The sequence below is a fragment of the Spea bombifrons genome, chromosome 7 (assembly GCF_027358695.1).
Source record: "Spea bombifrons isolate aSpeBom1 chromosome 7, aSpeBom1.2.pri, whole genome shotgun sequence".
NCBI classification, from domain to species: domain Eukaryota; kingdom Metazoa; phylum Chordata; class Amphibia; order Anura; family Pelobatidae; genus Spea; species Spea bombifrons.
The window spans coordinates 45,440,331-45,578,492 of NC_071093.1; the positions used below are offsets into that span (position 1 = coordinate 45,440,331).

At 47.5% G+C, this 138,162-nt stretch overlaps 12 protein-coding genes across 18 annotated transcripts in view; 6 read left to right on the forward strand and 6 right to left on the reverse strand.

The window, feature by feature from the left end:
• Positions 1-509: 509 nt before the first annotated feature.
• On the reverse strand, positions 510-4,203 carry JMJD8 (jumonji domain containing 8). The gene is made up of 10 exons (XM_053471893.1): positions 4,036-4,203; positions 3,554-3,712; positions 3,358-3,450; positions 3,119-3,167; positions 2,453-2,549; positions 2,163-2,231; positions 1,879-1,998; positions 1,539-1,606; positions 1,096-1,230; positions 510-619 (listed from the first exon to the last, which is right to left on the reverse strand). Exons 2-10 carry the CDS (start codon positions 3,646-3,648, stop codon positions 539-541), a joined length of 807 nt encoding a protein of 268 aa, XP_053327868.1. The 5' UTR covers positions 3,649-3,712; positions 4,036-4,203; the 3' UTR covers positions 510-538.
• Positions 4,204-5,161: 958 nt separating this feature from the next.
• On the forward strand, positions 5,162-13,995 carry LOC128502273 (uncharacterized). The gene is made up of 8 exons (XM_053472032.1): positions 5,162-5,243; positions 6,144-6,476; positions 6,554-6,850; positions 11,270-11,554; positions 12,034-12,120; positions 12,644-13,012; positions 13,391-13,723; positions 13,853-13,995. Exons 1-8 carry the CDS (start codon positions 5,192-5,194, stop codon positions 13,933-13,935), a joined length of 1,839 nt encoding a protein of 612 aa, XP_053328007.1. The 5' UTR covers positions 5,162-5,191; the 3' UTR covers positions 13,936-13,995.
• Positions 13,996-35,895: 21,900 nt separating this feature from the next.
• On the forward strand, positions 35,896-52,462 carry ATP2A1 (ATPase sarcoplasmic/endoplasmic reticulum Ca2+ transporting 1). Of its 2 annotated transcripts, XM_053471890.1 has the most exons (21): positions 35,896-36,080; positions 39,089-39,106; positions 39,473-39,555; positions 41,526-41,630; positions 41,994-42,132; positions 42,275-42,355; positions 42,445-42,530; positions 42,660-42,957; positions 43,301-43,467; positions 43,661-43,749; positions 44,275-44,377; positions 45,551-45,682; positions 46,351-46,476; positions 46,996-47,214; positions 47,629-47,964; positions 48,065-48,285; positions 48,410-48,698; positions 48,873-49,006; positions 49,316-49,433; positions 49,637-49,754; positions 51,942-52,462. In XM_053471890.1, the coding sequence occupies exons 1-21, from the start codon at positions 35,963-35,965 to the stop codon at positions 51,959-51,961; spliced, it is 3,000 nt and encodes a 999-aa protein (XP_053327865.1). In that variant the 5' UTR covers positions 35,896-35,962; the 3' UTR covers positions 51,962-52,462. The 2 variants fall into 2 exon arrangements, with proteins under 2 accessions (XP_053327865.1, XP_053327863.1); XM_053471888.1 differs by lacking the exons at positions 35,896-36,080; positions 39,089-39,106; positions 39,473-39,555; positions 51,942-52,462 and adding an exon at positions 50,280-50,322 and having other exon boundaries at positions 41,532-41,630.
• Positions 52,463-58,844: 6,382 nt separating this feature from the next.
• LOC128502274 (uncharacterized) lies at positions 58,845-69,134 on the forward strand. The gene is made up of 10 exons (XM_053472033.1): positions 58,845-58,958; positions 59,585-59,914; positions 60,440-60,739; positions 61,155-61,445; positions 61,991-62,107; positions 62,313-62,723; positions 63,244-63,546; positions 63,869-64,219; positions 65,517-65,830; positions 66,391-69,134. Exons 1-10 carry the CDS (start codon positions 58,886-58,888, stop codon positions 66,475-66,477), a joined length of 2,577 nt encoding a protein of 858 aa, XP_053328008.1. The 5' UTR covers positions 58,845-58,885; the 3' UTR covers positions 66,478-69,134.
• LOC128501583 (uncharacterized) lies at positions 68,993-73,787 on the reverse strand. The gene is made up of 5 exons (XM_053471124.1): positions 73,685-73,787; positions 71,274-71,640; positions 70,841-70,961; positions 70,278-70,351; positions 68,993-70,129 (listed from the first exon to the last, which is right to left on the reverse strand). Exons 2-5 carry the CDS (start codon positions 71,602-71,604, stop codon positions 69,759-69,761), a joined length of 897 nt encoding a protein of 298 aa, XP_053327099.1. The 5' UTR covers positions 71,605-71,640; positions 73,685-73,787; the 3' UTR covers positions 68,993-69,758.
• A 6,724-nt stretch (positions 73,788-80,511) lies between these two features.
• Positions 80,512-84,643, reverse strand: RABEP2 (rabaptin, RAB GTPase binding effector protein 2). The gene is made up of 7 exons (XM_053471014.1): positions 84,327-84,643; positions 83,623-83,881; positions 82,023-82,139; positions 81,713-81,811; positions 81,102-81,239; positions 80,863-81,001; positions 80,512-80,657 (listed from the first exon to the last, which is right to left on the reverse strand). The coding sequence occupies exons 2-7, from the start codon at positions 83,872-83,874 to the stop codon at positions 80,629-80,631; spliced, it is 774 nt and encodes a 257-aa protein (XP_053326989.1). The 5' UTR covers positions 83,875-83,881; positions 84,327-84,643; the 3' UTR covers positions 80,512-80,628.
• A 1,896-nt stretch (positions 84,644-86,539) lies between these two features.
• On the forward strand, positions 86,540-98,364 carry CD19 (CD19 molecule). The gene is made up of 14 exons (XM_053471346.1): positions 86,540-86,748; positions 87,336-87,572; positions 88,115-88,384; positions 88,839-88,946; positions 89,981-90,008; positions 90,096-90,157; positions 90,243-90,356; positions 93,078-93,116; positions 93,295-93,348; positions 93,873-93,911; positions 93,996-94,046; positions 94,551-94,628; positions 96,839-97,006; positions 98,000-98,364. The coding sequence occupies exons 1-14, from the start codon at positions 86,655-86,657 to the stop codon at positions 98,053-98,055; spliced, it is 1,398 nt and encodes a 465-aa protein (XP_053327321.1). The 5' UTR covers positions 86,540-86,654; the 3' UTR covers positions 98,056-98,364.
• A 672-nt stretch (positions 98,365-99,036) lies between these two features.
• On the forward strand, positions 99,037-103,822 carry TCTN3 (tectonic family member 3). Its single transcript, XM_053472034.1, has 15 exons — positions 99,037-99,163; positions 99,521-99,644; positions 99,723-99,847; positions 99,961-100,091; positions 100,165-100,270; positions 100,514-100,632; positions 100,753-100,788; positions 101,016-101,087; positions 101,166-101,367; positions 101,430-101,464; positions 101,620-101,706; positions 102,253-102,341; positions 102,424-102,568; positions 102,645-102,785; positions 103,149-103,822. The coding sequence occupies exons 1-15, from the start codon at positions 99,076-99,078 to the stop codon at positions 103,353-103,355; spliced, it is 1,707 nt and encodes a 568-aa protein (XP_053328009.1). The 5' UTR covers positions 99,037-99,075; the 3' UTR covers positions 103,356-103,822.
• Positions 103,823-104,521: 699 nt separating this feature from the next.
• On the reverse strand, positions 104,522-110,572 carry LOC128501459 (serine/threonine-protein phosphatase alpha-2 isoform-like). Its single transcript, XM_053470919.1, has 7 exons — positions 110,358-110,572; positions 107,824-107,955; positions 107,158-107,388; positions 106,937-107,041; positions 106,561-106,784; positions 106,356-106,490; positions 104,522-106,025 (listed from the first exon to the last, which is right to left on the reverse strand). Exons 1-7 carry the CDS (start codon positions 110,410-110,412, stop codon positions 105,921-105,923), a joined length of 987 nt encoding a protein of 328 aa, XP_053326894.1. The 5' UTR covers positions 110,413-110,572; the 3' UTR covers positions 104,522-105,920.
• A 656-nt stretch (positions 110,573-111,228) lies between these two features.
• MTO1 (mitochondrial tRNA translation optimization 1) lies at positions 111,229-117,514 on the reverse strand. The gene is made up of 13 exons (XM_053470917.1): positions 117,458-117,514; positions 115,895-116,099; positions 115,529-115,728; positions 115,111-115,228; positions 114,532-114,821; positions 114,290-114,402; positions 114,010-114,200; positions 113,799-113,929; positions 113,276-113,480; positions 112,961-113,132; positions 112,697-112,815; positions 112,125-112,282; positions 111,229-111,894 (listed from the first exon to the last, which is right to left on the reverse strand). The coding sequence occupies exons 1-13, from the start codon at positions 117,512-117,514 to the stop codon at positions 111,766-111,768; spliced, it is 2,088 nt and encodes a 695-aa protein (XP_053326892.1). The 3' UTR covers positions 111,229-111,765.
• A 4,084-nt stretch (positions 117,515-121,598) lies between these two features.
• On the reverse strand, positions 121,599-128,133 carry SH2B1 (SH2B adaptor protein 1). 4 transcript variants are annotated; one of them, XM_053471196.1, is made up of 10 exons: positions 127,906-128,133; positions 125,456-126,312; positions 125,098-125,199; positions 124,653-124,744; positions 124,280-124,386; positions 123,720-123,908; positions 123,361-123,572; positions 123,101-123,272; positions 122,344-122,443; positions 121,936-122,090 (listed from the first exon to the last, which is right to left on the reverse strand). In XM_053471196.1, exons 2-10 carry the CDS (start codon positions 126,287-126,289, stop codon positions 122,072-122,074), a joined length of 1,827 nt encoding a protein of 608 aa, XP_053327171.1. In that variant the 5' UTR covers positions 126,290-126,312; positions 127,906-128,133; the 3' UTR covers positions 121,936-122,071. The 4 variants fall into 4 exon arrangements, with proteins under 4 accessions (XP_053327169.1, XP_053327167.1, XP_053327170.1 ...); XM_053471194.1 differs by lacking the exon at positions 122,344-122,443 and having other exon boundaries at positions 121,599-122,090; positions 125,456-126,309; XM_053471192.1 differs by lacking the exon at positions 122,344-122,443 and having other exon boundaries at positions 121,599-122,090.
• A 4,029-nt stretch (positions 128,134-132,162) lies between these two features.
• Positions 132,163-138,162, forward strand: part of ATXN2L (ataxin 2 like) — a 10,175-nt gene continuing 4,175 nt past the window's right edge. For all 3 annotated transcript variants that reach the window (XM_053471549.1, XM_053471550.1, XM_053471551.1), the window contains exons 1-11: positions 132,163-132,455; positions 134,075-134,108; positions 134,386-134,442; positions 134,863-134,934; positions 135,130-135,280; positions 135,481-135,602; positions 135,706-135,797; positions 135,939-136,139; positions 136,363-136,541; positions 136,688-136,789; positions 136,941-137,120. In XM_053471549.1, coding sequence (XP_053327524.1) covers positions 132,316-132,455; positions 134,075-134,108; positions 134,386-134,442; positions 134,863-134,934; positions 135,130-135,280; positions 135,481-135,602; positions 135,706-135,797; positions 135,939-136,139; positions 136,363-136,541; positions 136,688-136,789; positions 136,941-137,120 — 1,330 coding nt within the window. In that variant the 5' untranslated portion in view covers positions 132,163-132,315. The remainder of the gene's footprint in view (positions 132,456-134,074; positions 134,109-134,385; positions 134,443-134,862; positions 134,935-135,129; positions 135,281-135,480; positions 135,603-135,705; positions 135,798-135,938; positions 136,140-136,362; positions 136,542-136,687; positions 136,790-136,940; positions 137,121-138,162) is intronic.

The window sequence follows — 138,162 nt, forward strand, 5'->3', positions numbered from 1 at the left end:
TCAGTACAGTAAAACTTCCTTATATTCTGTTTTAGCCCCTGACCTCCTAGTTTTAGATTGTGGTAGCAATTGTGTTACTCTATTCTACCGTTATCCCTTAAATGCGAAGGAACATTTAGCGGGTTCGATCTCAGAAATCCGCGCAGCTCAAAGAAAACTTTTTTAAAACGGCATTTATTAAAAGCAGATCCACCAATGAGAAGGGAGCGTTTCCAGACAGATACCGGATCGGCCTATCAAAACGAGTTAGGAAAACACGCGGAATGTAACAGTAAAATAGTTTAAAAAGATAGTTATAAAAATTAACCGCTTGGGGGGTATAAAAATCTGTGGGCACCGGCTGGAGGACGGGGTCACCCGTCACAGAGCCGATTGGGTCCGCGGCACTCAATACGTTTTGGAACGAACCGGCTGCTCAAAAATAAAACCGGTTTTCCTGAACTCCCTGAGGTTTTTTCGGAGATGGTGAAGGCCGCGTCGGACCGGCAGCGGGGGGCGTCGGACCGTCAGCGGGGGAAGCCGGACCCGCGGCCTTCGCTCATCCGAGGAACGTGGAGATGAAGACGCTGGTGTCCAGGTTGAGCGTGGCGTGCCACCAGCGGTCGGGGAAATACAGCACCTGGAGAAAGGTAAAGAAGTAACAAGGACAAAGATAAGAGCGAGAGGCGGGTTAGAGCGCCAGGAGGCGAGGGACTGGAGAACTTAATACCCGGCCCCACGTCGTGGGTAAAATATCAGCGTATGAGTCCGATTCTCCCCACACAGTCCTAGCGCTAAACGGGGGGGCAGATCTCCAACACAGGAGGGAACCCCAGAGGTACGCTTCAGCCTTCACGGACCGCCATTGGTGGGGTGCGGTGGGTGTCCCTCTAGAAACAAGCGAAGAGGTCCACGTCTCGACTCGCATGTACACTTGGGGGATATCTGGGGGTTCACCCCAAGGAAGAAATTGAATAAAAAGTGGTATAAGGAGGCACTGGGGTACGGGGGAGGTTAGAGAGGGGCAGACAGGAGCGGTTCCTTAAAGCATGCGGGGTAAATCATCTCCGGTGCCGGCTATAACGAGCCCCCCGACGTCCCGCTAGCTGAACCAACCTCGCCCGGCCGTATGGTGCACTCGACGGGGCGCTCCGTCTCGGGGAGGAAGGGGTAAATGTCCAGCAGCCAGGAGAGGGTTGTTTTATTCGGATTGAATTCCGGCGTCCTATCGGGAGGATAGAGAAACCAGCGCTGGAAGGAAGCAGGGCGAGCGAAGGGTTAAATCAGGTAATTATATATCTTATTCTATATATTAATGCGTTTAAAAGGTGCCTCCTGTCTGGATCCTTTGTGGCTCCGGCTAGAAGCCAGCTGGGATTCCAATCACGGCCACCGACCAGCGCTTGCCCCCAGAGAGGGTAAATAACAACGATAACATGTACACACACACACCCAATAAACATGACCGGCGACCGGCACACGGCAACCACCCCCCCCCCCAAGCAGAAATCATAGTCCGACGAAAAAAAAAAGAAACATCGCAGCGGAGGAGGCCTCACCTTCCTGCCGTATATGACTTCAGAGTATCCGGGGCCGTGCCAGTGAAACGGAACCCCTGTGCCAGAGCCTAGGAGAGAAAAAAAACACATTCCCCGTGATTAGTATCGCGGGCGGATAATGGGACCAGGAACAGGAGGAGAGCGGGGGAAGCAATAACCTGCTGCACTCCTTGCTTCCTGTCTCAGCTGCTACTTCCTCCCTGCAGTCTGTTTACTGTGGGGGGGGGGACCTCGTGCCGTGGACGTGCGCGGATTTACCGAACATGAAAACACTAATGATACTTTCCTCTGTTTTTAGTAACCGCGGCAACCGGTATTCTAAGAACACTTCGCTTCTTACCGGCAATCCCAAAGCTGTACGCGCCGCTTGTGCCCGGGATCCGGAACGGTGGCGGGGTGTATCTCTGGAACAGGGCGCCCCACTCCGTGAAGTTATTGTCCCCGAAAAAATAGAGGGTGTCTGAAAGACAAGATAAACGGACAATCCTACATCAGGGTCCGGGGAGCCGGGGGGACGGTGCGGTTTGGATCGGAAACGCGTTGGGGAGCGCTGCGTCGGGTGCGGGGCGGACTTTTAGGAAGCATCTAATTATCGAGAGCGGGGGAGGGGGGTTTGAAACGTACCACAGCCCAGTGAGTTTAGATCCTGGGGTTTCAATAAATGGTCCACGAATTCCCGGAACGGCACGTCGACTGCAGAACGGGGAGAAAAAAAACTGATTTCGAGCAAAAATATTCAATAATAATAAAAATAAACCCCATCACCGCGCAGGACGCGCCTCAAACCTCTCATTCGCTCCGATCTTTCGATAAAATCTGGTTTGGGGTCTTTAATTCCCCTCGGCCGCCAGCCGACACTTTCTTATTCCCTCCAGCGGACCCCCGACGCATTTCACCGTCCGCCCTCCACTCACCCTTTTCATAGGAATAGGTGTTGGCCGTACTCAGCCGGACCCTCCGCTCCCCGTACTCCCGGAGAAGATTCCGCTTGGTGCAAAGAGAGCGGAACGCCTGAAAACCGGAGAAAACACAGAGAGCGAGAGCTTAGTGAATACAGAGGGCGGGGAACCCCCGTGCGCCAGGGGGCTGTATGATAAATAACGAGGAATTCCATGATACGCGGGGGTCCCACCACCAAACGGTCAATGTGTCCGGCCGCGCGTGCACGAGGCATGTTATTATTTACCGATTTTTTTATAGCGCCATCATATTCTGGAGCGCTGTACAACGGGGCTCACGAGGGGGTGAGTCAGTAGCGTTTATGGTACTCACAGGGTTAAACTGTCTGCGTGTACAAAGCAAAGAAAAAAGTCACTTTCCACATGTACACGGATCCGTGCTCAATACACGCCCAGCACACGCGGATCCGTGCTCAATACACGCGGCCTTATTCTTTCATCGTATTATATACTGGGGGGGGTTACTTTTTGGTTTATTTTGGTGGAATTTGGTGCACGGTTATTTGTTGTTATTACGTTGGCGTCTGTCGTGAGTTCTTTAACCCACCGGTTGCTGGCGTGGAGTTTATCCCAGTGGCCAGAGGCTCGTAGCCGCGTGACTCGAAGTCCGGGAGCACTCACCGCGTTATCTGTGATCCCCCGGAGGATGACGGGTCTGCCGTACGCGTACCTGTCGGGGGAGGGGGAGAGGAGAGTCAGACTGCAGACTGCAACTCCCACAATCCTCAACCAAACCGCCCAAAGCCAAACGCTGGCAGAGGGAAGATCAGGTCAGGACATCAGACAGACCAACGAGGATCCCAGCGTGACGGGCGTCCGAAAAAAGGGGCCCCCGGGGGCCGCGTGGACCCCGTACTCACCGGTGCATGAACTCCGCGTAGGAAATGGAGGCGTCCACCTTCTCCACCGTACATCGCTCCTCTTCCTGCACCGACGCGTAACGATTCATCTCCCTGCAGCCAAAAGCCATCGTTACAGTCGCTGTTTATTTAAATAGCGCCAACATACGCCACGGCGCTGCACACCAGGGCAGACACACTACAAAGCGCTACGTACCAGCCGCCATCCTCCTCGGGGTATTCCGGCACCGCCAGGGGTAACAGGACTTGGAGCAGCAGGAGCAGCAGGAGCAGCCGGGCCCCCAACGCCATCCCCAAGACTCCAGCACACGGGGGCCGGACCCAGCCACGGCACCGGGGGGGCCGCGCGCAGAACCTGCCGGAACCAGAGCGACCGCGTGAAAACACAGCTTTACGACCCGACGCGCAGGTCAGTGGCATTCCTCATCTTCACAGCTTTAACACACGTGCATGCGCAGACGATGCTGCCTTACAATACATACACTAATATATCATATATATAATGTATACATTATATTAACCCCGCGGCTTTAGATCTTTCCCACGAGACTAACATATAGACAGACAGCTATAGATACAAATATACATATAGACAGATAGATGATGACTGAACTTATAAACAGACAGCATGGTCCGGGTGATCTGTCCCTTTAAATCCCCCCCAACAATCTGCTGTACCCGGGGCTGCGGTGGTGCTCTTGCGGGGTGAGGATGCTGGATCCCGGGCAGCCCCTACACTCACCCCCCCGCTTCTGTTCGGATGATGTGGAGCCGCCTGATGATCCCCAGCGGGTCGCGGAAACTTCCCAGCCCCGGCACCATTCAGCGCCTTCTCCCGGACACTGATAACGCGCCGTGCCGCGGCATGCCGGGAGATGTAGTTCGCTGGCGGCCTGCAGAGGGCGAACGAGAGCGAGTGGAAAACTACATTACCCGGCATGCCCCGGGACACGCCGTAGGCAAACAGCTGTCCGGGCGGTGAGAAGAACAGCGCATTAACCTGTTCGGTGCTGGCCTGCAGCATTCCGATACATTTATTCCGCAGACAGTGAGCAGCGCCCGGAGTGAGCGGATAATGCAGGGCGCAGGCTAATTTACATAATAAATGCTAATTATCAGTACATATTTCATTAAATTACATTAAATGGAATTATTTACATGGGTCGCATTATCCGGAACGAATATCGTTACACAGAAATGACTTCGCGTTTCACTAAAAACACAAAATGCACTTTTTTTAATAAATATGACGGGTTTCACGCAGGCGACGCATTGGGTATTTTCCAAAAGCCGCGGCAATAACGGAACTTTATATAAATATTTTAAAATACCCCGGATTTCATTTTGAAAACCTGGTCATCTAACACATTGTGTCCCCTGATGCCCCTATTGCCTCGCCTGATGCCCCTCTCTCCTAGGAGGTCAGAATGTTTGCTGGGTATGAGGGGATCGCAGGGTTCTACGGCCCTAAAAGCCCCGATAATGTGTATAGAAACAGCAGGGAACGGCTCTATACATTAAACGATGTAAATAAACCCCATTTTTTCTTCTACTAAATGCCCCCCCCCAGTTACACAGAAGGCACAAAGGCACAGAAGTCTCTTTCTGAAGCTATTATCAGACAGTATCATGAAGGGGTCTTTTTAACCATCTCTAGCGGACGTCTCCTGGCCCCGAAGGGGTTAATGCCGGACGTGTTTCATGCGGCGCGTTGGCTGCGGATGAGGACGTGCAGTTGCGTTTCCCCCCAGCGGGTGGCGCCGTCGCTGCGTTTATCGGCGAGGCCCATTCATCCTCTGCAGCCGCTGCATTCATCCTTTTTTTTTTGCTGAGGATGTCGGCTCCGCTGCTGCCGCTGCCGCTGCTGATGTTGGTGACATTTGTCAGTGAGTAATGGATGTGACGGGGACACCCCAGGCCGGAGATGCCCCAGTGTGGGGGTTGGGGGTATTGGGGCAGATGTGTGTTTAACATGTAACGTTGTGCAGGGATTGAGTGGAAGGTGCGTGGATCCCGATAACCATCGATACGCCGGGTGCCGCCGCGCCTGGATCTGCCTCCTGCCTCCCCATAACATTCAACGTCGCTGCCTGGGGCATCGCGGGGTGTCGTTCCGAGGGGTCCGTCAGTCTGTGCTCATCCGCTCACACGCTCCACACACGCGTCGTGTCTCCCATCCCCGGCTGTCTCTGCGTCTGTTCATTCCACTCGAGCCCTCCGAAGCCCGCCATTCCTGCCCGTAAGGCTAGATTGTCAGCTCACTGGCCGGGTCCTCAGCTCCTGTTGTATCCGTATGCGTAAAGGTATCTTTATTTAATTTGTACAGCGCTATGGAATATGTTGGCGCTGATGCGTTCGGAGCACCGGGATCTGGGGATGGATTGTAGGCTCTCGGTCAAGACAGAACGAGCCGTCTTCTGTAGCTTTCCTCGGTGCTATCACCCAGTACCCTCAGGCAGCCATTGCATGCAGCCCACATGAGTTGATACTCTCTCCACGTGTCCACAGAGCAGCGCTCCCAACCGCTTGGCCTTTGATTCCTTCTAATGGGTAAATGGGCCGGTTGGGGAGATCCAAATATCTGCCCCGTGATTGGCCCGTTGAGCAGCGGGACGCCCAGGGGACCCTAGTTGGGACCCATTACTGTGTCCTCTCACATTGGCCACCAAGAGGACACAAACCAGGATGCGTTACGATGGTGGCCAGGGCCAAGTTTGGACAGCTTCATGAGTGACTGTTTTCGGTGGACGAACCCATCCGGTAAACGTTTTCTGCTTCTCTCTCAGGTGCTCAGCTGCAGGTCACCACCTCGCCGGTGCCCATCGTTACTCAGGTGGGCACCACCGCCGTCCTCCGTTGTAACTTCACGCTGGGAGTGCCGCCGGTAGACCCGGCGCAGGTGCACGTGGTGTGGAAGAATGAGGGCAAGAAAGTGCTATCCTACACGGGGCAAATGACGGCGTTCAGACCCGGGGCGTATCTCTCCGAGGAGCACCTGGCAGGCGGAGACGCGTCGTTGACCCTGCCGAACGTCAGCAATATGGATGGAGGGAGATACTCCTGCAGCGTCCGGCTGGCGTCAGAACAGGAGACGCAGATCGTCACCTTGGTCGTTAAAGGTCAGTAAAGGGTTAAACACGCATGTCGTTAATCCGTCATAATAGCCTCGTGACCAAAGCGTGTTCCCCCTCCACAGACCACCGGCACATCTGGGTTGAAGGCACCACGGTGACTCTGAACCGGTCCAGCGAGCTCCATTGCTGGGCGAGTAACTTGTCGTCTCCCGACGTGATGTTTGAGTGGATGAGGAACGGGCAGGTGCTGAGCACGACCACGCCGGACGTTCAGCAAGACGACGACGGCCAAGGGGTCACAGTCAAGAGCTCCTTCTGCTTCACCCCGGCCACCAGCGATAAGGACGTCCAGTACTCCTGTCAAGTTCTACAAAAGACCTCGTACCCCCTGAAGAAATCCTTCCATCTTACCTTCGGAGGTGAGTCCATGACGTCCGGCCGCAAGTTTTTATAACCGGGAGTCACCTGGCAACATGTTTTTGGGGATAAGATCAGGTTTTTCGGATGGTGACCAAACTCTGACATACCAACCCAACACACCCTTTACATTAACTATCTTACCGTGTTACCAAAACACATCTTTAACACCTTATTCCTCATATTATATATTATATACTCTCCGGCCGTATAACTAATCCCGTCCTTATAACCCTTTATATCCCTGTATATTCCTCATATTATATATTATATACTCTCCCCCGTATAACTAATCCCATCCTTATAACCCGTTATATCCTGTATATTCCTCATATTATATATTATATACTCTCCCCCGTATAACTAATCCCGTCCTTATAACCCGTTATATCCTGTATATTCCTCATATTATATATTATATACTCTCCCCCTGTATAACTAACCCCGTCCTTATAACCCGTTATATCCCTGTATATTCCTCATATTATATATTATATACTCTCCCCCTGTATAACTAACCCCGTCCTTATAACCCGTTATATCCCTGTATATTCCTCATATTATATATTATATACTCTCCGGCCGTATAACTAATCCCGTCCTTATAACCCGTTATATCCCTGTATATTCCTCATATTATATATTATATACTCTCTCCCCCGTATAACTAATCCCGTACTTATAACCCGTTATATCCTGTATATTCCTCATATTATATATTATACACTCTCCCCCCGTATAACTAATCCCGCCCTTATAACCCGTTATATCCTGTATATTCCTCATATTATATATTATATACTCTCCCCCCGTATAACTAATCCCATCCTTATAACCCGTTATATCCCTGTATATTCCTCATATTATATATTATATACTCTCCCCCCCGTACAACTAATCCCGTCCTTATAACCGGTTATATCCTGTATATTCCTCATATTATATATTATATACTCTCCCCCGTATAACTAATCCCGTCCTTATAACCCGTTATATCCTGTATATTCCTCATATTATATATTATATACTCTCCCCCGTATAACTAATCCCGTCCTTATAACCCGTTATATCCTGTATATTCCTCATATTATATATTATATACTCTCCGGCCCGTATAACTAATCCCGTCCTTATAACCCGTTATATCCTGTATATTCCTCATATTATATATTATATAATCTCCGGCCCAGATAACTTATCCCGTCCTTATAACCCGTTATATCCCTGTATATTCCTCATATTATATATTATATACTCTCCCCCGTATAACTAATCCCGTCCTTATAACCCGTTATATCCCTGTATATTCCTCATATTATATATTATATACTCTCCCCCCGTATAACTAATCCCCTCCTTATAACCCGTTATATCCCTGTATATTCCTCATATTATATATTATATACTCTCCGGCCGTATAACTAATCCCGTCCTTATAACCCGTTATATCCTGTATATTCCTCATATTATATATTATATACTCTCTCCCGTATAACTAATCCCGTCCTTATAACCCGTTATATCCTGTATATTCCTCATATTATATATTATATACTCTCCGGCCGTATAACTAATCCCGTCCTTATAACGCGTTATATCCCTGTATATTCCTCATATTATATATTATATACTCTCCGGCTGTATAACTAAATCCCGTCCTTATAACCTGTTATATCCTGTATATTCCTCATATTATATATTATATACTCTCCCACCGTCTAACTAATCCCGTCCTTATAACCCGTTATATCCCTGTATATTCCTCATATTATATATTATATACTCTCCGGCCGTATAACTAATCCCGTCCTTATAACGCGTTATATCCCTGTATATTCCTCATATTATATATTATATATTCTCCCCTGTATAACTAATCCCGTCCTTATAACCCGTTATATCCCTGTATATTCCTCATATTATATATTATATACTCTCCCCCGTATAACTAATCCCGTCCTTATAACGCGTTATATCCCTGTATATTCCTCATATTATATATTATATACTCTCCCCTGTATAACTAATCCCGTCCTTATAATCCGTTATATCCTGTATATTCCTCATATTATATATTATATACTCTCCGGCCGTATAACTAATCCCGCCCTTATAACCCGTTATATCCTGTATATTCCTCATATTATATATTATATACTCTCCGGCTGTATAACTAATCCCGTCCTTATAACCCGTTATATCCTGTATATTCCTCATATTATATATTATATACTCTCCGGCCGTATAACTAATCCCGTCCTTATAACCCGTTATATCCTGTATATTCCTCATATTATATATTATATACTCTCCGGCCGTATAACTAATCCCGTCCTTATAACCCATTATATCCTGTATATTCCTCGTATTATATATTATATACTCTACGGCCGTATAACTAATCCCGTCCTTATAACCCTTTATATCCCTGTATATTCCTCATATTATATATTATATACTCTCCCCCGTATAACTAATCCCATCCTTATAACCCGTTATATCCCTGTATATTCCTCATATTATATATTATATACTCTTCCCCCGTATAACTAATCCTGTCCTTATAACCCGTTATATCCCTGTATATTCCTCATATTATATATTATATACTCTCCGGCCGTATAACTAATCCCGTCCTTATAACCCGTTATATCCCTGTATATTCCTCATATTATATATTATATACTCTCCCCCGTATAACTAATCCCGTCCTTATAACCCGTTATATCCCTGTATATTCCTCATATTATATATTATACACTCTCCCCCCATATAACTAATCCCGTCCTTATAACCGGTTATATCCTGTATATTCCTCATATTATATATTATATACTCTCCCCCGTATAACTAATCCCGTCCTTATAACCCGTTATATCCTGTATATTCCTCATATTATATATTATATACTCTCCCCCGTATAACTAATCCCGTATAACTAATCCCGTATAACTAACCCGTTATATCCTGTATATTCCTCATATTATATATTATATACTCTCCCCCGTATAACTAATCCCGTCCTTATAACCCGTTATATCCTGTATATTCCTCATATTATATATTATATACTCTCCGGCCCGTATAACTAATCCCGTCCTTATAACCCGTTATATCCTGTATATTCCTCATATTATATATTATATAATCTCCGGGCCGGATAATTTATCCCGTCCTTATAACCCGTTATATCCCTGTATATTCCTCATATTATATATTATATACTCTCCGGCCGTATAACTAATCCCGTCCTTATAACCCGTTATATCCCTGTATATTCCTCATATTATATATTATATACTCTCCGGCCGTATAACTAATCCCGTCCTTATAACCCGTTATATCCTGTATATTCCTCATATTATATATTATATACTCTCTCCCGTATAACTAATCCCGTCCTTATAACCCGTTATATCCTGTATATTCCTCATATTATATATTATATACTCTCCGGCCGTATAACTAATCCCGTCCTTATAACCCGTTATATCCTGTATATTCCTCATATTATATATTATATACTCTCTCCCGTATAACTAATCCCGTCCTTATAACCCGTTATATCCTGTATATTCCTCGTATTATATATTATATACTCTCCGGCCGTATAACTAATCCCGTCCTTATAACCCGTTATATCCCTGTATATTCCTCATATTATATATTATATACTCTCCGGCCGTATAACTAATCCCGTCCTTATAACCCGTTATATCCTGTATATTCCTCATATTATATATTATATACTCTCCGGCCGTATAACTAATCCCGTCCTTATAACCCGTTATATCCCTGTATATTCCTCATATTATATATTATATACTCTCCGGCCGTATAACTAATCCCGTCCTTATAACGCGTTATATCCCTGTATATTCCTCATATTATATATTATATACTCTCCGGCTGTATAACTAATTCCCGTCCTTATAACCTGTTATATCCTGTATATTCCTCATATTATATATTATATACTCTCCCACCGTATAACTAATCCCGTCCTTATAACCCGTTATATCCCTGTATATTCCTCATATTATATATTATATACTCTCCGGCCGTATATCTAATCCCGTCCTTATAACGCGTTATATCCCTGTATATTCCTCATATTATATATTATATACTCTCCCCCGTATAACTAATCCCGTCCTTATAACCCGTTATATCCTGTATATTCCTCATATTATATATTATATACTCTCCATCCCGTATAACTAATCCCGTCCTTATAACCCGTTATATCCCTGTATATTCCTCATATTATATATTATATACTCTCCCCCCGTATAACTAATCCCGTCCTTATAACCCGTTATATCCTGTATATTCCTCATATTATATATTATATATTTCTCATGCATAAAACCTGTCTTTTTTTATATCCCGTTTTAATGTCCCCCGTTGGGTTTTTCCAGTTCGCCCGGACATCAGCATTTTCCTGACCGGTAAGGGCCGTAAGAATTCCTCCCTGGTCTGCTTAGTGTCCGGTTTTTACCCAGAAGATCTGAACTTGTCCTTGGAGAGAGACGGACACCCCCTGGCAGAGACGTCCAAGAAATGGATCAACCCCAATGGCACCTTCTCATTGATCGCGGTCTTCCTGATGGACGTGACCCCCGATGACGATAATATTGATTATACCTGCACCGTTCACCACCCCACAGTCCCAGGAGGGGTGACGGAGAGACTGCGGTTTGTGGGTAATTAACCTTTAAAACTTATTAACGTTAAGAATAAAGGCGGTATATTGTAACTCGGGATTCAGAATCAGCTGGTAGCCCCAGGATGCTATTGGCCGGGTGACCTGTCACTCATCTCGGAACCGGCAGAGATCAAAGGTGGCGAATGCAGCATTTTGTTAAATGATTATTAAAAAATTGAAACATAAAAATGTAACCAATTAGTGTAACAACAATATAAGGTCAGTACATACAAAAATATACGGTATATTATATGATATATATTTATTATTACATGTGCTACAAACAAGCAGTGACGCAATAGGGTCACATGATGTTTGGCTGAGCACAATGGGATTTGTATTACACACAGGGAACTTATTACAATTACTGAGCGTTTCTTCGCTGGGTTCTGTGATGTACGTGGAAGCGTTTCTAACGTCTGTCTGTCTCTCTCTCTCCCTCTCTCTCTCTCTCTCTCTCTCGCTCTCTCTCTTTAGTGGATCCGTACATTCCCAAAGTGTTCTGGGTGATCGTATCCGTCGCGTTTTTCTTTGCCATTGGAATTCCATCTTTGTGCAAACACGGTAAGAGAAAAGAAAAAAAGAGATCGAAAGCCCAGATATACGATGTAACAATCATATTCCGGATGACATCACTGCGGATTATTAATGGCTGCAGCAAGGGCTGGACCGGCCCTGAATAATGTATATCTAATGCGGGAAGATTACCTTATAGTCATCTCACCGATTCAGCGATACGTTCCTTTCTTAAAGGAGAACTGCCTCTTTTTCTTATTTTTCCCTTTTATGTAAATGATTTTGTCAGTAGGATCCCAACTAAGAGACTTTTTGCAACAAATACGTTAAATTCCTTACAAACATAAGAGAATAGCTGGATATCGATGTACGGCGGGAGATCCCCTTTAAGGAGAAGCTCCGGGGGGGGGGGTCCTCCTGGTCTCAGATCGTGGCCCCAAAGGCTGACAGTGACGTAAAAAGTAGCCCATAAAGTATTTCACGCCTCCTGTTCCATGAATTTATTATCGCAAATTATACTCATGGTTGGGAACTGGAGGAGTTTTATCGCTGTGTTTTTTTTTCTCCCCAGTGACCGATATAACCACGTGCAAGGACTGGACAAACGGATGTACAGCTGTCCTGAAGTGCACCATCTCTGGCCGGTACCCCAAGGCCATCACCGCCGTGTGGATAATCAGACGTGGGGAGAAGGAGCTTGAGATAAAAGAGAGGGGGTCCATCCAGCCTCTGGGGGATTACAGGGAGCTACAGGAACAGGATCTATACACCTGCTGGAACAACATCAAGAGCATGTCCGTCTGCGGCCTGCGCCATTCCCTGTCTTCCATCCTCTGCTTCCAGGTGCGCAAGGAGCAGCACGACCAGGCCGAGTTCATATGCCGGTTCATGAAAGGAGACAAGATCCTGGAGGAGAAACACATCTTTGGAAGCGTCCTGGGTAAGAGAGCGGCAAATGCCTCGGCGTGAGTGAAGGTCCACGCTGTTCTAGACGCAAACTCATCGGCTGTCACATGCAAACGTATAGGTCATGTTAAGAAAATTTGGGGGACAAGTGCAATTCCTAAACCTAGCTCCAGGCCTGAGCCACACCTTTCAGCCTAACCTCAGCATTCAGCTTTGTTTCATGTTTTGACCTCTGTTTTCAAGACAACTCCATATCTCAACCCAAGCCATCTTCAGCCAAACTCCAAATCCGAGCCACAGCCTCCAACCAAGCTCCAAATCCCAACCCCAGTCTTCTTCTTAATGGAAAATGTGTATCTCTGTGTTTCCGTAAAGAGAGGTTCATTTCTTGTCTCTTTTTTTTCTCCTCCAGATAATTATGGGTTTTTCTCGGTTTCTGACGTGTGCGTCCCGGAGATATGCAACGTGGGCGACAAAGTGACCCTGAGCTGCATCATGCATGGAAACGTCCCGCGCGAGATCAGGGTATTATGGGAGAGATGCGCAGATGAGGAAAGGACAATTATTTGCAAGGACCAAGATGCCAACTACCAAGTGACTGAGAATAAATCGGGAGGGCAGATCTGCTCGTTTCTCACTTTCTGCCCCTCGGAGGATGATTCCGACGCCGTCTTCACGTGTTCCTTCACCGAGAACGAAGGGAGGATCCTTGCTGAACGCAGTTCAAAGCCTCTGAAAATGGCCGGTAAGTATAATGTATCCAAGAGTCGACGGCAGTGTCAAGGTATGGGAAGAATGGGTAGGTGGAAACTAGGTCTTCCATTCCATGTGATGGACCTTCTCGTCTGACCCTTCCACTTTTTTTCTTTTACAGAGCCAAGGAAGAATCCTTGGTCACGGACATATCAGGACTGGGGTTTCCGTGCATTCGACGAACCAGGCACCACGGAACTATAACTTTTGTTCTTCTTGGCTTGACCAACCTTCATGATCAACCTTCTCACATCATATTCTCATCGTCCGACTGTCGAGGCTTCGGGGAGTGGCTGGGAGCGGCACAGATGCATGGTAGGACCTGAGGAACATCTCATCTTCTGCCAGTCTCCTCGTTCCCTCGATGACGCGAACGCGAGCACAACGTTCCGACAGCATCCCTGCGTGGATTAACGCTCAACGTTCCTCATTGTCACGTCCCAAATACAAGCAGGCCGCCATTTTGCAGTAAGCCAAAGTGTTTCTCCCCTCCTGGATCTACCACCTTGATAGAATGTTACAGGTTAACCTACAGATGCTTCAAATATTTATATTATACACATCAAATGACCTACTTTTACTTTCTGGAGTCCCGCACCAGTCAAACAAAACAACATGCAAAAGCCTCGGCCAATCAGAAGCAGGATATCAGGTATGCGCTGGGAAGTATTATGGAAGGAGACGGCTCTAAGCACAAAGACAGACATCAAGCGGCGGGAAAATGCAATTAAACCTTTCCTCATAAGAAATATTATGTAGAAAAAAAGCGATTCCGCTGTAAATCCCGGAAAATAAAGAGCTTATCGCCATGGCAACTATTGGAATGTTCCTGTTGAATAAGGCATTCCATTAGTTGCTACGGCGATAAGAACACATTCTAAAACCCAGACCACAATCGCCTGATCCACAATGTGATGTGAGAAATCTATTTATTATTTAAAACTGTGAACTCACATTTTTATATAAATTCAAAAATATAACAGAAAGCATGAAAAAAAAAGCTATTATTTGTTTCCATGTTTTATCTCCGAAGCAAATTATGGGAAAACGTAAGAAAATTCAACTTTATTCTTGTAAGATTCCAAAGAAAATGAAGAAAAATGTCAGGATTTTCAATGTCTTTTGGCGTATTATTATTTTTAATTATTATTTTACAGTATTTTGTGCAAATTGTAAAAAAATATTTGAAAAAATATATATTTGTGTTAATGGAAAGTTTTGGGGTTTTTTGTTTTAATTGGAAGCGAAAATTGAAAACAATTTAAAACAATTCACCAAATCTTTAGTTCTCTAAACAAATGTAAAAAAATCTAATTTCCTGAAGATTTCTTTTCTTCATAAAGAATTCCAAAAACTCTTATTACCCCCCAAAATGTTAGTCAAATCCGTATTGTTTGTATAAATTAAAGTTTGTTTTTTTCTCGTGATATTTCCTTTTCCTTTTTGTGAAATGTAAAAATTAAATATTTTAAAAAAATACCGAAAGATTTGCTCATTGATGACCTTTATGGTCAGCGTTAAATTCTGGGGTTAATTCCGGGAATTTCTGTGGGGGTGGATTGGAGATTTTTAAGTGACTGTGAGTTGTAGTTCCCGGGGCCGGACAGCTCTCGGTGTCTTTCTGTGTTTGCGGTGTCACAATAAACGAGTTGTATCATTACACACATCCCTGATCTCAGTTGTGTGGCTGCCTGTGAGTGCTGTGAGTTGTGCGACTGCTTGTGAGTGCTGTGAGTTGTGTTATTGTGTGTGAGTTCTGTGTGTATGTGACTGCCTAGGAGTGCTGTGACTGCCTGGGAGTGCTGTGAATTGTGTGACTACCTGGAAGTGCTGTGAATTGTGACTGCCTGTGAGTGCTGTGAGTTGTGTGATTGTGTGAGTGCTGTGGGTATGGGACTGCCTGTGAGTGCTGTGAGTTGTGTGATTGTGTGAGTGCTGTGGGTATGGGACTGCCTGTGAGTGCTGTGAGTTGTGTGATTGCCTATATTTGCTGTGAGTTGTGTGAGTGTCTGTCTGTAGGCACGGTGAGTTCTTGTGTTGAGTGCTGAGTGTTTGTGAGAGTCTATGAATTATGTGAGTGGCAGTGTGAGTGTTCATCCAGTTAATGAACGGCCGCCCTGATCACATTACTCCATATGACCACTAGGTGTCACTGTTGCAGAAGCTGCAGCTACAGAGCGATCCCATTGAAATCAATTGGGGGCACTTACTGCGCAACCTGAAAGCTTTCCTGATATACTGAACATGAGTGACCCCCTGAGTGCACCCCCTGAGCACCCCACTCCAGTAAAAGAATAAGTGACTGTTCAATCCTATTCCGGCTCAGACATGTAGAAGCACTCCATGGCCTCACGGGGGCGCCGCTCAGAACCATTCCCTGCCGGCCTGTTATAACCCCCCCCCGCCTGCACTATATGAGAGCGGTTTCACTGCGGCCTCCACTGCATGTCCTCCCTGCCATGTATCCACCAGAAGCAGAACCCGCCGGCAGATCGGCCCCATCCGGCCCCCGTGTAGTCGCCCGTCTCTCCTGCTGTAACGACTCAAACCTTAATCAGTTGCTGGTCTCGTCTTAGATTCAGGAGCCGTATGTCTATCCCATGCATGTTGAATACCCTCACTGTATTACCCTCTACCACCTCTGCTGGGAGGCTGTTCCACTCATCTACACCTCGTTCTCAGGGCTTTCTCCGGTTACATGTGCTCAGTGTGATTAAACGCTGATGCGTGGGATTCTGTGCCGTTTAATCCCGCGCTCGGAGCAGGAAATCCCAGCCGCAGGGGTCTCTTTAACCTTGAGCCGCTCGCTCGGTGCCTCTGGGCAGACGTCACTTGCCGTATATAACTGCAACACTATATACCCGGGGCAAAGCTTCTAGGCTCGTGTCGGTGGGGGCAGAGAGGGGCATTTGCGGCTCCTGTTTGCGGTGTGGGGTATTTGTGCTGAGATTGGAGGCAGAAGAGTTACTTTTCTATCGACCCTCACAATGTAACGTTAATTAATTACCCCGTGGATACAAAGTATGACTACGTGAGGGGCACCAATACATGACACAGTGATACCCCGAGGACAGGGACCGGCGGGGTGTTTACACCAGGGGGCCAGGGGGGGGATTTTGCTTTGAGGCTTCGCAAAAAATTTAGACTGAAGGCTAACAATTGCAGGGCATGAACCAATCATACTTCCCAAGTGTCCCTCTGTGCTGCCCCTCTGTGGGCTTCATGTGGATCTTCCCTGACCAGCCCACTGGGGCATAATGTAGATTGAAGTGTGACATCACAGCATCCAGGTGGCTTCCATGTGCACCAGGATATGATATCATATTCCAGCATCTGGCTTCACTGACTCGGAAGGGGTGAGGTAATTATAATTGCCCCTAGTCCTGCCCCCCATATTAAATAATGTCCACACAAAAATTATATTTCAAAAAGCGTAACATATAGAATGATAGGAGGGGTTATATGGAATTATAGGCGGGGTTATCTCAAATACTAGGAGGAGTTATATGCAATGATAGGAGACCCGGAGTATTTGGGTTTTTACCGGATGGCTGGAGAAGCAGCAGGGTTTATAGGGTAATAGGAAGGGTTATAGGGAGGTTTAGGGGGGGTAATAGGGGTTATACTATACCTTCCAACATCGGAGATGTCCAAATCAGGACACCGGCGTTGGGGGTGTGGAAAAAGGTGGGGCTGCCAGAAGTGGGTGGGGCCAGGGAGTGTTCCGCCTCCCCGGAAGAGTCCCCGTGTGGCGCTCATCTTTTGAGCGAGGCGAGGAGGCCACGTCGGAACTAAAGCCCAGCTCCCTGCGCCATGATCCCCCTGCCCCGGGGCAACTACGTGGGGCAGCGCCCGAAAACCAGGGCCGTCCTGCAAAAAAACTAAACGTAACGGGTGTAATCCTGCAGGGAGGGCTGTATCGACGACTGCTGCTACAGACTAAGCAGATAATGGCCAGATTTAGGGTGCGTTTGGCTGCAGAGTAACGGGTAACAGCGGTAAAACAATTACTTGACACCTATCTCCTAATGTCCCAGTTTTAGCGCGGCCGGCATCGCCCGGGTAACCGGCTCATTCATACTCAGCTGTCGTCTGCCTGATAAACGCCCGTCAATCACACGAACACTTTCCCTGCAACCGAGAAGATGAACGTTATGCAATTTCGACTTATAATCCCCCCCCTCCCCCGAAAGCTTCATCCGATGGCGTTTAGAGTGTCCGTGAACCCGTTACCTTCCGGAACTCCTTCATCCATCAGAGAGAAATGCAGATTTTATTATATCAATTATTTTTATATTAATTAAAAATGTATCCTTGCTGGTTAAAAATAGCAATTTATTTTGTAAGAATAGAGGAATTTGTCTCGAGGCGCCGCCTCTGAGGAGCTGTCCTTGGTGCCGAGCCCCACCTTTTACCCGGAGCGCTTCCTTTTCACATCAGTGGGCGGTCCCACCGAAAGCTGCCCATTTTTGGACGGGAAGTGGGCGGGGAATGGGGCACCGCTTGACCCCAAATCTCCGGGCAAATACCCGGAGAGCCCTCAGGTGTGTGCACCAGGCGGAAGGAAGGTATGGAGGACTGGCCTGCCCCTCCCCAACCTCCAAATAGATTGTAAGCTCCTGGTGCAGATCAAATATGTCAATGAATGAAAAAAAAAAAGAGGGAGGATTATTAATAAAACATGAGCGCTGAAACTTTGGGACATTAGTTAAAGTTACAGGGTGCATAGTGCGGAAACAAAATCCACTTCACTGAGTGGGTAGTAGACACATGGGATAGACTTCCAGCGGAAGCAGTGCAGGCAGACACAGTAAAGGGATGTAGGTAAAGCTCTCCTAAAGAATGAATAAATAAAAAAGGGAATTTAAAAATGGCAGCCGAGATGGGCCGATGGTTTCTTTTTGCTTTGGCGTTGTTCAGTGGGAAGCGGCTATACTGGGTCGCCATGGCCGGCGCAGTGCTGCGATGGCTGCGATGTTGCGAGGGGTTAACCCGCAGACCGTGGCAGTGTATGGAAGGTCTCCGTCAGGGAGCTCTAATCCTTCATCAGGATGAGAAGCAACTGCTGTGTGCCCCCCGCCGCGTCCCTCCCTCCGACCGCCGTCCGCAGCCTCGGCTTCTCTCCTCTCCCTGGCTGCAGAACATTTATTTTGAGCCCAAGGAGCTGGGGACGCGTCGCCAAATTTGGTCAAAGATAGAGGGCTGTGATTGACAGCGGCTCCTTGAGACAGACGGCCGCTGCTGAGACAGCTCCATCTGTCCCCGAATCCTTCACAGGGTCAGGGGCACCCGGGGCGCTGGGGGGGGGGGCGCGTTACCGCACGCCGCGGGTGTAGGACACGGATGTATGGATCTGACACCCGGACGCATCCCGGCTCGTTAGCCGGAGCGGGGTGCAACACGGGATACACGCGGGATACAAGGCAGGATACAGCGCGGGATACAGGTGTTATAGGGAGGGGTATATGGGGTAATAGGAGGCGTTATAAGGATCAGTTATATGGAGTAATAGGAGGCGTTATAAAGAGGGGTTATAGCGAGGGGAGTAATAAGACGGGTTATAAGGCGGTATACGGAGTAATAGGAGGGGTTGTGGGGGTAATATGGAGTAATAGGCGGGTTATGTTGAGTGGCAGGAGGAGTTATAGGAGGAGTTATAGTAAGATATATCAGAATAATGCACACAATTATATCCTCATGGCACATGTCCCAACATATTGTATGTATTATTACATATTATTGGACGAGACCCCCTGTCGCCTCGTTACATCTGAAACTAATTTACTGACCCCGCAGCTCATCACAGGATAGGTGGGGGAAGCAGTAATTAAACGCCATTTATTGGTCGTTACAGCACGGAACTTCCCATAATTCCATCTGTTCATATAGCGCCAGCAGGTTCAGTAGCGCTGTGAAAACACACGACACGATGGAGCGGGGTGGTTTTAGCAGAGGGGGTTCCACCGACCACGCGCGGCAGGTGGACACTGCGGGACGCCCTCGAAATGTTTTTCCTCCCCGTGTGAATCGCGCCTGCGGGAAATATAAGCGCGTAGAGTAGGGTTTTTCTTGGTGGCTCTAATAAGACTGATCCACGCGGTTATATTTGGGATAAGTGCGGCATCGGGTTACTACTAATCGCTCCCATGGCCCCGGGTTTAGAAGCATTACAGAGAATCAGGTCAAGGGCCCCGGAGCGCCTGAACAAGTCCCAAATAAACTCGCTGACCTCTGGCCGCTGTCCGTGAGCTAAAAATAAGCGCAAGGGACGGCGCGAGAATGGATCCAAATAAATGATTCCATATAATGTGTGAGGGGCGGCCATGATATACATGACATCATAACCTCTTGAGAGGCCTCCATCTTGAGAGGCGGGGCGGACCGGGGATAATGAGGCAGCGATGGCGCTTTAAGGCCAGAGGGCGCCTAATGAAGTCCATCCGGCGACCACGCGCTGCGGATCGGTGGCCATGGGGCGGTCGGGCAGTGGGCCGCTGGGAGTCTGCGTGGTGTGTCGGGGGGGTTTATTTGCATTGATAAAGGGTAAGAACCGTGGGGGGGCGGAGGGTGGTCCTAGGAGTTGGTGGGACGCGTGGCCCACTGCCCCTCTTACCTAAACAGCGTCTCCTGGAGGCCACCGTGGACCTCCATTGATTTTTCACCTCTCTGTCCCAGTTGAGAGATCGAAGGATCTTCCAAACTGGCCCCCCCTCCCCCAAGCATGACAACGGGGCTGCTACCTGGTACAGTGCCAAAAATTCAGGACTGTCCTGCTAAAACGCGGACAGTTGGGAGATATACCTGGAGTTTTCTACTCTAGGACTTCACTAACTTTTTTTTGGCACTTTGGAAGGGAAAAAAATCGATGAAAGAGATTTTCTACCATAAATTTATACTACGTCTCAGGCCACGGGGCAACAAAATAACGAGCTGGGCTCATACGGGGTTCCCGTGGGACTCGGGGGAACGGCACCAGTTTGCGTGCCGGTTTTATTTGGGGGTCCAGAAGCCCCCCATTAGTTTGCCCACCGTGTGGTATTGGACTCCTTTGAGTCGTGTAACACTTATTTTTGGCACCAAAAAAAAGTCCGCATTCTTCGCGCTTCCAAAGCTATAAGTGGCCTTTGTGGACAGGCGGCATCCTCAGAATGTGTCCACCTGTCTGTGCAGAATCCCCCCACTGCTAGCCTCGGCAGCCGCCTGTCCTGTGACGAAACGCGTCCTCTGCCCCCCTTACAACCTTCACGCTTTGCCACATTTGGACCGTGGTGGGCCCTTCTCTAATAGCATTTAACCCTCAATCTGCCAGTGAAGTGCCACTTGGCCCCCCTCAAGGCATCGCAAACCCATCACTTGTCATTGTGTACATTTTTACTGTTTAAAATCCAAAATCGCCCTAAATTTATCCACTAGCCTCTTATAACGCGGCCACGGCGGGGACATTTCAGGTGACCGCCGGTTAGACGCCGGCTCAGTTCCGTGGCACCCAAAAACTTCCATCTAACTTTAGCATAAAGACGTAGTCTTTTCCGATACTGGTTCTAGTCCCAGAAAATGTTAAAAAAAAAAAATATATGTATATTTTTAAAAAAGATAATTTTTTAAGATTTCTGTGCATTAGAAAATAAGTAAAACGCAAGAGGTTAAACCGGTGAGTATGTTCTGGTCTAGCAAACTAATTTTATATATATAGAAAAAAAAAAATATATATATATATATATATATACATCTATACATATCTATAAATATATACACATCTATATATATATATATATATATATATATATATATATATATATATATATATGTACATATATATAATATATATATATAATTTATAATATATATATATATAATATATATAATATATATATATAATATATATATTATATATATTATGTATATAATATATATAATATATATATTTTATATTTATATAATATATAATATATATATATTGTATATATATAATGTATATATTATATAGATGTATATCTATGTATCTATATATATATCTATACATATATATATATATATATATATATATATATATATATATATATATATATATATACATATATATAAGGCCATTCCAGGTGTGTTCGGTATTCATGTAATAAAATGTTGGCCCCCTTCCCTGCCCCCTTTCTTCTCCACTTTGGGACAGGGCACTGAAGGGGTTACTAGGCACTTACAGAGGGCGATATCTCTCGGCTGCAGGAATCGGACCTGGAACACAGAGTAATTCAATCAGTCGAAAAAACCCATCAATTAACATCGCTAGGGGTACGTACTCACGACTAAACCCTTTCACCGCCGCGGCCCAGAAGGTCAACATTCCTCCCCGCGATATCATAATATTTTCCAGCGGCCGGGTTCTGGGTATCCCGGGAGGCGGAAATTCCAAGAAATGGGTTTTGGAGGAAGGAAAAAAAAAATGGGTGTGGGGGGGGAGGGGGTTGTGTGGGGGGCATTAGACACCGGAGAATGTGATGGGAGATGTAAAGATAGATTATTAACTAAAGAGACCACAGCAAAAAATGTGACAACATTCAGAGGGATCCGTAATGTGACAGCAGAGAAGCCCCAAGGACGTGACAGCGACGGAGCCTAAAACTCACAGAATAAGAGAACGGGGGAAATGCATTTCATTACATCGTTTATAATAAAGCTACAAGTGACATTTATACCGATAAAGCAACATGAGACGGGAAGAGCGATGTAACAGCATGTAACGAGGAGCATAGCTGCCAAGTGTCTTCTTTCAGCTTGGTCAGTCCTTCTCTGTCCCTTCTTCCATCACTCTTTTCTCGGAGGTCAGAATGTTTGCTGGGTATGAGGGGATCGCAGGGTTCTACAGCCCTAAAAGCCCCGATAATGTGTATAGAAACAGCAGGAAACGGCTTTATAAATTAAACGGGGTAAATAAACCCCATTATTCTTCTTCTAATGACCCTGACCGCGCGCCACTTCTGGCCGTCGGGAGGTATGGAGACCATCAGGCAGATCATCGCACAAGAGGCATGATGTAACAGTTTCCAGAATTATGTCATCACGTGGAGTGATAAGGCTGTCTGTCGTCACTCTGTAAACGAAGCAATAATATAATAAAGAACGTTAAATGCTGATAATTCGGGGGGCTTCTGGTCCGTATGTCTGAGATCCGTGTCCTCTGTCCGTGCATTGAAGGATTCTATAGGTATCCTATATATTTTTTTTTCTATTTTTTCAGTTTCTCTAACCCATCCTCTCATTATCTACCCAGCACTCTATTTACTGTCATTAGGGTTCTAATGGAATTTATTAAATGACATCATCACACAGATCATCGAGTCCAACCCACCCCGTTCCATTTTTTGCTAGATCCAGACAAAACATGATGCCGACGGCCAATTTCCCTTCCTGGGAACGAATCCTCCGTGACCCCAAAAAAGATAATGAGTGGAATTCTCTCCCGCGTCATTCTCCGCTTGGTATGGCCCTCTTTCACCAACAACGCATTGATCTCTTAGATATCTCCCAGCGAAGGGTGGATTCCCCATCTTTCCTGCCCTTCATTTTCCAGATTCCCTGTCATTTGGCTCTCATAGGATGGTTTATGATGAAATATTTTCTACAAGCTCTCCGGAGGACCCTCAAACTACCTTTAAACGTATTTGGATAAAGTAATCAGACTCTCCGAGTGAATATTTCTTCCATATCTACCCCAAAAACTATTTTTATGAAGCCGAAGCCCAAAAGTGGCGTATAAAGTAAAATGAATGGTAAATAATGGCATCATATGACTAATACACGTGATGAATAAGCGTCTTATCTCCTCCATCGCAAGCTGCTGTGGTTCTTGTGGTTAATCGCTGCACCAACTGCGTAACCTTGCATTTCATCATGTTTAACCGACTTCAATACATATAAATAACTAAAGTATAAAACACTTCATATCACTTTTTTAAAGACATCTCAAAGGATTGGGTCCACCTTTTGACCACCTTAGTCCACTAGAACCTCTTTTACCCCCCTTTAGTGTCTCTACTACCACTCCAACTTCAGTGTTAACCTCTTATAGTTCTCTTATCTCCCGCGCTCCCTCTCTCTATCTCCTTCTCTCGTGGACTCCTTGCCTCGCTCTCTCCTTCGCTCGGCGCCCCTCCCCCCACCTCTGCTGCTGACTCTGCCAAATTGGAAAGGGCGAGAAGGTAATCGGAGTCCCCGGTGCCCGCAGCTGTTCCTCCCATTATTGGGAACAGAGCACTGGCCCCCTGTGACACTGACATAAAATTCGCAGGTTCCCCACGGCGTACAAACATCCCGCAGAGCTCCTTTCAATCAAGACTTACATTTATCACAACAATGAAGCCTATATCATGACTCGACGGAGCAGTCCAGAAAAATGTCCAAATTGCCCCAAATTTGACCAAATTTGAAATTTTACAAAACAAATTATTTATACATTTTTTGGATTCAAAGTAAAAATCCCAACAAATTTTACCACCGGCCCTGTTTTTTTTTTTAGCGTCCCATGTGTAAGTGGGGGGACTGCGATGATCGGGGGGGGGGCGGTAAAGAAGGATGCTGAGTTATGGACCATAATTAACGATCCATAATTAAGTGTTAGAACGCTGAAACCCCCTCTCCATCTCCTCGTTACATCATGAAATAGATGGCCGGGGCGAGGATGAGGTCACCCGGGCTTAACGGGCACATTTGCCACGACGCGGGGGAAAATCGCTACCAAAATATTAAGATAAATATTAAAATAATAAATATTATTATTTATTAATTTCTGTAGACACATTTTCCATCCCTTCGCCATTTTTTTAAAATAATCAAGAAAAAATGTGCACATTTAAAATTATTATTATTTAGGTGGGAGGGTGAAGCATTTTTTATAATTTTTTTTAATTAATTTATCTTGAAGTTGCATATTACCCGAACGGTGCAAAATTAAAATAGTCCCCGCGGTCGGTTCATTTATGCTTCCTTTTTATTAATACAAAAATCTAATTATTTAACTCTTTTTAATATATATATATATTTTTATTACAAATAAAGCCTCCAATTTAATCCTAGGCTTAAAAACACGGACATTTAAAAATTATTTTCCAAAACCATTGATTAAAACTTAAATATTTAAAATGTATATTAATATATAAAAATTCTAATATATTAGATATAATATAAGAAGCTTGGATTTTAGAAATGAAATACGCCGTGTCAGGGTGACGTCTCTTCTCTTTTTGGCTACTCCTGGACCGGTGTCTGGCTGAGAGTCATGGGAATTACTAAAGCAAACACATAAACCAATTGGTGTGCAACTTTTTTTTTATTTTTTTAAATTATTTTATTTTGTCGAGACTCCCAAACAAAAAGAGGTTACATTACATTACATCGTCGATAAGAAATGCCCGGAATAAACCAGCTTTTTTTTTTTTTTGCTTTTAACCCTTTGTTTTAACACACTGCTCCGTAGACCAGGGGGATTGGTCGATTTCAATCCTAAGCCCTACCGACCACAACTATGAAAACATCCGTGCGATAACGCCGCATGGGTCTTTCCATAAAAATGTTCGCGATAAATAAAAATATTTCTTCTAATAACCCTTCGTTGCTCGGCCGCCCCCCCCCCTCGGGCACGCATCCAAAAACCATCAAGCACACGAGCGCCCGATGCGAAGAGGCCATTGTGAGAGATTTATCTGACAGTTCATTGACTGCAAATAAGTATCTGAGCCATAATTGGACATTTCCTCGGCGAAGATGCCGGCGGCGGGCGGCGCGGTGTTGCTGTAGCATAGCTTTTGTTAGGCAATGTATATCGAGTGGCCTTTTGCACTTCACGGAACACTTAAGGAGGTCACTCGATCCGTGTCCCACCAACTGCTGCCACCCGATAGGGTTCTAATTACTTAAGATGTATAAATAAATATATAAATATATATAGCGGCATCACACGAGAGGTTAAAGTGCGAGCGAGTATTCTGAGTATTGGACATGCCGGCCTCCTTCATCTCCGGGGAGCTTCGAGTGTCCGCGGCCGGCCTCGTTGAGTTCTAGAGTCAGCGGGGCGGCCGTGGCCGGCGTACGGGGGATTAGTGTTCCGGAATTGGGTTTCTTTGAGTATATGTTTTCATGTCACACCGCATGACGAGGCACATAATAGTGGGCTGCAGAATAGATTGTCAGCTCACGAGAGCAGGGCCCTCTTCTCCTTCTGGGACAGTATGTCCTCCTAACCATGCTAATTCTGTATATTGTGAATGTTGTTACTTTTCACTGTCCTTTTATTGTAGTAGAACTACGGACCCCGCTAGAGCTCTATAAATGTAATATGGAGGGTAGGGTCACCTGTTGGCTACCTGGATCCCGGAGGTGGTGGTCCACTCCCCACCAAAGACAAGGGAAGACTTACTGTCTTTCGTACTCTTTGAGTACGGCTCCTCTTCGGCCAGGGCAGGCAACTGAGGTTCAGGAACAATTATTCAAGTTTAAGGGTCAGTAACAGAATGCTGAGGGGCTCTGACAGAGAACACCTGAGCATTTCAGAGGAGGGCTCCGGTGTGTTCTATACACCTCTACGAGACGCGGGCTACGCTCCCAATTGGTTACAGCCAGCTATATAGATTGGCGCATGTTTACCAAATTGTACAAGTTATTGGATGCATTTAGTTTTGGAGTCTATAAAGGAGTGTGTGAGTGTGAGTATGTGTGAGTGTGTGCGAGTATGTGTGCGTGTATGTGAGTATGTGTGAGTATGTGCGAGTATGTGCGAGTATGTGCGAGTATATGTGTGAGTATGTGTGAGTGTGTGCGAGTATGAGTGAGTATGTGTGAGTATGTGTGAGTATGTGAGTATGTGTGAGTGTGTGCGTGTATGTGTGAGTATGTGTGAGGATGAGTGAGTATGTGTGAGTATGAGTGAGTATGTGTGAGTATGTGTGAGTATGTGTGAGTATGTGCGAGTATGTGTGAGTGTGTGTGAGTATGTGTGAGTATGAGTGAGTATGTGTGAGTATGAGTGAGTATGTGTGAGTATGAGTGAGTATGTAGATGTGAATTTGAACGTCCCTTTTACATTAAACGGCAGATTAGGAAGCATTATTACAATGAGATGAAAATACAAAGTTAACAACAACATAAGCAGGCATAGTGGTAGGGAAGGTGAAGCGAGCCCTGATCCTGAGAGCTTACAATCTATTAGCCATCAAACTGGGACGAGTTGGCACTAATTATTATTATTATTATTATTAACCGAAGTTCATACGTTTGTGTTATTATCTTCATGGAGCGATTTTATTAATTTCCTTTAATGGGGGGGGCTCTGCATTGTGCACTCAGAGGGTTCGTCGATGAGAAGAGAACGGGGGTTCATTTATTATTTTATTAATAAGATTGTATTTATAATCTGGGGGGGACGCCGGGTTGTAGCTCATCATGAGACAGCTTTTTGGATAAGGTGACCCCTGACTGCAATGAAACCAGAAGCGGTGGATTTAGTCTTTGGCACCGTGAAGGATACAAGTACCAGACACTCGCAACTCCAGGAAAGGTGGCACTTTTTAGGTTAGGAGAGGTGAGTTTAGGATAGAAACTGGTTTACTCATACTCGCTTGTGCCAGGGAGACTTAATCCCAATGATACTGCTGCCAGATAGAAGAGATATCAAACCGTCCTCGGAGTCATCGTAAGATCAGCTTCCCGCCAGCACCTAATAAATCACGATGGCTGCTCGGGGTTGTCCTCTGCCAAAGCTCAGCACGGTATCTCTGAGGGGAGCAAAACACTTTCTGGGATAGTCCTCTTCCCGTTAAACACATTCTAGGATAGTCTCCTTCCCCGGTAAACACTTCCAGGGGTAGTCCTCTTCCCCGGCAAACACTTCCAGGGATAGTCCTCTTATCCGGCAAACACTTCCAGGGATAGTCCTCTTATCCGGCAAACACTTCCAGGGGTAGTCCTCTTCCCCGGCAAACACTTCCAGGGATAGTCCTCTTATCCGGCAAACACTTCCAGGGATAGTCCTCTTTCCCGGCAAACACTTCCAGGGATAGTCCTCTTATCCCGCAAACATGTGTTTGGTGTTGGAGAGCGTCTATGTATGCATGTATGTGTTTGTGTTAGAGTGTGTGTTACTGTATGGTGTTAGCGTTTGCGTGCATGTGAGCGTGTGCTAAGGCATGGTGTTAGTATATGCAAGTGTACATTGTTAGCTTGAGTGTGGGTCAGCATGTGTGTGTGCTAGTAGATGGTGTTAGCATGAGTGTGTGAGTTAGTATTTTCTGTTTAACATGAGTATAAGAGTGTTAGGGTCAGCATAGTGGTAGAAGGGAGGGAGATGTGGATGGATGTGTAAGTGTATGGTTGGTTGGGTGTTAGAGTGAAGTTGTATGTTACTATGTGCTTGTGTTTTAGTTGTGGAGAAAGGGGCCAACGAAATACTGCACCCAGGGGCCACTAACCCTATGCTCACCCCTGGCGTCTCATTTCTGAAAAGATTCACAAAGGTCCTTAAAAACCTGCTAAACACATATAATGTTTTTGTTTAGTGCTGATTTCTCTCCAAATAACAGGAAAATCAAGCAAACCAGAGGACATTAATCATTTGGCGAATCCTCTTTCAAATATTCACGTGAATCTGTCCTCTGTTTCAGATTGAGAAACAACGAGGATCTGCGTAACGTCTCCTGAGACTTAGATGTAACGTGAGGAAGCTTTACGTTACTGAGAGCGTGGTAGATAAGTGGAACAGCCTCCCAGCAGAGGTGGTAGAGGGTAATACAGGGAGGGGATGTAAACATGCATGGGATAGACATACGGCTCCTGAATCTAAGACGAGACCAACGACTGATTAAGGTTCGAGTCTTTACAGCAGGAGAAACGGGGACTAGACGGGGGCCGGATGGGGGCCGATCTGCCGGCAGGTTCGCGCTTATTCCTTTTTCGGCCCTGGCTCCCCCGATGTATGGAGACGCGCCTCGCCATTTGCACTTGAATGTAATAAGCCTCCCAAGTCATTAGCGTTTACCACCTACTGGCAAAGTCATCAGGACCCCAGGAGTCGTATAACTGACAGGTAATAACTCGGGGGGGTCGGGTGTCCAAGTATTTTGGCCGTAAACTAGCGGGTCAGGATCCAGAAGGAAATAATCGGAGATCTATCGGAGCCGATCTCGCGGGACTCACGGGGAGACGCTGTGGTCTTTTTAATGCGTTTGTCGCTCACGTCCCTTTTTTTATGGTTTTTTAACCCATTTTCTACCCGGGCCCCGCGTTCCAAAAACCTCTGAATTAGATTAGAATAACATCTGATCGTCATGGCGATCCTTCTGTCCATGTATATAAATTCCAGCACGCATCATCGTGTTTGTTACAGAATATTATTGGCTCGCTCGGGAATATCATGTGCTCTGCGGGGGCCGACATGTCCTGGTGACTGGGGGGATGTTTATGGGGTCAGCCCCGGGCAAAGTTTATTTGGCAACAAGGAGAGCTCTCCCTCTGTCCCACTTTAGACCAAAAAGGGGTCCCGACACTTATGTAATGGGTAACGATAGTAAAAAAAATTAAATAAAATAAATGGAATTTTAGGGACTTTAAGTATCGGATCGCATGAAATGTCTTCTTCCTTGCGAAGCCCCGGATTTTATTTCGGTTTATGGTTGGGATTCGGTAAAGCTTTTACACGAATGTCTGTGAATTTAGACATGTCTCTGTAGGCATTGGAGACGTCAGACTTTAAGGGGTTAACAACAATAACCTAATGGAAAAAATGCCAAATTTTAAATTTTAGTAAGAAAAAAGAAAAAGCAGTATATCGACCGTTTCCCTTTGAGTATAAGGGCTATGAAGTATGATATGTTTATATACCTTGTTATATACCTTGTTAACCCCTTACAGCCCAGAGGGGTGCTCCAGCTGTCACATGCACTTTAATTCTGCGTGGGCCCTTTACATTTCCATGTTGTCTCTTTTGTAAATGCATGGGGGGATTCTGCAGACCCCCCTGCCCCCCCATATATATTTGCCCCTTTTCTTACCCCGAAGTTTCTTTCTGCGCAGATTTCCCGGCACTTGATATACTGGGGGGGGGATCAACCGAGACCCCCACATCCCCATTACCGGAAAGCGCCCCCCATTGATTTCGAGGGGAGCGATTCCCTGCCGCTGACTGCCTGCTTCGAGCAGCCATTCAGCAGCACAAGTTATCAGAACACACAGGAGGCTGGAAGCTGCAGCTCTGGAGCTGCAGCTTCTACCTAAGGCAAGTGCTTTAGTCTTTGAACTTTTTTAAGAATGCCCTTTAATGTCACCAGAAAGTGCCTTAATATGCGTTATTATTGCGTAATAAGTTCCCCGGGACATTAAACTGTCCCTGTGAGTTATATTGGTTCTGAATGTCCCCATTCCACGTCCGAGTCCCCTGTGCTATGACATCTGATAAAATTACCCAGCGAGGGTGTCAGGGCCGGGGTCAGATCTTCCCATTCCGAGATCTTTGGTTACAAGAACGTGTGGCCAACAGTTTCTACAACACAAAGAACGGCCCGACCCGCGGACACCGACTGCTATCCAATTACTGCGGGGCAGACATTATTTACTGCACTGCTGCAAAGCGGCACCGAGGCGGCATTTTCCGTGAAACTTCCCCGCGGAACACAAATCCAGGAAACCTTCGAGGGCACCGCAGCCCCACGGGGGTTAGTTCGGCTCAAGCGCTTGCAATTTTATTAAAAGTCTTACAGTGTGTACCACACCTGCTCAATGTCCCTGTTTTGTTGGGCCAGTCCCAAACTCCCGTGCCATTCTTCCCCCCTTCCCTCCGTTGATGCCCCTCTTTCCTCCCCAGGTGCCCTGCTTTTCTGGGAGCTCACTGGTCATATTATCTGTCCTGAGCCAGCATTACATACATGCAAATATACACACACTCATGCTAACGCCATAAAATAACTAATAATTATTAGTATGAGCCCAGGGGTAATGGTGCCTGGTGTCTCCCCCCGTAACTAAAACCCACGCACATACAACACGCAAACTCACTCTAACACTCTCTATCTATCTATCTATCTATCCATCTATCATTTACCTTTCTATCTATTATTTGTCCCTCTCTCTCTCTCTCTCTCTCTGATGTATCTCTGGATTTATGTCATTCGGTTGTTCTATCTATATGCCTGTCACCGTCCGTCTGTCTGTCTGTCCGTCTGTCTGCTATATATATCTGCCTTCCTGTCATCGGCTCCCAATCTGCTTTAGATCTTACTCTCTGCCCGTCGCTGCCCCTCTCTGCCCCTCTCTGCCCCCCTCTGCCCCTCTCTGCCCCCCTCTGCCCCTCTGCCCCCCTCTGCCCCTCTCTGCCCCTCGCTGCCCCTCGCTGCTTCCCTCAAATCCCGCAGGGCTGAACATTCAATCCGTCCTGATTCCGGCTCCCGGTCAGAACACTAAATCCCACCGCGGAGGATACGGCCGGCGAGGAGTCGGGGGGGGGGTATAATGGAGGAAGGGGGAGGACGGGGGTCTCGGGAGGAAAAGAATGGGGGTCCTGGGGAATTAGCAGCCGGAGAATTGTGGGTATAGAGAGGAAAATGATGGAGCGGTTTTATCCCAGAACAGGTCCAACAGCAAAAACAGCAAAAAAACTAAATATCTAAATCTGTCGACAAAAAAACAACAATTCTCTGTAATATTCCAACCCACGGAAGGAATCCGGCATTCGGGGCTCACGTCCAGGGGCTGGGTGTTCAGTATTTAATCCTAAAAAGTAGGTATTCACTAATAGCCCCGCCGCCACTATATGAAACACATTATATACACATTCTCCAAGCTCTTTTACTTCACTCAGAGGGTGGTGGATAAGTGGAACGGCCTCCCAGCAGAAGTGGTAGAGGGTAATAAAGTGAGGGTATTAAACATGCATGGGGTAGACATACGGCTCCTGAATCTAAGACGAGACCAACGACTGATTAAGGTTTGAGTCGTTACAGCAGGAGAAACGGGCGACTAGACGGGGGCCGGATGGGGCCGATCTGCCGGCGGGTTCTGGGTTTCTGTATATTGAGAAGGCCAGAATATATGTAATGTGAGAAGACGTTTTTGGTAAAAATAATTGTTCCAGATTGGTGGTGAGAGGATGAGGAGAGTTGGGAAGCGATGCGTTTCTATTCATCGGATTCTATGCGTTCCTCTAAATAAATTTAGGGCGTTTTGGATACATTTAGTAATTTGTAGCCGTTTTCTCTCCATTCTCGATACATTATGTGAGATTATTCGCGCCGATGGCCCCGGGGCAGCTGACGCTCTATCGGATAATTACCCCCCCCCCCAAAGGACACGGGAAGGAGAAGAGGCCTTAAGGAGGGGGCTTCATCCATTTCGCCCTCCTTAAAAGGCAGAGGGTCTCAGAGACAGAACCCGGCCCTCCTCCTCCTTACAGGGCCAGGAAAAAACTTTGTGCTGCCTTCTGCTGATTTCAGCGCTTCTGCCATAACCCAAAACGACCACCTTTCCCCACAGCGTGACCTCTGTGACCTCTGTGACCTCTGTGACCTGTCCAGCAGCCCCTCTCACTCTGCTGCTGCAGCTTGCTCAGATTTCTGCTCGTCTGGTTATTTAACACATCGCTGTCTGGGGGCTCAAATTGTTTGTCGGATGATGATCAGCAAGTACTTAATCTTATTTCATAACCTGCTCCCTCTTTAATGGAGGTGGCCGTATACCCGGGATATATATATATATATATATATTACTAACATCAACATGGAAGCCATGTTTCCTGTCCCAATGAGCTTACAGTCCATTAATAAAAAAAGGAAGGAATGAAGGAAGGGAGGGAGGAAAAAAGAAGGATGGAAGGAAAGAAGGAAGGATAGAAAGAAGGAAGAAAGGAAGGAAGGATTGAAGGGAGGAAAAAAGAAGGATGGAAGGAAGGAAGAAAGGAAGGAAGGATTGAAGGGAGGAAAAAAGACGAATGGAAGAAAGGAGGGAGACAGGGAGGGAAAGAAGGAAGAAAGGAGGGAAGGGAGGAAGGAAGGAAGGAAGGAAAAAGAAGGAAGGAAGGAATCAAGGAAGGAAGGAAGCAAAAAAGAAAAATGGGAGGAAAAGAAGGAAGGAAGGAAGGGAGGCAAAAAGTAGGGAGGAAGAAAGAAAGATGGGTGTAAGGAAGGAAGGAAGGAATGAAGGAAGGAAAGAAAGAAAGGAAGGAGGCAGGGAGGAAATAAAGGATAGAAGGAAAGAAGGATTCGTTAGTTTTGCTTTATTTTTGTAAATAGCAGCGGTTTTCATGCATTATTCGGTTGATCTCCCGTCCCAGGGCAAAGCAAAGTGCTTGTGATCCTAACCCTTTAGAAGACCGCTACTCTTATCACTCTCAGCAACAGCTGAACAGGATCAGGTTGCCCAGCAGGGCCAGAAGTTTAAGACGTGAATGATTGACTCGCCTGTTCCTTATTTGCAGAATCCCTTTTCGCCGAAAGCAATTACTGTCTTAATTTAGGGGCAGAGTTACAGGATGATTAAGTAATTGCCCCAAGGTCACAAGCTGCCAGAAGAAGGTCACAAGAAGCTGACAGCCAGATCTGAACCTGTCTTATTCCTCCCCACACACAGGTGCAAAGTTCTTAGTTACCACTATGAGCCGAAAAATCCCTGCCGGGTCTCCTAGCCGGAGGAGGCCGGTTCCTGGTCACAGCAGCGACATGGAGGGGTTAAAAGGGCACAGCAATGGGGGCTTTCATTTATAACTCATTTAACTATCTTATACTTATAGATCTAAAGGTCCATGATGGAATTCTGCGGCCTTCTCGTCCACGTGGACTAAGAGCTGACATCACTTCCTGCTGCTCTTCTGCCATCCAATATTAGGTTTCTATTCAATAAGTGGAACAGCCTCCCAGCAGAAGTGGTAGAGGGTAATACAGTGAGGGGATTAAACATGCATGGGGTAGACATACGGCTCCTGAATCTAAGACGAGACCAACGACTGATTAAGGTTTGAGTCTTTGCAGCACTAGAAGCGGGCGACTAGACGGGGGCCGGATGGGGGCCGGCGAGTTCTAAGCTTTGGATGACGTAAAATGGGCTTCATGGTTATGTTGCCCAAACTGTGGCAAATGCCCCCCCTCCCCCGAGGAGTAAGAGCTGATATGATGTTGCCCCGGCGACAGTCCGTTTGCCCCCTTGTGTGGGAGACCTCGTAACGTTATCTCCCAAACGCTGTTTCTCTTTGTTCACAAGTGAATGCTTGTTCCGTAATCACCGCGTCAACACTTTGGGCAGGCGGGCAGGCGGGCAGGCGAGGCGGCCAGCGCCGTCCCACCTCCAGATCCATCTCGATACTTTGTTTATTTTTAGTCTGTGGCAATAAAAGGGGGGGGTAAATTTATCTCACATAATGTCTGCGTTCAGGTGCCCCCTCCCCTCGAGAGATAAAGCTTTATCGATACACGAGAGCCCCAGGAAGGGGCTTTATTCTAAATGGGGATCAATCACGGGAACATTCCACTGTTTCCATGGTTACTGCCCCTGGATTGACCTTAACATACATGACCCATCGATCAATGGCCACTGTTTTAACAGGAGGCTATTCCTGTCTGAGGAGACGTTTTTCGCTGTGACATCTTGCTGTGAAACCACCTGTGTTCATGCAGGGATGGCCCTAATATCTGAGCTGCAGCTAATTTTAACCTTAACAGGTTACTCGCAGGGCACAATCAAAGGGGACACCAACGATCAAGGAGACCCTTTAATCAGAGTGTTTTAACCCTTTTAGGCACATTGGTGTAGGCCACCAAGTTGAAATACGCTATCCCTGGGCTCGTTACTTTGTTTCAGAAATGAAGTCATTAAGAATCTTTTAGATCTCTTGTCTGACCGTCACCTTCATCATGACATCATCACCAGCGCGTTTCATCATAAAGGTGCTGGTGGATTCCAGAACGTTCTTTATGGTTTCCTCATTTCTTTGTATTATATTCACTTGTTGGTGATATTTATCCAAGACTCAAACCTTAATCAGTCGTTGGTCTCGTCTTAGATTCAGGAGCCGTATGTCTATCCCATGCATGTTTAATCCCCTCACTGTATTACCCTCTACCACCTCTCCTGGGAGGCTGTTCCACGTATCCACCACCCTCTCAGTAAAGGAAATCTCCCTTCCGTTCCATCTCAGCCGCTGACCCTCTAGTTTTTGATTACAGTCTCCTGTCTTTTATTAAATAAGTATTTAACCATTTAGATCACATCTTCTACATGTGTTCCAGTCCGTCCCTAGGGGTCCCGGCGAGGGCTTCTCCCGCTCGCTGTGCCTATTGTCCGGTCTCTACACCCGCCGCGGGCCGACGCAGTTCAGCGGCTGACCCGCATTACATTTTATGACCTATAACCTTCTTAACATTCATAAAAGAGACTTTGGATCTTTTACGTTACAAAGTTCCGTTTTTTTCCAGCTTTATGGATTTTATGGTGATTTCTACATTCACGTCAGCGAATCAGCACAAGGGACGGGGCCGGGGGGGTCATTGGCGCTATATAAAAAGATACTAAAAATTGGGAACTTTCGGTAAAAAAAAGGCAAGAATCAAAGGCGTTTACAAAGCAGTTATGTAACAAGCCGCGGGTTGCCGAGCGCCGACGTATATATAAATATACACGGAACCGTTACGGACGGCGACAGAAATAACTGGAATAAGTGTATACTGGGGGGGTATCGGGGGGTCTCCATATGGTCTTTTCACAATCCTGTCCTGGGCTTTGATTGACAGCCCGGTGTGTGTGTAAGCGTGTCTGTGTGTGCGTGTGTGTGCGTGTGCGTTGGATACGCCTACCGGGCTCATCTCAAGTCAGCAAAAACAAAAAAAAACCCTAAGAGGGTCTCCTTTCGGCGAAGGGCCGGACGGGGCGGGAATGCCCCAGGTGACATCAAAGCTGCCACCGGCCAATGGCGGCGCTGGGTTGGGCTTGAGCTTCTCACCACCTTATAAGCGCCTCTCCAGCGGGGCTTCTCTCTGACAGCTTCTGTGTGGGGTTCGGGGGTCTAAGTTGTTCCAATCTCCTGCAGAGGACACAGCGCAGGAGATGAGCTGCTGAGCCAACGGGGAGGCTCTTTAGGGTGAATCGGCCGCAGAAAAAGAAAACGTTTAAAAAAAAAAAAGGGGGACTACAAGAGGCGGGGGGGAAAAAGGAGACCTTTCTTCATTTTTACGGACGAGGCGAGCCCACCGCGGCGAGGGGCTAAGAAGCAAAGATGGAGAACGCTCACATGAAAAGCACCGAGGAATGTCTGGCCTATTTTGGCGTCAACGAGAACACGGGTCTGTCTCCCGACCAGGTCAAGAAGAACTTCGACAAGTTTGGACCCAACGGTATGTTAAAAAAAAACAAAAAAACCCAATTTCATGCATTTTAGATCCTCGGAGATCGGTAGTAGACGTCGCCGTCTCACCTCGAGGGGGTTTATTGGGCTGAATGGTTTGGGTTCACGCTCCGTAGGGTTTTTTCCCCTGGATTTACCAGGTTTGGGTTTTTTTGTGTGTCGCGTTTCGTCGCTAGGGGGGTTTCCCGGTTATGTCACCATTTAGGGGATTTCGGCCCCCCGAGATCGCAGGCAATAGATACAAAGTTTAAGGCATTGTCGGGAGATGGAAAGGAACTCAATGAGTTGACCGGTAAGAGGTGACAACCACAGGAACTTCGCGTCTTCTTTCCTATGAAAAAGGGGGATATTTCTCCGGTTTGTGCCCATGGGAGAGGTCGGGGTGGGGGGTAAAGGGGGGTAAATATCACGGCGGGGGAGGTAAAAGCATCGGGGAAGGGGGCAGAATGCTCTACAGGGCTCAGCGAGGGAAGAATCCATAGAAAGTTTGTTACAAAGTTATTCTTTCTTAACTGTTTCAGGACCAGGTCGCTCGTATCTAATGAGATAGGGGGGAGTGAAGGAGGGAATGCGTGATACGGGGGTCTGGGGGGTCTGGATATTTGAGGTGTCGTTAGCCAGAGCTGTATTGGGGGGCAATCATTTCTGGAGCATTTACACAAGACGTGCAATAATATCCGGGTTATCCGGGAGACCGCAGAGACCTCACTCCAGGCAGACTCGGTTTAGAAGGCAGGGGGTCGCGGCGGGGCGAGGAATGAAGCCCTTCCACTGAACATGACACATGTAGAGGACACGGCATCTGCTCTTTGCTTCATGTCACCTTCCAGGGAGATAAGAAGAGCTGAGGATCCTCGGCAGACAGGCCCCGCTCTCGTTACTCAATACTTACTGTCCGTGCGGAATGCGTGTGCCGGTGGCCCCGCGTGACGCACGCTTTCTGCATTTAACACGGTTCTCGCACGCGTGTCTGGGAATAGAACAGAGAGCGGTGCGGGGGGCTCTCCCCGAGAACGCATTACACAGGGGTTCCCGGCTCGTGTTACTATCATTATCTTTTACTGTCCCCCGGGGGCCGTGCGGGGATGTCTCTAAATGTCACATTCCCGCCTGCGAGACATATTTATAGGGCTGTAACTTTATGAGAATCCCCCCCCGGGGGGGGCTGTCTAATTCTAAAGAACCGCAAGCGCTAAAATAGATTGCAAGCTCTGTAGGGCAGACTATAGAACCTCCAACGTCCAGGGCGGCGGGGTGGCTGCAGGCCCCTGACACGGAATTTACCCCGGGACAGCATTTAATGTTCATCGGATTCGTGGTGTCCCAGAATTGTATCCAACACAGTGACACAATGTTATTATTCCGCACGTAGCGCCATCATAGTCCACAGCGCTGTACACTGGAGGGCGCATCGCATTCCCGCTCTGTATGTTCCTAGCGATATATGGTGTTCCTGTTCTGTATTGTGTTACCCTTTTCTACACAACTCGCACATTCCTGGCGATATCTATAGAGCGGGATTACGCCACAAATATCCTACACATCCCGGGCGGCGCGCAGAGGGCAGATAGGGAGCTCTCGCTGCAGACCTGCCCCGCACGCTCCGCGCATGGACGGCAAACGACAGACGTGTCATCTGATGCCACCACCTTATACAGACACCTCGGCTGTGTCCTTTCACGGAAAATGATACATTTTTGATATTAATCGGTTCTTAAGGTTCTAGAACGGAAACACTCGCTAGAACATTGTTGCGTTTGGTTTATAAGGCAGGCGACTAGTTCTGTTAACCCCTCAAGGGCTGACCGCCCGCTGCAGCAGTGACAGGGTTAAAGGGCGCGTGAGGACTATTCGGGGCTAGAATGTGCGCCGGAGGCTGCCAGCATTGCTGTGTTATACAGAGATTTACCGCTGGGTGCATTCTGTTCTCTGGGTGTTTGGATCGTACATAGTAACTGCGTGACCAAAGCGAATACACAGGAGGGGGGGATTTACGAAGCTTTTACGGCTCGGAGCACGCAGACCCACACGCTTCACTCCGTTACATACGTGTAACACCTGTAACCATTACATACTGTGTTATTAATCCGTTTCTGCTTCTTAAATAAGAATTGTGATCATCACAACACACGCACACACGCTAACACTCACGCTAACACTCACACACATATATACCGTATATATATATATATATATATATACAAGATTTAAGAGATGGAGGAAATCTCTCTATGGCTTCTTGTTTGAGAAGGATACCCACATTTGATAAAAATAATACTAATATTAATAATAGAAATAATCATTTTTGGTATATTTAATTTAACTTACATTTTTATATATATATGAAAAGCGTATTGTGGTCTTCAGGACCTTTTCGGAGACCGTATTTAATGCCAAACCCCGCAATTACCCGATTTCTCAGATATGGAAGCATTTACACACACATATATATATTTTATATTACATTACATATTATATGTTTTATATATATTTATATATTTTGTAAATGCAGTCAATTATTTTACGTAACGTTAAACATTTTATTTTTTTTATACATTTCATTAAACTCAAATACTTGACACTTAATTAACATATTTAACCCCTTAATGACAAAGCCCGTACATGTACGGGCTCAAAATGCATTGTTTTTAATGGGTTTAGGCACCGCCCATTGTCCTTAAGGGGTTACATAAGAAAAATGTATGTATTAAAAAATATATATATAATTTGTGTATACTATGGCATCAGCCATCTAAGCTTCCTGTTCTGCATGATTATTCCTCCCCAGTAGGTTGCTCCTCCCCTTCCTGGGCACACTTGCTATTGTTACTCAAAATTTATCTGCTATAAATCTTGAAAAATTATGATGATGATGATGATTAGAACTCATAAGAACTATCTCTGCTTGGTTATAATTAATTTTAATAATTTTCTTCAATTAAAAAAGTAATAATATTTTTTCTCTCTTTTTTCCCCATTTTTCTCCCCGCGGATCAGAGCTCCCTGCTGAGGAAGGTACGTTTCATACTGCGGCGGTAATAGGGGGCCCATACTTGTGTGAATTTTAAGGGGGTCCATACCTTTACGTTTAAAAGGAAAACAGACAACAAAAGTGGGGTTTATAAAAATTTTATATTTATAGCAATTTTTATTTCATTTTTTTTGTTATTAAGAATAATTAAAAAATTCTACATTTCTAATATTTAAATTACAAACTTCCAGAACTATTAAATATTTATCGATTTGTATCGATTTATCACGAGGAACCCACGTTTACTTTTGACATCCAAAATAATGGATCGGGAAAAGAATTATTAGCGCTTGGAGTTGGAAGATACAATGTGTCGGGTGCCACGTCTTACCGGTTATTTTGTATTTTAGGAAAGTCCATTTGGGAGCTGGTTGCAGAACAGTTTGAGGATCTGTTAGTCCGAATTCTGCTGCTGGCTGCATGTATATCATTCGTGAGTATACATAGTATGACATCATAACAGAGAATGACGCAGGGCAGCTATTGGTTAAAGTGAAGAATAGGGAAGATGGAGTGTTTAGCCGAAGAGGTCTCTTCTTCAGAAGAGGACCTCCGAGATCTCGAAAGTTTATGTAGCATCCCATATTTTTTCTATGTTGGCCCAAAAAAAAGTACCAACTTAGACTCGAAACACCAGCGAAGTCTTACCGAAGGACGCATGTTATTGGAACCCGGTGGTACAGAAAATAAGACCACCGGCAGTGAAAGGGTCTTAATATTTAGAACATACAGGGGTATAAACGATAGACTTAACATTAATGTTTTAGAACTTCTTGATCCCAGGAGGAATCTGATCGCCTTGTTGAGTCCTGATAGATTTTTTTTCCCCCCAAAGTGGCAAAATTAGAAAAAATAACTGAATTGGGTTTTTTCTTCCTTCTTTTGGATCGTTAGAAGGGGGGCTGGTGAACTTTTTCCAACCTAAATTACTAAGTTACTAAGTTAATTACTATGTTACTTGGGTAGAATACCTATAATTGTCTATAAACCGTCTATAAACTCTGCGCCTGGTCGGTGAGCGTCAGCATTTGAGATGTTTTATCTCTGGAGATACGGCAGATATTATTTATTATTATTATTATATACATTGTATGTACACGGCGTGGGCTTCCTCTGGAAGGTTACGTGTATTGGAGATACATTGTTTCACTGTGTCCTGCAAACAGCGACAGGTGGTTGCCGGGGCCCTATGTCCAGTGATGACGTGATCTCTCGTGTGGCTTCTCCTGGCCTATAAATCCATCGCAAACCCATCCAACATACACACACACACACTAACACCCGTTACTGGAGCACACGCACCAAGCGCATTATATGATCCTGACGACACCATATAATACATAGATTAGATTACGTAGGGTACATACATACGTGTAATACAGTCCGTAGACACACATGCTGGTTGGAGGACACGCGCTCAGATTTCACCCTGTCACCCGTAACCCTCCTCCCCAGCACCCCCCGCTCCGTGCCCAGGCCTGTGACTCCCTCCCCATGAAAGGGTTAAGTCAGTTTTCACCCTGACCTTTTCTTTTCCCAATGAGCGGCACATTCTGTAAGTTAAATTTGTCTTGAAGATAACTTGATCCGGCCAGTGGCCATCTCAAGTGTCAGACAGCTGCAGGGGGGCCAGAGGACGAGGCCAGGCAGAGACACGGGAGGCCGAGGGTGTCCCTCGCCCCCCGTGAGTGACAGGCCCGCGTGGCATGTGTTTTCAGAGGGTGACAGCTGCACGAAGCATGAGAGGGCCCCATATAATAGCTGTAAATCTACCCCGGTGTAACCCAAGAGGGGGGGCAGTGACACGGGTGTCACCTTTATGGGGTCCAGGAGAAACACGGGGCGACACGGAAAGTCACTGATCACGGACAGACTTATTTAACACATAGGATTTAAAAAAAACTGAGCTTTTAACCCTTTTCTGTGCTTTGTTGCTAACCGTTGGCTATGAAGGGGTTAATTTAAATTAGTGCAAATTAACTTAGTAGCGATTTGCCAAAACGGCGGCAAATTTCATGTTACTTTGGGGTGGCTGGGATTCTGTAAAACAATTTAGGTGGACGGACCGAAGGTAGCCAATGGGAGATGGAATCTCAGCCCCGTTTTGCTCCCATTGGCTGCACGGTGTTCTAATTTAGAACGCTGACATTCACATACAGACTCTAAATATACATTTGTATGGCATGTATCCTTCATGCGTGTGCTGCTCGGTATGCATGGAGGGTGCGTGTAACCCGAGCACCCTGAAAGCAGAATCGTTCCCGTAAATCATCGATCTGTTTTATCATGACTGGTAGAAGTCCATGGGATGCCATAATATTCAGAACACGGAGGTTCAGGGGTCCCTGTACCCCTCGACAGGGATGTGCGGACCCCCTTTTTGACATCCTTTCCATCTTGCAGGTCCTGGCCTGGTTCGAGGAAGGCGAAGAGACCATCACCGCTTTTGTGGAGCCCTTTGTCATCCTCCTTATCCTCATCGCTAATGCCGTTGTCGGTGTGTGGCAGGTAAGAATGCAACGCTTGGGGGGTCTTTGGGGACGGGATAGGTAAATGTGTAAGATTACGTAACAGGTAAATGTCTAAGAAGAAACTGTTCTAGAAATATACATTGTAACAGAAAAGTGCATAATTTAGCGGAGTGTGGCCCCACTGGAGGTCCAGGGGCCTCCCCGGCAATCGGGAAAAAACCCACTACCACCGACACTATCCTATGCTATACGCGGCCCTCCTTATTAAACAATTTAACAAAAAACGTATCAGAAAATAGCACATTCTGCAGCAGCAGCGGGGTAAGGGCGATGCAGCGATATTTATGTATATTTACGGTATTTAGCGTTTACCGAAAACCCGTTTCCTTGTCGCTCGCAGGAAAGGAACGCAGAAGACGCCATTGAGGCTCTGAAGGAATACGAGCCCGAAATGGGTAAAGTTTACCGCAGCGACAGAAAATCTGTGCAAAGAATCAAGGCCAGAGAAATCGTCCCCGGAGACATTGTGGAGGTGGCAGGTGAGCTGGGGTGGTGTGTATTGGAGCTGGGGGTATTGCATTCTAGAGCTGGGGGCATTGCATTCTAGAGCGGGGGGCTTTTTATTTCAGACCTATCAACGTGTCATTGTATTTACTGACCATTTCTGTCTCTCCCTTCTAGTCGGTGACAAAGTCCCAGCTGACATCAGACTTATCAGCATCAAATCCACCACCCTGCGTATCGACCAGTCCATCCTCACAGGTAAGGAGGAGATCTGGGGTGCGAGAGACCTCTTTCTGCTCTGCCCGCGCGTCCTTCTGAGCCTCACGCGAACCTTCTGTCCTCCACAGGAGAGTCCGTGTCTGTCATTAAACACACAGAAGTGGTACCCGACCCCAGAGCTGTCAACCAGGACAAGAAAAACATGCTGTTCTCCGTAAGTAAATCTCCCTCGCGCCTCTCTACACCATGAGGGCGGAAAATAAATGCTGCGGACTAAAAAAATGTAGAAGATGGTGGAGACCTCCTTGCTTATGTTTTAACCTCTGTTCCTCACATTCCCCAGGGTACCAATGTAGGAGCTGGTAAGGCCATTGGCATTGTCATCGCCACTGGAGCCAACACTGAGATTGGTAAAATCCGTGATGAGATGGCAGCCACCGAGCAGGAGAAGACCCCTCTGCAGCAGAAGCTGGATGAGTTTGGAGAGCAGTTGTCCAAAGTCATCACCCTCATCTGCATCGCTGTCTGGATGATTAACATTGGACACTTTAACGACCCCATCCATGGCGGCTCCTGGCTCAAAGGCGCTATTTACTACTTCAAAATCGCCGTTGCCCTGGCCGTAGCTGCTATTCCAGAAGGTATGTCCTATCGGTTAATCCTGGCCAGGGTTGGACATAAGGGTGGCTGGGAGTATGGGAACTAGTAGACTCAACAAGAACATGGAGTGACCAATGAAACCATCTGCCCCACAAATCTGAACTAATCGTTAATAGTGACCTTATCTCACCTTCGATGACCTCCTGTTGTGCGGGGGTAGTGTCTGTGTGTCCAGCATGGGTTGGGATGACTTTACTGGGTAAATTACCATGGATACCTATCTCAGAATTACATTATTCTGGTTATTCTGGTCCTCGCACGGGGTCCTCACAGGATGAATATGTAGTTACTCCAACAATGGTTGAGTCTCATGTCTACTTACAGGTCTGCCCGCTGTAATTACCACTTGCCTGGCCTTGGGTACAAGACGTATGGCCAAGAAGAACGCCATTGTGAGGAGCCTGCCCTCTGTGGAGACTCTGGGCTGCACATCCGTCATCTGCTCTGACAAGACCGGAACCCTGACCACCAACCAGATGTCCGTCTGCAGGGTGAGAGCGCACCTCCTGGGGGCACCAAAGTGCAATTAATACATTAATTGTGTCTATAAGACTGTTGGAACATTTATTTTAACGGAATCAGTGTGGTTTGTGCGTGGAATTGTTGCGTGGCCCACGGGTAATCACACCATATTTTTTGTTGATTGGTTTATAACCATCTGCCATCTCCTTGCACCCCCGGCAGATGTTCGTGATGGACAAAGTTGAAGGAGATTCCTGCACCCTGAACGATTTCGCTATCACAGGATCCACCTACGCCCCCGAAGGAGAAGTGTGAGTCTACACATGGCTTCCTATCACCGACACACACTCACACTCACACGCCTCACTGCCGGCCCCTCGTAGACAACGTCCTTAGTCTTTTTTTGTTATTTTATATTAAAATAGTGAAAGCTGCGGCACATACACGGAGATGAATAGGTTACAAATAACGCGATCTCCTCGAGACCTTCCATTACTACATTTCCTTATTCCATTTAATTTTGTGTCCTCCTAAATCCATCTGTTTTCTCAATGAACCCTCATTCTCTCTATTTTCTCTCCGACCCCTGCCCTGTTACTCGCTCCCCTCATTCCCTTTCTGTTTCCATCCATCTTTGTCCGCTCCATCTCTTTATTCTTCACTCTGCAAACCCATCGTCCTGTTTCTCATTCTACCCGCTCTTCTCCCAAATGTCTTCCCGTGTCTTCTGCTCTCTCTACTACGATGTCCTCCTTTTTCCTTCTATTGCCTCCCTTCGACCCTTTTCTGTTCTTCCCCTGGTGTCCTTGACCCCATTTCTGTGGCACCCCTCTCAGTCTGAAGAACGATAAGCCTACCAAGGCCGGCCAGTACGATGGCCTGGTGGAACTGGCCACAATCTGTGCTCTTTGTAATGACTCTTCCCTCGACTTTAATGAGGTAAAAACCAAGAAGACTAATCCTTCCTTCTTTTTTTTTTTCGCCCTTTATCCCGTGTGGACTTCATCTAACCTACGCTTGGCTGCATGCGCTAAACAACACAGGAATTATTTCTAGCAATATAGGATACAATCCTACAGGTCAATGTTAGTAAAGCTTTTCCGACACAATGTAACAACTCCTCCTAAAATCCAAATACGGGATTAAGACGGAATAACTGATAGATACAATGTAACAACCCCTTCTAAAATACAATGTATGGGATTAAGGCGGAATAACTGATAGATACAATGTAACAACCCCTCCTAAAATCCAAATACGGGATTAAGGCGGAATAATTGATAGATACAATGTAACAACCCCTCCTAAAATCCAAATACGGGATTAAGGCGGAATAACTGATAGATACAATGTAACAACCCCTCCTAAAATACAATGTATGGGATTAAGGCGGAATAACTGATAGATACAATGTAACAACCCCTCCTAAAATCCAAATACGGGATTAAGGCGGAATAACTGATAGATACAATGTAACAACCCCTCCTAAAATACAATTTACGGGATTAAGGCGGAATGATTGATAGATACAATGTAACAACCCCTCCTAAAATACAATTTACGGGATTAAGGCGGAATGATTGATAGATACAATGTAACAACCCCTCCTAAAATACAATGTACGGGATTAAGGCGGAATAATTGATAGATACAATGTAACAACCCCTTCTAAAATACAATGTATGGGATTAAGGCGGAATAACTGATAGATACAATGTAACAACCCCTCCTAAAATACAATGTATGGAATTAAGGAGGAATAACTGATAGATACAATGTAACAACCCCTTCTAAAATCCAAATACGGGATAAATGAAGAATAGACTGAAACAGCTGGAAGATTTTTTATCTACTCAAAAAATCTCATACAAATTTGGTTACGTGTTCACATCGGCTGTTTAATTGCCATAAAAGTTATAGAACCCTATAGACTCGATTATGTTACTGCTTGACACATTTACTGAGTATTCACAAAGCATGGAAATGTAACCTTTTATGTTTTTGACATTAATGTGTTTGACCAGAAAGCGCTCGTGACCCCCGCCCCCCCCGTGGCTGATTTTATCTTGAAACGCGGAGCCAATGCCTGTTGTATATATTTTTTTTTACCAGTCCAAGGGTGTATTTGAGAAGGTCGGTGAAGCCACCGAGACTGCGCTGACAACTCTTGTTGAGAAGATGAACGTATTTAACACAGACGTGAGGAGCCTGTCCAAAGTTGAGCGCGCCAATGCCTGCAACTCTGTGAGTACAAGAAACTCTCTCTCATTCTAAATACTCCATATGCCTGCCGGCTGGTACCTATAGCCATGGGATCTGCCTACATTAAATCTCCAATTCCAGGACGAGTAGAGTCTTCTCCGCTATGTACCCATTCCATTCCAACCAAGTACCACGAAAGTATAACCTTCTCCTTCCCAGAAATATTGCCCATGCAGTGACATCTAATCCCTTCTGCCTCCACGCCACAGTTATAGAAACGGAATTCTGTAACATGTAGCCGTGTACCGAGGACCGCGCTATGCCAACCACCTGCCCTCAGCTCGTCAGGAGCGAGAAACTTAACTCCATTCCAGCTATCTGCCTCTTAATGATTCCCTGGGTTACATTCGCTCCCAAACACCTGCCGTCTCTGTATTACACGCGGCTCCCTCGTATGACTCGAGTAGAACATCACACGTCTCTGGTGTCACCGACCACTAACTGCGTCTTGCAGACCCTCAATCTCCACGGAACAGGGAAGCCCAGATTTAAAATGTGAATAATATCACCCTTTGTGGCATTAGTTGGCTTTAGTTCCGATACATTGTATCACCAGCCCCCAGATCTCAGTTAGGTTTCATCTAGAATATATAGTAGCGTGGACGCTGCGATGTCCCTCCTCATAACCCTCTGCGTCTCCGACCTTTCAGGTTATTAGGCAGCTGATGAAGAAAGAATTCACCCTGGAGTTCTCCCGCGACAGAAAGTCCATGTCTGTGTACTGCACCCCAGCCAAGGCTTCCCGCGCTGCAGTTGGAAACAAGATGTTTGTGAAGGTGAGGTGTTGAGGAACGCGTGGACTTGGACGTAGGGTCCCACCAGTGGCGTATTCTGGACTAAGCCGACTAGTCCGAAGCCTTGGGGGGCAGGCCGAAGGGAGAGCAGCAGCCCTTTTGCCGCATAACAATGCCCTATTGTGCAATAAGGCTCCCTGTAACGTCACTACTCAACGCGCCCGTTAAGAGGGAGATCACTGATCTTCTCAACAGGTCCAGTAACACTATGGAGAGCTGTACTGAGTTGGCAAAGCCCTCCATATTTTCCTACTACGCCATGCTTCCTTTAAAAATGGAGCTCTGGGATATGACATCATATCCTGACCCTCACTAGAAAGGGCAGCGGCGAGGAGCGGGGCTATTGGTGGGGCAGCCATGGGTTCCACATCGTAAAAAATATACGTTTGAGTTGTTTAGTCTTGTGGGGGGGTACATTAAATCAAGGGATTTAAGGGTTAAAATGAACATTTAAATAGGAAAACTAATCTTCTTTGTGTGTTTTGACACTTTCATTCACAGGGTGCCCCCGAGGGTGTGATTGACCGTTGCAACTACGTCCGCGTTGGAACAACCCGTGTCCCCCTGACTGCTCCCATCAAGGAGAAGATCCTGTCCGTAATCAAGGAATGGGGTACAGGCAGAGACACCCTGCGTTGTCTGGCTCTGGCCACCAGGGACACCCCACCAAAGAGAGAAGACATGGTGCTTGAAGACGCCACCAAGTTTGTTGACTATGAGGTACTGAGGGTCTCACGATAAGACCTCTTAAAACAGTTCAGAAAATGATTGCAATGGTTTTGCTTGTCCTTGAAGAAAACCCTTTATAATATCATCATAAAACATCTCTCAATGGCCTTCACCAGCCCGTTTCTACTTATTTCTATGTTTTGAGTGCCCCACCCTTTGCCCCCCAAATGCTAAGAAAATCAAAAAGCTGGTAGAGTAGTATATTCTATTCAGTTTTTTTTCTGCTTGGGGCAAGAATACACTGATAACCCCTAAAGCCACCATCAGTGGTAAGAAGAAGTGATGGCAGTTTGCTATCTAACATCCTCGTCCTCTTTTAAATGATGTTTGGTCATGTCTCTGACATCTCCATCATAAGTTTGTCTGTGTTCCAGAACACCACTCCATTAAAATGTTCTCTTACAGACCGACCTGACCTTTGTTGGATGCGTGGGTATGTTGGATCCCCCTCGTAAGGAAGTTGTAGGCTCCATCAAGCTCTGCCGTGAAGCCGGTATCCGTGTCATCATGATCACTGGGGACAACAAGGGAACAGCTATCGCCATCTGCCGTCGTATTGGCATCTTTGGTGAGGACGACGAGGTCACAGGACGTGCCTACACCGGCCGTGAGTTTGACGACTTGCCCCCCGCCGAACAGAGAGAGGCCTGCAAACGTGCTTCCTGCTTCGCCAGAGTGGAGCCGTCACACAAGTCCAAGATCGTTGAGTTCCTGCAGTCCTTCGATGAGATCACAGCTATGGTGAGTTCTACAAGGCCATCCAAGCTGGGGTGGCAGACCATGGGTGGTACGTCACGAGGTCTCTGTATGACACACTGTATCGTCTTTTGTCTTCCCTCAGACTGGTGATGGTGTAAATGATGCCCCAGCCCTGAAAAAGGCTGAGATCGGTATTGCTATGGGTTCTGGAACAGCTGTGGCCAAGACAGCTTCCGAGATGGTGTTGGCTGATGATAACTTCTCCACCATTGTGGCTGCAGTAGAAGAGGGTCGTGCCATTTACAACAACATGAAGCAATTTATCCGCTACCTCATCTCCTCCAATGTAGGAGAGGTCGTCTGGTGAGTGTTGTACCTGGATTTCGGAAACCCCACACCTCTAAGCATTCCATGGTGATTTCTCCACACGTTTGCTCCAGAACATCGTTCGTTACGATATGACCCTGTTTTTTTTTTTTCCATACAGTATTTTCTTGACTGCTGCTCTGGGTCTGCCTGAGGCTTTGATCCCCGTACAACTTCTCTGGGTGAACTTGGTCACAGACGGTCTGCCAGCCACAGCCCTGGGCTTCAACCCCCCTGATCTGGACATCATGGACAGGCCACCCCGTAGCCCCAAGGAGCCCCTCATCAGCGGATGGCTGTTCTTCCGCTACATGGCCATTGGAGGTTATGTAGGTGCTGCCACCGTCGGAGCTGCTGCCTGGTGGTTCTTGTACGCTGAAGATGGCCCTGGAGTTACTTTCTACCAGCTGGTGAGACTATTTTGCTCTCTTTCCTTAGTCCTTAACTTTCACCCCAATACTGTAATCTAGCCTGCGAAGAGATTGACCAGTCCTGTTACAGCATATTGTCCAGTTATACTGCAATTGCCCAGTGAGAGACATCTGACTTGTGATTTTAATCTCTCATCTTCTCTCTACCCCCAGAGCCACTTCATGCAGTGCACAGAAGACAACTCAGAGTTTGAGGGCCTGGAGTGTGAAATCTTTGAGTCTCCAGTTCCCATGACCATGGCGCTGTCTGTGCTCGTCACCATCGAGATGTGCAACGCTCTTAACAGGCAAGGAAATGCTTCTATACTCTCGCTTCAACTTCTGCCTTCATAAAAATTGTAAAAAACAAAAAAACAAAAGAAGAACTTGTATAACTTTACAGAATCTATAAGAGATCTATAAAATATCAGAGGAGGGGGAACCCATTTTTCTGCACACAGCTGACATCCTTCTTAGGAAGTGCTCTTAGGAGGGGGAGCAAATGAAACGTCTTCCCCGGTCTTGGCCAAAAGCCAACGTAGCTCCGAATAACTTCTGCGACGCTATCTTACGATCATTGTATCCATTGATCTTAAATTATTTTCTTCTTCTTACAGTTTATCAGAGAACCAGTCTCTGATCAGGATGCCCCCATGGGTGAACATTTGGCTGCTGGGCTCCATCTGCCTCTCTATGTCCCTCCACTTCCTTATCCTCTACGTTGAACCTCTACCCGTGAGTACAAACATCATACCAGACTCCTTCTCCATGTGCACAATCCCTGACCACTAACCTTTGGATGTCCCTGTGGGGACATCCAAAGGTCAAATGTCAAATGTGGGGACAAAGTCTTACGATGTGTCCTGTGCCACCCTTGTTTCTACCAGCGACTGCGCTCTTATGTTACATTATTTGACTCGTTCCGTTCCTCCTAACAGATGATCTTCAAATTGACCCCCTTGAACTTCACCCAGTGGTTTATTGTCCTCAAGATGTCCTTCCCCGTAATCCTGTTGGATGAGCTCTTGAAATTTGTTGCCCGTAACTACCTGGAAGGTAAGCCTCCTCACTTTCTATTGCCAGACGCCACCCCGACTTTGCCCAATGCAGTTGAGGTTCTCCAAAGGAACAATCCCGGCCCCTCTCACTCCCCAACGGATTATTTTATTGTTCTCCCCCTTCATTGTCTTTTTCCCCATTTTTCTTACCCTCCCCTATTCCATTATATTAATTTCTCTGTAACATCCATTATCCCATTAGCCTCAATCCAGACTGTGACATCAAACACGGGACGATAAAACCTATTTTTTCTTATAAAAACATATTTTTTGGGGGGGTAAATAGTTGTGCCCCGTGGCTGGTATTTTATCAAACAAGTAAGCTTTGTTTTTCGGGGTTTTTTTGTAAAAATGCAACCCCCGAAGCACCGTCTATTAAATAATTAATCGCTCTTCACACAACGTGGAGATGCAGACACTCTAGTGTTCGATGCGTCAGTCTGGAAAGGGTTAAATTTATCATCCTGATCGCCGTTCCTTTCACTCGATATTAAACTGGATTTTTTTTTATCCTTTCCCGTAGCATAATTTCTTTTCTCTCCACCTTCCCCGTTCCTGTCTAACAGGTATCCCATCATTTTATCGTGCATGAAATGCATTTCCTCCATGTTGTCTTACAAGCACTTCCTGTCTGCTTTGTCTGCATCCACTTCCTGTCTTTACCTACATCATTTCCTTTTCATAGTCCCCGGCTACAAAACTATTTCCCCCCCTGTTCCCTAAATATGTAAAATTCTGTTACCGTGACGACGCATTCCCCTCTAACACATAATACAGGAAACATACATGTTCTACATCCTGTTTAACATACTTCCTGTCCGCCATAATCACATATTCTGCATTCCCACTAACACTCCTCATCCTTATCTTCCTCTACCTCTACCACTACCCACCGACAATCTGCCTTCTTGCCCCGTACCTCCTGCCCCTGCCGGTAGCTGCTGCTCTGGGCATGCTTAGTAGGTCAACGAGCTTCAGGATGCCCGTTTGACGGCTCTGCATACGTGTCTCCGGCCGCCTTATGTCCCAGCGTTCATATGTTACACCGTCTGTAACATATGTATCCGTGTTCTACTGTGTATCCGCAAATAATGATGACATTATTTGGTTTTGTGAGGGTCTCGAATTTTATAAGTCGATGGGGGGGTTATGCACTAATAGGAGAGTTTGCAGTAGAGTTGAACGTTTCATCTCCCTGGTGTCACTATACAGTGTACAGGGTGTTCTAAATCTACTGGCCCTCAGGGGCCAGACCTTCGTAACACAGAAAACATTCAACATTTTCTGCAGACTCTGAGGTTAGTGAATACACCCAGAAGTAACAATTATGTGACATCATTTGTCAGCTTGAAATCTGGGGGTTTCTTTTGCTTTGTAACAATTGTGGCAGAAAGGTTCTAATCCCAACATTCCGATTAGAACCGCGGCCTCCGCTGGTAACGGCTCTCACTTGCATGGAAGCGGCAAGCTAAAGGGTTGTTTGTCACGTATTTTGGGCTTTCTTGGCGTTTTGCGTCTGTCGGAGCAATGCATGCTGGGAAATTGGTTTCAGAAACAAGGGCTATAGTGTAGTTCATTTACTGTTACAGTCCAGGTGAGTAACACGGGTTTTCATGCAATAAATATAGACAGGTTTTACAAAGCATTGGCCCGGACTTTTATAATGTCTGCAGTTTAGTATGCGATTAGGAAAAATCCCATGGATAAATAGCGTAATTCATTTATTTTTATCAAGATTTTATTTATTATTATTATTGATTTTATTTATTATTTTATTATTTTTCATCATATTTATTATATATTATGCATTATTGTTTTTATTTATTATTATTATAGATTTTATTTATTATTTATTGTATTTATTCTTATTAATTTTATTATTTCTTCTCATATTTATTATGTATTTATTATATTTATTATTTATTTTATTTTTTATTATTATCCATTGAGTTTCTCATAGCGTTTTATTTTTCTACAATACAGATATTGCGCTCGCGTATTTCCTGTATATGTAAATACCCAGAACGCCAAAAGGCCGACCAAATTATTACGCGGCTTGTGTCCGTGGGATTGATTTTTCAGGGCAGCCATATTCAATCTCGAGTACAAAAATATATATTTTAGGCTAGAAGAAAAGATCTTTTAACACGAATACTGACTGTCTCTTCTCTTGCTCTCTCCACAGAAAAAGAAAAAATACATTAAAAGGAATTCAGCGTTTGTCTGAAATAAAATCAGATCTCAGCCCAAATCTCCGTTCAAACTTTTCTGTTTCACATTTTTTTCTCCCCGAAAATCTTCCTTCTTTACCAAACATCACTGCCAACCTTATACCCTTTCGTGCCCCAAACCTGCCGAGTTTGAGGATACCCAGGATACGAGGGTTATGGATTTTTTGGGCTGTCTTTCTGGTTTACATGTGCCTTTTAAATCGTGCTTCCATTGTGACCCCCCTTTTTATAGCGCTCCCCTCTGTATAACGCCATGAATTATTCAAACCATTAACGTAAAGAAGCTTTCACCCAGGTGAAGGACCCAAAATCATTTTCCTCGCCCCCGCCGGTGTTTTGTACACGCGGCGTCCTGTTCTAATGCCCCAGCCCCCCGAGGGAGATACAGCTTGTAGCAGAAAAATGGAAGCCAGTTATAACCAAATGGAAACTGTTCTAGCTATTTATTAAAATTAAACAATAAGTTAAAATCTCAGTTGTCGTGTCCTTGATTTGTCGCGCCGCCCGGAGTCAGCAATAAGGTGATTGGTCGGCCGTATTTTTCCCAATGGGATGCTGACCGTGCCAAGTGCTGCCCCCTGCAGTATGTGGGGAGAATAGCAACTGAGTCCCTTATAGAATGCTTTATATTCACCAAATGATACATTTATGAAACTAGTGTATTGCTCATGGTGAATACGCACACACATACATGCACACCAACATACTCATATACATGCACACACACACATACATACATGCACACATAAACACATACGTATACATACACACGTACATACACACACATATACACACACTACTGTTCAAACGTTTGGGGTTTATTTCCATTAAAATAACATGTAATGGATCAGAAATCCAGCGCAGACGGGGTTAATGTTGTAAATGACCAGTGGCGACTCTAGAAACAGTATATAAGGGGGGGGCACACAAGATACCGCAGTCAAACTGGGGGGGGCATTAATAATTTCCACCATTAAATCTAGGGCTGCAACTAACGATTATTTTCATAAATCGATTAGTTGGCCGATTATTTTTTCGATTAAACGATTAATCGGATAAAAAAAAATGAATGTAAATTTTTCATTTATTTAAAATAATTTAATAAACAAATGATGTTAAATACAAACAGCAGAATAAAAAAACTTTGATAAAATGCATTTCTTGTCTTTATTTCCCAACCAGCTCCCCAATATATGCACATTTGAGCCCAAGCTTGCCACGCTGCCTCCCAGACATGCCACGCCGCCTCCCACATATGCCACGCTGCCTCCCACATATACCACTCCACGCTGCCTCCCACATATACCACTCCACATATACCACTCCACGCTGCCTCCCACATCTGCCACGCTGCCTCCCACATCTGCCACTCCACGCTGCCTCCCACATATACCACTCCACGCTGCCTCCCACATATACCACTCCACATATACCACTCCACGCTGCCTCCCACATATACCACTCCACATATACCACTCCACGCTGCCTCCCACATCTGCCACGCTGCCTCCCACATCTGCCACTCTGCGCTGCCTCCCACATATGCCACTCCACGCTGCCTCCCACATATGCCACGCTGCCTCCCACATTTGCCACGCCACGCTGCCTCCCACATTTGCCACGCCACTCTACCCCCCACATGCCACTGTGCCTGATACGCCTTATACCCCCTGATACACCACTCCGTCCTCCCCAGACATGCCACACTGCCCTCCCCACATATGCCTTATATACTGTATATGCCTTATACCCCCAGATATGTCACTTCACTGCCCCAGGATTTAGATTCCCCTCAGTTTGCCCCCCTTTATCTCTAACTGCACCTCAAGTTAACTTTATTAAATTAATTAAATTAACCCTCAGTTCTCATCATTAAATCAACCCTGAAGAGAAGACCCCATTAACCATAACTGCCCCTAAATTAACCCTAAATACCCCATCAAAACAACTACCCTAAATTAACCCTAAACTCCCCATTAACCACAGCATCCCCTAAATTAACCCTAAACTCCCCATTAACCACAGCATCCCCTAAATTAACCCTAAACTCCCCATTAACCACAACTGCCTCAAATTAATCCCCACATCCACTAACTTTCAGTAGCCCAAATATGAATTTTATACTTACAGTTAGATGAGTGTCACAGCCATGGAGTTCTGGCCTGGAGAAGGAAGGGGCGGGGCCAGTTGTCACAGTGATTACAGGGAGGGGGAGTAAGCAGGAGCTGCTGCTGTGAGACGGTGAGTCAGACTAAACGGATTATATATAAATCCAAAAATAAGAAATAGTGAATGTGCATAATATGTAATCACATAATACAAATGTAAATGTGCTTGTGTAAATATGTTGTAGATACATGTATATATGTATCAATTACAATATATAAAAGAACCAATAAATAATTATATGTTTATCCCAAATGTGTTAGAAACCCAAGATCATGTGAATAAAAATCCATTCATGTAAATATAAATAAATAATTAATATAATCATGTACCAAATAATAAATAAACGAATCAGTGCTACTATGTGTAAAATCGTCTTATTGCCTGATGTTGTATGTCTATTGATTAGAACACTAAATAATCATTACCCATTAAAATAATGCACTACATCACATATACCGTATTGGCTCGAATATAGGCCGCACTTTTTTCCCCCACTTTAAGTTTTTAAAGTGGGGGTGCGGCCTATATTCGGGGTCTAGCGCCCGACGCCCGGGACATGCAGTCCCGGGCGCCGGGCAGGCAGCGGGGTTAAGATACAGATCCCCCGCAGCGGTGCAGGGGACCTGCATCCTTCTCCCCGATACGCTCAGACAGCCTCCCCTGCCAGCACTTCCCACGGGGGGGGGGGGGTGCCGGCACGGGAGGTTATCTAAGCGTTTTACCTCTGCCCACCCCCGACTTACCGGAGCAGACTCCCGGGTGTCTTGCGGGGCCGGCGGGAGACATCTACGCAATACGCGCATGCAACTTCCGGTACCGGAAGTTGCATACGCGTATTGCGTAGATGTCCCTCGCCGGCCCCGCAAGACACCCGGGAGTCTGCTCCGGTAAGTCGAGGAGGGGGGGGCAGAGGAGGACAGCGGCAGCGTATCGCGGGGAGGGAGGACAGCGGCAGCGTATCGCGGGCAGGGAGGACAGCGGCAGCGTATCGCGGGGAGGGAGGACAGCGGCAGCGGATCGCGGGGAGGGAGGACAGCGGCAGCGGATCGCGGGGAGGGAGGACAGCGGCAGCGGATCGCGGGGAGGGAGGACAGCGGCAGCGTATCGCGGGGAGGGAGGACAGCGGCAGCGTATCGCGGGGAGGGAGGACAGCGGCAGCGTATCTCGGGGAGGGAGGACAGCGGCAGCATATCTCGGGGGGGGAGGACAGTGGTAGCATATCTCGGGGAGGGAGGACAGCGGCAGCGTATCTCGGGGAGGGAGGACAGTGGCAGCATATCTCGGGGAGGGGGACAGAGTGGCAGCATGTTTTTTTTGGTGCTTTTTTAAAGAAAAAAAACTTTTTCTTTAAAAAAGCACCAAACTTTTAGGGTGCGGCCTATATACGGGGGCGGCCTATATCCGAGCCAATACGGTATATATAGCCAAAAGTAATGTGCTATGGAATGATACTTTTGTTATTGGACAATAAAATACTTGATCATTCAACATGGGAAGCCTGAAGCCACAATTTAGTACGACTAATCCTTGAAATCCTTTAAACAACACTAATATTAGATCCTGCTGCTGAGATATAGATATATATATATATATATATATATATATATATATATATATATATTAGCCCCTGCTGCCCATATATATTAATATTAGCCCCAGTTGCCGATATATATTAATATTAGTCCCTGCTGCCGATTTTTTTTATATATATATATATATATATATATATATATATATATATATATATATATATAAATATTAGACCCTGCTGCCGATAGCAGGTATAGATCAACACATTAACACACAAGGAAAAGAAAAATGTCGGTGCGCTAAGCTAGTCACAGGCTCAAATAATACAAATGTGTAATACGAGGCCTACCAAACAGGTGTAAGCATGCTGCAAGAAACAGTGTATTGGCTGTACAATGTATACAAAAAACAAAAACTGTCTGCGCTTCTTACCCTAATAAAGTTGGCAACAAATATATAAACATAATATAAATGAGAGGTTTTGGTTATATGAATTGGCCAAAGCATAATTAAGCTCACCCGCCACGTCAAGGCACACTCTCAATAGGGTGAGAACCGACTCTCACCTCCTACATAGTGGGCACACAAAGCAGTCTATACTGCTACCAAAACCTTATTAATGTGTTGGGGGAGGTGCAATTAAACCTCCTCCCTATCCCTGCTTAGATGCCAGAGATACAGGCATCTAAGCAGCATGCCCCCATACCTCTTTAACTGACAATTGTCAGTTGTTAATAAAGTTGCGCGGTGACGTCATCGCGTCATTGCGCGAGACGTCACCGGCCGGATCGGGTGGCCCCGGGGTTGCGACTAGTTCCTATCCGGTAGAAGGACCATGTCCTTTACAGGGATAGGAAATAGCTTGCTCAGTGTGTGTGAGCTATTTTCTATCCAGCAAAATTACCTTTTGCCCCCTAGTGGTCAGGTCCTGTACAGCGATAGGAACTATCCAACTCATGTAAAGAGAGCTAGTTTCTATCCCTGTAAAGGACCTTTTGCTCCATCGTGGCCAGGTCCCGTTAAAGGATAGGAACTAGATGGTACATGGTGAGAAATCTATTTACCATCCATCTTAAGGACCCTTATCTCTCCAGCTCACACAGGTCCCTTAGAGGGATAGGAACTAGACGGTTCATAGTAAGAAATCTAGTTTCCATCCAGCTAAAGGACTTTTATACCTTCAGCTAACAATGGTCCTTTACAAGGATAACAATCCCTAGTTCCTATACTGCAAAGGGACTCATATCTCCAGCTCACACAGGTCCCTTACAGGGATAGGAACTAGAAGGTTTACGGTGAAAAATCTAGTTTCTATCCAGCTAAAGGACTTTCATACCTCCAGCTCACACAGGTCCCTTACAGGGATAGGAACTAGACGGTTTATAGTGAGAAATCTTGTTTCCATGGTCTTGCCATGGTCAAAAAGGCAGAAACATTGTCTATTAGATTTTATTTAATCTAACGCAGTTTCATAACATACCCATAGATATTCCTAATAATAATTGTTGTGTTAATGGAAACCGACGTGTCCTTTTTATAACTCCAATTGTCTTCCATCTGTCGTGGATTCACACCTTAACCCTGTGTGGTCCCTAATCTGAGCAGGAGAAAGACACAGCCAATGGAGCCTTTCTTGGATATTCTCCCTTGTGTATGGGAGTTCGACGCACACAGCTGAGCTGTTCCCACTAGCTTTGCACTTGTCCGCTGCACAATACTCCGTGGAGTCTCTACATAGGCGTACAGAGGCCCTTTATCACTCCCATCACTCCTGGGTTCCAATGGCCCTTTATCACTCCCATCACTCCTGTGTTCCAATGGCCCTTTATCACTCCCATCACTCCTGGGTTCCAATGGCCCTTTATCACTCCCATCACTCCTGGGCTCCAATGGCCCTTTATCACTCCCATCACTCCTGTGTTCCAATGGCCCTTTATCACTCCCATCACTCCTGTGTCCCAATGGCCCTTTATCACTCCCATCACTCCTGGGTTCCAATGGCCCTTTATCACTCCCATCACTCCTGGGCTCCAATGGCCCTTTATCACTCCCATCACTCCTGTGTTCCAATGGCCCTTTATCACTCCCATCACTCCTGGGTTCCAATGGCCCTTTATCACTCCCATCACTCCTGGGTTCCAATGGCCCTTTATCACTCCCATCACTCCTGTGTTCCAATGGCCCTTTATCACTCCCATCACTCCTGTGTTCCAATGGCCCTTTATCACTCCCATCACTCCTGTGTTCCAATGGCCCTTTATCACTCCCATCACTCCTGTGTCCCAATGGCCCTCTATCACTCCCATCACTCCTGGGTTCCAATGGCCCTTTATCACTCCCATCACTCCTGGGTTCCAATGGCCCTTTATCACTCCCATCAGGTTTAAATTAAAAAAATATATATATTTTTTTTTTATTTTATTTACATTGTAACATAAAACAGTTCACTGACACAGAAGGAAAAATAAACTGCCAAAAGGGGAAAAAAGCCTTCAGACCCCACAACTTCCTTACAGCCTGGTCCTAAACTGCCTGCCGAGTGAGCGAGAGGAAGGCGAGAAAACACAGGGGGAAAAATCCTTTTTTTTTTTTTACCTTACGACTTGGAGGACCCCCCCCTCTCTTTCTCTCTCCCTCTCTCTCTCCCTCTCTGTCTGTCTCTCTCTCTCTGTCTTGTTCTCCCTCTCTCCTATTTATCTCGATGCTGATGCCGGGGCATGGGATTGGTTATTATTATTTATAGTTTTATATAGCGCCATCGTATTCCATAGTGCTGTACAATGGGTAGACAGGACATAACAAGCCGTATATATATATGCATATATATATATACATAATAAACCACATGTGAGGAGGGCCCGGCTCAGGGGAGCTCACATTGTGACTTGGTTCCCTTACAAGCCTGTTGGTACGGGAAGCACAAGGCATTGAAGGGGTTAATTCCGCACAATCCCCCTGTATAAATCATCACCTCTGCGACTTCTACCCAAGTTTTATGGTACTCAAAGAGCAGATTAACCCCTTCTTAACTACCGGCCGCATAATAAAAAAGAGACCCCAACGCGGACGAGGCCCCGACGGGTCCCCTAAACTATAATTCTGGTTTCAACGTTAAACGTGCTTGGAAAGCGAGGGCTTATTGGGTTTTTTTTTTTGTTTATTTCCTGTTCCTTTAAGGGCTGGATTTATACAAATAATAATGAAAGTGAAAGTTTCAGACGTTCCCTGTAAAATGGAGCTTCTGAGATTTCTGCTGCTCGTTCTACAGACATGTAAGTATTAAATATGAGTGTTAGCTTGTGTGTAGCAATGGGGAGGGGGCTTAAATACCCCGGGGTAGGGCTTTTTTGTAACTGTATGTAAGCATTAATGTTTTTGTGTACGTGTTTGTGTGTTAGCACGGATGTGCAGGCTTTTGGGGGGTAAAAAGGTGGAACAGGCTGACAAGCTGTTAAGTAAATATGGAAAAGGTAGACTGTTTTGGGGCACCGACAAGCTGTTTGGTGGCAAAAATGCCACAGACAATCTGCTTAGGGGCTTTGACAAGATGTTTGGGGACAAAGATGTCACAGACATGCTGTTTGGGGGCTAAGATAGGACAGACAGGCTGTTCCTATCTCAGCCTTCTCTTATTATAAGTATCTCACTTTAGTCTCAGTTCATCCTAGTGATGTATATGGGATCCCCATGATAATACACCTTAACGAATGTCCATGCATGTTTAAATTCCCTCACTGTATTAGCCCCTACCACTTCTGCTGGGAGGCTGTTCCACTTATCTACCACCCTCTCGGTTAAGTAAAACCGAGCAAAGACCTGTGGTCACCTCCATAGGGCCGCCTTTTCACGTCTTCGCTTTAAAAGAATCTTTCATGGCAAACGTCCTGATTTGTTTCAGGTGAAGCACTGAGGTTATTGGTTCCAAACCCCCAAAGCGCCCTCGTCGGATCAAACGCTGTCATTACGTGTGAGTTCCAGGTGGGAGAGCCACGCGTGGACCCCGGCTGTCTCTCCGTTACGTGGCACTTCGAAAAGCACCTAATCCTGAACTTTACGGGCAAAGAGAGGACCTCTAATCCCAGGTATTCAGTGGATTCCGAAGGAACAAAACAAGGAGTCGCTTCGTTGTTTCTCCGGAAAGTAACGTTTGACGATAAAGGAATCTATAAATGCTCCGTTATCTACTGCGCCGAAGAGCAAGGAATGGAAGTCCACTTCTATGTCCAAGGTAACAAAGGGTTTGTGATCCACGAAAGACGAGGGAATGGAGGAGGTCAGGTGGTTGGTTGCAGTACGAAAGTATGGAGAAGGGTTCCATTACAGTGCCCGTAGGGCTGTACAATGTTTCTAGAATGAGAGAGAGAAGAGACAGACAGACAGGAGGGGGGGAGAAAGAGAGAGAGACGGGGAAGAGAAGAGAGAGGGGGATGGGAGAGAGACCTTTAAATACATAAAGGGATCTAACAAGAGGGAATTTATTTCAAAGGAGGAGAAAACAAGAGACCGGAATCTAACACTAGAGGGTCAGAGACTGAGATGGGATGGAAGGAAGTTTTACTTTACTGAGAGGGTGGTAGATAAGTGGAACAGCGTCCCAGCAGAGGGACAAACGACTTTACAGCAGGAGAAACGGACAGACTGGATGGGGCCGATCTGCCGGCAGGCTCTACGTTTCTATGTGTCTTAATCTCCATTTATAAAATGCTGCCCTTTTCCATAAATATAATTTTAATCTCTTCCTTTGGGCTCACAGCTCTGCCACTTCTAGCCGTAACTAAGAACACCGTGGTGAGGAACGTGGAGAGTTTGCTGCGCTGCTCAGCATCAGGTTTTCGCCCCATAAACATTGAGTTTATGTGGCACATGGATGGAGAGGAGATATGGGACACCATCTTGCACAAACCAAAGCTAACATCTAACGGCACCTACACGGTGAACAGCGAGGCGAAGATCAAGCCGACCGAAGACTACCAAAACCGGACCTTCTCCTGCCAAGCCAAACTCAAGTCGCATCCGTTGCGCATTCAGAAAAACTTCACTATTCTCTTCGGAGGTACGATGATGGCCACACACCACCTGACGCCAACAGCTCTTCGGTGTTGGCTTCATAAATTAGGCAATAAACTTCTTAGCCTATCAGCTTTTACAACTAATTTGCATATAGGGCTGATTCTTCTTTTCCATCATGAGCATCACCCACATTAGACCCAGGTCCAGATCCACCAAGATCGTCTCGCGTGTGCATGGAGCAGCCAAACTACCGGCTCATTGGTTGGGACAACTAGCCATTGGGACATGATTTTACTCGTCAGGGGATAGTTGTCAACTATGAGTAACATTAGCAGCCCAAGCTGTGCCTAGAAAGAATTCTTTAATCATGACGGTTCTGGCCTCACGACACAATATAACATCTTCTGTGCGTAACATTTCCATACATCAGGAACGTAACGCCGACGTTTGTCTTTCAGAATCCCCGTCTCTTCAGTTGGTCGTTGATACGTTTCAAGAGGGCAGAGAGCAGAATTTATTGTGCAGAGTCTGGGGTTTCCAGCCAAAGCCCGTCTCCGTGAACTGGCTTCTGAATGGAACCCGTCTGGATCCGGCCAAAGCCAAGTTGCAGACTATCAACGACTCCTTTATAGAGTGCCATTACCCATTTACAGCAACGCCGGATCAAGAAGGAATGGAGATCTCCTGCCAGGTGGAGCATTGTACACTTGCAGAGCCCCTTCAGAACACCACGCGGATCCATTTAAAAGGTGAGAGGGGCATAAGATCTCCAAGGGCAGTTATCCAACATCAGTTATCAAACTGTTACATTTTAGAGATTTGCTACATTGTCTCAGCAGCTCGGACCGTCACATTCTGGGATAAATACTTCATTTTGTAACAATGTGTATGCCTCCTCTTTCTTTTACTTAGTTGCCATAATCTAAAACTAGAGGGTCGGAGGCTTAGATGGAATGGAATGAAGTTTACTTTACTGAGAGGGTGGGAGATACATGGAACAGCCTCCCAGCAGAAGTGGTAGAGGGTAATACAGTGAGGGGATTAAACATGCATGGGATAGACATACGGCTCCTGAATCTAAGACGAGACCAACGACTGATTAAGGTTTGAGTCTTTACAGCAGGAGAAACGGGCAGACTAGACGGGGGCCAAATGGGGCCGATCCGCCGGCGGGTTCTATCTTTCCGTGTTAAGTTCCAGTGTCTCCCACCTAGCAGTACCGTGCCCTAAATATATGATATACATTATATACATTTGTTTGCGTTTCTCATTTTTTTTCTTTTTCTCTTCTTAGAAGCCAACCCCGCTCCCTGGATAAACACGATACCGGGAATTATTTTGATTGTTTTTATTGTTTTGATTGTTTTGGTAGCAAGTTTTGGAGGTTCTTGGTTATTTAAACCCTGGCAAAGTAAGTCATTTATGTTTATTTCATTGTGCTGTTATGGTCATAAAAACATGAACTCAATGAGGGCAGAACCTTTCTGATTTATTATAGTATATATGTCAGCATATATCATGTTTTGTGAGTCCTACCGCGCCACCTGAGTATTTTTGTGCTGTTTGACATCAATTCTCTTTATTAACAGATCATCTTGGTGTTTTTTTACTTGCAGCCGACTTCAAAGTCAATCATATAGTTGGACCGGAGAAGATTGTACATGGGGCTGAAGTAAGACTGGAATGCATTGCATCCTACGGTGAAAATAACCTCGAAGTCCAATGGCTGGAGGTCAAGGACAACACAGAACGTGACATCGCGCATTTCCTATCTCGGAATGGGCAAAGAGCAGCCCAGACCCCACCAAGCCATGTAGCACAAGATGAGGAGAGACTCGAGCTAATGCTGTCAGACGGTGAATACACAGGAGACATATCGATAGTAAATGATCATGGAAGGCTCCTTCACAAAAGCTTTTTGTCTTTCACTGCGGATATCAGCTATCACACAGGGGTGACTTATATCTGCACAGCCACCAGCCGCAGAACAAGAAAGGAGGAAAGATATACCTGCGCAGAAGTTTTAGGTAAAGCGCCATTTTCGGAATGAAAGGGGAGGGTGAGGGGCCTATTTCCTAGGCACACTAACTGACCGATTTGGGGGTCCAACATCAACAACCAAGACAGGGTGGGCAAAAGCACTGGTGGTGATCTTCAGCAGGGTCACCTCTTCAGGGTGCATAGGTTGGGGGGCATCACAACCTTCCTCCGCACATGCTGGGTTGGTATGGTCCATCTATAGCCATACCTTGTCCCGCCAGGTATATATAACAGACACCATGATGTATGTGGCAGCCTTGACCTCACATACTTTGTTTCCTTAAAACCAGAAGGTCATGGGGTCTGAGGACCACCTAAGCGAGTGGTCCTTAGGTGTTGCCAATGAACAAAGGGATTATGTAATATGACATATATGTCCTGAATCTAAGGCGAGATTAAGCTTTGAGTCGTTACAGCAGGAGAAACGGGCGGCTAGACGGGGGCCGACTAGGTTGAGATTTCTCATACTAGAGAAACCAAAAATACATATTTTCATCTCAATTGCAGTAAAACCGAACCCCTCAAAGGACGCGCCACAAATTACCGAATCGGGTGAAGTGCAGTTCTCTTTGCATCTCCAAGATTTTTTCCCGGAAAACATGTCTATTGAATGGAGAGGAAGAACCAAACAGCTTACGTCTCAATTCAGGATCACCAACAAAATCGTGCCAAACTCTGATGGTACTTATAACATGCTAAGCGTTTGTTACATCCCCAAACGTCACGCGGAAGACCCTCTCTTTGCGGTGACCGTCGCCTGGAAACACAAATCCATGGAGAATGCTGAAGAATGGCGTATAACCCAAGCAGGTGAGGAAAAAAGTATACGTGAAATGAGGGCAAAAGTTAGGACGAGAGGGTCAGAGGCCAAGATGGAATGTGAGGAAGTTTTACTTTACTGAGAGGGTGGTGGGTAAGGGGAACAGCCTCCCAGCAGAAGTGGTAGAGGGTAGTACAGTGAGGGGATTAAACATGCCTGGGATAGACATACGGCTCCTGAATCTAAGACGAGACCAACGACTGATTGAGGTTTGAGTCTTTACAGCGGGAGAAACGGGCGACTAGACGGGGGCCAGATGGGGCCGATCTGGGTTTTCTTTGATGGTTTTCTAAAATGGTTATTGCTTGTCAGATCTTCCTTGGCGTCCTCTGATGGAAAGGATAAACGTTCCCCGTGTACTGCTCGATGAAGAAGTAAGGACTCAGTGCGTAATATCCAATTACTTCCCAAATAACCTGGACATCCGGTGGTACAAACAGAAGCCCGGAAGTCTTCGGGAACTGCTGGCCCGGGGTACCGAGGGAAAGTACCGAATTAATGACGAGGAACACGCTCAGGAGAATAAAGCATTTACCCTCAACACTTCCTTGAGTTTCACTCCTTCCCTGGACGATGACCAAGGGGCAGAATTTATTTGCCAAGCGCAACATCCCAGCTTAGAGCACCCATTAGAATCCAGTACGGGAGGACTCGTCGTCATGGGTGAGTTTCTGATATACAGAGATTTATTTGGAAGAACGTCGTACCCCAGCAAGGGGCAGGAGAAAAACCTTCTGTATCTTCTAGCCAAAGACCCCCCCACTACCTCCCGGGAGACACGGGTCACAGAATTTTGCGGACAGGGAAGAGGGGGTATTAGCAAGGAAGAGACTCAGATAAATTCATACCCAGCATGACTGTGAATATATCATAACTAAAGGGCCACGTCAGTGAAGTGATTTGAGGAACTCCCCAATAATGTTTTTTTTTATTATTAATCTCAGATTTAAAATACATTTTACCCCAGTTGTAGTTTTTGCCCCATAATATAATGTTGTCAGGCAGCTGCATATCAGCCGTTTGTATGATTCTCGCTCTGTTATCTGATCCCCGATCTACTAAACACCCTGACTCCTTATCATACTGCCTGTGGGGAACAATAGAATGGCTCAGTCTTAATCACCCAGCAGACACTGTGACTAATGGAAGTCTATGGAGGAACGGACTTCATTAGCATTGCCATAAAGCAACAGCTCAGTGTGGTGATTGAGCCGGGAAAGTCACCCAAAATATCACATGACTGACAGCAACGGCGGCTCCAGGTCTGCAGGTAAAGGGGGTTTATTGGGGCAAAATGAGATAAAATCAACCGGCATTACTGTATATAATATTACTGTTATATTACTGTATACAGCGCTGGGGGTTATATTACTGTATACAGTGCTGGGGGTTATATTACTGTATACAGTGCTGGGGGTTATATTACTGTATACAGCGCTGGGGGTTATATTACTGTATACGGTGCTGGGGGTTATATTACTGTATACAGTGCTGGGGGTTATATTACTGTATACAGTGCTGGGGGTTATATTACTGTATACAGCGCTGGGGGGTTATATTACTGTATACAGCGCTGGGGGTTATATTACTGTATACAGCGCTGGGGGGTTATATTACTGTATACAGTGCTGGGGGTTATATTACTGTATACAGCGCTGGGGGGTTATATTACTGTATACAGCGCTGGGGGTTATATTACTGTATACAGCGCTGGGGTTATATTACTGTATACAGCGCTGGGGGTTATATTACTGTATACAGCGCTGGGGTTATATTACTGTATACAGCGCTGGGGGGTTATATTACTGTATACAGCGCTGGGGGTTATATTACTGTATACAGTGCTGGGGGTTATATTACTGTATACAGCGCTGGGGGGTATATTACTGTATACAGTGCTGGGGGACTTTTTGATGGGGCTTTAAAGTCACGTTAACGCGTGTGATATCCGTGTTCGCAGGGCGCCCGGAGCCGGAGTCTATACTGTTTATTGATGATGAATCGTTCCGGCTGACGGTGGATAAATACTTCCCGAAAGAGATCTGTATCGAGTGGCAGCTGGAGGATCCCACGGTCGGCACGTTCACAAAACTTTGTTCAGACATTTCCACTTCAAATAACCCAAACGGCTCGTTTAAAACCGTCAGCACGTGCCGGCCCCCCGTCGACTTGATCCAAACCAACCGCACATGCGTGATGTGGGCGGAAATATCCCATCAGGCACAGGATCCTAATCCAATTAAAATGTCACGGCCAATCGAGAGGAAGCTACAGGTAATATAATTCTAGTTATTACTTTATATTACTCCTCCATGTAACTCCTCCTAATACTCTATATAACTCCTCCATAACTCCTCTTATTACTTTATATAACTCCTCCCTGTAACTCCTCCTATACTCTATATAACTCCTCCATAACTCCTCCTATTACTTTATATAACTCCTCCCTGTAACTCCTCCTAATACTCTATATAACTCCTCCATAACTCCTCCTATTACTTTATATCACTCCTCCCTGTAACTCCTCCTATTACTCTATATTTAAACTCCTCCTATTACTTTATATAACGCCTCCCTGTAACTCCTCCTATTACTCTATATAACTCCTCCATAACTCCTCCTATTACTTTATGTAACTCCTCCCTGTAACTCCTTCTATTACTTTATATAAATCCTCCCTAACTCCTCCTATTACTCTATGCAACTCCTCCCTGTAACTCCTCCTATTCCTCCATATAACGCTCCTGATAACTCCTTGTATTCATTTATTGAATACCTCTTATGACTCCATGTAACCGTCTCTTTTTTAACTGCTTGCTTTTCATTAATTTCAGCTGGAAGAAATAGCTACGGACAAAAATGATGGCGCCGAGAACGGGGAGGAAAAAAGTGGCCCTAAACAAGAAACCAAACTAAGCTAACAGGAGGCTGATCCACCGATTTACCACCCGTTCCTGTACTACTATGTGCTATGCCTGTCGGTGCAGGAAGATTGCGCGGTTGTTTTTGGTTTTGCTTTTGCCTTTAGATGCCTTTGATTTTTATTTTACCGAGAGGGTAGTAGATAAGTGGAACAACCACCCAGCAGAAGTGGTAGAGGGTAATACAGTGAGGGTATTAAACATGCACGGAATAGACATACGGCTCCTGAATCTAAGACGAGCAATGACTGATTAAGGCTGACCAGATGGGCTGAATTGGGTCTGTCTATAGAAAAATGTCAATGTAACCTGAAATGAGCGGGATTCAGTATTAGCGTCCTTGGCTCGTTCCACATGCCCATAAATTGGTTTTATCTCACTCTCTCTCTCTATCACCCCCTTTCACACTCTCCCAATGTCCTTATAACCCGTTATATCCCTGTATATTCCTCATATTATATATTATATACTCTCCGGCCAGTTTTTAAGGGCATCTATTGGATATGATAGCGCAGTGTCTGTTGGGAGGGGGAAGCCAAGCCAGGTTAAACCTGAACTCAGCTGGCCTCTGAAATACTGCACTGCAGTAAATCCGGCGTTCCTACAGCTGATGTCGCCTTTCCCAGCCTGATTTTGGAAAGTAAGGGCCGGTACAGGCCCGAGCGGACGCCCGACTCACAGAATGTCCCAAATAAAGATGCATTTTGCTTTTTTTGGGAGAAGGCAGCCTTGCGGGACTGCGCGGGATTCCCGGGACCCGCAGATACAACGCCTGACTGCCCGCTCCTGTCTGCAACCCCAGCAAGACCGCCTGCCAAAGTTTTTTGGCGGGACCCGCATCCCAATGCAGTCTTCTACCTTGTGGTTGTGGCAACAACATGAGATTTCTGAGGGAAAAGCAAGCTTGTCTGGCTTGTCTGGTGTCTGTAGATGAGTGTTTAATAATACTTTTACTATATATATTCATATAACATTGCAGCTGGGTTGTCATGGATACTGACCTTTCCTTCCAGCACCAGGTCACTTGTCTCCTGTGAGCCAATCAGTATCTCTTTGGGACATATGTCAGTCTTCCTGAACTAGGGAAAGGTTTCTCAGCCTATCAGAGGAGAGGATCTAGGAAGAAACTTCTGGAAGAGCAGAGCTAAGCAGGGGAGTGAAGAAGGAAGAGAGACAGACTGCCCTCCCTGTAAGCAGGCCTGAGGTAAACCTGCTGCTGAAGTGGAAGTGTGGAGAGAATACAGCATGGTGCCCTACGCTTCCTGAGTGAGTGTGAGAGACTGCAAGTACCCAGAGCGTCCGAGTCCTGCATCCTGTACCAGTGAGGTGAAAGCAGAGCTGCAGACAGACATCTGTGTGGGAAGACAGTTATAACTCTTAGCCAAGAGGTTAAAGAGGCAGCATCCCAGAGCTGCCTGAAGACATTAAGGAGAGGCACTTCACTAACATATATCAACATATATAGATCCTTGTCTGCCCGGGTAGCGCTACCTGCATCAAGGCCCCCAACAGTGCACCAACACAGGGACATCTGGGTGGGAAGAACACCTACATTTGGCAGTTATCTGTGTTATATATTCTCAGGACTGTGCACCCACTGCTAGAACTGAACTGCATAGGCACAGCAGCTGGGTCCTTATATTATAAAACCTGTTTATTTCAGTATATTCTATAATTAATTTGCATTTCAGTTGTGTGTTATTTTCTTGTGTGAAGGGGGGCCATTTCTCAGTGGGTGGGTTCCCCTATTCAACATAGTACAAACCACTGAGCGGAGGCACTGTGTAAAGAAAGAAGATGTCCCGATCTCCCAGCAACTGCGGAGGCTCAGGTTTCCTGTCAGCAGCGTCACTGAAATATGTAACTACCAGCCTGACAGCGGAGCAAGGTAAAAAAAAGGGTTACATATATATATATATATAATGTTATGGCTGATCGCTGGATGGCCTGTGTGGCATCGTGTTGGGGTAACCATGGTTCCTGTAGGCAATATGCCCCCCTAACCCTTTGAATTTACCCATTTCTACTAAGCCCTGGAAATCTACATTTACCCCAAGATGAATATAAAATCAGCCCCTAGTTTAAATTCTGCTTGTACGCACATTCAATACCCTCCTGCTGTCCCGATTTGTGCCTGACAGTCTCAACTTTGCCACTCTATCCAGCTGTCCCGCCGAGTGCGGAGGTAGAAAACTGGTGCGGAGGAAGAGCTCGGCGGGACAGCTGGATAGAGTGGCAAAGTTGAGACTGTCAGGCACAAATCGGGACAGCTGGAGGGTATTGAATGTGCGTACAAGCAGAATGTAAACTAGGGGCTGATTTTATATTCATCTTGGGGTAAATGTAGATTTCCAGGGCTTGGTAGAAATGGGTAAATTTGAGGGGGCAATCCTGCAAACCCTTGATTTCATTCTCCGGGGCCTAGGATACCGCGCATGTGCAGCGCTGCCAGTGACGCTCCCGGTACCTGTAAACAGGAATTTTAACGTCTGGATAAAAAAAAAAAACGCGCATGTGAATTACGTAGAGTTTTAATGAGACAAATTTGCAGTAAGCAATACAGTCATTATATGATATTATCTGGAATATTAAAGCGATTTGTGTACGCACAGTGTATTTTTATATATTTCTATATTTTCATTAAAAAAAAAAAACCACTCTAGCGATCATTTGCTGTCTCGAGCGACTTCATCGAATTTTAAGTGACAAAATCTTCAAAGCTAAATGAACTTTTATTCTAAAAGAGAAACGATTTTAGGAAGGAGACAGGGAACCCCGACCCCTTCCTTAAGTGAAAAATGATGAGAGGGTCAGAGGCTGAGGTGGAATGGAAGGAAGTTTTACTTTACTGAGAGGGTGGTAGATAAGTGGAACAGCCTCCCAGCAGAAGTGGCCTTCAGGACCGGCGTTTTTTTTTAAATATTTAAATTCCGTGCTCGTGATTCGCTGCAAAGCGATCACGTGCACGGAATTGAGGGGGAGTGGATGCTACGGATCGCTGGGGACACCCAGCGGTCAGTAGCAGCCGCCCCTCGTGATCCCAGCGTTCAAAGCGACGCTGGATCGTGCATCATCGATGATGTACCTGGTACGTCCCGGTCTGCCGGTGACCTTTGACCCGGAAGTACCAGGTACGTCCCGGTCTTGAAGGGGTTAAACATACTTTTCAGGTCACTGTGGAATATTTCTACTCTCACGCTTGAGATGGTCGGTGATTTTTAAAAGAGTTAATAGAGAGTTAAACATTTTAAGCCTGAGAACCTCTGAAGAAACAGATCCTCCTACATAATGCTACATTTATTCTCAAGCTCTTTTATGCGCTTTTCTAGTTCCGCGCGCTCTTTTTCCCATTGTGCCTGTAGGTTTTTCTCTCTTGTCTTAACCTCCTTTTCGATCAGCTTCATGGCCCCCTTTATAAATTGGATTTTCTGGTCCTTGCCCCGTTTTATTTCTATCATTCTATCGGCCTCAGACATGCAGACATCCAGGAACTTCAGGATTTTGGTGTCCATCTCTGGGTTGCGTCCCTCGTTGGTAGTCGTGTAGTTTTCAAGGGAAATGACGTAATTGGCTCCAAAGTCCTTAAATCTCGCGGCAACTTCATTGGTTTTCACCTTTGCGGTTTTAGTAAGAACAACAATGGGAAAGATTTCTGGAAGAAAATGTAAAAAAAAAAAAAATATTTATGGAAGAAACCAGAAATTTTAACCATGAACTTACTAGTGGACTGTAAATCCGGTGTGAAATGTGACTTCTTTATGAGTTCTTATGTAATTAGTAGGTTTTCTAATTAATAATACCTGTTATGTGGAAGGTCTCTAAAAGCAATGGCACTATTTCTGAAGATCTCTCCTCGGTGAGGGGGCATTCAGCACTTTAAAAAAAAGAAAAGAAGGAAAAAACACAGAATTAAATACATTTTTCAGTTGATATACCCAGAACGTGAACCTTTCTACCACTGCTATGATATGCAAGGATACAGAAATATTGGACAATCCCATTTGGAAAATATTTGTAACGCCAGTACTCTGACCCAGCACCTTTAGAACATAAATTTATTTCCTGGTGTAGACATCAAGAACACTAATCTAGTGGACTATTCCACTACACAAAATATCAGGAATATTTCACTTCAGAAATGCTTAGAACGTAAATTTACTTGTTGAGACTTCTAGAAAATAGCTCTTGCAACAATAACTAAAACATTGTATATTGTGTCTTCTTTATAGAGGTACCTAGAACATAAATACAGTAATTGACATTGTGATATCTGGAACACTACAGAATTAGATCTATAACGTGTAAACATATCTAAAACACCTAGAACACTGAAATCAATCCGATTGCATGAGTTATTCGGTACCTGTACACAAATACCGGCAGCGTTATATCGGTTTCACAGATGTCCAGCCCGTGAAGAATCTTTTCAAAAGTCCTCTCCATCACTCTCTCCCAACTCACTGCTCCTGTGTCCCGTACATTACCTTTAAGACAAATATTTCCAAATGACCCTAAATTTTTGTTGTAAATTTCACCAAGTATTTAAAAGCAACAATTCAAGAAGACAAAATATATGTATGTGATTCTAAAACCACCTTTTGACATTTTTATAGCCTTTTCCCCCTGCACTTCCTTAGTAAATATCATTGACTTTCAGGTCTCCCACTTATGGTTCTAGATCAGTAATAACCATAAGACCAGATTTTGCTCGGTTTAATGAAAGCTGATTCTCGTTAGAATATCAGTGATATAATGAATGCGTTATTTGGGTTATTAAGACAAAGCTAGCCTCTTACTGAACTGAGCTGCCGTTTCCTGGCGCTCCTCGTCGTTTAGTTTGACTAATCCCCGGTTATCGGTGATGTAGATGCTGTCTTTTATTTTATACTCTTTCCTTTCCATGGTGATCGGCTGTTGACTGTGACCAGATCCAGCCTCGTTCATAAACTTCCGGTCTTGCCCCACACAAAGGCAGGAGTTGATGAGGGAGGACTTGCCGTGCCCTGTCATCCCGAAGAGCTGGATACCTAGTTTCTGAAAGCCATGATCTGTACAATTTAGGGTAGAACCCGGCGTGTACTTGAACAGCCTTCTGCGTATATCGTTATCACCAGCAGGACACAGCATGTTTGGGTCTATACGGCGGTGGAACCTTCTACGGATCTGTCAACGCCAAAAAAAAACCAAGTATGAGTCAAGTCCAAGTTTCCTGTTTACCCCATAAACCCCAGACCCATATACCCCCTTCACCCCATAAACCTTGGCATATACACTAGAGCAACCAGATGTCCCCTGTAACCGGAGATGTTTCGAATGCGTTACGCGAGGTTCCACGAGGTTCCACGAGGCTCTGATGTGTCCCCTATAACAGCAGACCAGTTGGGCCATTGTGACGGAAGCCTCCATTACTGGGGCCACTGGTGAGGCCTGACAACCAGCCTCCTCCCTATTGACTATGGGCCCTGACTTTGTAAAGACTTCTGTGTCACCCCCAGCAGTATATGATGTCATCACTGGCTGAGAGGATTATCTCCGGCAGACAGCCAGGATCTGCCACCAGGGAGTGACCGCCATTGTTTCAGTTAAATGTTGTATAAATCAGTCCCCCCCCCCAGTTCCACCACTACAGACATTTACCCCGGCCATCCCTGGAACTGGTTTGGGCCAGCAATACAAAGTGGAGGTGGGGACCCTATTGTATTGTTAATCCCGTTACTGCCCCTGTTGTCTCTGGGAGGCAGATTAAGGGGGCGGTTTGTACCCCAATATCTTGTTTTATGTAAATGTGTGTTTTGCTGGATATATCCAGCCCTGTGTGTGAGAAATAAACGGGGGAAAGAATGTGTGTCCCAGGCTAAGGGAGAGCTGGACCAGGGGAGAGACTTTCCTGTTACACAGAATGAAAGTGAAACTAAACGGAAATTTACACAAAGACTACAAGTGAGACAGACGGCAACCCCCCACCCAGGGCAATTAACGGGTTAACAGTTACGACCCCATATCCCGGCGCTTAGCGTTTTAAGCATGCACAGCATAGGGTTAGTTGACTATGGAGGCTGTGCACCGGAGCACATGGGGGCGGCGACCGCAGAGGGCGCCATGGTAGCAGGGGCGCCTGCCTGGGACTTAAATTAAAACATCGTTTTTTTTAAAAACTTTATTTAACATTATTCATGTTAAATAAAGTAAAAAAAAAAAAAAAAACACGGTGTTTTAATCTAAGTCCCGGGCAGGGGCGCCGAGCGGTTGCTCGTGCCCCTTACTCTCCGTGACTCCGTCGCGGTGCCAGCATCTCATCTCAACATGAAATGCCGGCACCGCGGCAGAGCGAGAAGACGGATGCCTCCCGCTCTCACCACAGGACTCCGGCAACAAGGTAAGTGAGGGGGGGGTAGTTTGAAGGGGCAGAGGGGGGGTGTAGTTTGAAGGGGCAGAGGGGGGGTGTAGTTTGAAGGGGCAGAGGAGGGGGGTGTAGTTTGAAGGGGCAGAGGAGGGGGGTGTAGTTTGAAGGGGCAGAGGGGGGGTGTAGTTTGAAGGGGCAGGGGGGGTGTAGTTTGAAGGGGCAGGGGGGGGTTGTAGTTTGAAGGGGCAGAGGGGGGGTGTAGTTTGAAGGGGCAGAGGGGGGGTGTAGTTTGAAGGGGCAGAGGGGGGGTGTAGTTTGAAGGGGCAGAGGGGGGGGTGTAGTTTGAAGGGGCAGAGGGGGGGGTGTAGTTTGAAGGGGCAGAGGGGGGGTGTAGTTTGAAGGGGCAGGGGGGGTGTAGTTTGAAGGGGCAGAGGGGAGGGGCTATTGAAGGGTTAATACTTGAAGTCTCAGGGGCAGTTACAGGTACGCGGCAGTGGGGTGTCCACGCCGTCCCCCAAAAAAACTCTGCTGTCTCCTGCCTGAATATGCCACTGCCTGCCTTCTACTGACCCCGGGACCTTCCGTCGATCTAACAAATACCCCGACGCACCATACCGGGCGGTAACTAAAGTGAAATGCTTAATACTTATTAACGGGTGGAATGAGGCAGTAGATACTCCATACCCATCATCCGCGGAACCTGAAACATAATAACTAGAATACAGACGGCTGCGCGGAACGTTCTGTGGATATTGAACCCACAATTCATCTATAAGCATCCCCCCCTGCGTGGACAAATGCCGTATAGGCTGACTGTGTCATGATGACATCATAATCAGTGAGAAATATGTATTATTTACAGACCTGCTCGGCGCTCCAGGCTCACGCTCCGGGGAGGAATAAGACACAGACGCAAGAGACTTTCCCGAAGAATGAAAGTGAAAGAAGCTGCAGAGAACAAAAATGGAAACCAATTAAAGTGACAGTAAAGGCTAAAAGGGAACCAGCCAGCAAGTACAGGGTTAACGGTTGGGGCCAGAATAAAGGGGCTGCGCTTACCTACGGGGTACCTACCTTACATAGGGGCCCCCGAAAACGCTGCGTTTTTTTTTATATTTGGCTACATTATAAAGATAATTTGGGGTAATAAAGTATCATTTTGGTGACAAAGGAATACCGTAGACTTTTGAACCTTAAAGACATCGAGTTTTTGTGAATTATATTTGTGGGGATTTTACAAATTTTGCGTATTATGGAATTTTTCTTAAAATGCAACTTTTTCAAATTTTTTTGCTAATCAGATTCTTTTATTCACAAATAAAAAAATCTTTAAAGCACACCCCATACCATTATTTGCAGAATATCTACACAGAGCATTTTAAAGGGGATCTCCCGAGCTTTGTTTATTTCTAGTATCAAGTTAAAAACTCTCTGACTAATGAAAGTCTATGGAGGAACAAACTTCATTATCATTGCCATAAAGCATCAGCTCAGTGCGGTGTTTGAGCCGGGTTATATTATTATTATTGTATACAGCGGGGACGTTATATTACTGTATACAGCACTGGGGGTTATATTACTGTATACAGCGCTGGGGGTTCTATTACTGTATACAGCGCTGGGGGTTATATTACTGTATACAGCGCTGGGGGTTATATTACTGTATACAGCGCTGGGGGTATATTACTGTATACAGCGCTGGGGGGTTATATTACTGTATACAGCGCTGGGGGTTATATTACTGTATACAGCGCTGGGGGTTATATTACTGTATACAGCGCTGGGGGTTATATTACTGTATACAGCGCTGGGGGTTATATTACTGTATACAGCGCTGGGGGTTATATTACTGTATACAGCGCTGGGGGTTATATTACTGTATACAGTGCTGGGGGGTTATATTACTGTATACAGCGCTGGGGGTTATATTACTGTATACAGCGCCGGGGGGATATATTACTGTATATAGCGCTGGGGGGTTATATTACTGTATACAGCGCTGGGGGTTATATTACTGTATACAGCGCTGGGGGTTATATTACTGTATACAGCGCTGGGGGTTATATTACTGTATACAGCGCCGGGGGGATATATTACTGTATATAGCGCTGGGGGGGTTATATTACTGTATACAGCGCCGGGGGGATATATTACTGTATATAGCGCTGGGGGGTTATATTACTGTATACAGTGCTGGGGTGTTATATTACTGTATACAGTGCTGGGGGGTTATATTACTGTATACAGCGCTGGGGGGTTATATTACTGTATACAGCGCTGGGGGGTTATATTACTGTATACAGTGATGGGGGGTTATATTACTGTATACAGCGCTGGGGGTTATATTACTGTATACAGCGCTGGGGGTTATATTACTGTATACAGCGCCGGGGGGATATATTACTGTATATAGCGCTGGGGGGTTATATTACTGTATACAGCGCTGGGGGTTATATTACTGTATACAGCGCTGGGGGTTATATTACTGTATACAGCTCTGGGTGTTATATTACTGTATACAGTGCTGGGGGGTTATATTACTGTATACAGCGCTGGGGGTTATATTACTGTATACAGCGCTGGGGGTTATATTACTGTATACAGCGCTGGGGGGTTACATTACTGTATACAGCGCTGGGGGTTATATTACTGTATACAGCGCTGGGGGTTATATTACTGTATACAGCGCTGTGGGTTATATTACTGTATACAGCACTGGGGGTTATATTATTATTATTGTATACAGCGGGGAGGTTATATTACTGTATACAGCGCTGGGGGGTTATATTACTGTATACGGCGCTGGGGGGTTATATTACTGTATACAGCGCTGGGGGTTATATTACTGTATACAGCGGGGAGGTTATATTACTGTATACAGCGCTGGGGGGTTATATTACTGTATACAGCGCTGGGGGTTATATTATTATTATTGTATACAGCGGGGAGGTTATATTACTGTATACAGCGCTGGGGGTTATATTACTGTATACAGCGCTGGGGGTTATATTACTGTATACAGCGCTGGGGGTTATATTATTATTATTGTATACAGCGGGGAGGTTATATTACTGTATACAGCGCTGGGGGTTATATTACTGTATACAGCGCTGGGGGTTATATTACTGTATACAGCACTGGGGGTTATATTATTATTATGGTATACAGCGGGGAGGTTATATTACTGTATACAGCGCTGGGGGTTATATTACTGTATACAGCGCGGGGGGTTATATTACTGTATACAGCGCGGGGGTTATATTACTGTATACAGTGCTGGGGGTTATATTACTGTATACAGCGCTGGGGGGTTATATTACTGTATACAGCGCTGGGGGGTTATATTACTGTATACAGTGCTGGGGGTTATATTACTGTATACAGCGCTGGGGGTTATATTACTGTATACAGCTCTGGGTGTTATATTACTGTATACAGCGCCGGGGGGATATATTACTGTATATAGCGCTGGGGGGGTTATATTACTGTATACAGTGCTGGGGTGTTATATTACTGTATACAGTGCTGGGGGGTTATATTACTGTATACAGCGCTGGGGGTTATATTACTGTATACAGCGCCGGGGGGATATATTACTGTATACAGCGCTTGGGGTTATATTACTGTATACAGCGCTGGGGGTTATATTACTGTATACAGCGCTGGGGTTATATTACTGTATACAGCGCTGGGGGGTTATATTACTGTATACAGCGCTGGGGGGTATATTACTGTATACAGCGCTGGGGGTTATATTACTGTATATAGCGCTGGGGGGTTATATTACTGTATACAGCGCTGGGGGTTATATTACTGTATACAGCGCTGGGGGTTATATTACTGTATACAGCGCTGGGGGTTATATTACTGTATACAGTGCTGGGGGGTTATATTACTGTATACAGCGCTGGGGGTTATATTACTGTATACAGCGCTGGGGGTTATATTACTGTATACAGCGCTGGGGGGTTACATTACTGTATACAGCGCTGGGGGTTATATTACTGTATACAGCGCTGTGGGTTATATTACTGTATACAGCGCTGTGGTTTATATTACTGTATACGGCGCTGGGGGGTTATATTACTGTATACAGCGCTGGGGGTTATATTACTGTATACAGCGGGGAGGTTATATTACTGTATACAGCGCTGGGGGGTTATATTACTGTATACAGCGCTGGGGGTTATATTATTATTATTGTATACAGCGGGGAGGTTATATTACTGTATACAGCGCTGGGGGTTATATTACTGTATACAGCGCTGGGGATTATATTACTGTATACAGCGCTGGGGGTTATATTACTGTATACAGCGCTGGGGGTTATATTACTGTATACAGCGCTGGGGATTATATTACTGTATACAGCGCTGGGGGTTATATTACTGTATACAGTGCTGGGGGTTATATTACTGTATACAGCGCTGGGGGTTATATTACTGTATACAGCGCTGGGGGGTTATATTACTGTATACAGCGCTGGGGGGTTATATTACTGTATACAGCGCTGGGGGTTATATTACTGTATACAGTGCTGGGGGGTTATATTACTGTATACAGCGCTGGGAGTTATATTACTGTATACAGCGCTGGGCATTATTACTGTATACTGTATACAGTAATATAACCCCCAGCGCTGTATACAGTAATATAACCTCCCCGCTGTATACAATAATAATAATATAACCCCCAGTGCTGTATACAGTAATACAGCGCTGGGGGGTTATATTACTGTATACAGCACTGGGGGTTATATTATTATTATTGTATACAGCGGGGAGGTTATATTACTGTATACAGCGCTGGGGGTTATATTACTGTATACAGCGCGGGGGGTTATATTACTGTATACAGCGCTGGGGGGTTATATTACTGTATACAGTGCTGGGGGTTATATTACTGTATACAGCGCTGGGGGGTTATATTACTGTATACAGCGCTGGGGGGTTATATTACTGTATACAGCGCTGGGGGGTTATATTACTGTATACAGTGCTGGGGGTTATATTACTGTATACAGCGCTGGGGGGTTATATTACTGTATACAGTGCTGGGGGGTTATATTACTGTATACAGCGCTGGGGGTTATATTACTGTATACAGCTCTGGGGGTTATATTACTGTATACAGCGCTGGGGGTTATATTACTGTATACAGCTCTGGGTGTTATATTACTGTATACAGTGCTGGGGGTTATATTACTGTATACAGCGCTGGGGGTTATATTACTGTATACGGCGCTGGGGGTTATATTACTGTATACGGCGCTGGGGGTTATATTACTGTATACAGCGCTGGGGGTTATATTACTGTATACAGCGCTGGGGGTATATTACTGTATACAGCGCTGGGGTTATATTACTGTATACAGCGCTGGGGGTTATATTACTGTATACAGCGCTGGGGGTATATTACTGTATACAGCGCTGGGGTTATATTACTGTATACAGCGCTGGGGGTTATATTACTGTATACAGCGCTGGGGGTATATTACTGTATACAGCGCTGGGGTTATATTACTGTATACAGCGCTGGGGGTTATATTACTATATACAGCGCTGGGGTTATTTTACTTATTACATTACATTTATTTATAAAGCGCCGGCGGGTTCCGCAGCGCTGTTACAGTGAGAAGAACGGTTTAGAAAGACATACAATAACAAACTGGTGCAAAGTAGAAGAGGGCCCGGCTCCTGGGAGCTTACAATCTAGTCGGTGGTTGAGGAGGAAGGGAGACAATAGGAGAGGAAGGCTTGGATGGGATGAGTTGGTCTGGTTGCGATGATGAGTTGAAGCTGTTGATTATTCAGATGATTATGATAATGGCTGGGAGTGATGGGAAGGAATGCTGTCACTTCCCTGAACAGGTGGGTTTTTGGGACAGGTTTTGAAAGTTGCGTACGAGGCAGAAAGTCCTTGAGCTTTTAGATGAACTCTGAACCGGCCCCGTATGATGTATAGCTAACCCTTTGTGTATGGCCCCCCCACACACTTTATTTTGCTTTTTCCACAGTTAACACCAGAAACAAACACCAATAATGAGATACAATGTATGATTTTAATAAAGCGCAGCGTTTAGACGAGTAATGAAGGTTCCGCGCCAATGATGGCTGTCTGGCCACGTTCTTCTGTCTCTTTGGTATGCCGAGGGGTCCATTTGGAAGGGCGCTCATGGCTGCCATGCATTCAGGAGGCAGAAGTCTCACTCCGAGAGAACGGTTTGGGCATTGTCCCTCTTTAATGTGATGTGAACCAGCGTTCTAAAGCTTTTTATACGTCTAACCCCATCTAGAAGTGTTTTATCCTTTGAAATGTAAAGCCTCATCGGTCTCGTGATCCCGCTTCAAACACCAATCTAAAAAGCCTCACTGACACGGAGCAGCCCCGAAGCTCCACTCCCATCACTGACTGCCACCAAAGCTCCACTCACCTTGCTTACAACTTCATGGGCTCCTCACGGAGTACCCCCAGGGCTATACCTCCCGCGAGCTCCCCGTAGTGTTACATTCTCACAGATCTCTATACAATATTAGCACCGGGGTTCATATATCGGTCAGTATATACAATATATACAGATCACTAGTGTGGCAGCAGTCCAGAGTCTACTTGGTCTGGCGGCATTCAGGTGACGTTGAGCTGGTTAACGTCGGTAAACCGAGTGCCCTCCAAGATGTCTTGCACATCCTTCAGAGACTTGGCCTGCCGTATCCTCTCCAAGCTGACCTGCGAGCCGGAGACGAGAGGACACGCAACTATTAGTACAGACGTGAAACATAAAATACACGGGTGACAAATAATCAGAGAGCTGCGACAAGCACCAGGTCACTGGGCCGGGGTCCGAGGAAGCCATGCAGAAACGGAAGAGATGAAAACGGTTCGCGAAAACCACGCAAAGGACCACAGAGGTCTGTAACTGGGGTCGCCTTTACCTGCAGTGATTGTGACAGGCGGACGAAGTCCCTCTGCACCTCCTCGCTGGTCCCTAATTCCACCTGCAGCCTGGAAGTCTTCTTTCTTTCTTCCTTTAATGTCTCCTGGAGAGAAGCCTAGAAAGAGAGATCGGAATTACAGAAGAAAAGGCGACCGCGCACCGCCATCGGAGATATGAGGCCGTAATGGGGGGGCCGTGAGATACCTTCTCCTCCTGCTCCGCTCGGAGGAGCTTCTCCTGGTCTGTGAGAGACTCCCACAGCTTCTGGACCTGGATTTCCGAGTCCTGAAGCTGTAACTCTATCTGGGAGAGGAGACCGGCGCAGACAGAAGAGAAACGAAGAAAAAAATATATACATTAAAATTAAGGAGAAAAAAGAAGACACACACATGAAAATGAGAGAGCTACAAAAAAATACCACTGGGATAAAGCAATGAAAAGGAAAAGAAATGAGTGCCTGATGAGAAAAACATAAACATAGAAAGTGACGGCAGATAAGAACCAGTAGGCCCATCCAGTCAGAAAACAGACAGAAAAATCCCCAAAATACAGGAAAGAAGGGCACAGCAAGAAATTGCATTTTTATCCACCAAACTATCATTATTTATTAAAAAGAAAACCGTGTTCATGGCCGATCCACGTCCCATCAGTAACTCACCTGCTTCCTCTCCTGCTGCATCCTCTCCATCTCTGTTCTGAGACTGGAGAGAGTTGCTGTAAGAACATAAAATATATAATTCTTTTTTTTTTTTTTTTTTTTTTTTTTTTAAAGACCCTCATTAACCACTGATCACGCAATCCCAAACAGGGAGCCGTTAGCATTAGAACGTCATTGCGCCGCCACGTGCTCCCTGGATACATCGTATTCAACGAGTCAACAAAATACGTTACCTTCCATGATCTCTGCGGTCCGATGATGTCACAGATTGGTAGAAGGAAAAAAAAAAAACAGAAAAAAGATTTTACATTGTAGTCTCACTCCACTCCAAGCCTCCTCCACTCGCTAGTAGCCTCTCCATGGTTTAGTGTGAGTCTATAAACTTTCATCCCTTTTAGGCTCCCTCTCTCCCCCATGCATGACCTCCTCCGTCCCGTGATTGAGACTAACCCCTTTCCTCATTGTGATTTTCCTTGTCTCTCCTGAGCTGCTCCTCCAGGTCCTGCTTGGCAGCCGTCTCCGAGTTCAGCTCCTCCTGTAGAGTAACGACCTCTATACACAGCCGTTCCTGCCTGTGCTGCGCTGCCCTCTGCGGGGAGAGATGTATCATTACGCATCCCGCCAGCCCTGCTTCCGCAGCGAGCGCCGACGAAAAGCAGAGATAGAAGGGGTCGGTGGGAATGGGGTACCTGCACCGAGGACGTCTGCGCTGCCGGAGTCGGGGTCCCGGGGGGTGTCGAGCCGCCGACGGCTCTCAGCTTTTCGTTCTCTTCGTTGAGGACGTTCGCCTCCTGGAACAAGCGCCTGAAGGATGCCGTCAGCGCCGCCTGAGTGGCGGAAAAGTGTCCAGAACCCAAAAAAAAAAATGAGAGACGGACGGATAAGAAAATAAAGGCTCGGGCCGGCGCTGGACGGAGCCGTTGCTCAGCACTCTCGAGCAGGTCAGCGATTTAGAAAAAGATGTGGAAATGGGCAAAAAAAAATTAAATGCTTAAAAATAACGAAACTCCTTTTGCCCCAAAATGGCAAAACCTTCAGATGCTTCCAGTGGTGGTCAGACGAAGTTCTAAATGTGGAGCAATCACTGTAGCAACCGATGCGATGTTGCTCTTGATATATATGGCCGGCCGCGGTTATTTTTTGGATATTACACAGTATTGATGAGTTTTTGGTAACCACGCATTGCAGATAAGAAGTGGGTTTTGGACCTGGCCACGCCGGAGTCGGCTGCGAAAGAGAGCCGCTCACAGACCACCCGCTCCTCACTCACGCTCCTATCTCAGCGCCGGATCCCACTCACCATTTGCCGGGTTGTCTTCTGTTGGGCGTCAGACAAGTTCCTCTGCAGAGCGGCCAAAAGTTCTTCTGAGTTCTTGATCTGATCCAGCAGCAGCGTGACCTGCAGGGAAACATGTATAATACATGCCTTTAACGATACGCACGGAACGGGGGGGGTCAATCGGTGGCCACCGGGGGGCGCAGCTCTTCTCCAGGCCGGCTTAAAACCCACCTGGAGAAAAGCTACAAAAAAGTCCAGGGAGCCTATATATAATATATATATATATATATATACACACATTACAGGGCAATAAAGGGGAGTGAGCACTCACCTGGTTAGCGCAGTCCTCAGAGCTGCATCGCAGAGCTTCCCGCAGAGCTTCCTTTTCGCGCATGACGTTCTCCAGCCGCTCATTGCTGCTCTGCAGAGCCAACTTCTGCTGCGCAAGCTGCGAAAAACCAAAAAAAAACAACAACAACATATGGATCCCTTTCTAAAGCCGGACGATAAACGTGGTACTGATTCCTATCGTAACGCCCTGCGGCAGCCCGGAGGGGTAAGGATGTCCGACGCGTTTTACACACAGCCCTCATCCCGACGTCTTAAAGCCGGCAAATCATTGCCACGTCATTCCCAACTTTTACGCATCAATCAAAAATATATATATTTCAAAGCTATTTGTTTGAAAGGAAACGTTCTATCTCTGAAGGAACTGGAAATATATATTTTTTGTTTTACGGCCCCTTTAAAGTCACCGGGGTCCGGGATCTACCAACGCAACCTCCAGATCCAACTGCTTTTTAAAAAGAATGCTTTAAACTACTTTGTGAGTAATTTAACACGCACTCCGTTGCCGCTGATTGGCTGCTTGGCGATCGACACCAGGAACGGGGGGGTTGGTCGTTGGCTGCCATGTTTGCCGAGCTGGTGGTGACTGGGGGGTAATTAATTCCCATATAGAGAGACTGACACATCAGCTGGGATGTGGGGGGGGGCAAATACAAGCAGGGGGTGACAGTAATTTAAAGGGACCTCTCATGCGCATTAAAGTAACTTTTTTGCTGCTGCCCCCCGTCCTGATTGATTACATCTCTACGTGTCGGAGCTTCCTGTTGAATTCGTGATGTCGGCCAACTGGCACGGCGGTGATTTCCTGCTCTTTGTTTAAACGGCGCGCCCCTCGGCAGAACAATGCTTCCTCCGGCGCTCAATCCGGGAGAACAGAGTGCTTTTCAGGGACGTTACGGTCCTCGAGAACCGATGAAACCGCGCTATAGAATTCAGGGGGTTAAAGGGTTAATTAAAAAAATCAGCACTTGGTGTATGAGAAAACCCGAAATGAGACGTTTTCACAGCAGCCCTATTATAGAAAGACAGAACCTGCCGGCAGATCGGCCCCATCCGGCCCCCGTCTTGTCGCACACGTCTCCTGCTGTAAAGACTCAAACCTTAATCAGTCGTTGGTCTCGTCTTAGATTAATATAGCACCATCATACTCCGCAGCGTTGTACAATGTGTATTATTGATCTATATAGCGCCATCATATTCCGCAGCGCTGTAGAAGTAGTGGTGCACGTTCTGCTGTAGGAAGAGCTAGGCTGGCCACGTATCCTGTATTAGTTAAATCAGTGAGATGTCCTGGATACTGTATGGTTAAAACCTGCATGTGTCAGCACTTAGAATAGCAAAGCAAACTTAGTGAATAAGACCCCAGAGAGCATCCACTGGTGTTAATGCTGTAACCGGGGATCGCCATGATAAGGATACGGGGACATGTTAAGGTATGTTGGGGATCGTGTATAAAAGGTGATTCTGGTGCCGTTTCCGCCATGGCAACGGGGTAAAACGGGCCAAATCTTTGCACCAGAATCTGCATGGTTCATCACCCGCATGCGGTGCCCAAGCCGTGTGCGGGTCACCCCTCTAATTACCTCCTGATCTGACAGCAGTTGGTACCCCGCCGGTGGGAGGTAGATGCACTCGGGCACTAGGGTTGCCGTGGAAACCAAGGATGCCGTATCCTCCTGAACCTTTCTATCACTGGAGAAGGAAGAAATGGAGACACAGTCATAGCCCCGGGCGAAGGCTTCGGCCGCCATGGACAGCTCAGGGTCATCGCCGGGACTATCCGGGCAGGCGGCAAGAGCCCCCGGCAGCAGGCTAGCCTCGTCCGGCTGGGCCATAGCGGAGCTGTGGGGGGGGGGAGCGACAAAATAAGCATTTCATAAACGGAAGCAAAATATTATATATTATTTATTATTATTAATTATTATTTATTATTAGCCAATACTAGATAAAAAGTAACCGTCTGGCACTCTGATGGTTAAAGTCAAATTAGAGTTTTAATCAAATTATTCCCAAAATATGAATTCTGGGTTAACTGTTTCAGAGCCGGATGAGCTGCGAGACTCTAAAACAAGAAATTAACCATTTGAGTGCCAGCTGGTGCAGCTTAGCATGCACTTTACCCGGGCTCTCGTGGGGTTAAAAGTACGCAGTGGCATGTACTATGCAACATACATGTTTTAGCAGCGTCCATACGTTTTGTCCCGGTAATGGCCCATCATTTGCAAGAATGCAAGGAGCAGCCGCAAAAACAACCGTGTAAGTACGGAAAGCGGGTTACCATAACTACCTGGGCGAGTCTTTCTTTGTTTTTTCACTTTTTTGGGATTTGTCCGATTCCTCTATTTTCTTCCCCAACTTCTGTGTCCTTATGAATCACCGCAAACCCGCATCCGCGTGGGACACGTTTCCGTATCCGCTCGGCAATCTCCGTCACGGCTCGGAAGCGTCAGTCTTTCACTGATCGGCAATCTTCGTCACGGCTCGGCCTGTTTTCGCAGACGGATCCTAGTCAGGGACGCGCGTCGTTTCCTGTCACGGGGCCTCTTCCCGCGCTCAGGAGGATGTGTGCTTTGTCATTGAGAAGATGGGCGAGCCGTCTGTGTTTTATTAACCAACATAGAAAAAACTTAGACATCAGTTAGCAACAGATAACAAAATCTGGAGGCCATGTGAGTTACTCCATAAGCGCAGTTCCAGCTGCGAGGCTGAGGATGCTGAGAGTTGTCAATAGAGAAGGCCTATGGCTGGTCACAGCTGTAGTGTGTGTCAGAAACATTAATGGCAGCCATTGTGTTGTTTGCATAGGCTTGGTATAAGAGTTAAGTACATAGGCTGCTGACCTGCATTCAGGACACCAGCCTGGAGATAGGCCTCAAAATCATGGCTTCACTTGGGTTCCGCTTACATCTCTGGACCACCTAAATAATAGCCAGACTCCACCCACATAACACCTGGACCCTGCCCACATGTTTAGGATCCACCTACTTCCCATCCATCATCCTCCGGCATAACACCATGGTTCCACATCCAATATGGCGTCCATGTCTAAGAAGGCCTTCCTTACAGTAAATTTTTTTATAGAGCTCTAGCAGATTCCGTAGAGCTGTTGCAATAAGGGTACAGTGAGAATAAATGAGGCAATTTAAATATCATTAACAGACTGATACAGAAGGAGAAGATGGCACTGATTCTGGGAGCTTACAATCTATTTTGTGGTTGAGCGGGAGGAGAGAAAGTAGGGGAGGGCTGCTTGGGTGAGTCGACAGGCCCAAGGGATTTAAACATGGCCGCTCAGAGCTCTCCTGAGCAGATCAGCCGCAAACATCCTTTACCCAGAAATATCAACAGGAAGCAGCCGCTCATGGGAGGTTAAAGAGGAAAGACCTTCACACTCGGGTTACTCGGCATGGTGAAGACATCTGGATGTCACCGAGCAGCACAAGTTTCACCGATGGTAACGAGAACCCTAATGCAGAACCGGCCGCCACACTGTGTAGAGCCCACTGGAAACCAGTACAATCCCAGCCACCAGACTGTGTGCAACCCCCTGAAAACCAGTACAATCCCAGCCACCAGACTGTGTGCAACCCACTGAAAACCAGTACAACCCCGGCCACCAGACTGTGTGCGACCCACTGGAAACCAGTACAATCCCAGCCACCAGACTGTGTGCGACCCACTGGAAACCAGTACAACCCCAGCCACCAGGCTGTGTGCGACCCACTGAAAACCAGTACAACCCCAGCCACCAGACTGTGTGCGACCCACTGGAAACCAGTACAATGCCAGCCACCAGACTGTGTGCAACCCACTGAAAACCAGTACAACCCCAGCCACCAGACTGTGTGCAACCCACTGAAAACCAGTACAATCCCAGCCACCAGACTGTGTGCAACCCACTGAAAACCAGTACAACCCCAGCCACCAGACTGTGTGCAACCCACTGAAAACCAGTACAATCCCAGCCACCAGACTGTGTGCAACCCACTGAAAACCAGTACAATCCCAGCCACCAGTCTGTGTGCAACCCACTGAAAACCAGTACAATCCCAGCCACCAGACTGTGTGCAACCCACTGAAAACCAGTACAGTCTCTGCTATGAAATGATCTGGAGCGCGGTGCCCTCCGACTCACTAAGTCTTTAAAATGCTGTTGAGTGGGGTGACCCCATCGCCCATATTTTCCGGAACACGTATGTGCTTTGATGACCACCGCAGGTAAAGCGCTGCCATGTAGTATGCAGGCTGTATAGACTCATGGAAATGAACCAATGAGTTATACATCCTCCATACTGCAGGGCAGCACTTTATCCGTGCTGGTCATTTTGACTTCTCATACACCAGCCGGCTGCTCCGTGTGACTCTCAAGGAGTGTGAGGGTCCTGCGGTTCTTTTTCCTGTTTTCACGAGCGGTTCCCCTTCTTGGTTCTGCTTTATAGGAGATGCAGGATGGAGGCCGAGGGGTTCGGACGCTCCTCCTCTTCCTCGCACCCACTCGGCAGCTGCGCTCAGCTCTCCCAGGGGAGCGGGTTCTGAGAAGTGTACGGTCCGGTGAGTCCCATGCGCAGTCCCCTCCGCTGTGCAGCGTGCCGCTCACTCACCCCCGGGGCAGTGGATGATGCCGCTGTGGCTTCTCATTCTCTGTACTTGCTGCCCCGTCTCAACCCATCTGCCGGAGGACAGAGGCAACATCACCGTACCTGCTGCAGGTAGGGCATATTATACCCCGTCCACTGACTGATAGTCTGCCCTGCACTGTGCTCTGCTTTCTGCATGTGTTCCGGTGTCTGCAAGTGTTCTCTGTGCTGAGCACTCTCTCCTTTAACTATTTATAGAACGTTGCCTATCCCATGCATGTTTAATACCCTCACTGTATTACCCCCTACCACTTCTGCTGGGAGGCTGTTCCACTTATCCACCACTCTCTCAGTAAAGTAAAAATACCTTCCATTCCATCTCAGCCTCTGACCCTCTAGTGTTAGATTCCGGTCTCTTCTTCAAACATTTCTCCTCCTTTCCTTGCTTTAAGATTTTAGAATCAACTGCCCTTAAAATCTGGCCTCCTGCCGAGTCAATCCAAATGTACTCCGGCTGGACAGTCCTTTAGCGGGCTCTGCAGTCCCTGTCTAGTTAATGGCAGTGTACTCTGCGTTGTCCCTATCTTTGCAACCTATCATTTTGCTCATCCTCTTACGTTTCCAGAACGCGGTGCTGTACGCCGGTATTCTTTAATCCGTGATAATACCGGTGGTTGGCGCTGCTGATACACGCATTTTATTTCTTCCTCTTTTGCTAGGTAATGCCTTATTGCCCTGTGGCAGCGCGCCACCGCCACCTTTTACACTACGATGGCTAATGGAGGAGGCTGAGAATGACACGCGGGGAGCTCTGACGGTAACATCAGAAGGCTTGGAATTTCATTCCTCGTCGCTCATGGTCATCAAACAGGCGAGCCGGGAGGATTCTGGGAGTTACTCCTGCTCAGTAGACAATAAAACGGAAAATTATGTCATCACGAGAGTCCAGAGGACAGGTAACGGCGTAGAGTTCGCGAGCAAATCCACGTATTACCCCTCCATTCCTTATAACCCCCTATTACTGCATATAAACCTCCCTATAACCCCCTATTACTGCATATAACCCTCCCTATAACCCCTCCTATTACTGCATATAAACCTCCCTATAACCCCTCCTATTACTGCATATAACCCTCCCTATAACCCCTCCTATTACTGCATATAAACCTCTCTATAACCCCCTATTACTGCATATAAACCTCCCTATAACCCCTCCTATTACTGCATATAAACCTCCCTATAACCCCTCCTATTACTGCATATAAACCTCTCTATAACCCCCTTTGTTACTCCAAATAACCCTCCCTATAACTTCTATAACTACTTAGTCTATATAGCTCTTTCTGTAACCCCTTCTATTATGCCATATTACCATATCTCCCAAGTGTCCTGGTTTTCATGGGCACTGTCCTGCTGTCCCTTTTAGTAAAACACAGGTTGGGGAGATCCTCTGATAGACCCAGGAACGTTCACCCCAATTGTCTCCTTCTCGTTTCAGGCGTGCAGAACTTGGGTGTTGACCCTGAAAATGAGACTCTGCTTTCATGTGAAGCTCCTCGGAATTGGACCCATCTGTCCTGGTACCGAGGTGGCCAGGTGATTCTGGAGGAAAGAAGAGGACGAGGGGCCAGCCGTAGCCACGTAACGCTGGTGGGGAGCGAGACGTATCTGTTAATCACCTCTGTCACCCCCGAAGACGCCGGGGTCTACCACTGCCATCAAAATGGATTGAATAGCTCCGTGCGGCTGGTTGTGACACAGAGGACAGGTGAAGCTCTGGAGCTGCAGCCTCACCAGGGGTGCCCAACCTCCAGTTCCCTGGAATATTTTTTTATTTGTCTAGGGCCTCTTTTAATGGTCGCCCCTGGGGGAAACTCTCACTACCCACTGGATAAAGCTGCCACAAATTGGTGGAGTTTTCCCCCAAATTCATGGGTTCCTCCACAACACTCATACTCGCTACTCACACCCCACCATAGTTCTCCGCGTGTTCCCTGAGCTACCCTTATACCACGGCACAGATTTTAAGAGCAATATGTTGGTGCGAAGCCCAGAATATGAGGGGGGATCAGTAAAAACATTCCATTGGTTTCCATGGTGACTACTCCACATTTAGTTTTCTGCCCTCTTATTGTTCTTTAGGAACACAGTCCATCGTTTCTTTTGGGAAATGTTCACTCGCTAAACACTCAACAAATGCTCTTCAATTTCTTCCCCGACAGGTTTGGAGATGTTTTTCAGCGAGAGATATTGGATCATCGTGGCTGTGGCTCTGAGTTACTTAGCATTCTGCGGAGCCGTGATGAGCTTCTTCGTGTGCACGAGACGCGGTGCGTGGAATATCTCATGTCACATGTATTCGTGGCGTTATGGTGGCGTGCGTCTGCTGTGTGTTTCTATGGATTATCCATCAAAAGGGTTAAAGGAAAGAGAATGCCGATAATAATCCCGTCATGGCCCGAGATAGATGGCTAAGAAACCAAGTGGCCGCTCGATACTAAGTATCCTCTACCCTGTCAGGGGGGTTAATATGAAGTGCGTGGCTTTGAGGTTCAAAAGCTTATTATGTACTTTGTATCGCTGCAGGCATTCAGGAGGGACTTGGAAGGGGTTAAGTTTTACTACAGGAGATTTTTTTCTTGTATTGACGATTTGACGGCTTTTGGCCCCTGTTGGATCCCACGGGTCGGTGTGAATAGGCCATGCCAAAGTGTGCCATACTGGTGCCAAAGCGTGCCATACTGGTGCCAAATGGCCGTTGGGATGGTGCCTGGTGGAGCCTCCCACGTATCTTTATGGCCATTTTTTGCAGCCGATCCCATCCTTTAGTGCGCGGCCGCCGTGCCGAGTGAGAGTGCGGCTCTGCGTGCCCTAAACACCAGGAAGATTTTCCTCCCCGGTCACAAAACTCGACGTGTTCTGTGCAGGAAGACTTGGTCTTTTGAGATGCTCACAATGGGTTGTGTCCGACGGGCTTGGAGACTCCCATGTTCTGGGCAAATGTATTTTTATCCACAGTGGGTTTCCTTTGCCCCTTGACCACCACAGACACGTCAACCAGATACACGTATGTACGTCTTACATGCTGCCGCTTAGCAATATGTGAGATCCATCCGTTTGGCGGGGAAAGTGAGTCCAGTAATCATGGTGGCTCCACTGAGGTCCACTCTGTGTGCCTTTTTTGGGGCTCTACTAGCCATGGTCATCACACGTGAACAGGATAAGCTCTCCGTGTTAAAGCGTACATGTGTCTTGTATGTAGTCCGTGCCACGTGGCCATTGTGTGTCTTGTGCGTTATACGGTATAACATTCTGTATCCAGATCCACGTCTCCTAAACTGTACCGTTATTTGTCTCACGGCAGGAAAATCGAAGCAGCAGCCCGTGGCCAGGTAACCCCTTCTCTGCTGGCTTTATGTATTTTTGGGTTTTTTTGTTTTCCATTTTTAGGGTTTTTCATATCAAATCTTTGTCTTCAGGTTCTATAAGGTCAGCAGCGTGGCCAGGAACCTATACACCAATGCAGCCAACCAAATGCAAGGTGAGTAAAGGACGCATAAAACGCGTGGATCCGCACGGCAGCCGTCACGTCTCTGCTCATCCGCTGTCCCCATCTCTGCCTCCAGACACGGAGCGGAAGCCGGCGGACGGCACCTACCAGAACGTCGCCGGTATCTCCCTGAAACGGAGGAGTAAAGAATGTTACTCAGACTGCAGCTCCTTCATGGAGAACTCTTCGGGTGAGGAATGACCTATACGATAATCACCAATATACCTCCCCCAGTCACCCCGCCGTTGGGTCTGGTGGCCCCTTATAGACCCCACAGCTGGCGGTGACATCACTAAGCGTATCTCATACAAGGGAAAGTAGGGGAGAACATAAACATTCTTAAGGGGAAGTCCCATGGAAAACAATCAGTAATAACCCCCAACGCTGTATACAGTAATATAACCCCAGCGCTGTATACAGTAATATAACCCCCCAGCGCTGTATACAGTAATATAACCCCCCAGCGCTGTATACAGTAATATAACCCCCAGCGCTGTATACAGTAATATACCCCCCAGCGCTGTATACAGTAATATAACCCCAGCGCTGTATACAGTAATATAACCCCAGCGCTGTATACAGTAATATAACCCCAGCGCTGTATACAGTAATATAACCCCCAGCACTGTATACAGTAATATAACCCCCAGCGCTGTATACAGTAATATAACCCCCAGCGCTGTATACAGTAATATAACCCCAGCGCTGTATACAGTAATATAACCCCCAGCACTGTATACAGTAATATAACCCCCAGCGCTGTATACAGTAATATAACCCCCAGCGCTGTATACAGTAATATAACCCCCAGCACTGTATACAGTAATAACCCCCAGCGCTGTATACAGTAATATAACCCCCAGCGCTGTATACAGTAATATAACCCCCCCAGCGCTGTATACAGTAATATAACCCCCAGCGCTGTATACAGTAATATAACCCCCCAGCGCTGTATACAGTAATATAACCCCCCAGCGCTGTATACAGTAATAACCCCCCCAGCACTGTATACAGTAATATAACCCCCCAGCGCTGTATACAGTAATATAACCCCCAGCGCTGTATACAGTAATATAACCCCCAGCAGTGTATACAGTAATATAACCCCCAGCGCTGTATACAGTAATATAACCCCCAGCGCTGTATACATTAATATAACCCCCAGCTCTGTATACAGTAATATAACCCCCAGCGCTGTATACAGTAATAACCCCCAGCGCTATATACAGTAATATAACCCCCAGCGCTGTATACAGTAATATAACCCCCAGCACTGTATACAGTAATATAACCCCCCAGCGTTGTATACAGTAATATAACCCCCAGCGCTGTATACAGTAATATAACCCCCCAGCGCTGTATACAGTAATATAACCCCCAGCGCTGTATACAGTAATATAACCCCCAGCAGTGTATACAGTAATATAACCCCCAGCGCTGTATACAGTAATATAACCCCCAGCGCTGTATACATTAATATAACCCCCAGCGCTGTATACAGTAATATAACCCCCAGCACTGTATACAGTAATATAACCCCCAGCGCTGTATACAGTAATATAACCCCCAGCGCTGTATACAGTAATATAACCCCCAGCACTGTATACAGTAATATAACCCCCAGCGCTGTATACAGTAATATAACCCCCAGCGCTGTATACAGTAATATACCCCCCAGCGCTGTATACAGTAATATAACCCCCCAGCACTGTATACAGTAATATAACCCCCAGCGCTGTATACAGTAATATAACCCCCAGCGCTGTATACAGTAATATAACCCCCAGCGCTGTATACAGTAATATAACCCCTAGTGCTGTATACAGTAATATAACCCCCAGCACTGTATACAGTAATATAACCCCCAGCGCTGTATACAGTAATATAACCCCCCAGCACTGTATACAGTAATATAACCCCCCAGCGATGAATACAGTAATGTTGGGCGGAATTTACAAAAACCTGGTTTTAACTCATTTTGCCCTGATAAACTGCAGACCTGGAGCTGCCGTTGGTGTCAGTCATGTGATATTTTGGGTTATTTTCCCGGCTCAAACACCACACTGAGCTGATGCTTTATGGCGATGCTAATGAAGTCCGTTCCTCCGTAGACTTCCATTAGTCAGAGAGTCTTGCGGGGTGATTAAGACTGAGCCATTCTATTGTTCCCCCCAGGCAGTATGATAAGGAGTCGGGGTGTTTAGTAGATCAGGGGTCAGATAACAGAGCGAGAATCATACAAACGGCTGATATGCAGCTGCCTGAAAACATTATATTATGGGGCAAAAACTACAACTGGGGTAACAAAGAAAACAGAGTGATATTTATGAAAACTTATTTTTAATAATAGAAATTAAAAGCTGAATGTTTTTCTCTTAGTAATTAGTATTATTGTCTTATTTTTGCGCTTTTCTGATTTACGCCCGGAGCAGCCGGCAGGTAGAGATCTATGGCCTGTATAGCCTGCGGTGTTCTCTGCCGGCACACGCCATGATGGCGTCAGACCATACATGAGGCGCACGCTGCAGAGACCGTTCATGTCACTTCTGCTTCTGGCGGTGAAGTCACGCATCAGAAAATTAACCAAACGTTTGTGGTTTTAACTTAAAACAGACAGGAATACGAGCAAAACTGCCCCTGAGCCAGAGAGGAACATCTCTATGCAAAAGTGAAGCTTCCTTCCGACACTGATCCCTGCCTGTGGCAAAATCGGGACTGCCCCACACAAAGCAGGACAGTTGGGAGGCATGCTCACCTCGTGTGCATTATAAAGTCATTTTTCAGACACAATTTTTATCAGCTTTTGAGGAAAGTTTTATAAATTCGGATACGAAATGAAAAGCTATTTCTTTTTCACGTTTTTCTGTCGGTTTCGGTTTCCTCTGATCTGGAACTTCTCTGAACCCAACAGGAGATAACTACGAGATCGCGGACGAGGAGAACACGCAGGGTGAGTTACCGAGAGCCGCGCGGATTATAAAGCGTGAGCGAGACACAGAGTCTCAACAGAAATCTGGTAATAAAATATCAATAAAGGAAGTCATTCGGCAAAAAAAGAAATCACTTCCCTTTTTGTAAAAAAAATCAGAATTTCTCATAATATGCTCACCGAGTTCGCCTCGTTTCAGATGGAGCCTCATATCTGGAGCCAAACGCAACCGCCGAGGACCAGATTTCTGATGGTGAGAGAGGGATAGAGGGGAGGAAAAAAAGGGGGCAAACGCAGTGAACCTGCCCATCCTGTCTGCCTAATACTTTCCTTGGTCCCTGTGGAACAGCCTCCCAGCAGAGGTGGTAGAGGGTAATACAGTGAGGGTATTAAACATGCATGGGATAGACATACGGCTCCTGAATCTAAGACGAGACCAACGACTGATTAAGGTTTGAGTCTTTACAGCGGGAGAAACGGGCGACTAGACGGGGGCCGGATGGGGCCGATCTGCCGGCAGGTTCTGTTTCTATGTGTTTCTTACGTACCGGTAGCGCTCTATTGCCCTGATAATGTTTCAAGGGCAGTTTTTCCTCCCAAGAGACGCCTCACGGGGCAGACACGGCTGTAGTGATAAGCGAGACGATCATTTCGTTTTTCCGTTATCGCCTTTAAATTAAAACGTAAAGCTGCCCCTCGGACGTCTCCATGTGGTTGGGGTCCCCGGTCGGTGCGTCCTCGCCGTTCCACTGACTCGCTGCTCCTGTCCCCCAACAGGCGGCTGCTACGAGATCCCAGACGGGGAGGACGTGGAAGGTACGTGAATACGAGCCGAAGCTTTCTAGGAACGGATGTCACGGAATGCGGACGGCTCCTCATTCACCGCATTGTCTTTTCTAGATGGAGAGCACTACGAAAACGCAAGCGAAGCCATGAAGGAGACATCAGAGGGTAACGAACGAGGCCTTTCCATCAATTTACTCCGTTCAGGGATCACTCACCCTACGCCTCGGATTTATTACCGTATTATCCTGATTAATTAAAACCTTAAACCCCTATAATCGGGGGTTTCGATATTCTCAAGGTCTCCGTACCGTCTGTGCTGTCTGCTTCAGTGTCCCCGTCTCCTTCCGTGTCCCCGTCTCCTTCCGTGTACCCTTCTCTTTCCGTGTCCCCGTCTCCTTCCGTGTCCCCGTCTCCTTCCGTGTCCCCGTCTCCTTCCGTGTCCCTGTCTCCTTTTCATCACTTCTCTTGCCTCTTCTTTTCCTTCTGTCTCCTTTCTTCGTCTGCTTCTCCTTGGAATCAGATCCGTGAGCCCTTGCTGTGTCTTCTCGGCCCTCATCAGCTCGGACTAACAGCCAGCTCCCCATGGGGCCCATTCCCTAAACTGTTACCCCTGTGTGGCAGATCACTCTGGGTCGCGGCAGCTGGATAACTTCCGGGTCCCTGTTTCAGGTTCACAGTCATACGAGGACATGATGGGTTCCATGCGCGCTCCAAACACCAACCACGTGGGTGAGGAGAGGGAGGAAGGTGAGAAGATATTTCGCTTTCTGAGGCTTTTTTACTTATTGGGTTTTTTTTTATTCTTTTAGTTTTTTGTTGGTTTTTGAAGCGGCTCTCTGAGGACCAGCAGAGGTTCTTATAGACGATTTCCACGCCGCAAAATGAAATATTCTGAGAGAAACAAAATATTTTATAAAAAAAAAAAATTACCGGTAATTTTAGTTCGAAAATATATTTCATTTTACTTTTCAGTTTTGGTTTAATGATGTCACGGTGACATAAGATAGCGGCCCCTATACCTAAAGTTACAGAAGTAGCGTCACAGATAAAGTGCTGTCATTCCTAGGCAGATGATGTAAGAAAAGCAAATCAACGCAATCACAGATCACGGGCTGCTGCGCTCAGGGGGGGCAGAGACCGATCACCGATACCCTGATAATACCCCCATAATACCTGATAATACCCCCATAATACCTGATAATAGCCCCATAATACCTGATAATAATACCTGATATTAATACCTGATAATACCCCCATAATACCCGATAATAATACCCGATAATAATACTCAATAATAATACTCCATAATAATACTCGATAATAATACCTGATAATACCTGATAATAATACCTGATAATAATACCCCCATAATACCCGATAATACACGATAATAATACCTGATAATAATACCTGATAATAATACCAGATAATAATACCCGATAATAATACCTGATAATAATACCCGATAATAATACCTGATAATAATACCTGATAATAATACCAGATAATAATACCCGATAATAATACCCGATAACAATACCTGATAATAATACCCGATAATAATACCCAATAATAATACCTGATAATAATACCCCCATAATACCTGATAATAATACCTGATATTAATACCTGATAATACCCCATAATACCTGATAATAATACCCGATAATAATACTCGATAATAAAACCTGATAATAATACCCCCATAATACCAGATAATAATACACGATAATAATACCTGATAATAATACCCAATAATACCTGATAATAATACTCGATAATAATACCTGATAATAATACCCGATAATAATACCTGATAATAATACCTGATAATAATACCCGATAATAATACCTGATAATAATACCCGATAATAATACCCAATAATAATACCCGATAATAATACCTGATAATAATACCTGATAATAATACCCGATAATAATACCCCATAATAATACCTGATAATAATACCCGATAATAATACCCGATAATAATACCTGATAATAATACCCAATAATACCTGATAATAATACCTGATAATAATACCCAATAATACCTGATAATAATACTGATAATAATACCTGATAATAATACTCGATAATAATACCTGATAATAATACCCGATAATAATACCCGATAATAATACCTGATAATAATACCCGATAATAATACCTGATAATAATACCTGATAATAATACCTGATAATAATACCCGATAATAATACCCGATAATAATACCCGATAATAATACCTGATAATAATACCTGATAATAATACCCGATAATAATACCCGATAATAATACCTGATAATAATACCCGATAATAATACCCGATAATAATACCTGATAATAATACCCAATAATACCTGATAATAATACCTGATAATAATACCCAATAATACCTGATAATAATACCTGATAATAATACCTGATAATAATACTCGATAATAATACCTGATAATAATACCCGATAATAATACCCGATAATAATACCTGATAATAATACCCGATAATAATACCTGATAATAATACCTGATAATAATACCCGATAATAATACCTGATAATAATACCTGATAATAATACCCGATAATAATACCCGATAATAATACCTGATAATAATACCTGATAATAATACTCGATAATAATACCTGATAATAATACCCGATAATAATACCCGATAATAATACCTGATAATAATACCTGATAATAATACCCCCATAATACCCGATAATAATACCCGATAATAATACCTGATAATAATACCTGTTAATAATACCCGATAATAATACTCGATAATAATACCCGATAATAATACCTGATAATAATACCTGTTAATAATACCCGATAATAATACTCGATAATAATACTCGATAATACCTGATAATCCCCCTGCCGGTACCCACCGTGGCACAGAAGACGGGGGTTATTCTGCTGATTGTGTATTTTATTTCGTGCCGCAGACACAGATTCTTATGAGAACATGCAGACCCCCGCGTACCCTCACTCCCAGTCCACTCATGGAAAGGAAAGACCGGCAGCCACAGAGAACCGGGGGAAGGTGTTCTTTGACGGACCTACTGAGTTGTTGGTGGATCAATACCAACCAATCAACAAGCTCCGTCAGGAGGGTGAGTGCGGACTTCAGCCTACCCTCTGTTCCAGAGCTGGCTAGCAAACACTACGTCCAGACAGTATATACCAGACAGACAGACAGAGAGTATATACCAGACAGACAGACAGAGAGTATATACCAGACAGACAGAGAGTATATACCAGACAGACAGACAGACAGACAGACAGAGAGTATATACCAGACAGACAGACAGACAGAGAGTATATACCAGACAGACAGACAGAGAGTATATACCAGACAGACAGACAGACAGAGAGTATATACCAGACAGACAGACAGTATATACCAGACAGACAGAGAGACAGAGAGTATATACCAGACAGACAGAGAGACAGACAGTATATACCAGACAGAGACAGAGAGTATATACCAGACAGAGAGACAGCGAGTATATACCAGACAGACAGAGAGACAGACAGTATATACCAGACAGAGACAGAGAGTATATACCAGACAGAGAGACAGCGAGTATATACCAGACAGACAGACAGTATATACCAGACAGACAGAGAGACAGAGAGTATATACCAGACAGACAGACAGTATATACCAGACAGACAGAGAGACAGAGAGTATATACCAGACAGACAGACAGTATATACCAGACAGACAGACAGACAGAGAGTATATACCAGACAGACAGACAGTATATACCAGACAGACAGTATATACCAGGCATACACAGTATATATGTATATATGTCTATATATATGGGACAGGTGTATAGGTGTATTTGAGGTTTACATGGCTTGTGTTCCGCAAGTCCTAGAAATGGTCACAAGAGCTGACAATCTCCTCGTTCTCCAACATGATACATGCGATGCTGTTGTCCAAAAGGATGATGGGCATTGTTGTTTAATGCCGCAGACTGTAAGGTTTTCCCCGTTCCCAACACTTGTGCTTCTTTATTTTTTTGTGTACTGAAAGAGCAGAGTAAAACGTCAGGTAACCCCCGGCGACGGCTGATATTTCTCCTTCTTTCTGACAGACGGAGATTTCTATCTATCTTTTGAAAAGCAGAAGATATTTGCAGGCGCGGAGTGAATGATATCTGCAGATTATTGCGCAGTTTGGTGCAGCGTATCGCGCAGGGTGACGCTGTCCGCGAGTCCTTCGAGTAACATCCATCCAACACGAGCCGCTTCCAATCAACGCAACCGGCGGACCGATTAATACAAGCGAGCGCCGGGAGAATAACGAGATAATTCATCAGTGACCAATCAGGACCCATTTCCCATACACCGTTCATCCAATCGAAATGACTTTGTGTTTGATTGTTTTATAGTATTTTTTATGTAATAAAACTGTTATATTAAGCAAAACAGCCAATAAAATCATCAGGAAACCACGAAAGGATTCATCACGCCCCACTAAACCTGACCCCGCCTCTTGTCACAAGCCCCACCCTTTACATGCCCTGGTTTTAGATTCAGGAGCCCTACGTCAATCCCATGCATGTTTAATACCCTCACTGTATTATCATCTACCACCTCTGCTGGGAGGATGTTCCACTTATCCACCACCCTCTCAGTAATAGCAGTGCATTTCTGCAAGATATCTGTCGGCTGCATATTGCCATTAAGATGTTAGTCTGTTAAATATTTCTTGGAGTCTGTGATTGATCAGACCATATGATATATATATAAACAATAAATAATAATAATATATATGTCCCGGTTCTCGAGCATAGAGCGGTCCTAGAGCTGTCCTAGAGGTTGTAACACATTGTTCTGTCAAGCTTTCTTCTATTGTTCTACGGAGCCGTCTCAGATCTAGCGTTTGTAGATTAGAAGTTAAACCGGTTTCGGTATTCCGTATCCGTAAATGAATGATGTGAATTAACCCGCAGTGATTACCCCGCCGTGGGGTGGAGTTAGCGGGGCTGCTGCCTCCTCCGCGCCCCCTGCCGGCTCAGGGACACAATGACAGAGGCGCTGCTGCGAGACGGAACTACATTTCCCGGCAGGCATTGGTGGAAAGGCGTCGTAGTGAGCCCGACCCGTCGCGCCGGTTATGACGTAGATTTTCCCTGTTACCTCGGTTACCGGACGCTGCGGCCTGAATATGGGTCGCGTGATGCTGCTCCTGCTCCTCGGGGTCGCCGTGGGGTCAGAGGTCAGATTGGGGACCGGAGACAGCCGGGCTTCTGGCGGTGAGTGATGTCATAGTGTGCTCCGTCATCTCTCGCCTCCTGGACCCCTCTGTACCATTTATCCCAGACCCCCTGCTGCCCCTTTAACCCTCTCAGCCCCTATTTGTTTTGCCCCGTCCCCCCCTTTCCTCATCTATCTTCCCCATCACCCCTTTCTCCATCACCCCCCCCATTCCCTCCTTTGGTCTAACCGCACTGGCATGTAACCGGTTAAAGTGGTCCCAAACCCATCCCCCCCCCACACACACACCGGTGATGCCCCTGGTCCTGGGAAAGATGTTTGCCCTTTGGCCCCCGGAATGTGGCCCTTGTGTTTGAGTTGCCCCGCTCCTGACGTCCTCGCTCTTTCTCCGGCAGCCGTGACGATCTGCACCTGCGATCTCTCCCCTGCGATCTGCGACCTGAACTGCTGCTGCGACCCGGACTGCGAGAGCGGCGACCCCGCCAGCGTCTTCTCGTTCTGCCTGCCCGGGAGCGTCTCGTAAGTCTTCAGCTCGCGGCCGGGCGGCGCATGCGGTCTCTGTGTAAACGGCGCGTTACGGCTGTCTCTTCCCCGCAGGGTGCGCTCGCAGGTCTGTCTGTACGGCTGGCTGCTTTTCCGCAGTAACTCCCCGTATCCCACCGCCTTGATCCCGGCGTCTCCCCCCCGGACCCCGGAGCTCTTCTGTGTCCTTCCTGTGGACCGTAAGTCTCTCTAATAAAGCCGCCGGCGTGACGGCAGTTTAACCCTCTCTTATCCATGGGTGATGTCTCGTTGGTCTCCTGGTGATCCCCGTCTCCGCTCCCTGTCTCCCCAGCCTCGCTGAATTACTTCGTCGCCCCGCAGACTGTGGATGCAACAAATTTCTCCAAACTAGCAGACAAATGGCGAGCGTTCTCCTTCTCTCCCCTCTCCAGCCCCGTCCCAACGTTCCCCGACTTCTACAAGGTAAGCGCTCCGGCGCTCTGACGTTAGAGCGCGGCGCTCTGTCTGGCTTCTGACGCTTGCTCTCTGCCCATAGGCCGATGACCCTGTCCTGGCTGTCTCTCGGTCCGGCACCGTCGGGGTCCTGATACAGCCAGCGCCGGTGGGGGCCCAAAACCTCTGCTCCGACAGCAACCCCGCAAGTAAGAGAATACGGAGGGCGCCGGAGCCCGTCTTCCTGGCTGTCTCTCCATGAGATTGCAGTCTCTTTCTCTTTCACTGTCACTTTTCCTCTAATGCTGTCCCCTCCATGTCCTGGTAACGGTCTCTCCAGTCACCGACACGCAGTCCTCTGGATCACCACGGCTCGCTGTGCTGTGGAGGTGGCTCCTGTCGCCATGTTTTCTGGACACTCTAGTACGAACGCTCTCTTTTTCCTCCCGCAGGGTTCCTCCGCTCCAGCAACACCTCCTGCCAGCGAGAAATCCGGAACCTGAGTGACAGCTGCCTGGCGGATCCCTGGCTGAGTGCACGCCATTATTATCAGAACATCAGCGTGTTCCGGGTAATGGGCAGAGGCGTCTCGTAGGACTCCCGGCGTGAAGGGGTTAAACCGCTTGCATCTATGCTGTTTTTTGTGAAACCCCTAAAATTTAATTAATTTGGGTATTTTTTTTTTCCAAAGGTTCCAAAAGATGTGATAAACGGCACAGCTTTAAAGGTAAGGCGGTGGGAGACGGGGGAGGGTGTGACGGGCAAGAGGCAGAAGGTAGCGAGTCTCTGCCACCCATAGGCACTAATACCCCCGGGGCTTGTCTAAAAGAATTTTATCAAAAGGGGGTGGATTACGGCCAAAAGAGAGAGATGGGTGTCGAGCCCGGCAGGTGACCCCTGCCGCCGGGATGATGCCGGACAGGGCCGCGCTCACGCTCACTTTTCCTTCTTCAGGTCGAGCTGACCGGGCCGGTGCCAGACAGCCCGACGCTGCAGGGAGGCCGGTGTCACAACGTGGTGTCTCAGGTAACCCTTTAACTCAACGGCTGTTATTCCTCCCCCGCACCGGCACCTGCCGCGCTACCGATTTCCTTTGTGTTGCAGGTGGTGTACACGGTGCTGTATAACGGGACCCAGGGCATCACTAACGTGTCCGTCCGATTCGCCCTGGTCAACGCGTCCGGGGCCCGTCTGCAGCAGGAGTTCGAGGTCAACTACCAGGCGAGTTCACGAGACCGGACACGGACCCCGTGTGATCTGCAGAACGTCTCGCAGGGGGTTCCTGGGGTTACCCCGGCGTCACCCGGTCCGCCTCGCTTGCGAGGAACGTTCTTGAGTTAGACAAAGGCCTTTGTGCTCCTCGTTTAGGAGAAAGGCAAACATATTATTTCCAAATAACTGGAGTACGTCGTGTCCGGAGAACGCAGTAATAATAATAATTACGCGGTTATAGAGTAATAACGAGCACCCGGAATCTGGGTGTTTATCACCCGTCACACGCTCGGCTTATCGTACGATGAGGTCACGTGATAACCGGTTAATGTATGTTCTCTTGCAGTCTGTTTCTGCTCCGGCATCCGGTCTCCGCAGGAGCGGAAACCCCGGCTACTTGGCGGGACTCCCCGTGCTGGCGGATACCGGATCTGTATCCTTTTATATTCTGTGTTCCTACAACCCCCCCCCCCCCGGGAGGGTCTGTAAACCTCGCGCCCCAAACATACCCTTTCCTGGCTTCCGTCTCCTACAGCGTCACCTGCACCGCCCTCCGGCGGGGAGGAAGAACCCGTTAGAATAGTTTGAGTTTATCATCCATGCTCCTTGCGGTCGTATCCCAAATGTTCTGCCGTGATTCTGATCTTATGACCTCATACGACCCAAACCTACCTCCAGGACGCAGACAGGAACCCCAAACCAAGCAAAGGGCTTTTGGTGATGCCTTCAGAGATGGCCAAGTATATAACCCAACTGTCCTGAGATCGTTTGCACCAAGAGAGAAGTTATTTGTAGCCTTTTCTCGCCCCCCAGCCGCAGAGCGCTGATTTCTCTCCCTGTATCACTCTCTATGATGAGGTCTCTGATCAGCCTCCAGGAAGATAATGTTCCTCAGGACCTCCCCGTAGATCTTCCGGTCCTTGGCCGTTCAGTTCTAGGTGTTTTGCGTCTTGGTTACGGTTCCGTGACAATCCGCCAGCTGAGCGCCCCGAGTCTGCAGGGAGACGGTTCGTGCTCTCGCCGGCCCGTGCAGTTTGGAGTGAACGCTCTGAGCGGCTGCTCTATCAGGTAATTCGGCGTCGGGTTCCGTTGGGTTCCGTGTAGGGGGAGGCGGCATGATTTCGGTTCTAAGGCTTTCTCTCGTGTGAAGGGGAGAATTGGCGGAGACGTGCGAGAGCCTGCGCACCAGAGCATACAACGTACTTCTTGGCGAGCCGTGGCCCCGGCAGCTGGGGGCCTTTGGAAACGGCAGCACCCTGCGGATCCCGATCATCTATGAAAACTGCACTGACCAGGTTGGGTTCTGTCGCCGCTGACCGGCCGCGCGTTTCTGCCCCCTGTAACTGCCCTCACTAACCCCATTCTCCGCAGGCTGTAGGTGATTGTAAAACCGGCTGCCTCCTCCCCGTCTTCCTGCGCACGCAGATCCTGTGGGCCGAGGTCGGACTGCTGTCTAACCCACAAGCTCAGATCCAGGGAGCTCGGTTTAGGTTCAGCTGCCGCGTCGTTTCGGTGAGTCTGAGGAACGAGTCGCCGGCCGGTCCCGACAACTGCTTTCACTGCAGAGATACGACGGCTGCAGCGGCCTATTCACAAAGGTCCAATTCTGTACAGGCAGATCGGCCCCGTCCGGCCCCCGTTTCTCCTGCTGTAACGACTCAAACCTTAATCAGTCGTTGGTCTCGTCTTAGATTCAGGAGCCGTATGTCTATCCCATGCGTGTTTAATCCCCTCACTGTATTACCCTCTACCACCTCTGCTGGGAGCCTGCTCCATTGCTACAACTAAATCCCAATGCATAGACTGTCTCGCAGAAAGCAGAGTTGTAAATATTATGTTGGTTAAGTAATTCTGGTCCCCTTTCCCCCCCATTAGTGTCTCGATGTCACCGTTCTTCGGAGCCAGGCCTCGTTCACAGACATCACACGCCGCGGGCCTCCTCCTCGCTCACATCCCGGCATCACCGCCCGCGAACCCCTGGATTTCTTCTACCCGTTCCGCACTAGCGGATCCGCTCCGGCGTGCGCGGGTCCCGGCCCTGTCTTTGCTCTCTTGGTATTGACTGTAATGCTGTTTGTTTAGGGCATGGAGACGCCCCGGCTGGCAGAGAGACTGTCCCAGCCCACGATGATGCCGCCTGGTCCTCCGCCCCGGGTCCGACCCTCAGGGTAAAGAGGTTTATTTCCCTCCAGCGCATCCAGCCCATGAGGTATAATCCAAGCTTGTGACTTACAGGAAGTGATGTCATTACAGAGTAAATTAGAATCTCTCCCTCGTCCACTACCCACCCCCAGCGCTGGCCGAGCAGCAGTCGTGTCAAACTCTGACCACAACTCTCACCCCCATCACTCTCAGCATTCCTATTAACACAGAATGGGGTAGTGTAAGTCCTGATTGCTCTACACAGCCGGTAACCCGAAAAAAATGCCCAATGATGTTGAACTCGTGGCAGTTCGTTCACCCAATGGGGGTTACGCTCGATTTTTCTGCACTTTGTTTTATTTTGTATCGATGTTTCAGTTTAATGAATAAATTAAATATTTTTTATATCCGAAGCGGCGAGCGTCCAGACTGAACCCCTTAAACACACCGGGCAGCACTCCAACCATAAACACTCCGAGCCAGGACCCGGTCAGCAGAGGCAGTGTTTGTTTCTCCCCGTACCTTCCGAGCGCTGCTATGTATATACATCACACACACACACTATACAATCACACCTCACACACACACACACACACACACACAATACAATCACACCTCACACTAGGCATTGGTTCCTCTCGGCTACACAGAACCCGCTGGCAAATCAGACGCATCTAGTCGCCCATATTTCTTGCTGTAAAGACTGAAACCTTGATCAGTCATTGGTCTCATCCTATATGTATTGGCCCCTACTGCTTTTACTGGGAGGCTGTTCCACTTATATACCACCCTCTCTGTGAAGTAAAACTTCCTTCCCTTCCCTCTCAGCCTCTGCCCCTCTAGTGTTAGATTTATGGTCTCTTGTACTCGATCCCCGGCCATAACCCAGCTGGTTCCGACCGAATTTAGACCCAGGCGCAGAGCTCGGGTTTGATCGGATCGGTGGGTTTCTCCGCTCGCCCTTCAGTCCGTTTACCAATCACCGTCCCCAAGCAGCCCGGCACGCAAGCACTCAAACCCCAGACAGACGGACGGACGGTCTCACGGCCCCCGGGGACAGACAGCACAGCAATCAGCAACCACCGTAAGAAAATACACAGAGTCAGTTTTATTTCTCTACATTCATTTCAATTCAAACGTGATAAAAAGAATTTCGTTAAAAAGCCATGACTCATAGCTTTCAAGGACCGCCGCGAGAACCCCCTCCCCAAAAACCGGCCCCCCTTCTAGCACCCCCGGCTGGACGAGTTCCCTTCTTAACGATGCGCGTCGCCGTACAGCAGGTCAAAGCTTCCGGAATCTTCCCAGATCCACCAGCCATCTGGGGACAGTGAGATTGGTCCCTCGGCAGAGAGAGGGTTACAAGTCAGACAGACGGCTCATTGGTCAATTCGGACGATTGCCAACAATGTCAGTTTCTTTATTAAAAGAAAAAAAGAGGGGCAAAGGCTTCCTAAACAGGCCAATTCTACTAAATAAAACAAAGAGTATACCCCCCACCCAATAAAAAAAAAAAAAAAAAAAAAAAAAAGTTACATCACACAATACAGCAAGAGAAACGCAACGGGACCAGAAGAGGTACAGAACGCCACGCGGGGAGTCTCCACGCACCGACATTAACCACGGAACGGCAAGCGAAGAAAGGAGGACCGGATACAACAAACAAAATGAAAATGAAGAATCTACATAATATGATCTGGCCTCTGCTGCAACCCCCCCTCCCCTCTCGCAATGCATGCTGGGCATTATGGACCCAGTCCCACCCCGACCAACTATCCAGTTTCCGTAACTGTCTGAGCGTTAACGGCTCTACAAACCGACCGGTAGCCGGGCAGCGGTGGTATTAAACTCAGTCGTAAAACCGGAAGGGGGAGGGGGGTTGAGACGTGCCTGCCTGTACCTCTAGGACTACAGAAGCGTTACTCTGTCCGCCCGTGAACCTATTTCTGGGGTAAACAAAGACAAAAACATTAGAAGAGACAACCATGTGCAAGTGGATTTAATGCGGTCGTCAGCCTGCAACGATTCACTGGCCATAATGCTACAGAAACGAGAAGACCCCCATCATGCCGAGCCCTGGCGACGTGACACGTAGGTAGACACGTTAACCATTTAGCGGCCGGGATACTGCACCTGGGGTTAAAGTAGATTTATTTTGCTACCGTCCAGGAGAAGCGACGAATGACCCTGAGATTCCATCCGAATTACCGGCGACGGCGCGTTAAGGCACCGCCTCGAGAAAACGAGTCTTTCCTCCCCGGCGCCGGCGGCTTTGGACAAAGTGGAGGCAGCTCTTCGGACGCGTCGAAGCATTAAGGCAGAAGAATCGGCTGATTTCGCAGGTGCCCTCCGTCCTCCCCCTCATCCCCATCAGTCAGTGCGAGGTAAACCGGTCCCCCCCACCAGCGGGCGAGAGGGGGTAACAGAACTCGGATGAAACGCGGCGGGAGGTCAGTGGGTGAGTGTCGGGGAGCGGGGGAGAAGCTAGAAGGTGCCCCGAGGAGGTCATTTCTTCTGCTTGTTCTTAGCAGAGTTTCTAGGAGGGGTGACGGGCCGGTTCTGGTTCACTCCTCCGTAAGCAAACAGTTTCTTGTCCGCTGGTTTTAGGATCTAAAAGATGAAGAAAAGGACGTTTAAATAAAGTTTGAAATTGAAAGTATCCTTCGACGGCGGCTATCCTCTGAAAACATGGCCAGGCGGTGAAGGGTAATATTCAGCTTCACCACTGGTGGGGGGGTGGCTGGGGGTACAGTGAGATGTCCCAGCCAACCAGGAAGAAAGACATTAATGGACCACAAGCTGGCATTGCCCATTAGCAGGCAAGGGCCAGACAGTGGGGGGGGGTACCAATAATAAGTGGCAACATTAAAGCAAGTTGTCGGCGATAACCGTCCGTCAGCCCATACGGCGAGGATCGATACAACGACAGACGTTACCAACCTGGAAGGAGCACATCAAGGACTCGTCTACGCTCATCATGGAGCCGGCGTTATCAAACTCCCCGCAGTAATTGGGTGCCGAGAAGAGCGTCACCAGCTGTCTCTTCGCGAAGAACTCGTAGCCGTCTTCCACCACCTGTGAATGGAGTCCGCAGTGAGATGGGAGAAGAGACAGACGAGGGGCGCATGGAGAGAGAGAAGCTCACCTGATGAGCTCGGCAGATGAGGTCCAGGTCGTGTTTGTGGAGGAATTTGGCCACCACATCAGCTCCAAAGGTGAAGGAGACGCCGCGGTCGTTCTCACCCCAGCCGAGGACATCCTTGTCGGGGTCGGACCACAGGAGATCGCACAGAAGGCCCTGGTCTGGGACGTCGGTGGGACGCAGGATCCTTCGCACCTGCTCCATGGATTGCAGGTCAGGAGAGAGACCTTCGAGGAATCGTGAGAGAATACAATGAAACCCCTCAGTGCGAGACATCCAAGGATCCCTTACACCAGCGAGTGATGCCTCTGCCGCGGTTCTAGAGCCACTCGGGAGAACATCACAGAACCCCCACCATCTCCGCGCCGTCGGCACTCACCTCCGTGACAGCAGAAGATCTTTTCATCGACTATCGCGGCGACCGGCAGACAGTTAAAGCAGTCGGTGAAGGTCTTCCACAGCTTGATGTTATACCGTCTTTTACCTGGAGAGGAGAAACACCAAGTGGCCGGTCAGATAAACGCATGACCTCCGGCCCCCGCAGGATGCACCCCCAACAGGAAGCATCTACGGCCTGTAAAGAGCGGACACGTTTCTTACACTCGTCGTAGAAGCCGTAGATGCGGTTGATGCTCGCGCACTCGTGGTTCCCGCGCAGCAAGAAGAAGTTTTCTGGGTATTTAATCTTGTAGGCGAGCAGCAGGCAGATGGTTTCCAGCGACTGCTTGCCACGGTCCACGTAATCCCCCAGGAACAGGTAGTTACTCTCCGGGGGGAAGCCTCCGTATTCGAAGAGCCTAAGTAGGTCGTAATACTGGCCGTGAACGTCGCCTGGCGGGAAGAAAGAAAGACCACGCCGATTACCGGCTGTTCCCGCGATATAGATATAATTTAAAGTTTTGAATCTCTCGCAGTATTTGGGTAATAGAGACTCAAACACTCTGATAAAACGTATCAAGATCACAGACGCGACCAACAGGAGCAGCCGATACGAGGAAACCGCCGGCCGCCAGCGAGTGAAAGTAAATATTTGGCAGATGGGAGAAGTGCTTTTCCAGCCTCGTTCTCACGGAGCGAAGGTTTTCAGGGATTTTTGGTGGAGAACTTGGCCCGGGGTTGGGGGCTGGGAGACGAGACGTATTATTTCCTCTGGATTGTCAGATAAAATCGCGGGGGGGGGGGGGGTAAATAGAGAATTTGGCCAACAAGGTGCAGACCTGCCCGGGTAATACACACACACACACGTTTAACGCGCTCGGCACTCACCGCAGATCTTCAGCGGGGCTTCCAGCTCCAGCAGGATGGGCTGACTGAGGAAGATCTCACGGGATTTCAGGCACAAGCCACGGATCTCGTTCTCCGACAGCTGGACATTCTTCCCCGGACGGCAGCCTTTAACTGCGGAGAGAGAGCGAGCGGGAGAGTGAGTGAGAGTGAGAGGTCAACAAGCACCCTTCGCGGTATTAGGGGCCGCAGACTTCATTTAGCCGACAAACTCCACCACAAACGTCACGCATGTCAATTTAATCAAACCGATCAATACAGCCGGTCCCCACAAACTGAGACGGCTGGCGGCCCCCCCGAGACACGCGCTCGTTACACAGAAACCCTTTAAGCTCCGAAGCAAAAAAGGGCTGATCCCACAACATAAACACGCAGCAAGCCGCCCCCCCTCGTGAGCGCATCGATCCTCCGCTGCCAGGGAGACGTTATTAATACCCTGCGGGGGGGCAGTCACACCTTTCCAAGATGTCTCTACATGTTAAACGTCCGTCTTATTCGTCGACGTCCTCCTGACGCATCATTCCTCGATTCTATGATCAGCTGTTAAAGAATTCGAGGGGTTTATTCACTAAGAGTTGGGACTTTTCGTTATGAAGACGCAGGGTTTACGTTCCTCCAGCGGGGGCGGCTGAGCTCGCCCCACAGATGATTCTACCTTTACGCCAATGATCTTTACTAAAGGGATCACAGCAATCGCTTAAAAGGGTGAAACAGCCTCCCAGCAGAGGTGGTAGAGGGTAATACAGTGAGGGTATTAAACATACATGGGATAGACATACGGCTCCTGAATCTAAGACGAGACCAACGACTGATTAAGGTTTGAGTCTTTATAGCAGGAGAAACGGGCGACTAGACGGGGGCCGGATGGGCTCCCTAGCTACGCTTGGAAGGGAGAAGGTGAGAAAATAACCCTGGAACCGGATAACACGCAGGAGCTTTGGGGCCCCTCGCCTCGGCACAGAGGGGCTCCTGTTGAACAGACACGAGCAGCGATCGGCCCAGTCTCCCCCACAGCGCCGGAACGCATTCTGCGGTTGCCGGTGGGAATGCGCCCCCCCATGCACCTGTGAGCAGGAATGCCCACTGCAACCAATAAGAGCAGCACGGCGCGGTATAATGACATCATCACGGCGAGACGCAAATCCAGTCAGCAGGAAATCAGGTCCATTTACAGAAAGTGACAGAAATCACCCCCGAGGAAGCACCAGCCCCGGGGGAACCGTCTCCAGGAGCCCAAGCTGTGCGATTCCCCCTCACCCCGGGTAATTACACCCCAGGAGAAGGACTCTCCCCGCCGAGAGCCAGGGAGACCGGACCCGGAATCAGAGCCGGTACCGGGTATTACCGCTCAGACACAAAACACACGGACTCAGCCCGGCTAGTCAACCGTCTCTCCTGCTATAACGACTCAAACCTTAATCAGTCGTTGGTCTCGCCTTAGATTCAGGAGCCGTATGTCTATCCCATGCATGCTTAATCACCTCGCTGTATTACCCTCTACCACCTCTGCTGGGAGACTGTTCCATTAATCTACCACCCTCTCTATTCCAGCATCATTTCCCGATCAGACACAGGTTTAAACGCCTCTTTCCGTGGACGACATGCATGTTTTCTCCAGACGTAGAAGATCTAAAATGCCACCAGATCAGCGTTTCCCTCACACAACAGATCTCATAACTCCAAGCCAGCCACGGAAACACCCCGCCAGCTAACAAGGCATCAGAATATCACACAGCGCAGGAGCAGCTGCAGACTATCGCTTCCCGCAGCCATCGGGGGTTCCAGATCTTATCATAAAAGGGACCTTGAAAGCAGTTTCTGCCTCACAGTGTATTAAACATACAGCGCCAGCAATCCCTGTTATTACAGACAGGTTACAGGGCCCCAGATCCCCAGAGGAAGCAGCGTTTACAGGCTGGAGACTCTGGGTTATACCAGATCCCCTCGTCACTAGCCTGATACACCCATCAAGGGCAAAAGACACAACACAGGGGGATTCTGGGGCAGGTATGAGCCTAAGAAGGTTGCTATGGCGACACCCCCCACTTTGCTTCAGAATAACCCCCCCCCCCCTCAGCAGGTATCAGAATCCCACCGGCCAGAGGAAGAGACCCGACTGCCCGCATCACGTACTCAGGGGCAAAAACAACATAAAACCGGGGCAAATATACACCTCTTACCCCAGGGGCAGAAATCCCTCAGACCGCGAGGGGAGAAATAATGGCTGCAGCCCGCATTCAAACAGGCGATCCAGCCGAGAGCTTATACCGGGGCCACATAACGAACACACGGGTGGGGGGTGTAAAAAAGAAAAACCACCCTACTCGGGAGCCAATCCGCGCGAATACATAGAGATATATACATATAATCACGCAAAGATACATAAATAGATATACCCTCACACAAACAGTTCCCCTCCCCCAACAGCCTTCCTCCTCCCCCCGCCCGCACTCCCTTCACACGGTACTCATAACCTCCCCGGTGCCTGAGACGCCCTCCGCACACGAGGCCCTCACCTTCCAGCAGCCGCTGAATGATCGAGTCGATGTTGAGTTTCTCTCCGTCGCCCATGGCTCGGTGTGTGAGGGCCGGGGGTGCTGCTAAAGAAGGTCACGTGCCCGCCGAAGCGCTCGGTCGCTGTCTCCCACGGTTGGTGACGTCAGTGCACGCACGAGGCCCACCCGCTCCCTTCGCTTTCCTCTCGTGAATGAAGAAGCCGAGGTGCGCCTGCGTCACCCGGCCGGTCGGCTTCTGATTGGCTTCTGTGGAACGGAGGAATGTCACCCCTCCCTTTTCCGTTGCGCACCCGGCCGGATGATGAGAAGAAGGCTCGAGTAGAAGCCACGCCCTGCCTTTACTGACTGGCCGGAATTATTCGCGCCGCTGATTGGTGGGAATGCACAGCGGGTGAAAAAAGCGGGATGCTGCCTGCAGGTGTGAATGACGTCACTCTCAGGAGCGCAGACTCGAAGCTCTATTGGTCAGATGCTGGGATGGCACAGATATAAATACAGGGGGGACATTTCCACTGAGACAATTAAACCAACACATCCAGCAGGGGTTGGGCAGCATCTGGGTATACATTCCACATGACCCTGTTTAGTGTGACCAGTCCCTCACTCAAACCGGTACCCCTTTCCTCCCCTGTACCCCTCTCTCCTCCCCTGATGCCCCTCTTTTCTAGGAGGTCAGAATGTTTGCTGGGTATGAGGGGATCGCAGGGTTCTACGGCCCTAAAAGCCCTGATAAAGCTTTTCAGGATAAGTCCGAGCCGCAGCTTTACGGATGCTCCAGGCTCTCGAAATCCCTGTAAGATACTCAGCGGCCAGGCACAGTAAAGCGAGGATTTTACGGGAAATAAATGTCTATTTTTCTTTTTCAATAAAGTTTTCCGATTCAAAGATTTATTAATATAATAACACTTTATTATTGTTATTCGGGGAGCCTTCTTTCCGACAGGTACGTACGGCCCTCCATGCGCAATCTCCTGATACCAATGCTCTGATTGGCCGCTTCACGCTCAGAATTCGCAGCTCAGGTTACCGCGGCATTCTACGGACATTCTAAACATAAATTACAGTAACAGCCCCCCAACCCCCCCCATACATACCCCCTTCCCTCTATACATTATATATACATTGCTACGGTGTAATCCCTATATAGCTGCCAATACAGGGATCGGGCTGGCCAATCAGCTGCTGCGGGTGCCACCCAAAAAGTGTCTAATTTAACTTTATTTAATGTCTTTGGGGGGCTTCGGTGCCAGTTCCGAAAGGCACTTGGGATGTTTTCCTACAGAAAAAAAACATCTGCCAGGAATATGCTCCCTCTAACCCCCGGCTCCCGCTCAACGCATCCACTACCCCGCGATAGCGGGAATCGGAGAGTTCTCCCGCGCATGTCCGATATTTTGCCACTTGCTGCTCATTTGGAGCCGTGTGATGTCACTGCCTCCTGGCGGGTCTCGGACCCCCGAGCGCCGTTCTTCACATATCTCAGCAGATTCACTATGGCCACAGGCGTCACGCCGGGGATCCGCGCCGCGGCTCCGATCTGCCGAGAACAAATCACAAGCGCAGTGAGAAATCCTCCTAAAGGAAACGAACCGCCGAGTATTTGGGGTCATTTAGCCCGATTACGGCATATCGGGGATTTGGGTGACGGGGGGGCGGATATTTCTATTAAAGCCCCTATTGTTTTACCGCACTGTAAAGTAGCGCTGCAGAGGACGCAGGCCACACCTGCCAGGCTGGGGTTTAAAGGGACCTCGGAAGACGTCTCACCGTCTCGGGCCGGCTCTGCGACAGCTTCTCCCGCGCTTCCAGCGACAGCACGGCCTCCAGGGACTGGTAGTCGATGTCTTCGGGGAGCTCCAGCGCCTCGTCTCGCTGCACCTCGGAGATCTCCTTCTGCTGCTGAGCGACGTGCAGCTCGTACGCGGCTTTGGACACACAACACGCGGGGGGTTATTTCACCGGGACGCAGACAATGTGATCGGGGGGGATGGGTGTACAGCGAGGGGGCATTAGTGGCAGGAAGGGAGAGCGGGTTCTGCCACTTTACAGATCAGAGTACAGGGGGGCAGTTCTGGAGACACATTGGAGAGAGGCAGGGAGATGAGAGTGATGAGCAGGAAAGACTCAGGGCACTCGATATGTCTGGCTTTGTAGGAGAGAAGAGAGAGATGGGGGAGAAGAGAGAGAGAAACAGTGGGGGGGGAGAGAGAGAAATGTTGGAGGGGAGAAACGGGGGAGAGGAGAGAAGAGAGAGAAAGGAGGGAGAGAAGAGAGATGAACGGGGGGGGCAAGAGAGAGAGAAACCGCTGCAGCTTCCTTCAGTCTCTCTGTTTCTTTACCTTCGATCTCTAATCGCCGGGAGATCTCCGGTTTGTCGGCAAATCTCTGCAGGCTGCCGGGGAAAGCTCTGCAGATGGTTTCTACATCAACGCCCCGATATCTGAGGAGCTCCGCAGCGCTGCGCGGGAAACAGAATGAGACGTTGAGAAAAGACAAAATATATGACATCATAAAACAGTTAAAGAGACGGGAGCAAGGACAGGGGGCCGGATGGGGGCCGATCTGCCGGCGGGTTTTGGGTTTCTATTGGAGGACTCACTCACCTGATGATGGAGGTTTTCAGGCTGCTGATGGGGATGCCAGGAATGAGCTGCTGCCACTTGGAAGCGGAGAGCCGCAGGGAGCGAAGGGCAGACAGACCCTCGTTCAAAGTCTCTTTGGTGGTCCGGGCAAGAAAGTAACGCTCCTGAGACACGCAGCCGGCTTCCTCATAACCTGCGGCCAGTGAAAGATAGAAATGTATATACCGCTGACATACTGCGACACTGCGGGACACGCATTAAATCCCCTGTAACGAGAAGCGATCCGCTCCCCAGGGTGAGAGGCAGAGTTTGAGGAGTAGTTCGCCGCTTTCTCACCCCTCAGGCTGAGTCTGGAGTCCGCGTTGTCCGGCCGCAGAGACATGCGGAACTCGGCGCGGCTCGTGAACATGCGGTACGGCTCCCTCGTTCCACGTGTGGTCAGATCATCAATAAGAACCCCGATGTATCCCTCGGTGCGGCTCACTGTGAAGGCAGGACGGCCGCTCGCCTTCAGAGCAGCGTTTATCCCGGCGATCAACCCCTGAGACACAGAAATCAGTCAAACACAACTGCACAGAGGGTGGTGGATAAGTGGAACAGCCTCCCAGCAGAAGTGGTAGAGGGTAATACAGTGAGGGTATTAAACATGCATGGGATAGACGTACGGCTCCTGAATCTAAGACGAGACCAACGACTGATTAAGGTTTGAGTCGTTACAGCAGGAGAAATGGGCAGAGTAGACCTTCAGTATTTAGCAGATAAGTCCCAGACATCCAGTCATTCCGGCCCCAAATCTCAAGGAAAGAATAAATCCCTCATCGCTTGGTCTTTCCGAAGCAGTAAAACGCGAGCGACGTACCTGGGCGGCTGCCTCCTCGTAGCCAGTGGTCCCGTTGATCTGTCCGGCCAGGAACAGCCTCTGGACGAGGAAGGTCTCCAGGGAGGTTCGGAGCTGCCGAGGGTCCAGGAAGTCATACTGCACCCCGTAACCTGATGGGAGAGGAGGGCAGGTCACTCTCCATGCTGGGCTCCTGTCCCCCCACCGTGACGTCACACTCTGCCCTACGTACCTGGCCGGAGCATCCGCGCGTTCCCCAACCCGGGTATCTCCCGCAGGAACCGCTCCTGAGCGTCGGCCGGCAGCGTCACCGAGAGCCCCTGGGGGTAAATCACCTCCGAATCGAGACCCTCCGGCTCCAACCACACCTGGTGACGCCGGCCGGGGAACCGCAGGATCTTGGATTCGATGGAAGGGCAATACCTACAAAGACAGCGGCCAGGGAGTGAGCGCAGGCCGACGCGCCGCTGTCAAATCCCCCCCCCCCGCCGGCAGGGGCAGACGTCTCTCACCTGGGGCCGGCACTGGTCTCCTTGACGTGATCGCTCAGATGGAGATTCTCTCTGATAATCTGCTCCGCGGCAGGGGTCGTGTAGGTCAGGTGACACGGGAGCTGCTCCTCAGGCTGCGGAGAGAGCGATTCCATACGTGTAGCCCAAAAATTGGGGTCAAAACGAACGGGGTCAATAATCTACACAGCCACCAGGGGCCACCAGGGGCCACGATCACGGCTTCGAGTTAAACGGGTTCTTACCCTGATCCAGACGCTGCTGCTCATGAAGCTGAAAGGCACCGGCGGGTTATCGGCGTCGTGTCGCTCCAAGACGGTAAAGTCCACCGAGCGTTTGGCGATGCGCGGGGGGGTGCCGGTCTTCAGCCTCCCAACCGCGAATCCCAGCCGTTCCAGCGTCTGCGCCAGGCCGACGGACGGCTCCTCCCCCCAGCGGCCGGCGGCTCTCTGCTCCGTGCCTATCCTCACCGTACCGCGCAGGAACGTGCCGTTGGTCAGCACCACGCTGCGGGCTGAAACCCGACTGCCGTCCGCTACAGCGAGGAGCAAAGCAAACTATAATCAGAGGGCTGCACAGAGGGTGGGCCGCGCATGCATGAAAGACAGCTGTATATATACGAAGATCAATAGACTTTAATGTATTAGCTAAGAGTAAATAAGTGCAGGAAGAGGCAGATAACGGATCCAGGCCAGGGGTGCCCGGTAGAGTGCTCTGCAGATACACACAGCGCAGGTACAGAGACGCCGGCAGAATATTCCACTTCTATCTATTCACCGACCTCGATTTATTAAATAAACGTTATGGATTTATATGAAATTCACCTAAAATAACTCCACCAACTCGACATTTCCCCGGCTGACTGGGGTCTGCTGGTTCCAGTACCAGATCCTCGACGGATCCCTCTCTCACAGTGAGGCCCGGTGTGTTCAGTATCTCTCTCTGCATAAAAAAGAACAACGATCATCAGATTCTCCAGATATACCCCGCCAGCCAGAAGTTTGGGGTCACTTAGAAATGTCCTTGGTTTTTGAAAGAAAAGCAGATTTTGTCCATTAAAATAACATGAAATGGATCAGAAATCCAGCGCAGACGGGGTTAATGTTGTAAATGGCGATTGTAGCTGGAAATGGCTGATTTTTAATGGATTTTTAAACTCCACTTATTGCCAGAATCCGGACCCTAATGAGTCCTGTCCGGTGCGATATAACGAATTAGCCCCCCGCCGCGCATGTTGCTCACCTGCATGTTTTGCTTGTATAAAGTCCTATCGATCTGAGCCCGCAGACCCCACACCGCCGGCCCTTTGCATCTGTTCAGGACCTTGTAATGAACCCCAGAGAGGTCGCAGATCCGGCTGCAAACGCCATCCAGGGCATCCACCTCCCTCATCAGGTGGCCCTTCCCAATCCCCCCGAAAGAAGGGTTACAGGACATCTGACCTGGGTGGGCACAAAGAGGGGGCACTGAATGCCATGCATTTACATGCGAGAATATATTCAACAATTACATATAAATCACACGCTAACAATCATTCATTTACGATGGACTGGGCTGCGCATGGGCCGTGGGTCAGGTTTGGGTTGATGGTGGCCCCGGTCTGCTTACCTATTGTGTCTGCTTTGTGCGTGACGAGCAAAGTCTTGGCTCCGGTTCTCGCAGCCGCAGCTGCAGCTTCAGTGCCAGCGTGCCCCCCCCCTACAACCACAACCTGGTACCGGGAAGCTTCAGCATCGCCCGGCGCGGAGCACAGCGGGCGGCCGCCGCTCCGAATCCGGGGCAGGGAGCCGCGGGCACCATGACGGAGGATCTCCTGAAAAGGCAGAAGAGCGCGGGGTGTAAAGCGGAACGCCGGCATCGGTCACTAAATACAAACGCTTTTAGGAAACGTTTTTTTAACCAAAATAAAGTTATTTTTGTCTCTAAATGCTGGTTGCGGGGTGCGGGGTAGTAGTGCGAGTTAGCAGATGGGGTTAACAGCCCCTGTGTTTCCCACGTGCACACCTGGGGACAAAGCGCTGACCCCGAGACTTATTAACCCTTTCATATTAAATCTTTCCCTGCCGCTGGTTTTCCTCCCCGGACCCAGAGATCCCCCAATATCTCCCCCCTCCTATCCCCCCTCTTCGTTCCTCTCATTACCTCCTCTCACCCCCGTATTCAGGATTTGCCCCGCTTCTCTGGAATTACCCCTCCCCGTTCTGCCAGATTTTCTCCCCCTTATGAAAATTTCGAAAGCTTTCTGAACCCCCCCTCCGTTTCCCACCTCTCCTCCCAACACTCTCAGCCAGCATCCTCTCCAAGCCATCTGAACGACCAACAACCTCTGCCAATCACCCTGACCCGACCAAATCATCCCTCTGCTACTGCTTCACTTCCCGCTCAACCCGCTAGATTGTAAGCTCCTGGGAGCCGGGCCCTCATTGTTATTGTTTGTGATTTTTCCCACCGGTTCTGACTGTGAAGCGCTACGGTATCTGCAGGCGCTATGTACATGTAATGTAAATTTGTAAATAATGTAAATGAAGATTATATGCAGCGACTCTCCAAATGTGTTACCCAAATGGCTCTAATACCGGTCGTCATGGAAACCTTGACTTTATTTGAAGATACACTTGAGTCACCTGCATTCAAGCAGGGATATCAACCACCATAACATACTGGGCGCAAAAGCACCAACTGGGAGTCTTATTTATGATCCCAGCAGGGGGGAATAGGACGGAGTCGGATCCAGACTCTGTGACCCCGAGAATCTGCCCCTTTACCCCGAGACCCATTGATTGGGGCAAAAACCCTGAGAGTTACCCGGTGTGCCCATGACCCCTATGAAGCCGCACACTTCAGATAGGAGTATTTGTAGAAGGATATCAGAAATATGGTGCAGGCCTCGCGACAAACACCCAAAGCAACTCGTGATGGGAGTTGCAGTCCAGCTGACAGCTGCTGAAATGCCCTTCAATGAACGCACATACCGATCAGCAGCCTGGGACCCCCATCCCCTCCTCAATGAAATAAAACGGGGGTCTCCCGTCTCCGCAATTACATTAAGGATGCCTCAGTGGCTACAAAATGTGCAAAACCCCGTACAGATGTGCCCTGCTTTCCGTGTGTTGGGGGGCATATTACACCACGGTATTGGGGGGGTCTCTGCCCTGACTGCCCGCGCCTCACCTTCCCCCCATGTTCAAACACGGACGCCGCCATCTTTGTGACTCCAAGACCTACCATAGAGAGGAAGCGCGTGAGGTAAGAGCAGACGCTCTGGCGGGATCTCTGCTGCTCTGGAGGACCGGAGGGGGCGCAGGCTCTGTTTCCTAGCAATGGAGATCCCTGATTGCTATTTTCTTCGGTCTACAAATCCCATCCTGCTCAGCCAGCCTTACCGGGGCGTGACAGGAGTTCCTCCTTTAGTCTTGTACGTGAATGCAACATTAACTATTAGAATTATTCTATACCTTCCAAGTGTCCCTATTAAGTTTGGGCAGTCCCTCTTTGTGCTCCCAATGTACTTGTGCCCTTCTCTCCTCCCCTGTTACCCCTCTCTCCTCCCCTGATGCCCCTCTTTTCTAGGAGGTCAGAATGTTTGCTGGGTATGAGGGGATCGCAGGGTTCTACAGCCCTAAAAGCCCCGATAATGTGTATAGAAACAACAGGGAACGGCTTTATAAACATAATGGGGTAAATAAACATGCTAAATGCCCCACCCATTGACACAAATACCCCGCAATGGGGCTGAAAGTAGTAAAAGTCCAGTAACACCCCCTCTAATTCCCCCCCTATTTGGCAGATACACGTTGCGGGGGGGTCCCTACGCTTTTCGGAAGGCCCGTCTGGCTTTACTCCACAGTGCAGAGACTTTCCCGTTTCATGACTTTATTAGATATGGCCAAGACAATGAAGTCCAATAATTTTCTTCTACGTGACGATTACATTAACACCGACACATCCTAATGTTACATTACTGAGAGGGTGGTAGATAAGGGGAAGAGCCTCCCAGCAGAGGTGGTAGAGGGTAATACAGTGAGGGGATTAAACATGCATGGGGTAGACATACGGCTCCTGAATCTAAGACGAGACCAACGACTGATTAAGGTTTGAGTCGTTACAGCAGGAGAAACGGGCGACTAGACGGGGGCCGGATGGGGCCGATCTGCTGGCAGGATACAGCATGATAAGGATGTTTGGCTGGTGTTGTCACTATATTACCTGAAATCATGTCTTTTTAGACACCATATTTAATATATACATTATATATATATATATATTATATTATATAGTATATAGAGAGACACCCCTCCCCCACCATTCTCACCCCAACTACCCCCTGGTATTCACCTCCCCGCAGAAATCAGACACAGACCGCAGGACGTTTAGTTAAGTGATTTAATTTTGTTAAACAATACATTTTTTTGTATTTCGAAGAAAGAAACGGCTTCTTCCCCCTTGGGGTTTTTTTTTTTTTTTTTTTTATATATTTTTTATCTAAAACCGATCCATCAATTTCATATAATAAATAATTTAAAGATATACTTTAGGCGAATAGATTTTAAGGGTAAATACCATTTTACAAACACAAAATTAACAGAAGACCTCCGATAAAATAAAAATAGCACCCCCCCAAAAAAAAGTACCTATTCTCACTATTCCACAGTAGAAAAATAAATAAAAAACAAAAAAAAAAAAGACATAATTGCGAGAGATTGTGTGTACCGATACACACGCCATACAGAGGGGTAATAGATACACCGTGTGCGCACTCGTATACATACATGTACTTTATACGTATACATTCTCACACATGTACTAAAAAGCAGACCACACCCCTTTTTTAAAGTTCGCCGTTTAGAGAATAGTGTCCTTTTTTAATCATCATCATTATTAACCACTAAACCTCCCATTGAAATGATGAGCAGTAGAGGCCGGTTCTAACCGCACGAGCCTAGCCGGGCCGCAGTACAGTGTCGGGATCCAAGCCGTACCCAGCTGGCATAATTAGCGTTCCCAATACCTGCCCTCAGCTACCCCCCCCCCCAAAGGGGCTGATTTTCGTTAAGAATGGCCATAGGTGGGCTGTGCTCGAGAGAGGAGACCCTGAAACCCTGCAGGGGGGCTTAAAGACTGCATTGAGAAACTGATCCCACACGTTATGTTTGGTACACACACACACACATATACACACACACACACGCACGCACTATATGCATTTCCTTTTAGTCCATACAAAAGTTTGGGGTCACTTAGAAATGTCCTTTTTTTTTTTTTTAAAGAAAGGCAGATTTTGTCCATTAAAATAACATGAAATAGATCAGAAATCCAGCACAGACGGGGTTAATGTTGTAAATGACTATTGTAGCTGGAAACTGCTGATTTTTAATGGAATCTCTTCATAGGCGCACAGAGGCCTTTATCACTCCCATCACTCCTGTGTTCCAATGGCCCTTTATCACTCCCATCACTCCTGTGTTCCAATGGCCCTTTATCACTCCCATCACTCCTGGGTTCCAATGGCCCTTTATCACTCCCATCACTCCTGGGTTCCAATGGCCCTTTATCACTCCCATCACTCCTGTGTCTGCCGACCCAAGTTTAAGTTTAAAAGGCTAATTGATGGATAGAAAACACTTTTGCAAATTATGTTACAGCCAGAAATGTACTGGTTTTCCATAAAACCAGCCGAGTGACCCCAAACTTTTGCTCAGCGGTATATATATATATATATATATAATTCATCCATATCGCACACAGGCTGGCGTTGGGGGAACGGACGGGGTTTGTTCCTTTAAATATGGAAACGCTCAATGGAATCCCATTATCCTTCGCTACTTAAAGGGACAGTCCTCATCGGCCGATCGTTAACTTATATTTAATCAACATCATGATTATCTCTTTACATTTGATCCGCCTCCCCTCCCCCACTCGCCTTGCACGAGATGTGCCTCGTCTCTTGCCGAGGACTGTACATGCGCGGGTGCCGGCATGCACGTTGGGTACTGCATGGGGGAGGAGGGCTGCACACGGCAGCGTTTACAGTAATAAATATATTATTAAATTAGTAATTAAGTACCTTAATACGTATTTCATGTACGGGAAGGCCGTTAGCGGACTGTCCTTTTAAGGCTGCGTTAAAACATATGTTCCCTTGAAACACGCGTCGCCGTAACATACACCCGCGGGGCCAGAGGTCGCCTCTACACAATCCATATCAATAAATATAATCAGACAGTATACGTGTTACTCGGTGAACGCACAAGTACAGTTAACTCTACATTAGAAGAATATAAGCAGCCTTTACAGACGGCGGCGGCTCCGAAGCTCGGGGGGGGACGCGCGATACATACCGGGTTACTGTGACCTATTACACTAAACAGCCACGGCACCAAAAATAAACGAGCGACGCGCCTCCTCCGGGGTAAAGAAAGCTGCAGGGCTTGTGCATACGCATTTCGCGTCATTTGGAGGATCAGGAAATAAAGAAAAAATAATCAGATTGGCCGTTGAGAGCCGGGCCCGCGAGGGCCACAAGTGTCTTGTGTCTATGGTTTTAAAGAATTGTGCTGCCTGCAAACACATTCCGCCCCCACCCCCCGCTTACCCCGTCGAGCCCAACGACCCCCCAAAAGAAGCTGCAATGTATGACAGAATTAAAGGCTGTTGCCTCTCAAGACATGCACTCGCTACCTTTAAATACAATTTTACACTCCTACCATCGCAGGAACATTAAATACACTGATTTTTTTTTTCCAACCTCAAGCCATACAAAAAAAAAAAAGAGACCAATGAGGTCTCTATATACTCATCATATATATACACTCACAATAATTTGATCTTTGGTGACCTTTACTCTTGGTCCCCTGATACCGTATTAAATCCCACCGCGCATGATGCTTCCCCAAAAATCTATTTACCTAGGACCTGGACTAGCGCTTGTAACCGTGTACCGCTGAAACCGGGCGCTCGTACCGAACCCAGTCCACTTCCCGGACTCTCTCTCAGTCGGGACGCAGCGCTTCAGACAGCTGGTGTACCTTTTACACCATCGCTAATATCGTACATTGTAACCCTGGGGGGGGTGGGGGCACAAGTTTCTGTCTGCGTGAGCGAGCCAAGGACTTACAGCATGGCACCAGTAGTGACCAGTATGACTGGGTCTGGGAAACGGTTAGGAAGTACCAATAATAAGAGCAGTAGGTACCATACTACACAGAGGGCCGGTACTTGCCTACCATAGGCAAGACCTAAATTATTCTCAGGACGTGGCGCGCGTTGGGGAAGCCTGGCATGCCGGCCACGTGTTGGCAGCTGTGCCAAGCAAGGTGCCGTTTAAAAGGCCAGTCTTGCTGGCATGTAGTGTACCATGATGCGCCAAGCCTTGGCATGTAAAAGCGGGCAACAAATACTCAGGTAAAGCAGGTTTAGCGCAAACACCGGAGGAGGAGGAATGGCGGGAGGCGAATCTCCGCTGGTTCGTCACCGTGGGCCGCGTCCGATCACACAAACGAATACTGGTTGTTCACAGCTCTGGCCCGAGAAGCTGCGCTGCTGGCGTCGCCGGAGTCCTCCGCGCCGGCGCCCCCTGGCTGCAGCTGCTGAAGACGGATCGCGGCCTCGACCTGCTCGTCGACCGGCGTTTCCCCGTCTTCGTGCTGAGCGGCTGGCGGCTCCGGCGGGGGTCTGCTCACTTGGGGTTCATCCGGAGGGGAGGAGCTGAGCTGGTACCAGGGGTGCTGCTGGGTCCCCTCCATACTGTGGTGCCGCGATAAAGGGTGCGGGGGCAAAGGGGGCGGATTACGGCTGCTGGCTGCCTCTGCAAGAAGGAACAGGAGCAACAACAGTATTTAGACTCTTTATAGGGTCCTATACATTCAGAGAAAATCATGGCTCACTCCCCCCCCATCTATCCATACTGCCTGATAGCATAGGTGGCAGGGGGCATGGATTCCACGTCGGGACGCCCCTTATTCCATCCCGATTCTCACCTTCCAGGGACGACGCACTCGGCGGGAGGGACCGTGACAGGGAGCGCGTATGGGGCATGAGTGGTTAAAGGCAGCACTTACATACAGTCATTCGCTCCAATGGAGATGGGGTTTGATGGTGAGTCTGGGATGCGGTGAGGAACCTCACACACGGTCGTTCTACTGTCAGCCCTGTCTCGGCCTGCAAAGAACAGACGGGGGGCCAATCAGAGAAGAGGGTGGGGTGAAAGGGCATGGCAGATTTGGGGGGAGACGGACAAAAATGGCCGGAGGTGTCAAGGCCCGCGAGGTAACCCCACCGGCATCTTCTCCGCGATCCTCGGTTCTTCCAAAGAAAACAAACTCATTACCAGGAGGTCCTGTCCTGGCGTTACAGTCATTAACTTCCTCATTAAATGGGGGCGCCGCTAAACATACAAGGAGGGCCAACAGCATGCGAACGCCATTTAAACAAACATTAGCGATGCAAAAAATACCACCAAACAATAAAAAAAAAATATATATAAATGCAGCTTTTGGTTAAAGAAAACAAGAAAAAGGTCCCAAACATTTAAAGCTCGTGGATACATAAAGTATCAGGAATCGCCCACGACGCCGACCTGGTTCTTTTACCGTCTCTCTAGCTCAATCTTGGAAGGCGGAAGCTTTTGGAGATGACAATGGGGGGGCAGTAAATTACCTGGGCAAAGCTTCTGGATTATTTTTTAAGAGAAGAAATAAGGCATCGACATCTTCACCCTTTCCAGAACACAACCCCCAGCCCCCCCCGCGCTCATCCTGATCATTCTCCCGCCAGAAACAACTGAAAGGCACCTTAAAGTTCCCCAAAAGTTCTCACCATGCAGCCGCTGAGAAGACACCACATAACTGATAAGCGTTACGTCGCTGGAGCCCCCCGATTCCAGAGGGATGGGGTGCACACGGAAGTGTTCCAGCATGTCAAAAATGGTCTGGAACCAGAGATGCTGGACGCGGCACTGGCCCTCGTCATTCAGGGACAGGCGGAGGTGCTGCAGAAGGACAAAGATCATGAGGAGCTTTGGAGGTGGCAGCAGAAGACAAACAGGTAGAAGAGCACGGCAGCAAACCCGGGCTCACCTTGGCTTTCCCTTGGAAGTTAAAGGTCAGCACGTACTCCCCGCGCCGCGTCTCACTTTGCCGAACTAAGAAGACCCCGTGGCTACTGGTGCCACCTGCCAACACAAGCTGTGCGGCCTTCAGCCGGGACAAAGTGCCGTGAAACCACTGGTACTCGGAGAGAGGGTGCTCCACATCCGCTGGGTCCGGCTCACCTTGGAACAGGAATGAAGCTGAGGAGAGAAGGGCAGCTCAGGAAACCACTTCAGGCGCTTGGGCACGAGAACACAACACTTATTAATCTTAATCCGGGGAGGAAGACGACCTAAAGCAGCTCCCCGTAACAAACGGAATCTGATACCTAACCGCTGCCATCCTACCTGCCGTGTCAGGTGTATCTGGAAAAGGGGCGCCGGTGGCATTCGGAAGCCTCTCTGCTTCATCGATGGGGGCTCGAGGAGGCAGCTCTGGGGGCAGGAGCTCCATGGAATCAAAATGCGAGGGCGTCATGGAGACAGAGCTGGGGGAGATGGAAGCCGACGGACGCTCCGACAACCCGCCATAAGCTCCTGAACAGAGAGGGACCGAGTTTAGCCGCGAGGAAGCTGTGTTAAACCCGCTATCAGCCAAACCAGCCCAATTCCTCCTGCCGGTGGCCTCTACGGGCTTTATAATATAAAAACACTGAGGTCCCAGGTTGAGGAAAATATCAAATTATCAATAATTTTTTTGTATTCAGATTATATTAATGTTTCACACAAATCAGTATTTTTATCTGCATTCCGCATGTTCATTGACGTTCTACGGATGACAGAGGCCACAAATAATGGTAATAATGCTGGATGACAAACTTTCTAAACCAAATGCGCCGACCCTTTCTGGACACAAAGAATTCACGGAGGATCTATAAGCCAAGACGGGAAAACCCAGCGACCGGTACCTTGACAGAGCTGTTCGTTGCTCTCCGTGGGTAAAAGAGGTAGGTCCCGGCTGGGCATGCTTTCTGAATGGTTTATATGAGGGAGATCTACAGCATCGGGCACAACCCTGTAAAGCAAAATGACAGATGAGTGAAGGATAAGCCAGGGTACAAGCGAAGGGAGAAACCGCGAGAGACCCACGGAACATAATCTCAAAAAACGCAAACCCCACAATCATCAGGTTAAATATGACAGAAGGTGTCCGTTGCCACAAACATACAGGACCTGTAGCTTCATGGAAACGCGGCCAAGACTTCATTACCAACCGGGTTCTCCATAGGACAGATCTACGGGTGATGGAGGAGGAGGAGAGGGGCAGGACGAGCTGCTCACCTAGAGGTCATGCAGTCCTGTATGTCAGAGAGCCAAGACTTCATCTGCAGAGAGTCAACGGACTCAAGAATATATTCCGAGAAATTGTCAGTCTGTCCAGACGGGAAAAAACAAACACGAGGTAAGTTACAGGAGAGCGGAGAGAAAGCCCCTCTTCCCCAGCCAGGTCATCCCCATGCTTTCCTGGCAAACTTTAAATTATTGTCTTAGTTTTGGCACCATTTTTTTGATAAAAAATAAATAAATTTAAAAAAAACCCTGAAACAAACATTAAATAAAATGTCAAACGTCCTTAACATTAATGAAACCGGTCCATCTTAGTATATGCAAAGCGTCCAGGCCTTAGCAAGACAATTGTTGCTGTTTTTGCAGCAGGTTACATAACAAACGGTGGCCGACGTTATCTCCGTGCTGAACGCTTACTATCCCCAACGCGGCATTTTACCTTCAACACAAACGTGTTTTCCTTGTCTGGCATCTCCAGGGGAGTTGTGGTCCGGACATCCAAGATGGACGAGCACGGAAAGCAGACCCGTGGCTTGGTGGCCTGGAACAAGAATTTTTGAAACAGGTTGAACGGCTCTATAAACGAAGGATAATGGGTTCCGTCTATTAATAAAGAGGCCAGGTGGCAATATTGACTGCAGAGGCTTATGGTTCACTGGTGGAATAAGGACAGCGACATAAAACCAGTCTGTCACAATTATCAATAAAGCTTGTAAGTGTATGTGTGTATAATATTATACATATATATATATAAAATATCAGGATGTAATCCCCTACTAATCAATCATGTTTCTCACCTTGGGAGGAATGTAAAACTCCATGACGTATCCTTCACCCTCATCGTTGGCAGCCTTGCGCAGGATTAGGCGGCACTTCTGCCATCGTGCCCGGCTGCTACTGTTGACCTCTTCGGCCAACACATAGTTCAGAACCCCTTCGCGTTTCACATCCTTCGGCTCGGCTCTAGGGGTGGGTGGTCTGCTCAGCCGTAGCTTCTCAAACCTGTGAGTCCACCTCTCTCCTCCGACGCGGCTGGCTGAAGAGTTGCAGTTGCTGTTGGTCCCCCCGGAGGTCTCCTCGGTGGGAGATTCTGCGGAGCTTTTCCACTGCAGGATCCCGCGGACGCTCCCCCGCACGCTCCGACTCACGTTGCGCAAGGAGAATCGTTTCTTCAGACGCGGCTTGGCCGTCGCCGAAGATGTAGAAACGTCTTCAGAGCTGTGGGACTGGCTACTGGACAGGCCGGAGGTGATGCCAGAGGAGTCCTGCCGGGGCTGCGTCTCTACGGGCGACGCCAGCGAAGAGTCACTGCATGTTTCAGACAGGTCCCTATTGGAAGCCTGCGCTCCGGTGAAAGGCGCGATGCTGCAGCGGGTGGGAGAAGGGCCATCCGGAGCTTGGGTCTTGTTCACCTCGGTCTCAAAGTGCTCCACAAAATGCTCAGCAAAACGCCGCGAAAAGCTGCTCTCGGCCCCCGGTGTGGCGTACTGCGGGTTTTCACTCAGAAAAGCCCGGAATCTATGGGCAAAGTCCAAGGCAGCAGCGTGCGCGTGGATCTCGCAGAACTCCTTCCAGTTGGGCGATGGGGACGAGGAGGAGGAGGCCTCCGGGAGAAAGCTGCCATTCATCATGGGGGTGCCGGCTGGATCAGCTGCTGTAAGGAAGGGAAATATATAGATTATTACTTCTATAGCGCCGACAATTCCCGCAGCGCTTCTTACAGTCCCCACATTCTACGGGTTCCGACAAAACCAGACGTGACAGCCTGAGAAGAACAGATACGCAAGATAACGAGTGCCGGGCTCGCAAGCTTACAATATAATTATTAGAAATTCATTTTTATATTGTATTTTTTTTTTTGCTTTATTTACAACATTTCAATAAACCTGGTAGATATTTCCATCGGCTCTTCGAATATTTAACACATACAGAGGACAGCGAGACATTTAACCCCCTGTGATATCTCCTATATACGTTAGTAAGTAGACACCGACGTGCCTGACTGTACTGAAGCCGTTTGAATTTTATTTACGTTATCTCTGAAGGTCTCGCTCTTTATTTCTGATTTAACTCCTTACTTGAATGTTTGGTTTCGATTGCAATTTATTTTTTTATATTTTCACTTAAGGTGTTTTCCAGATTGATTATTTTTCATTCCTTGTGAGATTATTATACGTAGAAATACCAAAGCATAATAATCTCACAAGGAATGACAAATAATAATACTGTGTAGCAAGTTCGTCGCGTTACACTGTAACCTCCCGGCACAAAACGACAACGTGGCAAAGCGAGAGATACAACGTATCCGGTACGATCCTTAATAACACAGAGAAAAGCGGAGGCTCGTGATTTGTATTTTTCAGGAAACCTACAAGGCGCCTGCATGACTTTGGCCCAACTTACTAGAAACACAGAACCAGCTGGCAGATCGGCCCCATCCGGCCCCCGTCTAGTCGCCCGTTTCTCCTGCTGTAAAGACTCAAACCTTAATCAGTCGTTGGTCTCGTCTTAGATTCAGGAGCCGTATGTCTATCCCAGGCATGTTTAAAACCCTCACTGTATTACCCTCTACCACCTCTGCTGGGAGGCTGTTCCACTTATATAGAAAGACCACCCAATGCAACCCAGATTATACACATCTTTGTGATCACTCTACCTGTGTCAAAGCAGGCATGCAATCTGATGTGTACACCGAGATCCCCGCCCCTTTTAACCATTGAGAGGCGGAGTCCGCGGTGTGAGTCACCGGATAATCTTACATCGTGTCCATCTCTATTCTTGCGGGTTTACTAAGAATTATTTGCCGAGTCGACAGGCAGCCCCCCGGCAGACGGACCCTAAAATATAACCCACACCCTGAACTTATATTGTATATCTGATGGTGAACTGCGCGACCGCTACTTGCTAAAAATAAAATGACCGATAAAAGTCACAAATAGTCACAAATAGCCATTTATATAATATATTATATAATCAATTAAAAGGCTCCGTACCTAACGTGTGTGAAATATATATATATTATTATTATTTATTGATTTATAGAGCGCCATCTAGACAGGACAGAAGAAGTGGTATATAATTATTATAGAAAAAAAATTATTTTTAGGGAAAAACTGTGTGCGATGCGGTTTGCTATGACACATTAGCTGCATTAATGATAAATATAGTAAAATATTACTGATCAATATGTAACAGAAACAACTTGTAAAGAACAGAGTAAACAAGCGGGCAGCCATGAAATGTTTACCTCTCTGGATCCCCTTGGCTTCTCCCCATCCTGTCCCGGGCACTCTCTGCGCAGGGCCCCCAGGATACGGCCCCTGGCTGTGGGTAATCCTTCTGGGTTGTGGCCCCAGCCTTCCTGCGGGACCCCCTCACAGACTGGTTTATTGCCCCGTGGACTTTGATCTAGGCCAGGCGGGGTCTTAATATCACCAGACACCTGAGGTCAAGGATTTATTGCATTAAATGCCTCTGTTTCAGGGGCTACTTAGGCGTTCAGTCCTCTGAATCCCTCATTAAAAGCTAGGATGTTGCCCCACAGGATCCTATGGTGTCCCTTACTAGGGGCCCCTGGGATTAGAGCCTTTAAATTGCTGTCTAGCAGGACCTCTCTGGGTTAGTGGGAATCTCTGTCACGGAGGCCCCAGACGGTCAACCGTACAGTGTATACTGCACCCCTTCGGTGAGTGAGGGGCCCCTACGGGGTCTCAAGAGCCACGGTTCTCCCCGTTTGGCTGCTCCCCCGATGTGTGGCCGCACCCTGGCCCCTAGGTAGGACCCGCCCTGTCTGGGGTTCTCTGTAGCCCCGCGGTCACGGGCTCCGGGTCCCTCTTGTTGACTAACTCGTTTCAGTCGCGTTTCTGGGGCTGCGGCCTCGACAGTGAGGCGCCTGCGCGGTCTGCGTGACGTCACCACGAGCACCAGCGAGGTAGCATGTAAACAAGGCCAGAGCGCCGCACGTACCATAGAGCCGCAGTTGGTGGCGCGCAGAGCGTTTCTGGCAGCCATGCTACTCCTCCATTCTGTGTTTGGTGCGCCCAGCATGCCCTGGGAGGGGCAGTAATCTCACCTGTGCACATGCAGCTTCCCTGACTCCTTATGTATTACTTAAAGACGTTCTTTCTGCTTGGACACAGGTGGCCCCCACAGCCCTAGTATAGTTTATATAAAGCTATGTGAATAAGTATAATACTTTTGTACCAAGCATCTCTGGGACAGCTTATTGAGAATGTTTAACAGACGTTGGCGCCGTGATGGCAGAGCGTTCTTCTCCCGTTTAGCATAAATCCATTTCTTGTGTCTGAATAACACTGATAGGAAGGGCTCATAAGATACCTGTAAAGAGCAGTGCCCTCCATAGAGACCACCGCTGGTATGATGCCAGTGGTCTTCCACGCGATTATTATCAACAACCCATGGAAGAGCTCCCCAGGACACCTTCTCTGTTCTAGAGAGGTCTTACCTGGAACCTATTCAAGAACACTTGGCTAATTAAAGCCCCGGTGGAGTCAGGAAGCTAATCATACTAGCAGGAGCTTCTGTAAAAAGTGATTCTGGTGCTAAAATAATAATAAAAAAATGGTCTTATCGCCATAGCAACCTATGGAACGGTCCAATCCACAACAGTTGCATGACCTCCGGTGAGTTTATCAGTCGCCGAGCCACGCGTTGACCTTTGTCATAAGCCTCTGAAGAAGCAAAGTCGTAAAGTCAGATCAGAGCTGTTGGTTTTAAAGGGCAGAGGTCACGTGACTTTGTACCGCGCCGCTATGAAAGATGTGTGAATTACATCAAAGCCTGAGGACAAAGACAATAGTGAGCGACGGCTCAATGTAACAACGTCTCCACTTCATGTGCTTCAAACCTCATTAAAACCCTAATCAGCCGTTGGTCTTGTCTTAGATTCAGGAGCCGTCTGTCTATCCCATGCATGTTTAATACTCTCTACCACTTCTGCTGGGAGGATGTTCCACTTATCTACCACCCTCTCATTAAAGTAAAACTTTCTTCCATTCCATCTCGGCCTCTGACTCTCTAGTGTTAGTTTCCGGTCTCTTGTTGTAACGTTTCTCCTCCTTTGAAATATATTCCCTCCTGTACTTTATGTATTTAAATGTTTCTATCTGGATTCTGAGTACTTTAGATGCTTGATATTCCATCTAAATAATGGAAAATGTAAACCCGTTTGCTCGCTTGGAATCTCGTAGATCAGTCGGTGGTTCTGGACAAGAAGTCTCATAATTGACTGCGATCAAAGTCTGAAAAGGATTATCGCGCTGGAGCCAATCATAAAGCTTGGAGGGAAGAAGAGAGATAGAGAGAGAGGATGGGATAGAAACATTTACCCACATAGAGGCTTAGATAGGATGTAAAGAAGTTTTACTTTCCTTAGAGGTCGGTTGATGAATGGAGCAGCCTACCAGCAGAGGTGGTAAAGGGTAATACAGTGAGGGGATTAAACATGCATGGGATAGACATACGGCTCCTGAATCTAAGACGAGACCAACGACTGATTTGAGTCTTTACAACAGGAGAAACGGGAAGTCTAGATGGGCCGATGGGGGCCGATCTGCCGGCAGGTTCTGGGTCTCTACCATCAGAAGACATGCTGGGCAGACAGAACTTGGCGTCTCAGATGAGGGTGCGGCTGTATCTAGTAGGTGAAGCCGGTAGATTCCGGGAAAGGGACCGATCTCACTGCATCTAAAAAGAACGCTTTTTCAGATTCCTTTGATCTCTTTATTTAAACGCGTTTTCCAGTATAGATGATGATTTCCATAGAATGTGACATCAGAGGCGAGTATGAACTGGAGAGAGTGCTTATAAATTGGGGATCCCTCCCTGCATCCAAGACAACATTGTGGGCGAGAAATCCGCAGATCGGGGTCACCGGGGCGCGATATTCCCGAAGAGACCGTCAGCCTCCGAGGCCTTTCTTTCCACGGCTAATACGACGCCTCCATTTGGCCTCCTGTGACCATTTCTTTTTAAAATAACTAGAAAATAAAAGTAATAGGGTGAACATGGACTGGTATTCGAATGGTTAATTCACCTGCAATTTACACACATTATTACTTTTTATTTAAAGAGCGCCAGCACATGCCGTGGCGCTGTTACAGTAAGGAGGGGTTGATAATAGCATGAAGATGAATAATGTGAGCATGTTGGGGCTGGTACAGAAGGAGAAGAGCGACCTGGTCTTGTGAGCTTACAATCTTTTAGGCTCACAAAACTGTACAGCGAGGTACATTCCGGCCACCGCCACTCAGTTGGGTTCTGCCGTGAGAATACATTCTGGACCGATACGGCCGCGTCTCGTTGACCTGGGATCTGATTGGTCGCTGGTGTGTGAGGTCAGCTGAGACACGAGATTTATTTTCCTCCAAGAACGTCTCGGTTTTCGATATTTCAAGGTCAACAAACCAGATCCCGCTTCACGCCCCTTCCATTGGCCCGCTCCGGGCTGGATCCGGTCATCCTTCCAAAACCGGCCCAAACCAGCTTTCATCTCAAGGGTGAATGCTGCCCTGACCCCTAGGAAAAGAAAAAAAAAATAAGGAATCTATACGTTATTTACATTATTAGTAACGCAATGAACATTACATCACTGCAGGCCACGGTGACCAGTGCTACGCCATGACATCAGCTCATAGCACAACAAGGTAATGTGACGCACTATAGTGATGTCATTAAGGGCTTTGGGTGTTAATTATCTGCATTTTGATGAAGCAAGTTTGTCTAGAAATATCATTACACCGAATCTTTTCATTTAATTCCCGTTTTTTATACCGGAATACAGAAAGCACTGCGATAGATTAAAGGCTGGCTGCAAGCGCAGGGGACTCATTAGCCTCAGAGCGGAAGGATACTGGTTTGTGTGAAACGCGGAGTGATCCCAAACGTAGGCGGGATTGCGCCAGGCTGGCATGGCGGCCGTGACGTCACGTATTTGCAGAAAGAGAGCGGAGTGGAAGAGTTGAAGCTAGCAGAATAAAATGACGCATAACGGGTAGTATCAGCACAGGAGGCCATGTTAGCTCCGATAAGCCCTGACATAGCAGCACACACCGCCAGCGCGTAGTATACACGAGCATATAATGTGCGCGCTCTGCCAGGTAGGGGCTCGTGCACCCGCAGCAGAGTCCCCGCCCCTTCCTCATACGGTAGCGCTCCCTTGATTGGCAGGCTTCAATGCGCGCTCCTTCGCTTGAGGCGCAGTCTATTGGTCGTTTTTTTTCTGCGGGCTGTGACCCCACCCTCCTCTGTATCGCGCGCCCAAGGTAGACTTGACTAGACGAAGGGTCAGCGGCAGAAGCGCACGAGCCTCTTCCCACTCCGTTGATTGGTCGCCTGCGATCCCGCATCAGCTCATTGGCCAACGGCAGTCCCGTCTTCGCTCATTGGGCCGCGCTGGTCCCACCTGTTTTCGTCGGCTCCTCCTATTGGCTCCTTTCGTCCCCTTGCCTGGCCACGCGCAGTGTCTCGCGGCAGCGGTTAGAGAGGGTCGGAGCGCGCGCCGCTTTTCCTCCATTATTAGCCCGCAGAGCCGCTACTTTGCCTCGGTGACTTCGCCTGCAACCCTTGCGCCCCCGGAGGGACCCGAACCGTGTCCGGCTGCTCGTCCGGTCCAGGGTCTTGGAGTTTCCCTCGGGACATGCTGAAGCAGCAACAACCGGCACCGTCAAGCCGCAAACCAGCCGTCATGGCAGTGCCCGGAAACGGCTCCCCTGGGAGCCCCAACGGTAGCCTCCCTTCTGCTGGAAGCCGGGGCCAGGAGCGTGGCGGAGCCGGCAGGTGAGAGTCTGTGTGGCCTGGGCTACGGGAATGGGAGGAGGACCTGCAAGGGAGGTTGGAGAGCCGGTTGCATCCCGCGGGTTGATTGACGGTGTACTAGCCAATCAAGGGTTCCGGTAGGGGCGTAGTCCTATGGCTACGGTCACGTGAGGTGCTTTCCTTTGGCTTCCCCCTTATTCCCCGGGCTTTCCCGTTACCGGCTGTACGCATGCGCTCTGTGCAGCTACACGAGCCTCCCGGTGATGTGGGCGGGGCTGCCGCGTATTGGCTGCCAGCTCCTTCCTGGTTAGAGATGCTGGGGTTATTGGGGTGTGTGACATACACAGCTTGTCAAACCTCTTTGTCTCCGAGTGGGGGACCCAGGCGTTTAAACCAGTGATGTACAGCCAGCCTTACTGGTCAAACTGGGATGGAATCACCCTGATGCCCTGTGGGGTGTTTCATGGGGCAGACATAATGTAAACCAAGGACCAAGCAGCCTGGTTCTTATCTGCTGCCTCAGGTGGCTTCCATATAGGCATATCTGTACGTTTTATTTTGGTCAGTGTTTATACCATTCGCATAGAACTTGCCGGCAGATCGGCCCATTCGGCCCCCGTCTGGTAGCCTGTTTCTAATAAGACTCAAACCTTAGTTGTTGGGCTTGTCTCAGCAGCCTTATGTCTATCCCATGCATGTTTTTTACGTTCCCATGCTGGTTATTCTCTACCACTTCTGCTGGGGAGCTATCCCACTTTTCAACTTCTCTCTGTTAAGTAAAACTTCTGTTTCTTCTAAGTATCTGACCCTCTGTTAGATTATGGCCACTTGTTCTAACGTTTCTTCTCATGGACGTGTCGTGTTTATAGGATGCAGAGGCTTCCCACGTGTGGGGGTTTTCTTGCAGGGCCAGTGGGGTTCCTGGGGTGATGCCCGTCTAATGGGGTTGTAGACGTGTGTGTCGGAGGGGTTGTCGTGGTAACGAGGCCCAGCTATGCTTTAGTACTCCATAAGAATGCTTTTTATTGTAACAACTGCTTTATAAACCCAAAGCAGCTGCTGTACTTCATGTATAACATAGAAACTCAGACCCCGCCGGCCCCCGGCTTGTCTTAGATTCAGGAGCCGTATGCCTATCCCATGCACTGTATACCTTCTCATGCCCCCCACCCATTGTATGGTTCAGGTCCTTACATTTTTTTTCTTCATTGATTCTTATATCGGAGACAGAAATTCCAGCCGTGGGGAGCCCGAGCCGGCTCGCTTCTAATTCTTATGCCTAAATTCTCATAGCGCTGAGCTTGATCCACTTAGAGCAAAAACGCTGATGTACATAAGGGGGTCTATTCACTAAATCGAGAGCCTCACTATTCATCATGAAAGAGCAACACCAGCTGGTTTTACCAGCATTGAGCCGGTGCTGATCTGGCACAGAAGCTCACTGGGGTTGGGTTTTCATGATGTAAAGCGACATCGAGGATAGACCAGACCCCCGTTACATAGTTATATGCGGCTTGTAATACATAACATATCATGACAAGAACATGCGCAGAACCTGTCCGTATGAGCCCGACTCGCGTACGTGGAAAGCTAGCGCGGTGCCTCGTCTCTCATTAACGTTCATTCTCTCTTTGTTTTAGGGGCAGAAGCATCGTGAAAGGACTCCAGCCTCCGGTAAGTCATCCGGCGCGCGTCCCGCTGTGATGATTGTATTGGGCTGAGCAGGAAGGGCAGTTCTGGGAAGGGCAGTAATTGGGTTTTGCCCCCGGCTGCAGCTGCCCTCTGATTAATTGATCTGGAAGCAGCGGAATGCGAACATTAATTCATGTGATACTATCTCATCTCATCAAAGTAACAGCTCTTGGTGGTTCATCTTCTCACTGCCTGTTATTGCAGTTTAGGTCTAACCGATGAAATGAACGTGTATTTTTTATGTTTTTTCTTCTTCTAGGTGTTCGAAGGAGTTTATAACAATTCCCGCATGCTGCATTTTTTAACTGCTGTTGTGGTGAGTATGAAGCTGTGATTCTTGATCCTTCACTCTTTCCGATCGCCAAGTGGTTTCCGAAGCCTAGAAAATCATAAATCATAAATGGACCTTTATTACTGACCCCCCTAAATGTGCTGCGCAAGTCCTTCCAGGCTAATGTTCGCAGGCAGCGTAGCTGTTCCCATTGACATGAAGGTATGGAGAGTCTCTTGCACAAGGAAAAAACTTCCTAAAACTTTTTTGCTGTTTCGGGATGGTGATGGGAAGCGATGGCTTCTGGATGCGCCTCCTGCCCGTGGAATGAGGTTTCTATTTGGGGGGGGGGTTTGGCTCCTCGGCTGTACAAACTTTTATTCCGGTCCTGCAACTTTCTGAATGCGATGAAGATGCGAGCCGTATCGGCGCGGCTGCATAAAAGGGTTTTGTTTTTTGTTAAAGGGCTCCACGTGTGACGTGAAGGTGAAAAATGGTGGCGTTTATCAGGGGATTTTCAAAACCTTAAGTTCCAAGGTAAGTTTCTCCCTTTTTTGGTTTCACATTTTTTTTTTTTACCTTTTTAGTGAGATTTTTGGTAACGGAGTACAAAAAACAACCGCTTCAATGACATGGATTGTTCCTCACGTAGTTAACATGCATTAGATGGCTGCTGGTTTGTGGAGGTGGTGTAGCTAACCTAGGAATATAATACGACGTGTTATCTCACAGTTTGAACTGGCTGTTGATGCCGTACACAAGAAGACAAACGACCAGGTCGTGGGTCCGAAACGAGAGGACATCGTGGACACCATGATTTTCAAACACTCCGACGTCACGCTCGTTCACTTCCGCAATGTAGACTTCAACTATGCTACGAAAGGTACGTGAGATATCGCGTGTAGCGCCTTCTCCTTCGCGGCGGGGGTCTCTGGCAGGAGGGCTTTGCGTCTTCCGTGTAAAAGCCGCTTCTCTGATGTCCTGTTATGTCGCCTATTAAAATAGAAGGGTAACCTGTTTGCACACAGGCATCGGTGCCCTGCCGGTTGGATCTGACTGGTTCTTCTCCTGTCCCATCTTTAGATAAATTTACTGATTCCGCCATCGCCACGAGCTCCAAAGTGAACGGAGAACACAAAGAAAAGGTTCTTATGCGCTGGGACGGCGGGGAAAACACTGATGATTATGACCTGGACTCGGACATGGTACGTGCAGCTCCGTGTTCTCGGAGGATTTGCAGCCTCCTGCTTGGTCTGATGAAAGCTCTTGGTTCCTTTTCTTAAAAAAACAACTTTCTCTGCATTACAGTCCAATGGCTGGGATCCGAATGATATGTTCAAATTCAACGAAGACAATTATGGTGTGAAGACCACCTATGACAGCAGCCTGTCTTCTTACACGTGAGTTTGGCCAAGTAGGCCTTTAATGGAGATGGTATCGTGTTTGTCTCCTTTCTGCCTTTGTGACTGCTATGTCTTTGTTTTTTTTTCTTGTTACTAAAGGGTTTCATGATCTCCTGTTCATTTTCTTCTTTTTGACAGGGTCCCTCTAGAGAAAGATAACACTGACGAGTACCGGCAGCGGGAAGCACGGGCGACCCAGCTAGCCAGAGAAATCGAGTCCAGTCCTCAGTACCGGCAGCGGATTGCCATAGAGAACGATGACTGCAAGACGGAGGAGGAGAAGCACAGCGCTGTCATACGGCCAAACTCTGACCGCGACAGTCCTAGTCTGGGCTCCAGGTCAGTCGGCCAACCTGTGTCCTCCTTTTAGTGATGCGTTGCACACCAGTTCTCTGTCTACACTGTCTCCCCGCACACGTTACACACATCGAACGATGAGTCTGTTCCCCGGTCTAACGCCACGTCATGGTGTTATAGGCTGTTAATATCTTTGCACCCTGTCGGTTATCGGCACTTTATTCCTGGTTTAAGCTCTGTGAGTAAACTGGTGCTTCTGTTTCAGAGACGGGAAGTACGTTCCCCTTCCTCAACGTGTCCGGGAAGGCACACGAGGTGGAATGAGAAGTGGCTCCACACGGGGAGGGCGACCAGGAATGGGATCCATTACTCCACGTGGACCTTCTCAGCATTATCCGGATACCAGCTCCAGTCCGGTGTCGGAGCAGAGAGGCATCAATGGGGGTAAGACAAAGCTTTCTCAACTTAGAGACAATGTATTACTCTCAGATAACGAAATCCTTCGGCGCACGCTTGTGTGTAAGATTAGAGCGTCCGCTCACCTGACTGATCCCCAAATCAGACTGTGAACTTTAAATGTTTATTTTCAGGGCCCTCACGGATGTCTCCCAAAACTCAGAGGCCAATAAGATCCTCAAAGCCTATGTCTTCTCCGTCCAGCCGCCCTGGAGAGGTGTCCACTTCCCCATCAGGTGAGTTACTTGCTGGCTGAAGACGTGCAATTTATAGAAAATATGTATATTCAGGGAATGTGAGGCTGTTTGTCGCAGTGCTGTTCAGCGGACCTCGGCGAGCGGCCACGCTTGCTTTCCCCTATTTATTTATCTTCCTCCTGTGGTACAGCTGCCTCTCGTGTCTACTCGCCGCTCTCTCCAAAATCCACCTCTTCCGTCGCTTCCTTGGAGAATGCCGTGGCGGCGTCCTCTCCGGCTTCCACTCCTGACTCTCGGCCACCGGCAGAGCCCAGCGTGTCCGCCAAACCTCCCTCTCCCAAGAGCGTGACCCCAACCTTACCCGGGGAAGGTGAGAAGAAGTCTTGTTTGAAGCCGCAGGCTCGTCGTTTTTTTTAACAATGAAAATCTTGACCTTGGCGCTTTCGGTTGTGAAAGTCTTGTTGGTGTAACGAGTTAGTGAGTGAAGCGAGTGAGATGGAATCACGAGCCCCTTTCACTAGTATTTGTACAGATGATGCACTTTACGGTTTATTGGGTGTTATTAGCTAATGGGTCATTTACAGTTAAATGCTGTACTTTTTGCACTGGAACCCCTGTCAATTGAATAATAGAGATGTTTATATATATTTTTGTCTGTATTTATACCAATAAAGTGTTTTCCATTATCCTGCTGATGCTTTTCCACTGCCAGGCCTTTTTGCTAGCGGTAGAGGACAGGGCAGCCTGGGAAGGGGGTTCGGAGCCGGGCTATCTTTATAAAAACATTACGCTAGCCGGGTACTGAAGAAGCCGGTCTCACGCGCGACCCAATGGCCTGAGCCTTTCCATATTTACCCAGATTTACTTATTTATTTAAAAGCCAGTAATGATTAGAGAATATCTCACCTGGCGGATGGTTAATTTCTGTTTTCTCGATTATGTTCTGAAGAGCAATTTACAATTCCAGCAACAAAGCCAGCGTAACCCTGTGCTATACAAGTCTCTTTATGTTTGTGGCTGGGAAGCTCTGGGCCAAAATATGCAGTTTTTAAAAAGGGGGGGAGGATCGATTATCACCAAAAGGCGTCCCCTTGTACATCAAGGACGGCCAGCGGGATCCATATGCAATACATACTTTGTCACCATCACAGGTCTTGCTGCTATGAAATTCATGTAATAGCCTTCCATCAGTGGGGTGGAATAATCTGAGAGACCCTTCCATGGTATAATATAATCTGCTAACACCATTAGCTGGTAACAGGATTAGATTCCCTATAACGCCTAAATAACGCTGTTGATGTTTCCCAGGGGGGGGTTCCCTCCAATTTTATTCCCTTCCCCGATGACACGGAGCGAAGTATTTGTGTGGTTGGACGGTTACCTTATTCAGGTTGCCTTTAGCGTGATGCTTG

What these genes read in the sequence shown, in the direction of transcription:
- LOC128501583 (XM_053471124.1), bottom strand. Translation starts at nt 71,604, where the DNA reads ATGCTGTGTCCTGCTGGTGATAACGATATACGCAGAAGGCTGTTCAAG. An exon ending in GGAAACGGCAGCTCAGTTCA is followed by an intron (nt 70,962 to 71,273) that starts GTAAGAGGCTAG and finishes TTTGTCTTAAAG; the next exon opens with GTAATGTACGGGACACAGGA. An exon ending in AGAGACCTTCCACATAACAG is followed by an intron (nt 70,130 to 70,277) that starts GTATTATTAATT and finishes ATTTTCTTCCAG; the next exon opens with AAATCTTTCCCATTGTTGTT.
- TCTN3 (XM_053472034.1), top strand. Translation starts at nt 99,076, where the DNA reads ATGGGTCGCGTGATGCTGCTCCTGCTCCTCGGGGTCGCCGTGGGGTCA. An exon ending in CTGTGTCCTTCCTGTGGACC is followed by an intron (nt 99,848 to 99,960) that starts GTAAGTCTCTCT and finishes CTGTCTCCCCAG; the next exon opens with CCTCGCTGAATTACTTCGTC. An exon ending in TAAACGGCACAGCTTTAAAG is followed by an intron (nt 100,789 to 101,015) that starts GTAAGGCGGTGG and finishes TTCCTTCTTCAG; the next exon opens with GTCGAGCTGACCGGGCCGGT.
- CD19 (XM_053471346.1), top strand. Translation starts at nt 86,655, where the DNA reads ATGATGCCGCTGTGGCTTCTCATTCTCTGTACTTGCTGCCCCGTCTCA. An exon ending in CATCACCGTACCTGCTGCAG is followed by an intron (nt 86,749 to 87,335) that starts GTAGGGCATATT and finishes CTCTTTTGCTAG; the next exon opens with GTAATGCCTTATTGCCCTGT. An exon ending in AAGCAGCAGCCCGTGGCCAG is followed by an intron (nt 90,009 to 90,095) that starts GTAACCCCTTCT and finishes CTTTGTCTTCAG; the next exon opens with GTTCTATAAGGTCAGCAGCG.
- MTO1 (XM_053470917.1), bottom strand. Translation starts at nt 117,514, where the DNA reads ATGGTAGGTCTTGGAGTCACAAAGATGGCGGCGTCCGTGTTTGAACAT. An exon ending in CTGAAAACCTCCATCATCAG is followed by an intron (nt 112,816 to 112,960) that starts GTGAGTGAGTCC and finishes TTTCCCGCGCAG; the next exon opens with CGCTGCGGAGCTCCTCAGAT. An exon ending in CGCAGAGCCGGCCCGAGACG is followed by an intron (nt 111,895 to 112,124) that starts GTGAGACGTCTT and finishes TGTTCTCGGCAG; the next exon opens with ATCGGAGCCGCGGCGCGGAT.
- LOC128502274 (XM_053472033.1), top strand. Translation starts at nt 58,886, where the DNA reads ATGAAAGTGAAAGTTTCAGACGTTCCCTGTAAAATGGAGCTTCTGAGA. An exon ending in ATGGCGTATAACCCAAGCAG is followed by an intron (nt 63,547 to 63,868) that starts GTGAGGAAAAAA and finishes ATTGCTTGTCAG; the next exon opens with ATCTTCCTTGGCGTCCTCTG. An exon ending in CAATCGAGAGGAAGCTACAG is followed by an intron (nt 65,831 to 66,390) that starts GTAATATAATTC and finishes CATTAATTTCAG; the next exon opens with CTGGAAGAAATAGCTACGGA.
- LOC128501459 (XM_053470919.1), bottom strand. Translation starts at nt 110,412, where the DNA reads ATGGGCGACGGAGAGAAACTCAACATCGACTCGATCATTCAGCGGCTG. An exon ending in AGCCCCGCTGAAGATCTGCG is followed by an intron (nt 107,389 to 107,823) that starts GTGAGTGCCGAG and finishes TCTTCCCGCCAG; the next exon opens with GCGACGTTCACGGCCAGTAT. An exon ending in CTACGGCTTCTACGACGAGT is followed by an intron (nt 107,042 to 107,157) that starts GTAAGAAACGTG and finishes TCTCCTCTCCAG; the next exon opens with GTAAAAGACGGTATAACATC.
- RABEP2 (XM_053471014.1), bottom strand. Translation starts at nt 83,874, where the DNA reads ATGGCCCAGCCGGACGAGGCTAGCCTGCTGCCGGGGGCTCTTGCCGCC. An exon ending in CTGAGGACTGCGCTAACCAG is followed by an intron (nt 81,812 to 82,022) that starts GTGAGTGCTCAC and finishes GTTTCCCTGCAG; the next exon opens with GTCACGCTGCTGCTGGATCA. An exon ending in AAATCACAATGAGGAAAGGG is followed by an intron (nt 80,658 to 80,862) that starts GTTAGTCTCAAT and finishes ATCGGACCGCAG; the next exon opens with AGATCATGGAAGGTAACGTA.
- LOC128502273 (XM_053472032.1), top strand. Translation starts at nt 5,192, where the DNA reads ATGTCGGCTCCGCTGCTGCCGCTGCCGCTGCTGATGTTGGTGACATTT. An exon ending in TCCATCTTTGTGCAAACACG is followed by an intron (nt 12,121 to 12,643) that starts GTAAGAGAAAAG and finishes TTTTCTCCCCAG; the next exon opens with TGACCGATATAACCACGTGC. An exon ending in AAAGCCTCTGAAAATGGCCG is followed by an intron (nt 13,724 to 13,852) that starts GTAAGTATAATG and finishes TTTCTTTTACAG; the next exon opens with AGCCAAGGAAGAATCCTTGG.
- JMJD8 (XM_053471893.1), bottom strand. Translation starts at nt 3,648, where the DNA reads ATGGCGTTGGGGGCCCGGCTGCTCCTGCTGCTCCTGCTGCTCCAAGTC. An exon ending in TACGCGGAGTTCATGCACCG is followed by an intron (nt 3,168 to 3,357) that starts GTGAGTACGGGG and finishes CTCCCCCGACAG; the next exon opens with GTACGCGTACGGCAGACCCG. An exon ending in GCACCATACGGCCGGGCGAG is followed by an intron (nt 620 to 1,095) that starts GTTGGTTCAGCT and finishes ACCTTTCTCCAG; the next exon opens with GTGCTGTATTTCCCCGACCG.
- SH2B1 (XM_053471194.1), bottom strand. Translation starts at nt 126,289, where the DNA reads ATGATGAATGGCAGCTTTCTCCCGGAGGCCTCCTCCTCCTCGTCCCCA. An exon ending in CAGGACTGCATGACCTCTAG is followed by an intron (nt 124,387 to 124,652) that starts GTGAGCAGCTCG and finishes TTTGCTTTACAG; the next exon opens with GGTTGTGCCCGATGCTGTAG. An exon ending in CAACGAACAGCTCTGTCAAG is followed by an intron (nt 123,909 to 124,279) that starts GTACCGGTCGCT and finishes CTCTCTGTTCAG; the next exon opens with GAGCTTATGGCGGGTTGTCG.
- ATP2A1 (XM_053471890.1), top strand. Translation starts at nt 35,963, where the DNA reads ATGGAGAACGCTCACATGAAAAGCACCGAGGAATGTCTGGCCTATTTT. An exon ending in CGTAGCTGCTATTCCAGAAG is followed by an intron (nt 42,958 to 43,300) that starts GTATGTCCTATC and finishes GTCTACTTACAG; the next exon opens with GTCTGCCCGCTGTAATTACC. An exon ending in TCGATGAGATCACAGCTATG is followed by an intron (nt 47,965 to 48,064) that starts GTGAGTTCTACA and finishes GTCTTCCCTCAG; the next exon opens with ACTGGTGATGGTGTAAATGA.